The following is a 144,179-nucleotide window of genomic DNA, read 5'->3' as shown; positions in this document are numbered from 1 at the left end:
ATACAATCAAGGTACCTTAGTTAAAGTTAAAAGAAACATTTGAGAAATTAATTCAAAAAGAAAGGATCAAATAAAAGACAAATCATACAAAAGAAATTAAAGGAAAAAAAAAGGAGTGGGAAGCAACTCAAAATTTATTTCAAAAATTGTGCACAAAATTTTAGTTGCTCATGAGAGGTGTTTCAATTGACATGTGCTCAATTGAACTTCAGCCAAAATCTAGTCAAAAACTGAATAAAACTAAAGTCCTTTTGTGCAAATATGCAAATATACCAATAGTTCAAAATGTGAGTTTCAAATGAAAATTTGCATAACACAAAAGTTGTAGATCTTGAAAAGTTATGCAAAAGTGGTATTCAACACTTTTCCATTTGAGCCCTCCAATTAGGAGATATTTTTAGTTTACCGAGAGGTCCCTGGAAATTTCAGAAATCGCAAAAGAGCCCCCATCTCCATCTCTCTCTCCCGGCTGGCTCTGTTTCGCTCGCCGCCCGCCGTACGCCGCCGGTGGACTTCGTCCACCGCGCGCCCGCGGCCAAATGGACCCGGGAAACCTCTCCACGCCACCTGGCCTGCCCCTTGGCGCCCTCCCACGCCCACACGCGTCCCAGGCCGCTCCCGAGCCGCCACGACACCCCGGCCGGCGCAGCGCCGCTGCCTCCTCCGCCCGCTCGCCGTCGAGCCACCCAGGACCAAATCAACCGCCCCCAGTCACTGCATTCCTCCCCCAGGAGCTCCTTGGCCTATAAAGACCCCCAGCACCCCACAGTCGCGCCCCTTCTTCCCCTTCTTCCTCCTCCCGCCGCTCCGCCATGGCCGCCGAGATCCAGCTCGCGCGGACCGGCTAGCCCAGCCCCACATTGCCCCCTCCGACCACCGCAGCAGCTTCGCCACCTCCCAGTTAAGCTCCACGCGCGCGGAATCGAACCCAAACCCCCTCCCGAAGCCGTTCCCCTTTTGCGCCGCCGCCGGCGAGCTCAGGCTCACCGCGGACCGGCCAGCTCTGGGGAAGACCGAGCCCGACAGCTACCCCAGAAGCATCCACAAGCTCACGCGGTGCTCGTGCGTGCCTTGTTCCCCTACCCCGAGCCCTCCTTCGCCTCCAGCGCCGGCGAACCGAACAACCGACCCGCCATCAACGCCGACGAGCTTGAACCCGTGCACCAAACGCTCGAACGTCGACCAGGGTAGGTGTTCCTCGATCCTTTCTCCCCCACACGCCTCCCCGTGGCAGCCCCGGTAAGCCCTGCACCGCAGAACACCACCGGCAAGATGCCACGGCGGAGAAGGCCGGCGAAGGACCCGGTTGTAATTTCTTTTTTTCGTTCAAGGGTGTCTCTGCAAGTTTTACAGTGTATACCAGTGAACTTCTAAAATGCGAAACAAATCACAGAAAAATCAGAAAAATGCAAACTCAACTGATCTGGAATCCTTGTAACAAAATCTACAAATTTTGTAACATTCACATTTGCAGAAACTCAACCGAATTTAATCTATGGAAAAGATTGTGAAAATCACCTTATGCATGTTCATGAAGTTCTGCTCATCAGATGACCTTGATTTTTGGATATGTTATAACTAATGGGATGCTAAGATCACAGTAAAAAGATGACACCAAAACAAAACAGTTATCAGGTTAGAACAATCAAGATTCTCTAATCTGTTGTTAGCATTCTCGATTTAATTCTGGAAAATATGTACATTAACTTGCTCTGAAAATTTTACTACAGCCTTGTGCCACTGAATCCCTGCAAATATCTAAATTTCAAATTTATTAGAGTTAATTTGCTATATACCATGATTTATGCTTGTTTAATCAACTTAATTCGTTATATATAGTTTTTATGCTCAGAAAAATCCATATTTATTTATGAAGTCTCTTTTTAGCTCTGTGTTCCTGTCTAAAAATTTTGAGCTGCAGTTACTGAGTTTGGCTTTGTCGAATAATCATGCTTAGCATCTTAGGGCTAGATTTACTATTTTTGTTCTGAGTAATCTACAATGTTTCTGATCTTTATTTTTGGGCATCATCTTTCTTAGAGTATGTTCTACCCATGATAAAAAGTTCAGATGCAATGCTGGTCAGATGCATCTTGAGAAATTTATGCAAACTCATGTTAAGTTAACTGAATAACTAATTTAGTATAGTGCGTTAAATCTTGAAAAATTTTCTGGAGTATGTTTAACTCAGGACTAGTCTCTGGTAAAAATTTGAGAACCAAATCCTTAGTAAAACTTTCGGTAGATTTAATCTTTGTTGATGGCTTGCTGCTTTTAATCTTTTTATCACCTCTGCTATATAAGTGTATAAAATCTAGAAAAATTTCAGTACTGAGTTTATGCTTTGAAGTTGCTTGCATAAAATTTGTAGCACCAGAATCCATGTGGAACATTCTGTACAAAAATATGAAGTAACTAGAGTAATCCATTTGCATGATTAGTTATAGTTTTTGCACTATGGTAGATGCTGAAATTTATACCATGAATGTTCAAGTTTGAATCTGAGTTACTTTAGTGTTTCATCACTAGCTCTTTAGTAGTTGGGTTGTTAAGGAATAATGAAAGCATGCTATGTGTTAAAATTAAAAATGAAAACCCAAAACCCCACTCATTCATGAATAACCGTAGTTATGTTTGCTACTCTATAAACGTTTGCCCATGCAATGAAATGTGAAATCATCACTAAATTAACTTTCGTGGACTACAACTTTATCGTGAAGGAAAGAAATTGTATCCCTGAATAACTCAAAATCTTGCATTGCATATAGAAACGGTTAACCTCGCGGACGGAGACTACGAACTGGTGCCCGCGGACTCTCGTGCGGAGCAGGAGGTTAATCTGAACTGTACTAACTTGTCTCAAGACCTGGGTCAAGCCCCGAAGTTTTTCTGCCTGACAGTGCCCAAGAAGGCAAGCCCCGGAGCATAATCCCACTATTTTTCCGAATTATCATTCTGCTATCTATTTATTAATGTATGGTAACAGTTGTTTTTTTTCTGCATTTAAGTTCTCTAGGCGTTGATCGAAAACCCTAGTTGCATGATCCATAGGAACCTATGTTTGATACCGGATCTTTTTGTCGACTAGTTGCCATGCTAAATAGGCACGGTAGAAGTCGAGTGGTTTCCTGCCTCTCGCGAGCAAATAGGAATTGTACTGACTTTAATTCCTGTTGAAATGTAAGGACAACGGGCGGGGTTGTGTAGTTGTGATACCCCGCTGGTGTAGTCAAAAATGGCTAAGGTCGCGGTGTGTGGCTCATTTTGTTAAGCGTTTGAAAGTACTAGCCACATACCGAGAAATATGGTAATCGGTAAGCTTAAGTACCTGATTGGACCGGCGAGTGGAACGATCTCGCACCCTCCTGGTAGAAGTAGGGTTTATTTTTATGTCGCGACGTACGGGTGCAGAGTGGTCGGACTCTGTAGTCGGGGAGGGTGTTCCGGATCCACGGACTGGAAAGAAAGGGGAAAAGTAGCGTGGGCGGGAGCGAAGTCGATCCCCATACGTGTGGTCTAGGTTCCCCTGGCCAGGTTGAAATTCGATTCAGAATCGTCCGCCTCTCACGGCATGAGATTGCTTAATGATTTCGGTCACATAGAGTAACAAGTGGAATACGATGATGAAAATACTGCTGGTTAATTAAATGGTTGCTCTACCATGTTTGAGTAGAGTTAGTTGCAAATTTAGAATGGTTAATTCCACTAGAATCTGGCTAAGTAAAACCTGAAAGTAAGGATCAACACTTAGCGGCATTTTTTGGCAAACAAACCCTACCAACCGAAAAGCTTGCATGTCTAGTTATCGGACTATGTTATATCCGGAGACGGGTCAGTCTTGCTAAGTATTAGTATACTCAGCCTTGCTTGTGGCACTGTTTTTCAGGTACTAACTTTGAAGATCTGTTTGCGAGTCTTACTTGGCCTTGTACTCTGCCTCCGGGTTGGTCTGTTGAGTGGGATGGCCCTTCAGCTGGTGCTAATCACCCTCCCGCTGAGTGACGCATTCGTACGGGCTTTACCGATGCGTCACGTTATTTCGTTAGTTATCTTTTAATGCTTCCGCTGAACTTTGAGACTTGAATAATTTGAGGAGTTGGAACTCCGTAGTACTTCGCTAGTCTGAACATGGTTTGTAATAAATTTTCTTTCCGCTGCAATCACTCTGAGATGTATGAAATGGTTTGTGTTGTAATCTCTGGGCTCACCTTCGTGTGAGTGTTGTCTGCTGATCCTGGAATAGCGTGGCTTTTATCGAGGCTTCACTCGAGGAACTACCGGTGAGTGCCAGATTGGGTCAGAGTTGCTTAGCAACGAAGATCAGTGCACCCGGGCCCAGTAGTTTTGGGTGGTTCCGCCACAGCTGGCATCAGAGCTCGCAGACAGCCTACCAGAGATGGCAACCTCGGTTTTCAAAACAACAATTTAAAACTTGACTTCAAAGCTACTAAAGTTTTTGAAAGAGTTTAGGATCTCCAAGGACAAGTCTAGGATGTAAAGCCCTAGGGAATCTTATGGGTATAATCAGGTGGCTTATTTTGTATGGCTAACTTCCAGCACATTACTTTTCAGTATTTAATTTCCGCAATTTAAATTCTGCAACTACATCGTCGCCGCGGAGGTATGCTTACTCAGTCAGCTGAGGGAGTCTGACCTTCCCGTCGGTGATGCGAGCCGAACGCTGGAGCTCAAGCAGTGGCCTACTTGAGCTGCTGCCCATATACCAACTTCGGTTGAGTATATGGGGAGTAATGGTTCGAAATTGGAATTCAATTCCCCGTCAAAGACGGTACTCAGTCAATACGTTGTTTCGATAACGTATGCTTAACGTTGTCCATACGGAGGTAATGGTATGGATGCCGATTCTATAGTGATCGGTAATGTATGGGGACCCTTTCGTGAGTGCTGGCACGAAAGGTTCATTTTTTATACTGTCAATCTTCTGCAGGTACGCTAACTCGAAATCGAATTATAGGCTATCTAGCTATATCGAGTAGCTATATAGTGAGAGACGTAATATGTATGCCACCAAAGTCATTGCGTAAGACCAAGATTACTTGGCAATTTTTCCTTGGTGAGGACGTATAGGCTCTGCATTCATTCTCAAAAAGATTAGCAAATAAATCTCTGGGGAAATCGCAAGCAAATCCGTTAAAACACTATCCTAGGGAGTATCCAGAAAGTCTGCAACCTGGTTTCCACGAATTTTAACCTTCTGATAAGTTACTCAAATCGACTTGGGGTAGTAAGACTAAATGATGTTTCCTAAGTTATCAAGCTGCTGTAAAAATTTGAGAATTTTTGAAGCCTTCTAGCATGGTATTTGTATTTTTGGATCAACCCTGTGTAAAACTGTTAACTCTGAACAGTCTATACAACTGAAATTTTTCGACCTTTATAAGTTGTTCAAACTAAAAATCGTTCAACATGAAAGTTGTAGACAACTAAGTGATGAGCTTACCATAAAAATTTGAAGAATTTTTGACGTCTGGTTGAGAGTTATAGTCAAAATACACCGCTCTCTGGACACTCAGTTTTCCTGGTTGACGTCACTCCGAATACCTGATCATATCACCCCCATGGAGTCCGAATTGATCTTAGTGGTGACTAGATGAATTGTTCCTTAATATCAGAGGGATCTTGTGTAAATTTTTGAGAATTTTTGAAGCAAGTTCTCTACAGTTTTGGCCATTTCTTTCACTGTTCCAGAGTTAGTAGTTCTTGTTACCATCAGCTGATCCATCGGTCTTTTGTTGGGACAGATGGAAGAGCTGCTGGTCGTTGACGCGCAGGGGCACGTGCACTCCGCTTGCCTGCACTGGGACGGGTTTCCCCGCCGTCTTTGGGAGCTGTTGAGTGCAGCCGGTTACCTCCAGCCACCGGTTTACGATGGCCACGAGTTTGTGGAGGACGGAGTTCGTCGTTGCAGTGTGACGATGGTGATCCCACAGCACCCGCTCAACGGGTGGGAGCCGATCGTGACTCAGATGGTCGGCCACTACCTGCTGGACACCTGGGAGCTTACCGCCATGAGGGCGATGACCGCTTTTTGCTCTTCGCACCCTCTGGAGGTGGTTCTGACCGCGTTCGGGTTGTTCCCTGCACCTGACCCGGCAGACCCGCTTTGGCTCGACCGGATGGCACACGTGGACGTGGTCGCTACCCTTGACCCGGTCGGGGCACTTCGGACGACAGCGATGTGCTTGGACGGCCTTTACAGACTTCACACTTACCAGAGTTACGCCGTCGCTCAGTTGGTGGACCACGCTCAGGCCTTGCACCTGGCGGTCCAGCTGAGAGATGGGCAGCTTCAGGAGGCTAGTACCGAGCTCGAGAGCAGGGCTACTCTTATCGCCCAGCTCCACGGCCAGGTTCACGAGCTTCAGGACACTGTGTCGGATCGTGACGCTACGATCAACTTCTTGGAGGACCAGTTTCACGACCTGCAGCTTGAGATGGATGAGGCTCAGGGGCAGCTCCACGCGATACAGCACGCGCAGGATGCCCTTCACGCACCTCCCGACGAGATGCAGGTGGACGAGGAGGACGAGCCCCAGGAGATAGAGGGCGTTTCAGAGATGGACTCCGAGGACCAGGCGCCGCAGCCCGCTCCGGTGGAGGTTCACACTCCCGCGGCGAGTGAGGCATCGGTCAACATGTAGACCGAGGCGCTGTTTCTTAGCTTTTGTAGACTCCTCTTAGTGTGGCCTACTTTTGGATCATGGCTACTAGGCTAACTTAGAGTTGAGTAACCCCCTTAGTACTGATGTTAGGAGTGACCAAGTAGAAAGGAGAGAACGATGGATGTAATGAACCCCTAATGCTACTAGTGTTAATTATCAGTGATCTGCAAAAAGCTGAAGGCAGCAGTTAGTTCGAATTTTTATCCTCTTTTCCTTTCGGATTTAGCTCCTGAGTTGAATACCAAAGTTGTTCCAAATTTCACCAGGAACCTGCTCGCAAAATTTCAGCCCAAACGGATTGGTATTGCAGGAGATAATCGCAAATTACAGAAGCTCTGTTTTCTGAGAAGCAGAAAAACCAGAGGAGGAGTAATTGAATTTTTCGACTAACCTACTATGGAAATCTGACTTTGTGATGACTACCAAAGTTGTAGATCATAAAATTTCCTATCTCTTGTAAAAATTTCAAGTCCATATCATGTACCGAACTCCAGTTATGAGCGTTTTCGTATCGCTGGTTTTGCTGCACAACCTGATTAAGCAATTTCCAGTATTTCCATGTCATTTTGAGATGTATATTCCATTTGAAATGATGATAATGATGAGCCTAATGCAAAAGTACTCACATTTCAGATGGTTGGATCAACTCGAGGCACCCCTAGTGGTTTTGGAGCCGGAGGGAATGGCGATCCACCTCCACCTCCTCCACCAGTGGGTATTGCTGAGGTTCTTGCTGCCCAGACAGAGATTTTGCGGCAGTTGGTTCAAGCTCAGCAACAACCGCGGGGTGGGCATCATGCTCATCACGCACAAGAGGCGAGCTACCAAGATTTCCTCAGCACTCAGCCTCCGCTGTTCAATAAAGCGGATGAGCCTCTGGACGCTGACGCTTGGATTCGCACGATCGAGTCCAAGTTTTCTCTATTGACTACTCCTTGTTCCGAAGCGAACAAGACTCGCTATGCTGCGCAGCAGTTTCGCGGATCAGCTCGTATGTGGTGGGATCATTACCACGGGATGCTACCGGCTGATCATGTGGTGAATTGGAATGAATTCAAATTGGCTTTTCGAGATCATCATATTCCAGCTGGTCTTCTTGACCGTAAGCTCAACGAGTTCTTGGCCTTGACTCAGGGCACTCGTACCGTGGTGCAGTATGCTCAAGTATTCCATCAATTGTGTCAGTATGCTGGACATCATGCCGATACGGACGCTAAGAAGCGTGAACGCTTCCGTCGAGGCCTTAGTACCAAATTACAGGAGAGGCTAAATCTTGTCCGAGCAGATTCATTCAATGAATTGGTGAATATGGCTATATCTCAGGAGGATCTGATTTCTGCACACCGCGCTGAAAAGAAGCGCAAGGCACCTGCCGGACCCTCGAGTGCCTCTGCACCGAGGTATCGTATTGTGCAAAATAACCCACCCGCATCCTCTCAGAAGGCCCCTCAGCCAGGGCGTTGGATTATTAGGCCTCCTCAACAGCAGCAGCAGACTCGATTCGGGCTTTCCCAGCAAGCTCGATTTGCACCTCAACAGCAGCAGAACGGCCCTAGGCCGAATGCTCAGCCAGCCGCTCGCCCCGATAATAATAACCGCTGTTTCAGATGCGGGAGTCCGGATCACTTTGCCAAGATATGCCCCCAGGCGGGACAATCTCAAGGGCAGGCTTCTCGCAGAAATGATCAGAACAAGGGCAAGAGGCAAACCATTCAAGTCAGGCAGGGCCGACTTAACTTCACCAACCTTGCTGAACTACCCGAGGGAGCACCAATCATGTCGGGTACATTCTCTATAAACCAACACCCCACAGTTATCTTATTCGATTCTGGTGCCTCTCATAGCTTCATTAGTTCTAAATTCGGAGCAAGGGTTAGGTTAGATTTCTGTCACACAAAAGGGTCATTCATGATATCTACCCCGGGTGGTAAAGTCGCATCAAACCAAATCGTTCATAATGCGCCACTTAGTTTGGGTAGTAAAACTGTTCCTACCACTTTAATCTTGTTGCCACTAGAAGGTATGGACATTATTCTGGGAATGGATTGGATGAAAAGACATGGGGTAATGTTAGATATCTCTTCCCGAGCCGTTGAAATAAATTCTCCAACTCATGGTCATTCGGTTCTATATTTACCTCATCACCAATACAACAACTCTTGTGCCTATGCCATGAAAGATATTCGTCTCGAAGATATTCCGGTAGTCCGTGAATATGTAGATGTTTTTCCGGAGGATTTACCTGGTATGCCGCCAGACCGGGATATCGAATTTGTCATTGAACTTCAGCCTGGTACAGCACCTATTTCAAAAAGGCCATACCGGATGCCGCCTAAAGAATTGGCTGAACTAAAAATCCAGCTACAAGAACTGTTGGACAAGGGTTTTATCCGCCCAAGTGCTTCACCTTGGGGCTGTCCAGCATTGTTCGTAAAGAAGAAAGATGATAGTCTGAGGTTGTGTGTTGATTACCGGCCTCTCAATGCGGTGACCATCAAAAATAAATATCCACTTCCCCGCATTGATGTATTGTTTGATCAATTGGCTGGAGCAAAGATTTTCTCCAAGATTGATCTTCGTTCGGGTTATCATCAAATTAAAATCCGGCCTTGCGATATTCCCAAGACCGCCTTCTCAACCCGATATGGTCTCTATGAATATTTGGTTATGTCTTTCGGTCTCACCAATGCTCCGGCTTATTTTATGTATCTCATGAACTCGGTATTTATGCCGGAACTTGACAAGTTTGTCGTGGTCTTTATTGACGACATTCTGATCTATTCCAAAGATGAGGCAGAACATGAGCAACATCTGCGCATTGTTCTTCAACGTCTCAGAGATCATAAGCTGTACGCAAAATTCTCCAAGTGTGAATTCTGGCTGGACACAGTCAAATTTCTGGGTCACACTATATCTAGTGAAGGCATTTCAGTTGATCCCAGCAAAGTACAAGAAGTGATGGACTGGAAACCTCCTACTTCAGTTCATCAGATCCGCAGTTTTCTCGGCTTGGCGGGGTATTACCGCAGATTTATTCCGGACTTCTCCAGAATTGCTAAGCCCATGACAGAACTACTAAGGAAAGATGTCAAGTTTAAATGGAACACGAAGTGTGATGAAGCATTCCATACATTGAGAGCACATCTAACCACTGCACCAGTCTTGGCTCAACCTGACAACAATAGACCATACGACGTTTATTGTGATGCTTCAGGCACTGGTCTTGGTTGTGTTCTAATGCAAGACAATCGGGTGATAGCTTATGCTTCCCGAGCTCTTCGGCCACACGAGCTGAATTATCCCACTCATGATCTGGAACTAGCCGCCGTTATTCATGCTCTCAAGCTTTGGAGACATTATCTTATGGGTACTCATTGCAATATCTATACCGACCATAAGAGTCTCAAATACATTTTCACTCAAAGTGAGCTGAATATGAGGCAACGAAGATGGCTGGAATTAATTAAAGATTATGATCTGGAGGTTCATTATCATCCGGGCAAGGCGAATGTTGTAGCCGATGCGCTCAGTCGCAAGGTTCACTGCAATTGCCTATCAATGGAGTCATATAATGACACATTGTGTGCTGAAATGCAAAGGCTGAAATTAGAAATCATCCCTCAAGGTTCTTTGAATCATATTTCGGTGGAACCGACACTCTATGACTAGGTCATCATGGCACAATTACACGACAAAAGTGTTGGCATCATCAAGCAGCAAGTAGTAGAAGGTGAAAATAAATATAAGTGTTTCTGAGTGGACCATAAAGGAATTTTGTGGTTCGAGGATCGCCTAGTCGTTCCAAAGAATCATGAGCTGCAGAAACAAATCCTGGACGAAGCACATCTCTCTAAATTTTCTATTCATCCGGGTAGCACCAAGATGTACCAAGATCTCAGACAAAATTTTTGGTGGACTCGCATGAAGAGAGAGATTGCCAAATATGTCGCAGAATGTGACACCTGCCAGAGAGTGAAAGCTAGTCACTTGAAAGTTGCTGGAACTCTCCAACCTCTACCAATTCCGTCTTGGAAATGGGAAGATATCAGCATGGATTTCATCGTAGGCTTACCAAATACTTCTCAGCACCATGATTCCATTTGGGTCATTGTTGATAGGCTCACAAAGACCGCTCATTTTATTCCAGTACATACTGAATATCGAGCCAAGAAATATGCTGAGATCTATATTGATCGGATTGTCTGCCTACACGGTATACCCAAAACAATTATATCGGATCGTGGTCCTCAGTTTGTGGCAAGGTTTTGGGAGCAACTCCAAGAGGCTCTCGGAACTAAATTAATTCGAAGCTCAGCTTACCATCCACAGACTGACGGACAGACCGAAAGGGTTAATCAAATTCTTGAAGATATGCTTCGAGCATGTGTCATCCATTATGACAAGAACTGGGACAAATGTTTATCCTTGGCGGAGTTTTCTTATAACAACAGCTATCAGGCCAGTCTGAAGATGGCACCCTTCGAGGCCTTGTATGGTCGACGATGTCGAACTCCTTTGAGTTGGTCTCAGACTGGGGAACGTCAAATATTTGGACCCGAATTAGTGATCGAGGCTGAGGAGAAAGTCAAAATAGTACAAGCTAATCTCCGAGCAGCTCAGTCTCGGCAAAAGAGTTATTTCGATAAAAGAAGGGATCCTTTGAAGTTCATGGTTGGTAACCACGTCTATTTACGAGTGTCCCCAACTCGAGGCGTTCAACGTTTCGGAGTTAGGGGTAAGCTCGCACCTCGCTATGTCGGGCCATACGAAATCATTGAGGAATGTGGACCCGTGGCTTATCGTTTGCGACTTCCTTCACGACTTGCCGCCATCCATAATGTTTTCCACATATCCCAACTCAAGAAATGTGTTCGAGTTCCTACGGAAATCATTGATCAACAGGAAATTTTAGTGGAGCCCGATCTCTCATATACCGAATATCCACTCAAAATTCTGGATCAAAAAGAGAGAGGTACTCGTCGAAAGGTGGTAAAAATGTATAAAATTCAGTGGTCTCATCACAATGAAGAAGAAGCCACTTGGGAGACGGAGGGTTATCTTAATCGACACTATCCGGGTTTCCTTAGCTCAACCTCAGGTATATCATTTTCCCCACCTCAATTCAATCATCCAATCTCGGGACGAGATTCTTGTTAAGGGGGGTAGGTTGTGACACCTCAGGTGTTAGCACATCTAATACAATCAAGGTACCTTAGTTAAAGTTAAAAGAAACATTTGAGAAATTAATTCAAAAAGAAAGGATCAAATAAAAGACAAATCATACAAAAGAAATTAAAGGAAAAAAAAGGAGTGGGAAGCAACTCAAAATTTATTTAAAAAATTGTGCACAAAATTTTAGTTGCTCATGAGAGGTGTTTCAATTGACATGTGCTCAATTGAACTTCAGCCAAAATCTAGTCAAAAACTGAATAAAACTAAAGTCCTTTTGTGCAAATATGCAAATATACCAATAGTTCAAAATGTGAGTTTCAAATGAAAATTTGCATAACACAAAAGTTGTAGATCTTGAAAAGTTATGCAAAAGTGGTATTCAATACTTTTCCATTTGAGCCCTCCAATTAGGAGATATTTTTAGTTTACCGAGAGGTGCCTGGAAATTTCAGAAATCGCAAAAGAGCCCCCATCTCCATCTCTCTCTCCCGGCTGGCTCTGTTTCACTCGCCGCCCGCCGTACGCCGCCGGTGGACTTCGTCCACCGCGCGCCCGTGGCCAAATGGACCCGGGAAACCTCTCCACGCCACCTGGCCTGCCCCTTGGCGCCCTCCAACGCCCACACGCGTCCCAGGCCGCTCCCGAGCCGCCACGACACCCCGGCCGGCGCAGCGCCGCTGCCTCCTCCGCCCGCTCGCCGTTGAGCCACCCAGGACCAAATCAACCGCCCCCAGTCACTGCATTCCTCCCCCAGGAGCTCCTTGGCCTATAAAGACCCCCAGCACCCCACAGTCGCGCCCCTTCTTCCCCTTCTTCCTCCTCCCGCCGCTCCGCCATGGCCGCCGAGATCCAGCTCGCGCGGACCGGCTAGCCCAGCCCCACATTTGTAACACCCTAATTTTAAATTTCAGTATTTATTAATAAATTAATTGGCTTTATTTAATTTTCTAAGGTTTATTGTGTTTAGTTGGCATTTAATCTAATTTTTGTTCCTTAATTGATTAAAATTTATCATAGGTTTAAATTTTTGTTGCATTCATGCTGGTGCATAATTTTATTTGAGTGTGGTTTGAATTCAAATTCAAATTTGAATTCAAACTTTGTTTGAATTAGATTAAGAAATGAGTAGAAATAGAAAAGAGGAAGGAAAATAGAAAAGGAGCTCAAACCCAAAACCCAAAAAGCCCAACCCAGCTCCCCGCGGCCCAAGTCCCCGCTCAGCCCACTTCGGCCCAGCTCGCCCGCGGCCTGCCTCCGCCTCGCGCCCGGCCCGCCCACGCTCGCCCACCCCCCTCACTGACCGTCCGGGCCCGCCTGTCGGCGCCATCTCCTTCCTCCTTCCCTCCTCCGGTGCGCCAACAGAACCCGAGCTTCTCGCCGGGGATCACGTCCGCATCCCCCACGGCACGTCTCCCCATGATCCCCGCAGGCCCTTAAATTGGCTCCCCACGGCCCCAGCCCTTCACCCCATCCACCCTCGCGCCGCCAGCGAACCCTAAGCACGCCGCCCCCGTGCTGCTCCGCCGCGCAGAGGAACTGCGCCGCCGCGGCCCCGCCGCTCCGCCGCGCCTAAGCCCCATCCGAGCTGCGCCCGAGCTTCGCCCCAACGCCAGGAAACCCCTCGAGGTCCCTGCTCGCGATCTCAGCCGGTGCAGCGGCCGGAATCAGCCCCGAAGCCATCTCCGGTAAGATGCGCCGCCCGCTAGTTTTCATCGCCGCTGGTGACAATCTAGCCGCCCTGACCCCCGTTAGGCCTCCGCAGCACCGCCGCGAGACGAACCGTGAAGATCCAGAGGCCGGAGCACCACCCCTGCGATCAGTCCGCGACATCCACGCCGCCGCCGCCGCCGGACCTCGACATCGGCCCCGCTCCGCTACAACTCCGACCGTTCCGGACCTCGGTGAGCACCGCCCGGACCTCCTGCTCCCTTGCGCTAGATCCCATAAGACCCTGGCGCGTTCTAGGCGTCCCGGCACCGTGCTCCGGCGAGCTCCGTGGCCGCCGAGCCGCCCTCGCCGTCGAGGAGCCTTTTCCCAGCCCCGCACTGCCTGTCCGAGCCCGCCAGTGGACTACACATGCCACGGCGGTGCTCCACGGCCAAACACCGGCCCGAATAAGCCCCCAGAGTGCCGGATTGCTCAACGCCGGCGATCCCCCGCCGCGGAGAACGCCGCCGGCGAGCAGCGCCGCCACCCCGCGCCCCTGACCGCCCGATCCGCTTTGGACGCCCAGGATTAGAAGCGCGTACCCCTTCGATCTGATCCATCAGATCGTGATCCAGCGGCCCATATCCTTAGATAACGGTTCGGCCTGGCAATCTTTCTAAAGAACCCCCCAACTTTCCAGAAATAAACCCGCCGTCCCTGGTAGTTCAAAAACAATTAGATCCAGGTCCGGTTTTTAGCACTTAACACCCTGAGCTTCCTGGTTTTCAAACCCGCCGTCCAGAGCCGTTGGTTTTGCACGTTAGCCCTTAGATTTAATGTTTATTTATGTTTTAGCCCTCGGTTTTAGCAGAAAAGCCCCTGGAACTTCAGTTTTATTACAAATAAGCCCCTAGAACTTGTTTTTGGCCTAGTTTATGCGTTTTAGCTCCGTTTTTAGCGTTCTTTATATCCACGCGATCGTTGTAACGCGTAGAATAGTTCTAGAATAGTTTTGTGCGCTGTTTTTATGTATTGATGTACTGTTTCTTAGTTTTTGTTAGTATTTGCTTGTATGCTTATTTTGTGCATTGTTTTGGCCATGTGTTCGTGAGTAGACGCCGATCCAGTTGAGGAGCCCCAGTACCAGTACCCGGAGCAGCCGTCTTCGGATCAGTTTGAGCAGCAGCAGGAGCAGTACGAGGAAGGCAAGTATAACATGAACAACCTATCATCTTTAAATACAATTTCATACTGCATTTTAATACTGTATGCCTTTAAGGATTTCCTAGCCAGTTTATATCCTTTAAATATACCCTTGGGTTGCATTTTGGTTAGTTGTGCTAGGTTGCTGCGCTATAACACACTTTGGTCCTTTGTAATTAATTTGATTAATGGTTTACTTGAACTTAATTCTGAGAGTGGCACTCTGTGTGGCTTGAGTGGCTCACTTCTCGTTAAAAGATGTTTTTTTAGAAACATGGTTTAGGGGGCCAGCACGGTGCTTACTGCCTGGTTGGCCACTCTCCATAAGGACCGGTTCATAGAGCGACAACCTGGGACAACAGCGCTACCACAAGGCTAGAATGGGATAGACTTGGCGTAATAACTAGATCTTTTTGGTTTGGAGTAACTTACCTGCGGGGCAAGAGTAGTAAGCTTCAATGGTCCCTGCTCCTCCGGCTTGGTCTGTGCTTGGATTGCGCTCCTGTGCTTGTACCCCCGGAGGTGGGCCCCATCGTCGCCGACCTATCTCTCGCGGTTACGCCTTACCAACGAGATTCTTGCTAAAGGCCTCGTAGTGAGTCACTGGCCATCTCACCTAAGGAAGTGTGATGAACAACTGGCGTAGCTCACGACTTGTGGGTAAAGATGTGCAACCTCTGCAGAGTGTAAAACTGGTATACTAGCCGTGCTCACGGTTATGAGCGGCCCAGATCCTCCTTTTGATTAGTGAAGTTATCTCCTTCCGACGAGGGAGGTGCTTCTCGGGGTTTACCTTGGTGGCTTGGTTTTGGTTTGGTCCTCATTAGCATCATGTTTAATCTTGATTAATTACTATGTAACTGGGTTAATGGTAATTCATCAACTAGTAGTAAATAGCTTAAATAAAATCTTGCCAACACTTAAAAGCTAATGCAGTTGAGTCAGCCAGCCTAGAGCCTCATAGTTTGTGTTATACTTGTTGAGTACAAGTTGTGTACTCACCCTTGCCTCTTCTCTACTTTTTCCTCTTGGCTACGCTACTGCTGCTCAGTTCCTGCCGACACGAGGGAGTTCGTCCAGCGCTACCAGGACTACGAGGACTTCTAGGTGCTTCGTCTCCCAGTCGACGTCCCTGTGGCGCCCTGCTTCAGCTTCGGAGAGCTTTATCGTATTTTGTACTTCGCTTCCGCTGTATCAGACATTTTGTCATTATTGTAATAAATAACATTCGTATTCGCTTTATTATGTCTTTTTACGTGATATGTGCTATGATATACTGTTCATTCTGTTGTATATACGTGTGACTTGATCCTGGCACGTATATGATTGCTCGGTTTATGTTCTTTTATAAACCGGGTGTTACAGAGTGGTATCAGAGCCATATCGACTGTAGGACGAAGCCTAGATAGAACTGGTCGAGTTTTAGGACTTCTTCTCACCAATCCTTGTCTGCTGAAACTATTTTACTATTATACCCCTTGACTTCTATGACTTTTACCTTTCTTGCCTTGATTTCTCTCTCTGAAGAATAGTTTCGTAGATTTTGGCCTGAATCAGTCATCTGACCACCATGAGCATAGCTAGGTGACCCTTTTATAATAAAACGATAGCACGTTCTGCGACGCGTTGTGTTAGTCGAGTCGTATGTTAAACTCGGCTAAGTCGTGAAATTGTCTGCTTGTTATTATGCTTCATGGTTGATTTGGATTTTTGACTGATTGCATAGCTTAGTAGCTTAAATTTGTTTAAAGAAAATCACTCGGATGTTAAAGTTAACTAATTAATAAAATGAGTTAGATCGTTGGGGGTAAAACAGTCAACTCTATCCTGTCTACTTTATCATGGCTGAGTCTTTTTCCGCAAAGAGTTATCATATCCATCTGAATTCATTCCTGCAATATCCTTACTCGTGAAATCTTTTGTTCAAATCAGATGGTGAACACCAGGAGCACCGGTTCCGGTTCTGGCCAACAGCAGGGTCAGAACAACCAGGGTACTGGGATCCCGATGCCGCCGCCTTTGACTCCGGAGCAGTACTTCCAGCTCCAGATGCAGATGATGGCTACCCTGAACAACACCGTTCAGGCTCTTCAGCACGCTCACACTCAGCCTCCGCCTCCTCCACCGCCGCAGCCTCGCGACAGGCGTGCTGAGTTCCTGAGGGGTCACCCGCCGACGTTCTCTCACACGTCCGACCCTCTTCAGGCTGACGACTGGCTCCGTGCAGTGGAGCGTCAGCTGGACATCGCCCAGTGCGATGACCGTGAGCGCGTCTTGTACGCAGCAGGACAGCTGCGAGGGGCAGCTTTGGACTGGTGGGAGTCCCACCCGGTCCATGACCGCGAGTCTCTCACTTGGCTCCAGTTCAGGGAGCGTTTCCGCAGCCACAACGTCCCCGCGGGCGTTATGAAGATGAAACAGAAGGAGTTCCTTGCACTGAAGCAGGTAATCTTAAGAATAATCATTCAGCGTTTTCTTTTGAGCTAATGCCCCTTGTTCTATCCTTATGAATCTTGAGTTAATCTTCCGATATCTATCTGTCTTTGTGAATTCAGGGGACTATGTCGGTCACGGAGTATCGTGATCGCTTTCTTCAGCTGGCACGCTACGCCCCTGCCGAGGTTGCGGATGACCGCAAGAAGCAGGAGCACTTCATGGAGGGTCTTGAGGACTACCTCCAGTACGCGCTGCTCAACCTCCGCTTCGACGACTTCAACCATCTGGTTGACAGTGCGCTCAACACTGAGCGTAAGCACCTGGAGATGGAGGACAAGAAGAGGAAGGTTGTCCCCGTTGCTTCCGGCAGCAACACTCGTCCTCGACTCCAGCAGCCCCAGCAGTACCAGCCTCAGTACCGGCCTCCTCAGCAGTACCAGCAGAGGCCACCGCAGCAGTACCCGCCTCGACAGCAGCAGGCAGGTCAGGGCCCGAGGTTACCAGCACCTCCGGCTCGTGCTCCACCAGCTCCACCGGCACCGCAGGCTCCACGTCCGGCAGCTCCTACCGGACAGCAGGCTCAGGGACCCCCTCGCACCTGCTTTCACTGCGGCCAGCCGGGGCACTACGCCAACGCTTGCCCCCGGAAGGCGCAGGCGGGACAGCAGGGGCGCCCAGCTCAGCCCAGGGCGCCAGCACAGGGCAGGGTGAACCACGTGACGGCCGAGTCAGCGGCCGAGGCTCCCAACGTGGTCATTGGTACGTTCATGGTTAATTCATATCCAGCTACAGTGCTTTTTGATACTGGTGCTACGCATTCCTTCATTACTCAGTCTTTTGTCGAGCATCATGGTATTCATACTAGCACATTAAAGAGGTGCCTGTTAGTATCTTCACCGGGAGGACAGTTGAGGTCTCACACTTACTGCCCGAGAGTCAGTATTTCCTTGAGGGGAGTAGAGTTCTGTACTGATCTGATGGTGCTAGACACCAAGGGCATTGATGTCATTCTGGGAATGGAGACTCTGGCCAAATGGGGAGTTCGGATAGATTGTGCTCAGAGGACAGTCTTGCTATCAGCTTCCAGTGGCCAAGAGGTTGTTATCAGTGCAGTAGAGCCTTCTGGATTTCTTCATCAGATGGAGGCTAGACCCACGGGCGGTATTCGCGTGGTGTCTGAATTCCCGGATGTCTTTCCGGATGATCTGCCAGGTATGCCGCCTGAACGCGCCATTGAGTTTTGTATTGATCTCTTGCCTGGCACAGCTCCTATTGCAAAGCGGCCCTACCGCATGGCACCTATAGAGCATGAAGAGGTCAAGAAAACTATTGATGAGTTGCTAGCCAAGGGCTATATCCGTCGCAGCTTCTCTCCTTGGGCTTTTCCGTTGCTGCTGGTAGATAAGAAGGATGGCTCGAAGAGGATGTGTGTGGATTATCGGGAGCTGAATGCAGTTACTATCAAGAACAAGCATCCACTGCCCCGTATTGAGGATCTCTTCGATTTGCTTCGAGGTGCTCGTATATTCTCGAAGATTGATCTTCGTTCGGGCTATTTTCAGCTGAGGATCCGTCCTGGGGATATTCCGAAGACGGCATTCACCTGCAAATACGGGCTATATGAGTATACAGTCATGTCCTTCGGCTTGACTAATGCCCCGGCTTTCTTCATGCATCTGATGAACATGGTCTTCATGGATTATCTGGATGTCTTCGTGGTGATTTTCATTGATGATATTCTGATCTTCTCCAAGACAGAAGAAGAGCATGAGGAGCATTTGAGGCTCGTGTTGCAGAGATTGAGAGAGCATCAGCTGTATGCCAAGTTCAGCAAGTGCGAGTTCTGGATTGACGAGGTTCCATTCCTCGGTCATGTTATCTCTCAGGGAGGCATTGCTGTTGATCCGAGTAAGGTGAAGGATGTGCTCGAGTGGGAGACACCGCAGACAGTGAAGGAAGTCAGATCTTTCTTGGGCTTAGCTGGATATTATCGGAGGTTCATTGAGAATTTCTCCAAGATCGCGAAGCCTTTGACTTCTTTGCTAGAGAAGAATGTGGCTTTTGTATGGACTGATGAGCGTCAGATGGCCTTTGATGAGCTGAAGAAAAGGTTGACTACGGCGCCAGTCCTGACTCTGCCAGACCAGACGAAGAGGTTCACGGTATATTGTGATGCTTCGAAGGATGGTCTTGGGTGTGTTCTGATGCAGGAGGGCAGAGTGATAGCTTATGCTTCACGGCAGTTACGTCGGCATGAGCTGAATTATCCTACTCATGATCTTGAGTTAGCCGCAGTTGTGCATGCTCTGAAGATTTGGAGGCATTACTTGTATGGGCAGCGGTGTGATATCTACACTGATCACAAGAGCCTCAAGTACATTTTCACACAGAATGAGCTGAATATGCGGCAGAGAAGATGGCTAGAGTTGGTCAAGGATTATGATCTGGAGATTCACTATCATCCGGGCAAGGCCAATGTTGTAGCAGATGCTCTGAGCAAAGAAGTTATGTCAACATGGCCGTGGCTTTCCAGATGCCTCCAGAGTTATGCGAGGAGTTCGAGCAGCTGAGTCTGGGCTTCTTGCATCATACTTCCAGTGCAGCGTTTGAGGCAGTACCGACTTTAGAGTCAGAGATCAGGCAGCATCAGGAAGATGATGAGAAGCTGCAGGAGATCCGTGAGTTGCTCAAGAAGGGCAAGGCTCCTCATTTCAGAGAGGATGATCAGGGTACCTTGTGGTACAAGAACCGGATCTGTGTTCCAGATGTGAAGGATCTTCGGAAGTTGATTCTGAGTGAGGCCCATGATACAGCATACTCTATTCATCCGGGCAGCACGAAGATGTATTATGATCTGAAGGAACGTTTCTGGTGGTATGGGATGAAGCGTTCAGTGGCAGAGTACGTGGCTATTTGTGACACCTGTCAGCGTGTCAAGGCTGAGCACCAGAGGCCAGCAGGTCTGTTACAGCCGCTGAAGATTCCAGAGTGGAAATGGGAGGAGATCACTATGGACTTCATTGTTGGACTGCCTCGTACTCAGAAAGGGTACAACTCTATTTGGGTAGTAGTGGATCGATTGACGAAGGTTGCTCACTTCATTCCAGTGAACACTACTTACTCCGGTGCTAGACTTGCAGAGTTGTACATCTCTCGGATTGTCTGTTTGCATGGTGTGCCGAAGAAGATCATATCTGACAGGGGGTCTCAGTTCACTTCTCGGTTCTGGGAGCAGCTCCATGATTCTCTGGATACGAAGCTGCGTTTCAGTACGGCTTATCACCCTCAGACAGATGGGCAGACAGAGAGAACCAACCAAGTGTTGGAGGATATGCTGAGAGCTTGTGCTATTCAGTATGGTACTAGTTGGGATAAGTGCCTGTCATTTGCTGAGTTCTCATATAACAACAGCTACCAGGCCAGTCTGAAGAAGTCTCCCTTTGAGGCATTGTATGGCAGAAAGTGTAGAACTCCTCTCTATTGGGATCAGATCGGTGAGAAGCAGCTCTTTGGCCCTGAGATCATAGATGATGCAGAGCAGATGGTTCAGGCTGTGCGAGAAAATCTGAGGATTGCACAGAGCAGACAGAAGAGCTATGCTGATGGCAAACGGAGAGATTTGACTTTCAGTGTTGGTGACTATGTGTACCTGAAGGTGTCTCCGATGAGAGGAATCCGCAGATTTAATGTCAAAGGGAAGTTAGCACCTCGGTATGTGGGGCCATTCAAGGTGCTAGAGCGGAAAGGCGAAGTTGCTTATCGCCTGGAGTTACCTCTCAGCCTCTCAGGAGTTCATGATGTTTTCCATATATCTCAGCTGAAGAGATGTCTGCGAGTACCCGAGGAGCAGGCACCCCTGGATGGAGTCGATGTCCAGGAGGATCTGACTTATACTGAGCATCCGGTGAAGATTCTGGAAACATCAGAGAGGGTCACTCGGAACAAGCGCATCAAGATGTGCAGAGTTCAGTGGAGTCATCACAGTGAAGCTGAGGCTACATGGGAGCGAGAAGATGAGTTGAAGAAGACATATCCAGATCTCTTTGCTAGCCAGCCCAGCTAAATCTCGGGGACGAGATTTCTTTAAGGGGGTAGGGTATGTAACACCCTAATTTTAAATTTCAGTATTTATTAATAAATTAATTGGCTTTATTTAATTTTCTAAGGTTTATTGTGTTTAGTTGGCATTTAATCTAATTTTTGTTCCTTAATTGATTAAAATTTATCATAGGTTTAAATTTTTGTTGCATTCATGCTGGTGCATAATTTTATTTGAGTGTGGTTTGAATTCAAATTCAAATTTGAATTCAAACTTTGTTTGAATTAGATTAAGAAATGAGTAGAAATAGAAAAGAGGAAGGAAAATAGAAAAGGAGCTCAAACCCAAAACCCAAAAAGCCCAACCCAGCTCCCCGCGGCCCAAGTCCCCGCTCAGCCCACTTCGGCCCAGCTCGCCCGCGGCCTGCCTCCGCCTCGCGCCCGGCCCGCCCACGCTCGCCCACCCCCCTCACTGACCGTCCGGGCCCGCCTGTCGGCGCCATCTCCTTCCTCCTTCCCTCCTCCGGTGCGCCAACAGAACCCGAGCTTCTTGCCGGGGATCACGTCCGCATCCCCCACGGCACGTCTCCCCATGATCCCCGCAGGCCCTTAAATTGGCTCCCCACGGCCCCAGCCCTTCACCCCATCCACCCTCGCGCCGCCAGCGAACCCTAAGCACGCCGCCCCCGTGCTGCTCCGCCGCGCAGAGGAACTGCGCCGCCGCGGCCCCGCCGCTCCGCCGCGCCTAAGCCCCATCCGAGCTGCGCCCGAGCTTCGCCCCAACGCCAGGAAACCCCTCGAGGTCCCTGCTCGCGATCTCAGCCGGTGCAGCGGCCGGAATCAGCCCCGAAGCCATCTCCGGTAAGATGCGCCGCCCGCTAGTTTTCATCGCCGCTGGTGACAATCTAGCCGCCCTGACCCCCGTTAGGCCTCCGCAGCACCGCCGCGAGACGAACCGTGAAGATCCAGAGGCCGGAGCACCACCCCTGCGATCAGTCCGCGACATCCACGCCGCCGCCGCCGCCGGACCTCGACATCGGCCCCGCTCCGCTACAACTCCGACCGTTCCGGACCTCGGTGAGCACCGCCCGGACCTCCTGCTCCCTTGCGCTAGATCCCATAAGACCCTGGCGCGTTCTAGGCGTCCCGGCACCGTGCTCCGGCGAGCTCCGTGGCCGCCGAGCCGCCCTCGCCGTCGAGGAGCCTTTTCCCAGCCCCGCACTGCCTGTCCGAGCCCGCCAGTGGACTACACATGCCACGGCGGTGCTCCACGGCCAAACACCGGCCCGAATAAGCCCCCAGAGTGCCGGATTGCTCAACGCCGGCGATCCCCCGCCGCGGAGAACGCCGCCGGCGAGCAGCGCCGCCACCCCGCGCCCCTGACCGCCCGATCCGCTTTGGACGCCCAGGATTAGAAGCGCGTACCCCTTCGATCTGATCCATCAGATCGTGATCCAGCGGCCCATATCCTTAGATAACGGTTCGGCCTGGCAATCTTTCTAAAGAACCCCCCAACTTTCCAGAAATAAACCCGCCGTCCCTGGTAGTTCAAAAACAATTAGATCCAGGTCCGGTTTTTAGCACTTAACACCCTGAGCTTCCTGGTTTTCAAACCCGCCGTCCAGAGCCGTTGGTTTTGCACGTTAGCCCTTAGATTTAATGTTTATTTATGTTTTAGCCCTCGGTTTTAGCAGAAAAGCCCCTGGAACTTCAGTTTTATTACAAATAAGCCCCTAGAACTTGTTTTTGGCCTAGTTTATGCGTTTTAGCTCCGTTTTTAGCGTTCTTTATATCCACGCGATCGTTGTAACGCGTAGAATAGTTCTAGAATAGTTTTGTGCGCTGTTTTTATGTATTGATGTACTGTTTCTTAGTTTTTGTTAGTATTTGCTTGTATGCTTATTTTGTGCATTGTTTTGGCCATGTGTTCGTGAGTAGACGCCGATCCAGTTGAGGAGCCCCAGTACCAGTACCCGGAGCAGCCGTCTTCGGATCAGTTTGAGCAGCAGCAGGAGCAGTACGAGGAAGGCAAGTATAACATGAACAACCTATCATCTTTAAATACAATTTCATACTGCATTTTAATACTGTATGCCTTTAAGGATTTCCTAGCCAGTTTATATCCTTTAAATATACCCTTGGGTTGCATTTTGGTTAGTTGTGCTAGGTTGCTGCGCTATAACACACTTTGGTCCTTTGTAATTAATTTGATTAATGGTTTACTTGAACTTAATTCTGAGAGTGGCACTCTGTGTGGCTTGAGTGGCTCACTTCTCGTTAAAAGATGTTTTTTTTAGAAACATGGTTTAGGGGGCCAGCACGGTGCTTACTGCCTGGTTGGCCACTCTCCATAAGGACCGGTTCATAGAGCGACAACCTGGGACAACAGCGCTACCACAAGGCTAGAATGGGATAGACTTGGCGTAATAACTAGATCTTTTTGGTTTGGAGTAACTTACCTGCGGGGCAAGAGTAGTAAGCTTCAATGGTCCCTGCTCCTCCGGCTTGGTCTGTGCTTGGATTGCGCTCCTGTGCTTGTACCCCCGGAGGTGGGCCCCATCGTCGCCGACCTATCTCTCGCGGTTACGCCTTACCAACGAGATTCTTGCTAAAGGCCTCGTAGTGAGTCGCTGGCCATCTCACCTAAGGAAGTGTGATGAACAACTGGCGTAGCTCACGACTTGTGGGTAAAGATGTGCAACCTCTGCAGAGTGTAAAACTGGTATACTAGCCGTGCTCACGGTTATGAGCGGCCCAGATCCTCCTTTTGATTAGTGAAGTTATCTCCTTCCGACGAGGGAGGTGCTTCTCGGGGTTTACCTTGGTGGCTTGGTTTTGGTTTGGTCCTCATTAGCATCATGTTTAATCTTGATTAATTACTATGTAACTGGGTTAATGGTAATTCATCAACTAGTAGTAAATAGCTTAAATAAAATCTTGCCAACACTTAAAAGCTAATGCAGTTGAGTCAGCCAGCCTAGAGCCTCATAGTTTGTGTTATACTTGTTGAGTACAAGTTGTGTACTCACCCTTGCCTCTTCTCTACTTTTTCCTCTTGGCTACGCTACTGCTGCTCAGTTCCTGCCGACACGAGGGAGTTCGTCCAGCGCTACCAGGACTACGAGGACTTCTAGGTGCTTCGTCTCCCAGTCGACGTCCCTGTGGCGCCCTGCTTCAGCTTCGGAGAGCTTTATCGTATTTTGTACTTCGCTTCCGCTGTATCAGACATTTTGTCATTATTGTAATAAATAACATTCGTATTCGCTTTATTATGTCTTTTTACGTGATATGTGCTATGATATACTGTTCATTCTGTTGTATATACGTGTGACTTGATCCTGGCACGTATATGATTGCTCGGTTTATGTTCTTTTATAAACCGGGTGTTACAACATTGCCCCCTCCGACCACCGCAGCAGCTTCGCCACCTCCCAGTTAAGCTCCACGCGTGCGGAATCGAACCCAAACCCCCTCCAGAAGCCGTTCCCCTTTTGCGCCGCCGCCGGCGAGCTCAAGCTCACCGCGGACCGGCCAGCTCCGGGGAAGACCGAGCCCGACAGCTACCCCAGAAGCATCCACGAGCTCACGCGGTGCTCGTGCGTGCCTTGTTCCCCTACCCCGAGCCCTCCTTCGCCTCCAGTGCCGGCGAACCGAACAACCGACCCGCCATCAACGCCGACGAGCTTGAACCCGTGCACCAAACGCTCGAACGTCGACCAGGGTAGGTGTTCCTCGATCCTTTCTCCCCCACGCGCCTCCCCGTGGCAGCCCCGGTAAGCCCTGCACCGCAGAACACCACCGGCAAGATGCCACGGCGGAGAAGGCCGGCGAAGGACCCGGTTGTAATTTCTTTTTTTCGTTCAAGGGTGTCTCTGCAAGTTTTACAGTGTATACCAGTGAACTTCTAAAATGCGAAACAAATCACAGAAAAATCAGAAAAATGCAAACTCAACTGATCTGGAATCCTTGTAACAAAATCTACAAATTTTGTAACATTCACATTTGCAGAAACTCAACCTAATTTAATCTATGGAAAAGATTGAGAAAATCACCTTATGCATGTTCATGAAGTTATGCTCATCAGATGACCTTGATTTTTGGATATGTTATAACTAATGGGATGCTAAGATCACAGTAAAAAGATGACACCAAACCAAAACAGTTATCAGGCTAGAACAATCAAGATTCTCTAATCTGTTGTTAGCATTCTCGATTTAATTCTGGAAAATATGTACATTAACTTGCTCTGAAAATTTTACTACAGCCTTGTGCCACTGAATCCCTGCAAATCTCTAAATTTCAAATTTATTAGAGTTAATTTGCTATATACCATGATTTATGCTTGTTTAATCAACTTAATTCCTTATATATAGTTTTTATGCTCAGAAAAATCCATATTTATTTCTGAAGTCTCTTTTTAGCTCTGTGTTCCTGTCTAAAAATTTTGAGCTGCAGTTACTGAGTTTGGCTTTGTCGAATAATCATGCTTAGCATCTTAGGGCTAGATTTACTATTTTTGTTCTGAGTAATCTACAATGTTTCTGATCTTTATTTTTGGGCATCATCTTTCTTAGAGTATGTTCTACCCGTGATAAAAAGTTCAGATGCAATGCTGGTCAGATGCATCTTGAGAAATTTATGCAAACTCATGTTAAGTTAACTGAATAACTAATTTAGTATAGTGCGTTAAATCTTGAAAAATTTTCTGTAGTATGTTTAACTCAGGACTAGTCTCTGGTAAAAATTTGAGAACCAAATCCTTAGTAAAACTTTCGGTAGATTTAATCTTTGTTGATGGCTTGCTGCTTTTAATCTTTTTATCACCTCTGCTATATAAGTGTATAAAATCTGGAAAAATTTCAGTACTGAGTTTATGCTTTGAAGTTGCTTGCATAAAATTTGTAGCACCAGAATCCATGTGGAACATTCTGTACAAAAATATGAAGTAACTAGAGTAATCCATTTGCATGATTAGTTATAGTTTTTGCTCTATGGTAGATGCTGAAATTTATACCATGAATGTTCAAGTTTGAATCTGAGTTACTTTAGTGTTTCATCACTAGATCTTTAGTAGTTGGGTTGTTAAGGAATAATGAAAGCATGCTATGTGTTAAAATTAAAAATGAAAACCCAAAACCCCACTCATTCATGAATAACCGTAGTTATGTTTGCTACTCTATAAATGTTTGCCCATGCAATGAAATGTGAAATCATCACTAAATTAACTTTCGTGGACTACAACTTTATCGTGAAGGAAAGAAATTGTATCCCTGAATAACTCAAAATCTTGCATTGCATATAGAAACGGTTAACCTCGCGGACGGAGACTACGAACTGGTGCCCGCGGACTCTCGTGCGGAGCAGGAGGTTAATCTGAACTGTACTAACTTGTCTCAAGACCTGGGCCAAGCCCCCGAAGTTTTTCTGCCTGACAGTGCCCAAGAAGGCAAGCCCCAGAGCATAATCCCACTATTTTTCCGAATTATCATTCTGCTATCTATTTATTAATGTATGGTAACAGTTGTTTTTTTCTGCATTTAAGTTCTCTAGGCGTTGATCGAAAACCCTAGATGCATGATCCATAGGAACCTATGTTTGATACCGGATCTTTTTGTCGACTAGTTGCCATGCTAAATAGGCACGGTAGAAGTCGAGTGGTTTCCTGCCTCTCGCGAGCAAATAGGAATTGTACTGACTTTAATTCCTGTTGAAATGTAAGGACAACGGGCGGGGTTGTGTAGTTGTGATACCCCGCTGGTGTAGTCAAAAATGGCTAAGGTCGCGGTGTGTGGCTCATTTTGTTAAGCGTTTGAAAGTACTAGCCACATACCGAGAAATATGGTAATCGGTAAGCTTAAGTACCTGATTGGACCGGCGAGTGGAACGATCTCGCACCCTCCTGGTAGAAGTAGGGTTTATTTTTATGTCGCGACGTACGGGTGCAGAGTGGTCGGACTCTGTAGTCGGGGAGGGTGTTTCGGATCCACGGACTGGAAAGAAAGGGGAAAAGTAGCGTGGGCGGGAGCAAAGTCGATCCCCATGCGTGTGGTCTAGGTTCCCCTGGCCAGGTTGAAATTCGATTCAGAATCGTCCGCCTCTCACGGCATGAGATTGCTTAATGATTTCGGTCACATAGAGTAACAAGTGGAATACGATGATGAAAATACTGCTGGTTAATTAAATGGTTGCTCTACCATGTTTGAGTAGAGTTAGTTGCAAATTTAGAATGGTTAATTCCACTAGAATCTGGCTAAGTAAAACCTGAAAGTAAGGATCAACACTTAGCGGCATTTTTTGGCAAACAAACCCTACCAACCGAAAAGCTTGCATGTCTAGTTATCGGACTATGTTATATCCGGAGACGGGTCAGTCTTGCTAAGTATTAGTATACTCAGCCTTGCTTGTGGCACTGTTTTTCAGGTACTAACTTTGAAGATCTGTTTGCGAGTCTTACTTGGCCTTGTACTCTGCCTCCGGGTTGGTCTGTTGAGTGGGATGGCCCTTCAGCTGGTGCTAATCACCCTCCCGCTGAGTGACGCATTCGTACGGGCTTTACCGATGCGTCACGTTATTTCGTTAGTTATCTTTTAATGCTTCCGCTGAACTTTGAGACTTGAATAATTTGAGGAGTTGGAACTCCGTAGTACTTCGCTAGTCTGAACATGGTTTGTAATAAATTTTCTTTCCGCTGCAATCACTCTGAGATGTATGAAATGGTTTGTGTTGTAATCTCTGGGCTCACCTTCGTGTGAGTGTTGTCTGCTGATCCTGGAATAGCGTGGCTTTTATCGAGGCTTCACTCGAGGAACTACCGGTGAGTGCCAGATTGGGTCAGAGTTGCTTAGCAACGAAGATCAGTGCACCCGGGCCCAGTAGTTTTGGGTGGTTCCGCCACACCTACGGTGTTCAGAGACCAGTCTACTTCATCAGCGAAGTACTCTCTGAATCAAAGGTTAGATACCCATCAATTCAGAAACTTCTGTATGGAATTCTAATCACCTCCAGGAAGCTCTGGCATTACTTCAACGAATACAAGATCTCAGTCATAACTGACTTCCCATTGGGGGATATACTCCACAATTGGGATGCCACTGGACAAATCTCAAAGTGGGCAGTTGAACTCGGAGCTTTGGAAATCAACTTCAAGCCAAGAACAGCAATCAAGTCACAGGCACTAGTCGACTTCTTGGCTGAATGGTGGGAAAATCAAATTCCAGCACCCCAGGATATTCCAGAGCATTGGGTGATGTACTTCGATGGTTCACTCAAGATCGATGGAGGTGGCGTATGAGTTTTGTTCATCTCCCCCAAGGGAGAACAATTAAAGTATGTGTTCCAAATCTTGTTCAAGGTCTCCAACAATGAAGCTGAATATGAGGCATTGCTACACGGCCTCCGACTAGCAGTATCTCCCGGCATCAAGCGACTACTTGTCTACGGCGATTCTCTACTCGTCATTCAACAAGTCAATAAAGAATGGGACGTCAACAAGGATAGAATGGACGCATACATTGCAGAAATCAGAAAGCTCGAAAACAAGTTCTCAGGATTGGAAATCCACCACTTCGATCACAACAACAACGTGGGAGCTGATGTCCTCTCCAAACTTGGGTCCACTCGAGCAGCTATTCCACCAGGAGTTTTTGTCCATGAACTTCACCATCCATCAGTCAGGGAACAAAGCCAACAAGCCACTGACACGGAGGCCCTGGCCACAGTCAGAGAAGTGCTGATGATTGATGAAGATTGGCGAACTCAGTTTATTGATTTCATCAAGGAATTCAAGCTTCCACCACATGTTGATCCTAAAAGCGCTGAAGTTGTCCGCATCACCAGGCGCAGCAAGGGTTTTGTCCTCATCGGCGACAACCTATACAAGCGCTATGCTTCAGACATCCTCATGAAGTGTGTTACCCTTGAAGAAGGCAAAGATATCCTCCGAGAAATACATGAAGGAGTTTGCGGCAATCACGTGACATCAAGGACACTAGTCGGCAAGGCGTATAGGTCTGGATTCTTTTGGCCAATAGCTATTTCAGACGCAGAAGACTTGGTCAGACGGTGCCCTGGCTACCAATTCTTTGGCAAGAAGACTCACGTCCCAGCACACAACCTGATAACAATCCCTCCATCATAGCTGTTCGCCTGTTGGAGTTTGAACATGATCGGACCATTAACTGTCACTCTAGGAGGATTCAATCATGTGCTGGTAGCAGTCGACAAGTTCACCAAGTGGATCGAGTACAAGCCTATTGTCAAGATCTCATCAGATAGAGCAGTGGACTTCATCTCCAACATTGTCCATCGGTTTGGTTTTCCTCACACCATTATTACAGATCTTGGCTCCAACTTCACGTCACAATCATTTTGGGATTTCTGTGACAACTCCCGCATCGAGGTCAAATATCCTTCCGTGGCTCATCCTCGGGCAAACGGTCAAGTTGAGCGCATCAATGGTTTAGTATTCGACGGCTTTAAGAAAAGACTCTACGACACCAACACCAAGAAAGGTGGCAAGTGGATTCAAGAACTACCTCATGTAGTCTAGAGGCTGCGAACCCAGCCTAGCAAAGCAACTGGAAAATCTCCTTTCTTCCTTACCTATGGGTCAGAAGCTATACTACCCGCGGATATCATGTGGAGATCCCCAAGAGTAGAAGCCTATCAAGAAGGAGAAGCAGATGAAGCTCGACAACTGGAGCTAGATTCAGTCGAAGAGGCCAGAGTCAACGCCTTAACTCAATCGGCTAGATATCTTCAAGGAGTCAGACACTATCATGACCGCAACATCCAGCAAAGATCCTTCAACATTGGAGATCTAGTACTTCGCCGGATTCAGGATGAAACAGGACTGCACAAGTTAAATTCCAGATGGGAAGGTCCCTTCATCGTAACTAAGGTTACAAGACCAGGTTCATATAGAATCACTGATGCAGATGGCAATGAGGTACCGAATTCCTGGAACATTGAGCACTTGCGCAAGTTTTATCCTTGATCCAAGCAAACTAGTGGTGTCAGTTGATTTCTTTAATAAAGTGAGGATTTTTATCGACATATCGACTACATTAAAGGCAATCTTACAGCATCACCAGTCTGGGATAAGCTTACACAGTTTTCCATCAGAACAACTACACAAGCCGCATCCTTTCCCTTGAAGGGCACAACCTACTCGCGTAGCTCGACAAGGTGAATGGATACCTTTACTAGTTGTCCATCTTGGATAACTCGACGGAGTTCGTCCTAACAGGTTAACTATGAGGAACTCCAGCATTGCTGCCAATGCAAAACTACTCGCTCTCTCGAGTATGTTATGGATACTACTACATATTTGTAACACTCTAATTTAAATTTCAACATTTAATAATAAATTTAATTGGCTTTATTTAATTTTCTAAGGTTTTATATGCTTAGTCTTGCATTTTAATTAATTTTCTTTCATAAGTAATTAAAATTTTCTAGGCTCAACATGTTTGTGCATTCATGTTGGTGCATGGTTTTATTTTGTTTGAATGCATAGGAGTTTTGAATTCAAATTTGAATTTGAATTCAATTAGATTTGAGTTAGTTTAAGTTGAGTTAGAAAAGTAGAAAGAAAAAGAAACTAGAAACCAGTCGGCCCAGCCCAAACCGCAGGCGGCCCAGCCTTTTCCTTCTCTTTCCCTTTCCCGCACCGGACCAAGTGCCGCGCGCCACGGCCCAGCTCCCTTCTTTCCCCGCTCAGCCCGCTCCATGCTCCCCGCGCCCTCCGCTCGCCCGAGCACCGTTCCCTTGCCTGCCGCTAACAAGGCGGGCCCAACCGTAAGCCACGTTCCGCATCGCCGCGTCCCACTCCCCTCCGACTGCCACCGTGACCCCACCTGTCATCTCTTTCCTTTCTTCTTCCCCGCACCGAGTGCTCTCTGCTCCGCTCAGCTCACCCCGCCACTGCACAGTGGACCTTCCCCGCACCGTGGACCGACCCCGACCCCCGTGACCCACCGGTCAGCCTCGCCCGGCCTTCTAGAAGCTCCACCCAGGGCGGATCACGCTGAGCCGTTCCGCGATCCACTTCTTCTGCGCGCGGATCACGGCTGTGACCGCCGCGCACACGCGGTACACACCTCCCCAAGATCCCCGGTTCTCTTTAATTGGCACCACCGCACACCCATGCGCATCCATCTCACCACGCCTCCGCCGCCCTAGACCCCGAGCACCACCGGTCCCCCTTGCTCCGTCGCGCTTAGTTTCTGTGTCGCCGTGGGCACGCCGAACCATCACCCCCGAACCCCTGCAAACCACTCCAGCAGCTCCTCCATGAGTCCAGTATCACCCTAGAGCCATTCTCCTCAACCGCAACCCGAGCAATCGCCGGGAATTTCTCTCAGACCCGCCGCACGGTAAGGCCGTTGTTCACCGGAATTACCCGCCTCCGGTGCCGCTCCGTGCCCTCTAACCTATCTACGGGCTTCGCAGGGCTGCCATGAGCCGGATCGTGGAGACCAGGCCAGGAGCGCACGCCAATGGCCCCGTCAACAAGCACCGCGCCGAGCGCCGCCGCCTGACCTCGACGCCGGCCTGCTGCACTGCAGCTCCGCCCGCATCGAGCCCTTGGTGAGCTCCGCCCTGTTCCTCTTTACCTTTTCCCCTAGAACTAGGTAGATTTAGACCCTGGTTTTCCTCCTGTCCGCGCAAGCATCCTCACCAGAGACTGTAGAGCCGCCGCGCCACGGAGAGCCCTTACTCCGTTGCACCTTGGAGCCTGCGGAGCGCCCCAGTGGGGGAGTCTGGTCTTGCACGTGTTCACAGACCCGCTAGCGCCCCGAGTGGGATCCCGGCCACGCGTGAACGCGTGCGCCGATGAGCTCCGTCGCCGCCGAGCCGCACCCACTGCAGTGCACCCTGCTCCGTACCCTGCAGCACCGCGCAACCCACCTAGTGGTTTACACATGCCACTAACTTGCTCCCAGGCCAAACCTCTGCTTGAATCGAGGCCCGGAGCACTCATTTTGTCCAAGTCCGGCGAGCCCCACCGCGGGATAGGTCATTGGCGTTTCAGCTCCGCCGCCCGCGCGCCCAAATCCCCTGAACCACCCGATCCGCAGCCTACGGCCGAGATTAGATTGGCGAACCGCTTTGCCCCGAGCCACGCGATCACGATCCAACGGCCCACATACAGAGATACCGGTCAGCGCCTGGATTCTTGCTAAAGAGTCCTTGTCCTTTTAGGTTTTTAACCCGCGGTCCAGGCGCGTTCAAAAGTATTTACATCCAGACCCTGTTTTATTCATTTAGACCCCTGCTCTTTTCCCTTTTAGAACCCGCAGTCCAGCCAGCATAGTTTTGCATGTCAGACCCCAGATCTATAGTTTAATTATGCTTTAGGCCCTGGTTTTTGCGCAGAAGCCCCTAGACCTTGTTTTAAGCCTAGTTTTCGCGTTCTAGCTCCATTTTAGGCATTCTTTATGTCCACGCGATCGTTGTAACACGTAGAACAGTTCTAGCTTAGTTTTGTTTGCTGTTTTTATGTATTGTTGTACTGTTTCTTAGTGTTTTCCTTTGTTTGCATGTATGTGTATGTGCTAGACTTGTTTTGGCGTTGCGATTGTGAGTAGACGTTGATCCTTCGGAAGAGTACCAGTACTCGGAGCAGCCACCGTCTTCATAGCAGTTTGAGCAGCAGGAGAACTTTGAGGAAGGCAAGTATAACATGAACAACACCAATCACTTTTAATACAATTTCATACTGCATTTTAATATTGTATGGCTATAAGGATTTTCCTAGCCACTTTATATCCTTTATATATATCCCTTGGGTTGCATTTTGGATAGTTGTGCTAGGTTGCTGCGCTATAACACACTTGGTCCTTTTAATTAATTTGATTAATGGTATATGCAACTTAATTCTGGGAGTGGCCCTCTGTGATCTGTGCTTGAGTGGCTCACGTCTCGTTAAAAATTGGTTTTTCTAGAAACATGGTTTAGGGTGCCAGCACGGTGCTTAGTGCTTGGTTGGCCACTCTCCATAAGGACCGGTTCATAGAGCGACAACCTGGGACAACAGCGCTACCACAAGACTGGAATGGGACGGTCTTGGCTTACTAATTAGGTCTTTTTGGTTTGGGGTAACTTACCTGCGGGGCGAAGGGTGGTAAGCTTCAATGGTCCCTGCTCCTCCGGCTTGGTCTGTGCTCCGTGTCTTGTACCCCCGTGAGGTGGGCCCCATTGTCGCTAATCCAACTCTTCGCGGTTATGCCTTTCCAACGAGAGTCTTTGTAACGGCCTCATAGTGTGCTTGCTAGCCATCTCACCTAAGGAAGTGTGATGAACAACTAGCGTAGCCCACGACTTGTGGGTAAAGATGTGCAACCTCTGCAGAGTGTAAAACTGGTATACTAGCCGTGCTCACGGTCATGAGTGGCCCAGATCCTCCTTTTGATTAGTGGGGTTATCTTCCTTTGATTAGGAGGGTTCCCCGGGTGGCTTGGTTTGATTTGGTTCTCAGTAGTTCATAATTAATTTTGATTAATTACTATGTAACTGGGTTTATGGTAAATCATCAACTTGTAGTAATTAGCTTTAATAAAATTTTGCCAAGACTTAAAAGCTAATGTAGTTGAGTCAGCCAACCTTAGAGCCTCATAGTTTGTGTTATACTTGTTGAGTACGAGTTGTGTACTCACACTTGCCTCCTCTACTTTTTCCTCTTGTTCTTTTTGGGATACTCTATTGCTGCTCAGTTCCTGCTGCCGCGAGGGAGTTCACCCAAAGCTACCAGGAGTACGAGGACTTCTAGGTGCTCATCTCCCAGTCGACGTCCCTGTGGCGCCCAGATTCCGAGAGTTTACGTATATGTTTTTACGCTTCCGCTGTATCAGACCTTTTGTCATTCATGTAATAAATAACATTCGTATTCGCTTTATTATATCTTATTACATGATATGTGCTGTGATATATTGTTCATTCTGTTGTATATACGTGTGACTCGTTCCTGGCACGTATATGATTGCTCGGTTTATGTCCTTTTGTAAACCGGGTGTTACAATATTGTTCATCTTGGGCAACCCGACGGGGTTCGCCCTAATAGGTCAATCTTAGTAGCTACTCCAGTCTACAAGTTAGACACCTTACTCGCCTCGCTCGAGTAAGTTTTGGATATCTTTCTGGCATTTACGTCTTGGACAACCCGATGGGGTTCGTACCTAACAGTTTTGCCTTAAGAATTACTTCAGTCCTTGATTAAAGGACACCTTACTCGCTTTGCTCGAGTAAGCCTTGGATATCCCTATGACATTTACGTCTTGGGCAGCCCGACGGGGTTCGTACCTAACAGTTTTATCTTACGGATTACTCCAGTCCTTGGTAAGGACACACTACTCGCCTGATCGAGTAGTTTATGGGAATCTTTACAACTTTTTTCTATTTGGATAATCCAAATGGGACTCATCCTAACTAATTAACTTTAAGGATTACTCCATGCGGGTATTCTACTCTATTGATCGACTAGTTTATACTTATCCTACGGTATCAGATTATGCTTTTGAAGACACACCAATAGGATACAAGCTATGAACAACGACAAAAGCTCACTGAAGATTATAAGAGTTGTTACAAGCAGTCTACTCTGCCATGTTCTTTAGAATTTCCTCCGCAATCACTCCTGAGGCACTGGGAGCTATTCCTTTAGCTATCGGAGCTAAACTAAACTGAGGCAAGTATGACTTGACAACTCCTATCATGTGGGTTAGATAATTCTTGGAAGTAGCTATCATAATGTCAAAAATTTTCTGGGGAGCTTCTTCCAAACGCTCCACCAAGGACTTGCTACTCGACGACTCTTCTTCAGTATCAACCACATCCACAAGAGCCTGAGCTGCTGCTATTAGTCAAGCATGGTCTTCTGGAGAACCTGATGGGAAGATATCTTAGATATTGATATGACAAAGCAAAATCAGGACAAAAGATCGAGTGCTTACAGGCTTGAGCAGTCGGCAATTGCTTCAAAAGCTTGGAATTTTCTTCTTGAAGCTTTGATCTTTCTTCCTCAAGATTCTTAATCTAGCACTTCATGTCACAAACCTCCAGATGATGCTGCTGACTTGCCTCATAAAGTTTGTTCCGAGCAGCAAGGGCTTCATCCAGTCGTTTGGCAATCATGGCCTTTTGCTCCACTAAGATCTTCCGATTGTCTACAGTCTTATATAAAGCATGAGACTTCAAGAAAGATCAATTGGCTACATCCTGAGGCATACAAGGCAAACCTGGTCAGACATCAACAACTACTCGACGAAGACAAATAGTGCCAGAAGTCTCACCTTGGTAAATTTAAAGCTCCACTGCATACAATCTGCAAGTTTCTTCATGTTGTCTAGAGACAACAGCGGATCATCAAATAGTTACTTTCCCAACTCTTCCTGGGTTGACTGAAGCATAGACTGGAAGGGCACCAATCGAATGGAAGGACCTTTTGACCCTTCTGCTTCACTACTCCCAGATCCACCAGCTTTGGAGGATCTTTCAGTAGCCGCAGGAGTATCAGATTTTTCTGGGCTTGGTGCGCTTGGTTTCTCAGCTGTGTCTACACTCGGAAAACTGGTAGCTGGAGTCTCGGTTAATCCAATTATAGGAGAATCAAGGGCCGATCGACTAGTTTCTTCCGAACCACTCGACACCCAGTTGCGGAAGTCTTGGATTTGATCTTTTTCATGCGACGAAAGATGTTGGACCCTAAGCCAAGCAAGATTTCGAATAAAAAGCTGAGGCAAATGGGATACAATCAAGAAAATATTATATACTTACTCACCGGCATCAAGACGAGGAATTTTCCTCTGCAATATTGATCCGGGTGCCACCTTCCATTTCTTGCTGTCGTCAAAATCAGCATTTGCGGAAGTCGGAGGCACAATACCAGGATTTATAATTCTTCTGCAGAAAGAAGTCAATACTTAGTCAGAAGATCAAAACTGGTTAACTACAAGTACTCGACATGGTATCCAAAGCACATACCCAGGCATTCTCGGGAGGATTTTGTGCCGAGAAGAGTGTTGGAAGCATCAAAGACTTTTCGAAGTTATCGAGTACAACATCTCTTTATTACTTTAGACTGTGCCAATGGCTCTGAGGACATCCTAGTGGGATCTTGTGTACCTTCATATCTAAAGGCAGGATGCTTTCGCAGCTGGAGAGGCTGCGTCCGGCGACTGATAAATGAGAAGAGCACATGATCTCCAGTGACTCCTTTTTTCTTAATAATGGCAATTGCATGAAGAATGGCTTCAACTTGCTTGCCACCAGGTCCTCTACTCTACCAGCTCTCCTGGACTTGGGTGGCACCAGCAGTCCTTTCTGCAAGAGGGGATTCAAAGTTCCCAACATGGAACCAGAATCTCTTCCACTCGGCTCCTTGACCTGATGGATCATAAGCCAAGTACTCGCCTCGGTTTTCAAGGCGGAGTACCAATTCACATCCCCCAACAATGGCGGGATTGGTGGCATTAGGGATTGGAACAAGAAAGTAGAAATGTTGGAAAAGATGGAAATGGGGGAGAAGTCCAAGGAATGCCTCACAGAAATGAGTGAAAATTAAAAGATGCAAGATGGATTGGGGAGTGATATGGTGTAACTGAATTTCCCAAAACTAAAGAAGTCTATAGAAAAATTCTGACACGGGAAGAGTAAGACCACGTTCTACAAAATTGCGAAACATAATGGTCTCAAGGGTACCTTCCATGGGATAATCTTCTCCTTGACCAGCGCGCCATTGGCTCACGCCCTGCTCTTGGAGGAGACCCATATTTTCCAACTCCAGGACCAATGATTCAGACATATTGCTTTTATGCCAACCTGTGGACATATTGGCGACAGTTCCCTCATCAACTTTGGATATGTTCTTCTTGGGAGCCATCTCAAAGTCACGAGTTTTGGCTCGGGGGCAACGAGAGGGGCTTTTGGATTTTGACTGAGAAGAGACAAATGTGAAACCTGAGTTTGATGGCGCCCAGGAGTTCAAGAGGTGAAACCCTTAGAAGTTTTCAACTGGCTTTATACGGTCTTCAGGGGCAATTTTGTGAATATTTGGGATGCCAACGAATTCTCTCCTTCTCAGGGAAGTTTTTGGTTGTTGCCACGAGTTTACATTGATTCTGAAATCTAAATGGAAGGATTTCAATTCAAGACTTGGGGGCTGCGGAATATATGTATCAGAGATTTATTTTTCAAATTTTTTGAAAAATAAAGAAGAAGAAAATGACTGAAGTGACCCTCAGCCTGATTCTACGATTCAACCTAAGGCTCGGGGGCTACTCCATATGGAGCGCGAGTACTTTGCGCACCATATATGATCAAGATTTTGGGGCTTGAGCACCTCACAGCCTCGAAGTAAACGGAAGTACTTGAAGGACTACTCGACGTATCTGAAGGAAGAGTCAGAAGCAACCAGAAGGATGTTCTGACTACTCGAAGGACTCGAAGACGCCCAGCCAAGTACTCGACGCCTGCAGGACTCGGTTATGAAGAGCTCGAGGGCTTATCAAACCCGGGGCAGCGGGACTGCTTACAGACATAGAATGTTCTAGAGTAAGGGATAGCTCATGGATGTACCTTACCTCTTTTGTAACTACCCAAATAGGCGTAGAACTAGCTGTAGTATAAGGAAATTACCCGATCGTGTTGTAGAAGGACTCCAACTGTACTCAGCTAGGACTTTCCATATAACCCTGTCCCCTAGGATATATAAGGGTGGGCAGGGACCCCCTCGAAACACATCTACACCTAAGGCAATACAAACCACCACACAGGACGTAGGGTATTACGCAACTCGCGGCCCGAACCTGTCTAAATCTTTGTGTTCCTTGCACCATCGAGTTCCAGAGCCGTCGATCCCTACCTACAAACCCTACTGCTAAGGGTATCCCTGAGCAGGCTTGGCGGTAAACACTGACATTCTGTCTGGTGTAACAACAGTTGTTGCGTTTGGCGAAGTCCCTAATGTTTGGGTTCGGTGTAGGAGGTACACAAAAAGGTAACGGGACTGGATGTTCTCCAATGCGGGACCTTCTCCCCGCTATCCCATTTTCCTGGTGTCTGCAGCCCTAACCATGTTCTAACATAACCTTTGCTTTGAATAGATAGAATAGGACACCTAACCTAGCCTAAGTTCCAGCTAAGTTAACATAGGATAGTTTAGTTCGTTCTTTCGTTCTTTTGTTCTTTTCTTCCTTTCTCCCTTTCTTCCTTGGGTGTTGGATGTGTGATCGTGTCACATTACCCTACTTTATCTTTTATATCATGGCTTACCCCTGCTAGGGTTTTGCCTATTACTTGAGGAATGATGTCATGATTAATGTTAAGTACAATACCTTTGCCACTACCATCCTTTGGGAAAATATAAATAGCAATACCCTTACTCTCTGGTTGAAATGCTACAATGATATATCCGTGCGCTTGCGGATCCCATCTGTAATCGTATAGACTATACCATGAGAGTGGCAGTCCTTGGTGCAGTTGCTAGGGATGGGCTTAACACCCCTGTTCCTAGTGATTACACTAAGGAAAGTCAACACACATTTCTGGCGCCATTACCGGGAACTAACCCCTCCTGGTGGCGACGTTAAGAAATGCCAACACCCAACCGACCTCAATTTGTGTTGGTGGGCCCTCATGCAAACCCCAGGTGAGTGGCCCCGAGTTTATGTCTGTTTGATGCTCAGGTGGGCCCTCTAATCCTTGTGATGACATGTGTCGCGCTCTAATTCATTAAAACTTTTAGCCTCAGATCATTGCCACACCATCTAGCTGCATTTTTAGCATAAAATCACCTGCAGACATTCTCAAACAAGCATCTGTGGAATTCATTAATATTCTATGCTAAGCTAGCATTTATTCCATTATATGCTAGAGTTTTTTGTAGATAGGTGAAGTGGAGCTCGGTAGGGAATACGGGGGCACACGCTTGCATCACACCTATTGCACGATCAAAGATTGGATCCTTAGAGATAATACTTATATTTACTATCTGATCGAATAAGTGCATAAGATGGATGGTCAATACGAACTCCTTTCTTGACTGACTGCCTCTCTCCTTTATTTTATTTTCTTTCCTCTTATTTTTTGGGACATGCTTCTTTGGGATGCCATCTTTTCTCTTCTTCTTTTTTCGAATCCTTGAAGAGAGAGATTATCAATCAGTAATTTTGGAGCATTTATTGTGAAACACGGTAATATTTGTGCACATGAACTTGATCAGGAAATTAAATTAAGCATATATATCATGGGTCACAAAATTTGATAAAGCTCAACATGATCGCAAGGTGCATATGAATATGGTTTATTTTGTTTAGAATAGCATATGGTTCTGGTAGGTACGTATGCGGGAATAAGGACCATGAATTAATTTTTTATCTTTTTAAAATAAATTTCCAAACTCCCAAGCAAAGCTTGTTAAGTAACTCAAGAGCATCTCATATCACATTAGTCAACAATCTAAACAACATGGGGTTATAAGAATATGGTTCACAAACTTAGGTTTAGTAAAGAATAAAATTTTTACAAGTTCTTATCAAGGTGAAGAACCCCTTTTTATTATCAATATGTCATGTTTTATACAATTTTAGGTTTTCATTAAATGTTGATCGTGTTTAAAGCATGGAGGGAGAAAACGAGTGAGAGCATGCAAACTCGAGGTATGGAGCGAGACGTGTACGTGACGTAGGGAGATGATCGCAGCATGTAAGTAATGAACATCACGAGAATCTCCCCCATACTTGTTTTCGACCTGCTCATCAATCAGACACAAAAAACAAACATAAAACCGAGGGGGGCCCTGACGACATTAACACTGGGGAGCCAAATGTTATTATTATCACACAGTTAACCTAGGGTGCATATAAATGAATCAAAACTAACCGAAATTATGGCAAACCAACCTATACTAATCCTAGTACTCAACTAAAACTATTGAAAATGTGCTCACTCAAAGTAGAGCTCCTCCCGACCTGTTGCTTTATACAAGTGCTTAAGCTTAGCGCTCAGGCCACGACGCAGCGAGCGGAGATCATCCTGGAGATTTTCAGTCTCTAGTTTCTGCTCTCCCAGCTGATCTCCAAGGCGCCTATTCTCTAGACACAGCTGCTTAACCATGGCTATCAGGTCTGCCATGGTTGGTGTCGGTGTTTTACCGTCACATCTAACTTGGGATACCCTTAGGTAGAGAGATGATCGTGGGGAATCACCGAGATCAAGAAGACGATGGTGCAAGCAACACAAGGGGTTAGACAGGATCAGACCACAGATGTTGCGTAATACCCTATGTCTGTGTAGTTTGTATTGCCATGGGTGTAGCGATATGCGTATAGATGAATGGAGGAGGTCCCTGCTCGCCCTTATATAGACTGGGGTAGCAGGGTTACAGGGAAACCCTAAGTCGGTGGAGGCTTAAGGACTTATCCGAACAATACTCAGGTGGTTTCCAACCACTCCGACTAGTTCTAAAGCCTAAACGATAAGTTATATGACACATAAGTACAAGGCATGCTCAACCCTATACATGGCACTGACTCGTGCCACATCGGGTACCCTATGGCCGCGGGTCTGACAAGCCCCCGAGCTCTACGTAGCCAAGCAGCTGCAAGTCTTCGTGTTCCTCTGAAGTCAATCACCATGTTGCTTGTTCATGAACTTCGCTTAGATCGGGCCTTCCGAGTACTTCCTAAGTTGCTCCATATCGAGTAGTATTGACGCCCTCGGATAGAAAGGAGCTTTCAGATATAGAGTGCGATGGAAAATCGCAGTCCATATGGAGTAGCCCCCGAGCCTTAGGTTAAATCCATGAGATTCAGGCTGAGGGTCAATTTTGAATTTAACTAAATTATTTTTCAAATGAGTTTTGAAAAATGAATTTCGGGTGGGACATACCCAGTAGCTCCTGAGCCTTGAATCAAAATCCCCAAATTTGATAAAAAGGATCCAAGAATATCGTGGCATACTCAGATTTGTGTTTGATTTTGAAATGTCTCTTTTTCCAGGTTGGGTCCCTAAAAAATGGCTAGATATTGGGACAACACCCATTGGGCTGACAAAATAAATGCGCCCAAATGGAGAGCATTTTAACTTACCCAAAATTACCCTCACTGCCATCTCGCAGGCTATTTAGCCCAACGGTGTCTTAGGGTTGTGGCCACTTGCCTCTTGAGTTTACCAGAGCCCCCTCAGCCACCGCCATTCTTAGATATATGTCCTCCCTTGCTTCCAATCTCGCTTCCTCCTTTCATTCTGAGCCCTCAATCTAGAATTCCAATTCACTGCGTCAGAAATGGCTGACAAGATCCGAGAACTGAGGAGAATTGAAGTCACCGACACCACCATCATGTTGTCGTGGCTGCATAGGCGTATCCATCCTCTGCAGTAGAGGACACATTTTAGCTATCAATATACTGGGGCCGCGGACCCTTCTTGCATGACCCTCGACGGTTTGGATGACGAGCTAGCCCTGATGATGCTAAAACGGGCACTTCTCGGCGTTTGTGCCTTGCCCGTCGTCCCCGATTTGTTCAGTGCCGAAAGGCCTATGGCTCCTGTGAGTTCCTGACTCGGGTCCAAGTGCTTTTCTCTTTAATTTTTGGTGTTTCTTTTCTGATTTATACTTTCTTGTGTGTAGGAGCAAGTCGTGTTATATCTGAGTCACACTTCTTGTGCCGAGTCCTGTCGTGCATATTTGTTTGAGTACTTGATTCTCCCTTGTGTGGGTGTGATTTTGATACTTGTTTTTGGCAGATGAGCTGGGAAAGAGGTCGGCCGAGGAGGCTGAAATGGCTCCTGGTGACAAGGCACCATCTCCTCCCCCTAAGAAGAGGAGGACCTCCAGTCGTCTCGCTGCTGGAGATGATCAGAAGCAGTCGGAGCGGTAGGTCCCTTTCTTAGTTGCGTGGGTTTTATTAATAACCTCTGCTTCTTCTGATATTCTGTTTCTTGCAGTGCCGGGGATGATGTCGTCATTGCCAGGGTGACAGTTGATGCTCATTAATTACCAATTCTGAGTGTTAATAATGTTCGAATAAATGGATGAGCTTACATTTCTTACACTCATATTGCTAATAAATCACCGAATTCAACATGTCCTTGTAGAATTTTATGAGTGCAGGTTTTTGGCTGAAAATAGATGGCAATCATACCCTTTGATCCAAGGAGCAAAAGCACCGACCAATCATGTGTCCCCACGCAGGCATCACATGGATTGAAGGGCCCACTAGAGCATCAAACCGACATTGCAAAGGCCTTGGCACGTGGAACTACAATGAGCAACTTCCACGAAGGTTACTGGCCAAAGGCAGTGGCCAGTGGGCAGGCCCACTGGTCGGCCGGCCCGTGCGGCCAGCCACCGACCTCCCCTTTGGTGTGAAGCTTCCTGGTTGTTTCCTTAAGGCGGTTTAGGGTGCCACACGTGCAGATTTTTGGCTGAGGTGCTGGTTTCACCCCTCTATAAATATGAGAGGGGGCTCCTAAATGGGTAGAGAGACAAAATGTAGCCATCCCTCACTTGTAAAGCTTTAGGGGTAAAATTCAGGTGTGGAGTTGTAATTCAAGGAGTTAGAGTCTTCATGGAGAGTTGGTATGTCTTATATCTTCTCTTTATGTAATGTCTTGACTCTGTTCTAGATGTTTATTTCATTCAACTTGGTATGTTTGGTTCATATGCTTGGTTATGTATGTGATCCTTTCATGATAATATCTTGAGTAGTTTATCTTGTATGTTAACTTGAATTAGTAAGATGACAATATAATTTGGTTTGATCTCCCTTAATTGGGTGCTCCAGAACTAAGGCTCCTGATAGAGATGGATGTCCTTGCGCAAGGCTAGAGTAGTAATTGTTAAGGCAGACATGGTGTCTGGGTTAAAGATTATGTTTGAATGTCGTCCTTTCCAATGGTTTGTAGAGGTAGCCTGCGGGTGGTGACAACCCTGTTAGTGCCATCGTAATCCTCCACGTTTGGTTAGGAGGGTAGGAGGTGCATAAATGACCTTGATGGACATACCGTCATATCTTCTGTCATGCTTGGCTCTCCCCATTGTGTCTTGAATCTTTAGTCCCTGTTGACAATGATCTGGATAAATAACTTTGATATGTCTCATGCATACTAAGGATGATGAAATGTCTCTAGTTCCCTTGTCTTGCTTCCCATTCTCTGCTACCCATGAATGTTTATTTACTTAAGGTCATTCTGTCTCCTACTACCACTACCATCATTATTATTTACCCCTGATCAGAATTGAGTATTAATTCTGTAGTAATTCTCCCTATCTTAATAATATCTTTATACCTCCGCCTTTCCTGCGGAAATATAAATGATACCCCAGTATACTCACTGGGTAAAATGCTACACCAATATATTCTGTGCGCTTGCGAAATAGTACATGATTCAAAATACTCTTGCTCCTTAGTAATTGTGCTAAGATATGTTCAGCATTTCTTGATGCTGTTACTAGAACAGGTATTTCAATTATATTTCTATAGCTGACGTTAGGAAATACCAACAGTTACTACAGCCCCCAAGTCGCTCCTGAAGGCTGTTCCTATAACGGCTGTGAAGCGATCGTCACTGTAAGTCGGTTCCCCATCGATGTAGTTCTTGAAGTGGATAATTGCTTGCTGATGTTTTCCTTGGTTGCTGATTGTTTCAGTTCTGCCGCTTCAGCAAAGGTGACGGTTGTTTCTGCTGGTAAGGGACGGACCACAGCCTCGCCTTCCCATTCTTCCATTCCCGATGTCGTCCCCATCCCTAGTGAAGCGGAGCGGGCTGACCAAGGGGGTTCTTCGTTTGGTGACGTTGATCCCGACTCGGTTGGTGAGTCGTTGGTGTCGGAGGAAGATGTTGTGAAGATGAAGGAGCTCTTCCACCGAGTCTATGCCTTTACCACTGTGAGTTATCTCTTTTTAACCATTTGGGCTCTATTTTCTGTTGCTGACTGTAACATCTCAGATTTTTCGAGAATGTTAAATAGTCACAAAATGTGAATTTAAAAAATTTTCGTGGTGGTGCTATAATAAATCCATTTAAGTAGAATTTCTTCCTTCTAAAATTCCTAGTAATTAAAATTTTGAATTAAATTAAGAATTAATATTTGTTAGTGTGAATATATTTGGAGTTATTTGGATTTAATTCGCTCTACCTTGTTTATTCGAATTCGAATTGAGTTATTTTTCGTTGCTCAAAATTGTGTGGAAAACAAATTCCAAGTGCGCCCTTTGAATTTGTTATCAAATGCTAACTACCTCTTCCGTTTTAATTTGTTTTCAAATTAAATTCTAACCCTAACTCTAACCCAAACCCGGGACTGACCCAAACCCTAATCCGATTCAGCCCGAACCCGCAGCCCAATCCGATCCAGCCCAAACCCAGCTAAACCCAAAAATCTAAACACCTGAAACCAACCAAGCCCGACACCCCATCGGCCATTTCGGCCCGAACACACACCAACCCAAAACGAGCCCAGCTGGCCATCCCGGCCTACTTGCCCCACACCACGGCGTCTTTTTCTTTTTTATATTTAAAAAAAAAAATTTCAGAAATATATGTCCGTTTTGAAAAATTTCAAAAATAGCCCACTGTCGCCCCTGGGCCGGGCGACAGGACCTTAATGTAATTTTTTTTTGAATTTGCAAATAGGTCCCTGGCCGGGGGTGTGTGGAGGGAGGGGGTCCTGTCGGCCCCTCAACGGGCGACAGGGGTCTCCCACCCTATATAAGCCCTGGCCTCCATTCCCTTCTCATTTGAGCCCAAAAATTGCACCAAAAATTCAGAAAAAAAGAGAGGGTGAGGAGAAAAAAAGCGGCGAAGCTCTGCCGAATTGCGCACTTGTGATCTACCGGTAACTTCTGTATGAATCCATTAATATTGTACAACAATTTAATTTAATTAGCGGATTAGCTGAATTAGATTTGTTGCTTTAGAACACTCGTTTAGTATTACAATTTCAGTACTATTACAGACTTGTTTTTAAATTAATTATGAATTAGAATAGATTTATGACAGTACCTTATTGATATTGCAGCATAAGACAATGGCTGCCTCCAATTGTGGAGGATTTTCATGGACCGAAGAAAATCTAGTATAATACTTGATATCATGACCCATCTTGTTATCAGTAAGAAATTGGATCCGTTAGCGGATGGTACGATAGAGATGGTGTTGTCCAAAGTAGCAGAGTTTAAAGATTTCACATTATTTCGAGGTATTACAACGCAAGATGTAAAGGGACACCTGCTAGAACATCGGAAGATATACATGAGAGTATGTGAACTAGCGAATCATCCTAATATCATTGGATTCTTACAAAGTTCTTGTAAGATATGGATGCGGCCAGAGGTGTATGAGATGCACATTAAGGTAACTCTCATTCAGTTCTAATCCCGTCCGTCATATGGAATCCATATTTATGAAACAGTAACATTGTTGTTTAATTATATGCTAGGATTACCCCGAGGACACGGAGTTGATTAACAAATCGATACCAAATTTTCGTAAATTGGTATGTATCATCGGTGGACTTATGCCGCAAACTAGACGAAGGAGGTGGAGAAGATCTTCGGGTGATAGTTCTTGGCCTCCGCAAGAACAGATGACAGGAGGTTCGTCGAGTCATGCTGCAGCACCTCAAGCACCAACTTGTGTTAACTGGGATGACGACATGGATGACTTCATTCCCCCCAAACCATGGCCTCCAACACATGATGTTCCTCCCCCTTTACATGAACCTAGAACCAGAAAAGAGACAAAGGGAAAGGCAAGAGGTTCGTCAAGTCATGTTGCACCACCTGCAGCACAAACTTGTGTTAACTGGGATGACGACATGGATGACTTCATGCCCCCCAAACCATGGCCTCTAACACATGATGTTCCTCCCCCTGTACATGAACGTAGATCCAGAAAAGAGAGAAACGGAAAAGCAAGAGGTTCATCGAGCCATACTACACCACCTGCAGCACCACCATCTGTCAACTGGGATGACGACCTAGATGATTTCATGCCATGATCTATAACATATGATGTTCATCGGTTTAAGATGTATTCGCATTTAGTATTATTAATGTTGTATTATGCTTGTATGTATGTGTCATACCTAACTTGCATTAACTGGACATGTATAATTTGTCGAGTTTGAATCGTACTTAGTCGTAATGGAGCATCGAAGCGTAAACATACCATCTATCGTATGTAATGGAAAATACGAGAGTGATCAGAGGCGAACATTGAAGTGTACAAATAAGCGGTCCACAGCTATCTCATTACAAATAAACATCAAAGATACAAACATCGGATATTTCTAACCACCCCTAGGGCGTCGGACCCTCTTAGCCCTCTGCTAGGCACGGACATGGCCCTCAGAGTAGGTGTGACGATCCGGATACCTCACCTGTCGCTCAGGACGCAAAGAGGGCTGCGGTGTCTGCTGCTGAGAGATCCAAAGTGGTGCTCCTCCTAGCTGTGAATACCCCAAGACATCGGGGTCACCGTGCGCGCCAGGTGAGTCTGGAGTCAAGCTGTCGAGTTCGTCTAAGGTGACGCCCTCGTTATCTGGAACGAACGTACTCGAAACAAACCCTGCATAACATATAAACGTAAACAAACATATGTTGCGTGGTAAATTAGTGAGAGTATTGAGAGAGTGTTTTGTACCAGGTCGAAAGGAGGAAGAAGGTCCGGCGCCCGCATCGGGGTAGAATCCTACGCATAAAATGCGGATGTTAGCGTACGCTCATGTCTTTCATCATGACATGTAGGAACCGAAATACGAAACATAAACTAACCTGTGTAGGCCGGTTATATGTGGCCCCGGTACCATCACTGGATAAGGTCTGCCAACTGGTGCTGCCCCTCTAAACATTCCAGTATGGCCGAACGCAGTAGCTGGATCGTATCCTGTTTGCGATATTAGTAAATATGTAGCAACACTTGATCTAATTTTAAAGAGATATCTACGTTACCTGTAGTTGTGTAGTACTGAGACATCGGCCCGTGCTTGGTCGCCGGACACGGGAACGACGACGAGGCCTGGGACAACCCGTGGCTGTCTTCATACTGCACACAGCTTCCCAAGTTGTGCAGTACTGAACGCAACTGGTCACGCTGCCTGGACCATGCCTCTGTCTGCTCAAACTGGGTCATTGGGGATCCGGCACGTACCCTCGTCAGGTAAGTCGAGCAGTCTGTCTCCATCATGTTGCAAAGGCAAAACTGCATCCATTGAGTAAAGGAACGGTTAGTAACACATGAATTATCTTATGAATATATATATATATATATATATATATATATATATATATATATATATATATATATATATGCAAATATGATCAAGAGACTCACCGCGCCAGCTAGTGCCTCCACGTGGTGCCGGGCATAGCCATCCTGAGGTCTCTCCTGGTGTGGCTGCGGGTGAGTGTCAACATAAACCAGACGATCCCGAGTCCGGGGTAAGTACCAGGTGAGGTAAGCCCTAAAGGAGCTGTCTGTGTGTGGTCCTATTGGATGGACCAAGTGCTCGTCTGCATGTTCCCATTGGTCCACCTACGGCTGCATCTTGGTGAGCCAATCATCAGAGCACGGCAAGCCACTCCTTGATAACCTACAAAAGTGGACCACGAAGAATCGTTAGATTCGACATGAATGTATGAGCCAAGTTCATTCATAATTACCTGTGGTCCTGGCGACTGACACGCTCCAACGCGGTGGGCACCGGAAACTCCTGGCGCTGCCCAAACTGTCTCCTGACTCTCCAGGGGCAATATGCCTCAACCGCGATGTCGTAAACCAGGACGACTGTAGTAAACCACAGGCTCGCATTCGCGGAGCAGCGCGAAGACAGGCCTGCTGGTGCACGGGTAGCCACAGTCTCTGGGCTGTAAGGCTCCCAGACAATGTCCTCGGGCGTCAGCATGTCGAGCTCCGAAACAAACTCAGGATAAGCGCGTCTAACCTGCGCATGCGCCCAGGACCTCTGCAGTCCGAATAAGTAAAATTAAAAGTGCGCTAATGCATCATGTAACAATGAATAACAAAATTAGATTTGTTGCGAACGCACCTGACGCCAGATCCAGAGGGTTCCCATAGTGGGCCTGTCGTCCTCCTCATCGCCGTACATGACCTCGCGGTAAGGCTCGTGGCTGACGATGGGCCGACCAACGGCTAGCCTCTCGTACGACCAAAGTTGCAGCAGTAGTGGGCACCCCGCCAGGATAGCATTCCCATGTGTCTTCCTGCAGCCGTCGCAGAGTCCACGGTAAGTGGCTGCAAGTACCGCCTCACCCCAGCTATAGGGCGGTACGTCCTCGTCCCCATTCGCAATCTCCCGTGCATACGGAAGGAAAATCCTATCAACCGAGTTGCCATGAGTGTTGTTGAACATGATGTAACCAAACAACCAAAGCAGGTACACCTCCAGCGATCTGGTCACACTGTACTCGTCGGCATCCGCAGGCAACAGGGTAGGCTGCATAAACAATTAAGATTAATGGTTTCAACTGACAATGCAACATGTGAATTGTAATAATTAAACTTAAATATGCAATGAATACGTACTGTAAACTGTAGGAACCAGGTCTTCGAAGGACCTGCTACTCGCAGGTGCGGGTTGATCGGACCTGCTTCTTCCACGCGGTCAACTAGGGCAAAACGGGCGTCCAGGTCATCCTTCCACGAGGCCGCCACCACACGTGGACCTACAGCCTCTCCGATGATAGGGAGGCCGAGGAGGTAGGCCATGTCCTGCAGCGTAGGAGTCATCTCCCCACACGGGAGGTGGAACGTGTGTGTCTCCGGCCTCCATCTGTCAACGAGCGCCGTCAGGAGGGATCGGTCGAGCTGAATTGTCCCACCCTCGACAAAACGGCCCAGAGTCAGTAGACCGGACTCACGTAACCTGCAATAAACAAAATTGTCGAAACAAAGGAATACCGACGAATACATAAGTGATAAACAATAATATTTCATTACATACCTGTCAACCCAATCGTGGTGTATAGAGATCGCCTCCCCAGGTGGACGAGGACGTAGCACCTCTAGGGCTCGGTGCTCAACTGCTGCAAAGAAAGACCTGTGGCTCGAGTCGATAATTGGGTCTAGCAAGGAGTCCATCTCCATACCTGCATTCAAAAATATATGAGAACACATAGGTACATATATGTTCCACACAAAATGGACGCACGATATTTATACATTACAGATAGGTTCGATACAAACTGGACGCACGATTACTACATATTACAAATAGGTTCGATACAAACTGGACGCATGATATTTATACATTACAGATATGTTCCATACAAACTGGACGCACGATTACTACATATTACAGATATGTTCGATACAAATTGCACGCACGATTAGTATATAGGTACAAACTGCACAATGGTGGATCATGACACCGAGTGCCTTCCACGAGCAATTCTCGCCGATGGTCGTCTGAACATAGGAGGTGCTCCATCTCTGGGATTTCTGGAAGGACCGACGTCAGCAGCATCGTGAAGTGCATTCTGAGGATACTTCTTGTAGTTGTGACCCAATGCTCCACATTGGCTGCAACGCTTTTGTGCCTTGCTTGCTTCGGACTCGTCCATACCATTCCGAATACGATGTGTCTGACAGCGGCCTTTGCCTTTCTTAGTGGCTGGATCAGGAATAAACATCTTATCCTCATTATCCTGAATGAAAGGTACCACTATTCCAATCCCATATACCTCATGTCCCCAGGTGGATACAGCTGCTTCCTTGCTGAAGTAAGGTGAAACAAATACTTCTGGCTACAACCCAGACTCTGCACATGCCGCAATGAGATGCGAGCATGGCAAATGCAATAACTTAGGCTTCATGCAGGAGCAGAAGGCTTTGCCATCTACTGTAATCAAACTCTCCTGTACCACTCTATCTCTACGGATACCACGACCAGTTCTATCCTTGCATAGAACCTCAAATCTATGCTCCATTGTACCTGTCGATATGACGCAGTGCAGTTTGGCCTTTTCAATCTTCTGTTGCATATATTGTGTCACTCTTGTGCAAAACTGAATTTGAGGGTTGCTGATGTTTATGCTTGCAGCCATGTAATGCTCTCTAAAATACTTCATGCACCCATACATGATGAACTCAACAATTCCCACAAGAGGAAAGGCACGACAAGAACGTATAACCATATTGAAACACTCTGCATGGTTCGTTGTCTGAATACCATACCGTATTCCGTTGGTATTATAAAGGAATGACCATTTCTCCTTAGGTGCACCTCGAATCCAGAGTGAAAATGGCTTCTCAATTGAATCCCTACCCTCTGCAGCCTGACTCATGCTTGTTCCTGATGCACTTACCTTCACTAGCTCTGCAGTCAACTGATCAAGCATCTGCCATAATGCATTGAATTTTCTCTGTTGATTTTGGGTGCACAACCTCTTAAACATGTTCTTAAGATCCTTGTTCTTGAAGTGGTCATAGAAGTTTGCACCCATATGCCTAATGCACCACCTGTTTTGGACATCGGGCCACAATGGAGGCATTTTCGCAGTTCCACGTTGCAATTTCAGTATTGATTGTAGCAGACCTGCATGCCTATCACTAATAAGGCACACATCTGGATGTGCAGCAACAACGTGAACCTTTACTCGTTCGAGGAACCAATACCAATTGTCTAAGTTCTCATTCTCAACAAATGCAAATCCGAGCGGAACTATTTGGTTGTTGCAATCTACCCCGATTGCGGTGAGTATCTGACCTTTATACTTTCCAGTCAGAAATGTGCCATCAATGCAGATCACCGGAAGACAACACTGAAATGCCCTAACACAGGCACCTAGGCAAAAGAAGGCTCGTTGCAGAATGGTTTGCCCCCTAGTCACGGCTGGTATGAGGTATGTGTCATAAAAGCTTCCAGGATTTCTAGCAGCAACCTGGGATAACATACGAGGTAGGTTATCATATGATGCCTCGTATGTGCCGAACCGCATCTCGAACACCCTTTGTTTAGCCCGCCATGTCTTCAAATAACTAATGGTGTACTGGTAAGTCTGCTCAATGTGTCGAACAATCATTTTTGGCTCATAATTTAGGTTGTCCATAATCAACCCATATATTTGCTTTGCAACAAAGTCGCATGACATATTGCGATGCGAGGGAAGAACTTCTGATAGCAAACAAGTGTTCTCTGTCACAATGGAACATTTCCAGTTCGACTTCCATTTTCCCTTGAATGCATGTACTCGCCATGGACATCCATCATTCACACACTTCACCTCATATTCTTTACTGCCAGACTTTACGACTCTAAATTCTCGTTTCAATGATATTGCCCATAGTCTCACAGCATCTTTTACAGCTTCAATGTTTGGATATGTTGCACCTTGCACTACCTCATTCCCTCTGTACTCCCACTCCTGATTTCGTACGTCTTCTGCGACATGATTGCCAAAACCATGCTCCTTCCACTCTTTTGGCAATGAGTACTGCTCGTCATCAAATGAGCCCTCATATTCTTCCATCTCTATTGCGGTTTGGTCTTCTGCCTCCATCTCATTCACAATGCTATGTATCCTCTCTTCCTCATCAGTAAGGCCCTGTGGTCCGATGTTTTGGTTCTCTATCTCTTCTGACTCAGGTTGCTCAACATAGTTGGTCTCTCTTCGAATACTCGGAGTTGCTTGATCTGCACCATGTTGGATTTCATTTTCTGTCTTCTCCCGGATTTGAACAAGAATGGCCAGAGGCCACCCACGCTCTAGAGCTGCTTGCATGTACTTTTGCCAGTCATCAGTGCTGTGTATCATCATCAATTCTCATAAATCACTTTTTACCTCCCAATTAACAAGAGACTAGACGGTCATCACATGTGTCTCCGGATCAACACGGAACCCACGCTGCAGCCACTTACATATGGAACCAAAACTCCTCTCCAGAGGTTTATCTATGGCGCTAGATGTGCACTTAAAGGCAGAAAGGTCTACTCCATTTGGCCCATACAAAACATTGTAGTCACCAAAAAATACTTGAAACTGCATCTTGCTCGACATATCTGTATATCACAGAATACTTATCGAGTTATACTCTTTACTTCACTACCTTATTCAATAATCCGTAAAAACTAAGTATGGATTTCAACTACAACATATAACTATTCATAACTACGTGATGACACTCAAATTCTATACTTCATATGCGAAATTCTATTCTAAATCATAATTAATTTATAAACACGTCTCTAATAGTACTGCAATTGTAATAATAAACGCATAGTACTAATTTTCTAAACTAATTTACTACTACGTAACTAAAGTATCATTAAACTCCTACTTAAATGGTTCTACTATAGCACTAATTAAATTAAATTACTCTATAATACCAATGGAAAAATATATAAGCTAATTGTACTAACCTCCAGATCACAAGTGCGCAATCCGGCAGGGCTTCGCCGCTTCCCTTCTCCTCACCCCTCTCTTTTTTTCTGGATTTTTGGTGGAATTTTTGGGCTCAAATTAGGAGGGAATGGGGGTCAAGGGCTTATATAGGAGGCAGTGAGCCGGTCACCCAAAGGGGGGGGGGCGACAGGCCCCCCTGTCGCGCCTGTGGGTGGGGGCCCCCAGTGGCCCGAGGGGGGGCGACAGGCCCCCCTGTCGCCCGTGGGGGGGCGACAAGCCCCCCTTGCACCCACGCGCCCCCGGCCAGGGAGCTCGTTGCAAATTTGAAGAAAAAAATTACATTTAGGGACTGTCGCCCCCCCCCCCCCCCAAGGGCGACCGGGGTATATTTTTGAAATTTTTCGAAACGGACATATATTTTTGAAATTTTGATTTTTTTAATATAAAAAAGAAAAATGCCCTACACCACGCATGCCACCGGCCTGCCCTGCACGGCCCGCGACTGCAGCACCAGCCCAGCTGGCCATTTGGCCTGCTCACCCTATGATCGGCCTACTTGCGCCGCGGCCCATCTTAGCCGCTGCCACTCAGCCCGGCCTGCGAGCCGCTTCGCTTCCATCTGCCCTGAGTCACCGACTGCCTAGCCCCACACATCAGTCATCGTTGTTCACTTTTCCCCAACCTCCCGACACTGCTCCTTGCTATGCTTTTCACCACCGCTCCACTCGCTCCCGTGCCGCGCCGTACTGCCCCCGCACCATGATAGAGGGGCACAACTGCCCGCTCCTGCCGCCGACGTCACCCCGCGACTCACACCTTGAAACCCGGGCGCCCTCGGCCCTCGTGCCCATGGCTGGATGCGTGCCACGCGTCCACAAGCTGCGGCCGAGCCCTTTCCGTCAATCCTCGGTGTTCGTGCCATGGAGCCGCCCCGCGACGGACCTTAAACCCTAGCGAACTACCTATTTAAGCCTGCGGCCACCACTGCCCGAACCCTAGGGGTCTGCTTCCCCCAAGCCGCGGCTGCCGCCGCCTGCAATAGAGAGGCAAAGGAGGGGAAAAGAGGAGAGGGAAGGGGAGCTCCACCAGGAGCATCGCCGGGACCCCGAAGCCATCGTCGAGCACAAGGTGAGAAGAGGACCCGACTCCAAGCGCATAGGGAGGAGGACACGCCACCACAACTATAGGGGGACCAGGGAACGCCCTCACCGCCGGAGCTTCTGTGTCACGCCGGCGCCCCGATCGCCCTCTCCAACACCGCTCCACGGCATTGCACTACCCCGAGTCAACGCGACCATCACTCTTCACGGTGTCGAGGCCCCCTTCACTGAGCCACCGGTGAGTCGCCATCCGCCCATGCCAATCCTCTATTTTTGCTCTACCTCGCTGTGCCGCGCAACCCGTGACCGCCATCGCTGCCATGGCCTTGCCCGCTGAGCCCACATGCATGCGCCGACCCAAGCCCGAGCCTTCCCAGTTTGGCTACATGCATGCCTTGTCGGCATGCCATGCTACGGTTTCCCGCGCACGCGCACAACCGGCCGCTGGTGTCGTGACACAGCGCACGCATCGAACGATCAATTTTATTCATAAAAATAAAATTCAGAGCTTGTTGCCACCAAGTATGAGTTGAAGCATGGGATCATCAGAATGGTAACAGATAAACCTTTTAGTGGATTGAAGGATGAGAACCCATATCGACATATCGAGAGATTCACAAGATATTACAACACAGTGAAGTTTGAAGGAGTACTACTAGTTTGGTTCAAGTGGAATCTTTTTCTATTTTTTCTTGCAGGTGAAGCGGAACGATGGTATACGTGCACGTCATTGGAGGTGAAAGGCAATTGGGCGGAGCTTATGAAGGCATTTTGTGCAAAAAAATTTCCCATGGGCCGGATCATCCAATGAGAAAGCAAATCATCAACTTCAAGCAAGGAGAAGTTGAAGGAATCGACCAGGCATGGGAGCGATTCAATGAGCTTGTAGAGAAAGAACCAAAGCTAGGATTTACAGGAGATTCTATAAGTATGTCTACAGGAGAAGATTTAATGGATAAGACACTCACAGAAGCTACCAGGATACAATAGAAAATTTGCAAATGGACAGAAGTCAAATGGGATTGGATAGAGAGTCGTTCTGAAGAAGAAATAGCGGAGAAAGAAATCGAGAACCTTGCTGAAATTTCTGAAGAAGCACCAAAGCATGTAGAAGTCAAATAAAGTACACCAGAGCATGAATAATTACTGCCTAAGGTAAATCAGGTCATTCGACGGAATAAAAATTATGAAACTAATAATTTTGCAGGCCGAACCCTAGCGAATGCCACAATGTTAATGGAGTTTGAACCAATGGCATGGACACCAATTGATTTTGGAGCAATATTCAGTAGTTAAAGGCAGTTGCCTAAGCCAGGAGGATTAGTAAGAGCTGTAGAGATACATTTTCCACCAGAGAAGCATAGTTCTTGATCGTGAGGTGACAGGGGAAATAATTCGGAAGCTGTTCAATGAAATTGGATCCGGATTACATTCCGAAGTGAAAAGAATAATGGAGTGAAGCCAGATTCTTCACCATAATTGTGAACGATTGGTGAATGTCTATGCAATTGGAATTGATGTAGAAGAAACACTGCCACCTAAGCCATACATCAGTTGCACAATAAATGGTGAAATATTTTGCAATGCACTCTACGACATCGGAGCTCATGTAAGTGTTATGTCTAGCAGAATTTATGATGAACTCTATAGTCGTTCTTTGAATCTTGCTCTTACTTCTGTTGAACTTTTTTTGGGAGATGGTGAAATTGTTAGACCTTTAGGGGTGCTTAATGATATTGATGTTGCTATCTCTGGAAAAATTATACCAACTGATTTCTTTGCTACCGATGGTTGCCATGACGAACATGATGATATAATCTTGGGTAGACCTTTTGTTAAGTTGTTAAATGCTGTTCTTGATACTGGAAAAGGGAATGTCACTATTATTACTGATGGTACAAATTATACATATGACTTTTTGCCTACTTCTAGACAATCCTTGGCTCTATCTCCTGATAACGAGGAGGTAGAGGATGTGTATTTTGTTGAATCTTTCAGGGACCCTTTGCAAAGAGCTATTGAGAATGCACATAACAAAGATCCTAGCGAGGAGTTAACAGAAGCCACCGAGGCATTGGCAGCATTAGATGGAATTCTTGAAGAGGAGAGTTATGAGCAAATTGCAGACATGCATCAAGAAGAACCAAAAGCACCAGTGTCACACCCTATTTTCAACCTTGCTAGGATTTTATAATTTTCTAAAATTTTGTTAGAGTTAATCAGGAACTGTGTGCAATTATTTGTAAATAAGTATTATTTTCTAAATATAAATTTAATGAATATAGGTTAAAAAAGAGTTTGAGTGTTGCATTCATGTTGAAGTGCATAGTGTTTCTGCATGAAAAATGAGTTTGTTTTCAAAAGCTCGAATATGTCTCATTTTAGGTTAAACCTAGTGTTCAAAACCCTAGAACCCTTTGGGCCCAAAACCCTGACCCTCTTAAGCCCTTCTACGTGTAAACCCAAAACCCACCTAAAGGCACTGCCCAACCCAGCCTAGCCCGCAACCTGGTTCAGCCCAGCTCTTCCTCAGCCCGGCTCGCTCTTCCTCTCTCCCCACGGCCCAGCTCCTCCCTCCTTCTCTAATTGGGCCGAGGGCCATGACCCCGCCGCGGCTCACTCTCCCACGCCCTCTCCCCCTCACACGCTCGCCTGGGCTTCCACCAAGCAGCCGAGCCCAGCTGCCCCACCAGCCCAGCACGCACGCCCGCCTCCTTCCTCTCCCTCTCTCTACCCGTGCCTGCCTGTCAGCCCCGTCTCCTTCTTCCCTCTCCCTTCCTTTCTTCCTTCTCCGCTGCCCAAGCGGGCCCGCTCACCGGACCCCACTCGCAAGTGCACGCCCGCGTCTGCCGCCGCTCGCGCCCGCGTTCAATGTCTCCAGGCTCTGTAACCCCCGCCTTAACCCCCTTTCAATTGCCTTTCAATGGCAATAACACCATTGTTGGGAGTTCACCGCCGCTGCTGGGATTTCCGTGCCCGCCCTTCCTTCCCGAGCGCCTCCCCCTCTATAAATGGCCGGCCCGTGTCCCCGCCTCTCCTTTTACCCTCCCTCACCACCACCCTGTCTCTCCCCTCCCCGGAGACACCCTGCCTCTCCCCTCCCCGGAGACACCCTGCCTCTGGAGGCCGGCCCACGATAAGCTCTACCGCTGTCGTCATCCGCCGCCGTGAATGCCTCCCCGTCACCTCTTTCTACTCCCTGGCTTGCACAAGTGCCTAGTAACCCCCACCCTAGTGCCCAGCTGCCCCGAATCGATCTCCAGCGCCATCTGTGCCCCTCGCTGCCATCCACCGCCGCCCCAATCCACGTCGACGACACTCTAGGTGAACTACCCGTGCTTCCCTCTCTCTCCCTGTGCAGCCCGCGCTCGTTTTGGGGAACCATAGCACTGCACAGCCCGTTTCCAGTGATTCCTCACTGCGCCGGTGACCAAAGCTGTGCAAACACCCAAGGCCGTCCGGTCCGCAGTGCGCGATCAGGATTAAAAGGCCACATACCCTTTGTGTTTTAGATCATGGCCATCCATCGTGAAACGAACAGCTCCAACCCGGTCAACCGAGTCAACTGTGCGGTTTTGCTAAAGAGCCCCCGAAGAAGTTGTGAATCAACCTATTGTCCGGACCGTGTCTCTTGGCAGTTTTACAGAAAATCCCCTAGAATGATTAGATGTCTTGTAGTTCAGCCCAAGTCCTGCTCTTTTGCACTTAAGACCCTCGATTTTGAACTATTTATGATCATAATTTACTATGTCTTGTGAATCATACTAGCTAGCCCCTAGAAGCTGCAGTTAATCAGGTTTAAGCCTCTGAGACCTTTAGAACCTTGAAAGCAGCTTTTTCAAGTGTTAGTAGCGGGAGTATCTTTTGCGTTTTAGCTCCATTTTAGCCCGTTCTTGTTTCATTAGTCTCCGCTTAGAGCAAGCTATCGTTAGTAGTGTTGTTTCGCATAGTTCATGTTTCTGAAAATTAAATAAAATGTTAAATTGATTAATGAGCATTCAACTAGTTTTCAAATTAAAATATGATTAGGCTAACAACGGTATTTCATAATTTCATGGTAAATTGACTAATGCCAATCTATATACGTTTTCAATAATAAATTTGTTTAGTTTAACATGATAAGTGAAATAACTCGATAGATGCTTTCACATGTTCTTTATTTCAAAGTTAAATATTTAAATGGCTTAATTCATATGGCAATAATTATACCTCGCTTTTAAATTTGAATATAACTTGAATAATTCCAACCTTGGATATTTCAATATCCTTTACACATGTTTTCCTTAATTAAAATAAATTAAGCATATAGTCTTGTGCTTCTTTTATAACTCAAATATGATAGCTGTACCTTTTTCAACTGTAGCTTTGTTTTAACATTTCTTGCGCTCCCTAGTTCATAGCAGCTAGTGTTTGCTAGTAGTGCAATTTTCAAAATTGTTTCACTTTCCAGTATACTGTTCTAATAGATGTACCTTGTGTGTTGATGTTGATCGTGCGCAGATGGTGAGCTCTTCGATTTGCAGTAGAGCATGCTTTTGAAGAGCAGGACCAGCAGCAACACTTTAAGGAAGGCAAGTGTAACACTATAATTCCTTGCAACCTAATTACACTTACTTTCATACTTGCATGTGTCTAACTTGATGAATCCTAAGGATTGACTAGTTTTACTTATCCTGACTACCTTGTACCTGGGTTTATGCATTGATGGGTTGATATTCTTGGCTTGCAACCTTTGCTTTTGTACCTATAATTGTTATAATCTTGATTAATGTCTTATGGAATCATGATAAAATGTGACCATTTTAGCAACATGGTTTTAGGGAGCTAGAGCATGGGTTTGGATTGCTCTAGTCATCTCTCCTTAAGGTCCAGTTCTTAAAGCGGCAACCTAGGAAAACCGTGCAACCACAAGGATCGCATGGCTCTGATCTTGACTAAGTATTCTGATAACTCTAGTTTGTTAGTGGTTACCAAAAGGCACAAGTGGGGGTGCCATGTTTATGTATGGACCTCAGCCTGCATTGGCATGGGATTATGTTTTTACATATGGGATTGACTAGAGGAGGAGAGTTCCATGCGTCTGTCATGGAACGATAGCAGCCACTAACTTGTTAGGGAGTCTTTTGAAAGGTCTCGTAGCGTCCCTATGTAGTCACACCTTGGAAGTGTGATGAGTGTGCCTGATCAGCACCGCGTGACGGGGTTTACGTGACTTGTGGTAAAAGTGTATAATCTCTGCAGTGTGTAAAACTGATATATCATCCGTGCTCATGGTCATGAGCAGCTTGGATTTTTTTTATTAGTGACTCTTTCTGGAAGAAATAGTTAATATTGATAATGTTCATTTATGATAACTTCACCTTTTTTTATTGATGTGGGTTACAACCAGGATCTCACCATAATTGTAGTGATTTAGTATTTCTAGAAGCAACCAACTAAAAGTGCTAACCACATTTAAAAAGTGCCTAGCCCTTTGAGCCTCATGTATCGTGGTATGCTTGCCAAGTAAGATGGTTTACTTACGCTTGCTACAATTCAACAAAATCCTGGATGGGTACTCAGATAAAGAAGCACTCGAAGACTTCCCTAAAGGATTCCAAGAATTCTAGGCTGTCATCCACCAGCCGGCATTCCTGTGGCACGGAGTGTCTATCGTGAGAGTTAATAATTAGTCTTCCACTGTGTAATACTCTGATTAAAAGTTTGTATTCGAGCACTAGTGTTCTTGATATTTCAATTCTGGTTGCTATATGTGTGTTTTGGGCTTCCTAAGTACACATAGTAGCATTCGGATTTCCTTTGCAAATCCGGGTGTGACAACCAGAGGTTGAACAGAAACCACTTCCTAAAGGGTCGAAATACAAGTACCTGCGGCCATGGTTGTTAAAATCTCGATTCTATGGTACAATTTTACGACTTTACGATCTTAGTTTATCGACTTGATTCTATGATTCTACTAAGTAGAATCTACGATTTTACGATTCTCCAGTTATGATCCTACGATTTGCGATCCTACCATTGGAGTTCCAATCCGATTCAGGATCGCGATTTTAACAACCTTGCCTATGGCAAGACAAGACATATCCAGTGATCATTAGCGATGAACTTACATATGAACAAACTCAGAGGTTGTTAGCAGTACTGAGAATGCACAAGAAGGTGATAGGCTACACAATTGATGATTTGAAAGATATTAGTCCAGCATTTTGTACACACAGAATTCATCTTGAGGACCAACATAAACTGGTTGTTGAGCATTAGAGAAGATTGAGTCATGCAATGCGAGATGCTGCGAAGAAAGAGGTGATAAGATTGCTGAATGATGGAATAATCTATCATGTACCTAACAGTGAGTGGGTCAATCCAGTTCATTATGTACCAAAGAAAGGAGGACTCGCTATGGTGGAAAATGAGAAGAGTGAATTAACTCCGCAACGAACAGTCACAGGCTGGCGCATGTGTGTTGATTATAGGAAATTGAACAATGCAACTAGAAAAGATCAATTTCCACTACCATTCATTGATGAGATGCTTGAAAGGTTAGCAAAACATTCACAATTTTTCTACCTTGATGGATTTTCTGGTTTCTTTCAAATTCCTAAATGTACCGACGATCAACATAAGACAACATTCACATACCCATATGGACTATTTGCATACCAGAGAATTCCTTTTGGACTGTGCAATGCACTAGTTTATTTTCAAAGATGCATGATGGCTATATATTTTATTGAGGATATCATGGAAGTGTTCGTGGATGATTTCTCTATGCATGGGACAAGTTTTGATGGTTGTTTGGCAAATCTTGACAAGGTCATAAAGCGTTGTGGAGAAGTTGACCTTGTGATTAATTGGGAAAAATGCCACTTCATGGTCGAACAAGTAATAGTTCTTGGTCGTGTTGTCTCGAAGAGAGGAATTGAAGTGGATAAAGCAAAGTTTGAGATAGTAGAGAAGCTACCCCCACCTATAGACTTCAAATCTCTTCGTAGTTTTCTAGGCCACGCTGGGTTTTACAGGAGATTCATAAAAGATATTTGAAAGATCACTAAACCGTTGATTCAGTTACTTCAAAAAGATGTTCAGTTTGAATATGATGAAGACTGCCAGCATGCTTTCAGAACATTAAAACAAGCTTTAATCAGTGCTCTAATTATTCAACTGCCAGACTAGAAAGAACCATTTGAGATAACATGTGATGCTAGTGATTATGCTGTGGGCGCAGTTCTTGGGCAGTGGAAAGAAGGTAAAGTTCACGCTATATGTTGTGCTAGTAAAACCGTGAATGAAGCCCAAGTTAATTATGCAACAACTGAGAAAGAATTGCTAGAAGTAGTTTTTGCTTTCGAGAAATTCATATCATACATTGTTAATTCGAAAGTTATTGTCTACATGGATCATGCTGCTATTAAGTACCTCTTGTCCAAGAAAGATGCTAAACCAAGGTTAATTCAATGGATACTTTTATTACAAGAGTTTGATGTTGAAATTAGAGACCAAAAGGGGTCAGAAAATTTACTGGCAGATAATTTATAAAGGATGAGCCATGAGCGAGGATATTCAGAACCAATTAAAGATGCAATGAGAGATGATCAATTATACAGGGTTTTGGATAAAGATGATTGGATGAATGATACAATTCATGCCATAAAAAGGATACCTCTTGATCACCAAGATAAGAATACAAAGAGGAGGGTCACCGCGGAAAACAGGAAATTCTATTGGCATGCTCCATACTTGTATCGATATGAAGAAAATGGAGTGCTTAGAAGATGCATATCCATAGAAGAAAGAAAATAAATACTCAGAAAATGTCATTCATCTGAGTATGGAGGACACTTTGGGCACTTCAAAACACAAGCCAAGAATGGGCTAGCAGACTTTATTGGCGAGAAATGCTTGCAAACACTAGAAGGTATGTTGCCACTTGTCCTGAATGTCAGAAAACTGGTAATGTGACATCTAGCCATCTAGGAATCTATGCCTTTAAATTACAACTTGCAAATCGACATGTTTGATGTGTGGGGTATAGATTTTATGGGACCTTTTCAGAATTCACATGGCTATGAACATATATTGGTTATTGTCGATTATGCTTCGAAGTGGGTAGAAGCTATACTATGTCATAAAGCATCGACGGAGGAGTCAATTCATATGAAAAAACTATCATCTTTCCGCGATATAGTGTGCCTAGAGTATTGATTAGTGATGGTGGATCACATTTTATTGGAAAAGATTTCACTAGGTGCCTAACCAAACTTGGAATTGAGCATAGAGTATCCGCTGCTTACCACCCATAGACTAATGGGCAAGCTGAAACTTTGAACAAGCAATTGAAAGAAATATTAAAGAAGACAGTGATCAGAGGAGGAAAGGATTGGTCCAAGAAATTAAATGGAGCATTATGGGCATAGAACTGCACATAAGACACCGATAGGAGTGGCCCCATACCAGTTTGTCTATGAAAAAACCTGCCACTTGTCTGTTGAACTTGAACATAAAGCTTATTGGGGGATTAGAGAAATGAATCTGGATATTGATGTTGCAAGAACAAAACAAAGGATTCAAATCAGTGAGTTGGAAGAACTAATATTGAAAGCTTATCACAGTGCTAGTATTTACAAGGAAAGAACAAAGAGATGGTTTGATAAAAGGCTTCAAAAGAATGAATTCAAAGAAGGTGACCAGGTCTTGCTGTATAGTTCTTGGTTCAAATTATTTGGCAAAGGAAAATTACAGAGTAAATCGGATGGACCGTATATTGTACACTCAGTCTCACCTACCAGAGCAGTGATGATAATGGATGTCAAGGGAAATTCATATTTGGTGAATGGTCAATGACTCAAGGTGTTCCTAGAGCCTGATCATGTGCCTATACAATATATTGATATCTACACAATGAAGGATAATCAAGTTCGCCGAACTTAGAGACGTTAAACAAGGTAAGTTGTACATATATATTTAGCAATTTTTATCCGTGTTTTTGGTCAAATTCATCGCACAAAACATATATTTTTGGACACAAAATACTTCTGCACAGAAACCCAACTCGGAGGAGGAAAAATGATCTCGTGTCGATCAGCATGAAGCCCTGTGGGATTGGCACAAGAGGGATTTCCATCCCCGAGCGCCTGTTGTTTCTGGTTTTGGAGGAACGCAAAAAAGGAAGTTTGGGATGCAAAAATTGCTCAAAAATTTTGGAAAATTCTAGAAGGAAAGTGGAGTTTTGTGCAAGGCATCCAGAGTATAAATACAAGGCAATAGAGGTCTCAATTCTCCACCAAAAACCCTCGAGTTCGTGTTCCAAAAGCACCCGAAGCAACATGGCAAGCAATATCAACATCCAGGAGGAGGCGACGACCGACAACAATCACCAGGGAGACTGTGCCGATCAGCACAAACTGCTTTTCCCTCCGCTGATGCTCTCTCTTTCGCGCTGAAGTTAAGGGGTGCGATCTGAAGGCCCATGCAAATCGCTGTTTCGTCAGACAAGCTCGCAACAGCGTTGGAGGGAAGGCTCCATCAGGACGCATCACTAAGCAATATCTAGGTGCCATCATCCTCTCTGCATCAAGATGAAGGCCACTGCTGCACCATGTCGCTCCGCTCGTCTCCTGGGCATCAAGAGGAAGAATTACATCAATCATACTTCAGAGTACACACCGAACGATTATGGAGGCGAAAACGACTGGGAGGATGATCGAAGCCCGTCAGCGTGGGCTACTGCTGGACGCGACAATGATGAATTTGATGACTACGGCTGGCGGGGTGACAACAAGCATGAAGAGGAGGATCGTCGCCAAGACAACAGCCAAGATGAACAAGACGGCGGCGACGACGACGACAACCCCGAGCCAGAGGGACATGGTAACTGTTGCCGCTCATTATTGTCACTTTTTATGTTCTATTTAAGTGAAGATTTTGGACTGATCTTGTATTAACCGCCACTTGGCATGTGAAATAACCCCGTTTTCGCATGTGTATATGTTTTTGGGAGATTTGTGTTTACACAGATTTTTGGGTGAATTTTGGAGCAACTATGAACAAGCATCAAGCCCATCCATGTGATGCAATGAAGCCCATGGGCCAAAAGGAGTCCTAGGCCTCTCCATTATCAAGAATATGGAAGGAATCAACCCACAAGAGAGTCCTAGGCCCAGCAACTGAAGATAAGGCAGGAGAATTTCAGAATTAGGGCAACCCGACAAGAGAAGGAAAGGGCTCAAGCTACTCGCACAAGAAACCGACATTCCACGAGCTTCCAGAGCGGGGAACGGAGTCCTGAAGCTTCTACAAGTCACACGGTTGAAGGAGAAAGGCAGGCGGCCCCGATGGAAGGGGCGCCGGTTAGCCTATGTATGGCAAGTACAGAAGTACAGAAGGTTCCCTATTGATTTCCTTAAACATATGCGCACGGGACCCATATAAATACCCCCTGAGGCTAGTGCAATTCGGTGAACTAGGAGGAGGAGAAACAAAAACACATCTAGAGCTACCATTGGAGGTCAAGGCAAGGAGGAGCGACGCCGCCGGAGCGCTAGCACTGTCTCAAGTTGGAGGACAGCGAGGAGGTCATCTCAGAGCTGGAGTCTTCACCCCCATAGCATGATCATGTTCATTGTTATGGGGTGACACCTTCGTTCGTCCATGGAGTTGTAAGAAGATCTTGAGTTGTATATCGCTATACCCTTATTGTGATCAATCTGTTCTCATTCTTTGTTGATGGAACTTTATATCGTAACGGCTGACTAGCATTGCTTTGGGTATGCATCGCTCATTTTTTTGCGTACTTAGAACACAATCAACACTGCGTGCACTTTGATTCGATATCGATTACCCTCGTGTAGTGACTCTTCATGGGAGGGAAAGTGTTGGATTGGGATCACAACCTTTATCATGATAGATTAGATCGGTTCATTGCATCCTCTATGGGCGATCGCCTTTCATACCTCGTGTGCTTCCACATCTTACTACATCATATCGCACCATTGACTTGTTCTTACTAACTCATTATCGTTTACTCGTTCTAGTTCATTCGTTTTAGATTAGTTCTTGTTTACATCTACCACCACTCAATTAGAGTCTTCTATCAACTTAATTAGTGCTTAGTTAAGCGTAGTAATCCATTTGTTCCGCGAATTGATAAACCTTAGGGGAGTACTCTAAGGGAAAAGTTATGCAATCCATGCGCTTGTGGTTCACAAACTGGCGTGCTAACTTCCTTCAACAGTAACACTTGTTGTGCGAGTTGCAGGCAGAACATCCACTACATCGCCAAGACTGTCGACAGCATGCTTCGGTCAATTACGACCCATGATCATGATGTCATAGAGATCGATCAACAACAAGATGAGGACTACAAGTTCTTGTTGAGGAACGTGAGAAAGCTGTTCGGGATGGTCTCCGGTGTGAGGCACGGTAGGAACAACAACCATGGGCACAACTACGGCAGAGGCAGATACCATCACGATGGTTGCAATTGCGGCAGGCACTGAGCATATGTGTATACAAGCTACACATCCTTGTACCAAATTTCTTACAACGAGGACATTGTATAATTCAAGCATGATGGGGGAGGTTTGATCGTTCGTATAGTTTTTATTTAGGTTTTTTAGAGTTTGTGTGCAAGTTAGTCATTTGAGAGCCAGTTTAGTTTTGATCTAAAGTAAGCTTGTGGTTTGTTTGAATAAAGTTTATGAAGTAGTAGTCTTATTTTTGCTTATGAGAAGATTTAGGCTTAGATTGCTACTTCTAGTGTGTGTGTCTTTTGTGAGAAGAAGGATGGAATAAAAAGTGAGTCTGTGTCTTTGTTCTGGTTTTCTAAGTTTATTGATAATGCTAGTGTGATTTTCTTGTTTATGTCAATGCATGTTTGTAAGGATCACCGGGGTTTAAAAAATCTGGCCCTAGAGGGGGAGGGGGTGAATAGGGTCGCTAATCGCTTTCTATCCTAGGGCTCAATCTATTTGCATGAGATAACCCTAATCCGTCCTACACATGCTAGTTATGACTAAGGTTTATCTATGCTACTCTCTACTTACCCCTAAAAGACTTGCAACCTATAGCCAATCCTAATCAAACTAACTAGGAAAGTAAAGGCACACAAGAGAGCCTATAGCCAATCCTAATCAAACTAACTAGGAAAGTAAAGGCACGCAAGAGAGAGCAAATGCGGAAACGTAATATGGTAAGTAAAGAGGTAAGGGAGAGAATATGCAAACTCCCGTGAAGACACCAAGACACACGATTTAACATGGTTCGGTTAGGACACCAAGTCCCTCCCTACGTCCACAGCCACTTGTCCAACACGAACAAGTGTGATGCCAAGTCTCTTCGCTTGATCACCGTCTTACGTTCGCCACCAAGGCTCCCGGTGTGGCGGAACCACCCAAAACTACTGAGCCCGGGTGCACTGATCTATGTTGCTAAGCAACTCTGACCCAATTTGGCACTCACCGGTAGTTCCTCGAGTGAAGCCTCGATAAAAGCCACGCTATTCCAGGATCAGCAGACAACACTCACATGAAGGTGAGCCCAGAGATTACAACACAGAACATTTTATACATCTCAGAGTGATTGCAGCGGAAAGGAAATTTATTACAAACCAGGTTCAGAATAGTAAAGTACTACAGAGTTCCATCTACTCAAATTATTCAAGTCTCATTGTTCAGCGGAAGCATTAAAAGATAACTAGCGAAATACGTGACACATCGATAAAGCCCGTACGAAAGCGTCACTCAGCGGGAGGGTGGTCAGCACCAGCTGAAGGGCCATCCCACTCAATAGACCAACCCGGAGGCAAAGTACACGGCCAAGTAAGACTCGCAAACAGATCCTCGAAGTTAGTACCTGAAAAACAGTGCCACAAGCAAGGCTGAGTATACTAATACTCAGCAAGACTGACCCGTCTCCGGATATAACATAGTCCGATAACTAGACATGCAAGACTACACACATGGGGATCGACTTCGCTCCCGCCCACGCTACAGTTCCCCATTCTTTCCAGTCCGTGGATCCGGAACACCCTCCCCGACTACAGAGTCCGACGTCTCTGCACCCGTACGTCGCGACAAAAATATAAACCCTACTTCTGCCAGGAGGGTGCGAGATCGTTCCATTCGCTGGTCCAATCAGCGAGATTGTTCCACTCGCAGGTCCAATTAGGTACTTAAGCTTACTGATTACCATATTTCTCGGTATGTGGCTAGTACTTTCAAACGCTTAACGAAATGAGCCACACACTGCGACCTTAGCCATTTTTTACTACACCAGCGGGGTATCACAACTACACAACCCCACCCGTTGTCCTTATATTTCAGCAGGAATTAAAGTTAGTAAAATTCCTATTTGCTCGCAAGAGGCAGGAAACCCCTCGACTTCTACTGTACCTAATTAGCATGGCAACTAGTCGATAAAAAGATCCGGGTGACAAACATAGGTACCTAGGGATCATGCACCTAAGGTTTTCGATCAACTCCTAGAAAACGTAAATGCAGAAATAAAATTATTACAACACAATATAAATAGATAGATGAATAATAACTCGGAAAATAGTGGAATTATGCTCCGGGGCTTGCCTTCCTGGGCACTATCAGGCAGAAAAACCTCTGGTGCTTGGCCCAGGCCTTGAGATAAGTTAGCACAATTCAAATTAACCTCCTGATCAACTCGAGAGTCCGCGGGCACCAGTTCGTAGTCACCGTCCGCGAGATTAACCGTTTCTATATGCAATGCAAGATTATGAGTTACTCATGGATACGATTTCTTTCCTTCACGATAAAGTTGTAGTTCAACAAAAGTTAATTCAATGATGATCTCAATATTTCATTTCATGGGCAGTCATTTATGGAGTAGTAAACACAACTATGTTTCTTCATGAATGAGTGGGGGTTTGGTTTTCATTTTCAATAATAAAACATAGCATGCTTTCACTATTTTATAACCCCAAACCTACTCATGAGCTAGTGATGAAAAATTAAAGTAACACAGATCCAAACTTTAGCATGTATGGTATAAATTTCAGCATCTAACCATAAAGCAATTACCATAACTATTCATGTAAGTAGATTACTCTAGTTGCTTCACCTTTTTTCACAGAACGTTTGACATGGGTTCTGGTGCTACAATTTTTACGGGAGTATCTACAAAGCATCTACTCAGTACTGTAATTTTTCCAGATTTTAGCTACTTATAAATAAGAGGTGAGAAAATGAACAAAATTAGCAAGCTATTAACTAAGATTAAATCTACAGAGAGTTATACTATGGATATGGTCCTCAAATTTTTACCAGAGCCTAGCCATGAGCTAAAAATACTCCATAAAAATTATCAAGCTTTATATACACCAGATAAATTAGTTACGCATTTAACTTAATATGAGTTAGCATAATTTTTCCAAAGTTCATTCGATTAGTACTGCATGTGAACTTTTTATTATAGAGAGCACATATTCTAAGAAAGAAAATGTCCAAAAATCATGATCATATATGGTGTAGTTTACTCAGAACAAAAATGGTAAATCTAACTATGAGATGCTAAGCATGAATTTTAACTAAAGCAAAACCTAGTAACTGCAGCTCCAAATTTTTAGGCAACATCACAGAACTAATGTGAGACTTCAAAAATAAATATAGATTTTTCTGAGTATAACAACTATATATGATGAATTAAGTTGATTAAACAAGCATAAATCGTGGTATATAGCAAATGAACTCTAATAAATTTGAAATTTATGTATTCACAAGGTTTTAGTTACACATGGATGCAGTAGAAATTCCAGAGCAAGTTCATGTATATGTTTTCCAGTATTAAATCCTAAAAGTCAACAATAGATTAGAGAATCTTGATTGTTCCAACATGATAACTATTTTAGTTTGGTGCCATCTTTTTACTGTGAGCTTAGTATTGCATCAGTGATAACATATTGAAAAATCAAGGTCATTTGTTGAGTGGAACTTCCTGAACATGCATAGGTTGATTTTCTTATTCTTTTTCCTAGATTAAATTTGGTAGAGTTTCTGCAGATTTGACTGTAACAAAACTTGTAGATCTTGTTACAAGGATTCCAGATCAGTTGAGTTTGCATTTTTACGATTTTTCTGTGATTTGTTTTGCATTTTAAAAGTTCCCTGACAAACACTAGAATTCTTGCAAACACACCCTCGAGCGAAAAAAACAAATTACAACCGGGGCCTTCGCCGGCCTTCTCCGCCGTTGCATCTTGCCGGTGGTGTTCTGCTAGGCAGGGCTTACCGGGGCTGCAACGAGGAGGCGCGTGAGAGAGAGAAGGTCGAGGAACACCTACCCAGGTCGGCGTTCGAGTGCAGGGTGAACGGAATCAAGCTCGTCAGCGTCAATGGCGGAGAAGATGTTCGGGTCGCCGGCGTTGTAGGTGAAAGAGGGCTCGGGGTAGAGGAACGTGGCGTGCACGAGCACCGCGAGAGCGTGAGGATGCTCCTGGGGTAGCTCTCGTGCACGCTCTCCCTCTGGGCTGGCCGGTCCGCGGTGAGCCCGAGCTCGCCGACGGCGGCGCAGAAGGGGAACGGCGACGGGGAAGCGTCTGGGTTCGATTCTGCGCGCGTGGAGCTTAACTGGGGTATGGCGGAGCTGTTGGGGTGGTTGGATGAAGCAATGCGAGGCTGTGGTGGCCGGTCCGCGCGAGCTAGATCTCGGCGGCCATGCCGGACGGCGGAAGGAGGAAGAAGGAAGGGGAGTCGCGCGACGGTGGGGCTCTGGGGCTACTTATAGGCCAGAGAGTACCCGGGCGAGCGGAGTGGCGTCTGGGGGAGGCTGGTTTAGTCCGGGGCGACTCGACGGCGGCGGGCGGAGCGAGCAGGCGGCGAGCTACATGTCGGGGCGGCGTGGCAGCTCGGGAGTGCCTCAGGGGCGCGTGTCCTCTTGGGGAGATGCCAAGGGGCAGGCCAGGTGGCGCTGGAGGAGTTCCCCGGGTCCATTTGGCCGAGGACGCGCCGTGGACGAGGTCCACCGGCGGCGTACGGCGGGCGGCGGGCGAAACAGAGCAACCGGGAGGAGAGAGATGGAGGTGAGGGCCTTTTTGTGATTTCTTAAAATTCAGGGACCTCTCGGTAAACTAATAATATCTCCTTCTTAGAAGGCTCAAATGAAAAAGTGTTGAATACCAATTTTTCATAACTTTTAAAGGTCTACAACTTTTGTGTTATGCAAATTTTCATTTGAAACTCATATTTTGAACTATTTGTAAATCTTCAAACTTGCACAAAAGGGCTTTGGTTTTATTCAGTTTTTGATTTGTTTTTGGCTGAAGTTCAATTAAGCACATGTCAATTGAAGTACCTATCATGAGCCAACTAAAATTTTGTGCACATTTTTGAATTGAAATTGGAGTAGCTTTTCTCTCCTTTTTCTTTCTCCTTTAATTTCTTTTGTATATTTTGACTTTTATTTGACCCCTTCTCTTTAAATTAATTTCCCATATTTTTCTTTTAAGTTTAAATGGGGTACAGTGATCTGTATTTAAGTGTACTAACACCTGAGGTGTCACAACCTACCCCCCTTAAAAAGAATCTCGCCCCGAGATTGGATGATTGAATTTAGGTAGGGAAAAATGATATACCTGAGGTGGAGCTAAGAAAACCCGGATAATGTCGATTAAGATAATCTTCCGTCTCCCAGGTGGCTTCTTCTTCAGTGTGATGAGACCACTGAATTTTATACATTTTTACCACCTTTCGACAAGTACCTCTCTCTTTTTGATCCAGAATTCTGAGTGGATATTCGGTATAAGAGAGATCGGGCTCCACTAAAATTTCCTGTTGATCGATGATTTCAGTAGGAACTCGAACACATTTCTTGAGCTGGGATATGTGGAAAACATTATGGATGGCTGCGAGTCGTAAAGGTAGTCGCAGACGATAAGCCATGGGTCCACATTCTTCAATGATTTCATATGGCCCAACGTAGCGAGGTGCTTGCTTACCCTTGACTCTGAAATGTTGAACGCCTCGAGTTGGTGATACTCGTAAATAAACATGGTCACCAACCATGAACTTCAAAGGATCCCTTCTTTTATCAAAATAACTCTTTTGCCGAGACTGGGCTGCTCGGAGAAAGGTCCAAATACTTGACGTTCTCCAGTCTAGGACCAACTCAAAGGAGTTCGACACCGTCGACCATACAAGGCCTCGACTGGTGCCATCTTCAGACTGGCCTGATAGCTGTTGTTATAAGAAAACTCAGCCAAGGATAAACATTTGTCCCAGTTCTTGTCATAATGGATGACACATGCTCGAAGCATGTCCTCGAGAATTTGATTCACCCTTTCGGTCTGTCCGTCGGTCTATGGATGGTAAGCTGAGCTTCGAATTAATTTAGTTCCCAGAGCCTCTTGGAGCTGCTCCCAAAACCTTGCCACAAACTGAGGACCACGATCCGAAATAATCGTTTTGGGTACACCGTGTAGACAGACAACTCGATCGATATAGATTTCGGCATATTTCTTGGCTCGATATTCCGTCTGCACTGGAATAAAATGAGCGGTCTTTGTGAGCCTGTCGACAATGACCCAAATGGAATCATGATGCTGAGAGGTATTTGGTAAGCCCACGATGAAATCCATACTGATATCTTTCCATTTCCAAGACAGAATTGGCAGAGGTTGGAGAGTTCCAGCAACTTTCAAGTGACTAGCTTTTACTCTCTAACATGTGTCACACTCTGCGACATATTTGGCAATCTCTCTCTTCATGCGAGTCCACCAGAAATTTTGTCTGAGATCTTGGTACATCTTGGTGCTACTCGGATGAATGGAAAATTTAGAGAGATGTGCTTCGTCCAGGATTTGTTTCCGCAGCTCATGATTTTTGGGAACGACAAGGCGATCCTCGAACCACAAGATTCCTTTATGGTCTACACGGAAACACTTGTATTTATTTTTGCCTTCTACTACTTTCTGTTTGATGATACCAACACTTTTGTCATGTAATTGTGCCATGATGACCTTGTCATACAGTGTTGGTTCCACAGAAATATGAGTCAGAGAACCCTGAGGGATGATCTCCAATTTCAGCTTTTGCATTTCAGCACACAATGTGTCATTATACGACTCCACTGAAAGGCAATTGCAGTGAACCTTGCGACTGAGCGCATCGGCTACGACATTAGCTTTGCCCGGATGATAATGAACTTCCAGGTCATAATCTTTTATTAATTCCAGCCATCTTCGTTGCCTCATATTCAGCTCACTCTGTGTGAAAATGTATTTGAGACTCTTATGGTCGGTATAGATATTGCAATGAGTGCCCATAAGATAATGTCTCCAAATCTTGAGAGCATGAATAACTGCAGCTAGCTCAAGATCATGAGTGGGATAATTTAGCTCGTGTGGCCGAAGAGCTCGGGAAGCATATGCTATAACCCGATTGTCTTGCATTAGAACACAACCAAGACCAGTACCTGAAGCATCACAATAAACATCGTAGGGTTTATTGTTGTCAGGTTGAGACAAGACTGGTGCTGTGGTTAGATGTGCTCTCAATGTATGGAATGCTTCATCGCACTTCGCATCCCATTTAAACTTGACATCCTTCCTTAGTAGTTCTGTCATGGGTTTAGCAATTCTGGAGAAGTCCGGAATAAATCTGCGGTAATACCCCGCCAAGCTGAGAAAACTGCGAATCTGATGAACTGAAGTAGGAGGTTTCCAGTCCATCACTTCTTGTACTTTGCTGGGGTCAACTGAGATGCCTTCACTGGATATAGTGTGACCCAGAAATTTGACTGTGTCCAGCCAGAATTCACACTTGGAGAATTTTGCGTACAACTTATGATCTCTGAGACGTTGGAGAACAATACGCAGGTATTGTTCATGTTCTGCCTCGTTCTTGGAATAGATCAGAATGTCGTCAATAAAAACCACGACAAACTTGTCAAGTTCCGGCATGAATACCGAGTTCATGAGATACATGAACTAAGCTGGAGCATTGGTGAGACCGAAAGACATAACCAAATATTCATAGAGACCATATCTGGTTGAGAAAGCGGTCTTGGGAATATCACAAGGCCGGATTTTAATTTGATGATACCCCGAACGAAGATCAATCTTGGAGAAGATCTTTGCTCCAGCCAACTGATCAAATAGTACATCAATGCGGGGAAGTGGATATTTATTTTTGATGGTCACCGCATTGAGAGGCCGGTAGTCAACACACAACCTCAGACTGTCATCCTTCTTCTTTACGAACAATGCTGGACAACCCCAAGGTGAAGCACTTGGGCGAATAAAACCCTTGTCCAGAAGTTCTTGCAGCTGGATTTTTAGTTCAGCTAATTCTTTAGGCGGTATTCGGTACGGCCTTTTTGAAATAGGTGCTGTACCAGGCTGAAGTTCAATGACAAATTCGATATCCCGGTCTGGCGGCATACCAGGTAAATCGTCCGGGAACACGTCTGCATATTCACGGACTACCGGAATATCTTTGAGACGAATATCTTTCATGGCATATGCACAAGAGTTGTTGCATTGGTGATGAGGTAAATATAGGACCGAATGACCATGAGTTGGGGAATTTATTTCAACGGCTCGGGAAGAGGTATCTAACAATACCCCATGTCTTTTCATCCAATCCATTCCCAGAATAATATCCATACCTTCTAGTGGCAATAAGATTAAAGTGGTAGGAACGGTTTTACTACCCAAACTAAGTGGCGCATTATGAATGATTTGGTTTGATGCGACTTTACCACCCGGAGTAAATATCATGAATGACCCTTTCGTGTGACAAAAATCTAACCCAACCCTTGCTCCAAATTTAGAACTAATGAAGCTATGAGATACACCAGAATCAAATAAGATAACTGCAGAGTGATGGTTTATGGAGAATGTACCCGACATAATTGGTGCTCCCTCAGGAAGGTCAGCAAGGCTGGTGAAGTTAAGTCGGCCCTGCCTGACTTGAATGGTTTGTCTCTTGCCCTTGTTCTGATCATTTCTGCGAGAAGCCTGCCCTTGAGATTGTCCCACTTGGGGGCACATCTTGGCAAAGTGATCCGGACTCCCGCATCTGAAACACCGGTTATTGTTGTCAGGGCGAGCGGCTTGCTGAGTATTCAGCCTAAGGCCGATCTGCTGCTGCTGAGGTGGAAATCGAGCTTGCTGAGGTAGCCCGAATCGAGTCTGCTGCTGCGACTGAGGAGGACGAATAATCCAACGCCCTGGCTGAGGGGCCTTCTGAGAGGGTGCGGGTGGGTTATTCTGCACAAGGCAATACCTCAGTGCAGAAGCACTCGAGGGTCCAGCAGGTGCCTTGAGCTTCTTTTCGGCGCGGTGTGCAGAAATAAGATCCTCCTGGGAGATAGCCATATTCACAAATTCATTGAAAGAGTCCGCACTGACAAGATTTAGCCTTTCTTGTAACTTGGTGCTAAGGCCTCGACGGAAGCGTTCACGCTTCTTAGCGTCGGTATCCGCATGATGTCCAGCATATTGACACAATTGATTGAATGCCTGGGCATACTACACTACAGTACGAGTGCCTTGAGTTAAGGCCAAGAACTCGTTGAGCTTACGGTCAAGAAGTCCAGCTGGAATATGATGAGCCCGAAAAGCTATTTTGAACTCGTTCCAATTCACCACATGATCAGCCGGTAGCATCCCGTGGTGATGATCCCACCACATACAAACTGATCCGCGAAGCTGCTGCGCGGCGTAGCGAGTCTTGTTTGCTTCTGAACAAGGAGTAGTCAATAGAGAAAACTTGGACTCGATTGTGCGAATCCAAGCGTCCGCGTCCAGAGGCTCATCCGCTTTAGTGAACAGCGGAGGCTGAGTACTGAGGAAATCTTGGTAGCTCGCTTCTTGTGCTTGATGAGCATGATGCCCACCCCGCGGTTGTTGCTGAGCTTGAACCAACTGTTGCAAAATTTCCGTCTGGGCGGCAAGAACCTCAGCAATACCCACTGGTGGAGGAGGTGGAGGTGGATCGCCATCCCCCCCGGCTCCAAAACCACTAGGGGTGCCTCGAGTTGATCCAACCATCTGAAATATGAGTACTTTTGCATTAGGCTCAACATTATCATCATTTCAAATGGAACATACAACTCAAAATGACATGGAAGTAATAGAAATCGCTTAAATCATGTTGTGCAGCAAAACCAGTGACACGAAATCGCTCATAACTGCAGTTCTGTACATGATATAAACTTGAAACTTTTACAGGAGATAGATAATTTCATGAGCTACAAATTTGGTAGTCATCACAAAGTCAGATTCCAAGAGTAGGTTAGTCGAAAAATTCATTTACTCCTCCTCTGGTTTTTCCATTTTACAGAAACAGAGCTTCTGTAATTTGCGATTATCTCCTGCGATACTAATCCATTTGAGCTGAAATTTTGTGAGCATTTCCATGATGAAATTTGGAACAACTTTGGTATTCAACTCAGGAGCTAATTCAGAAAGGAAAAGAGGATAAAAATTCGAACTAGCTGCTGCATTCAGCTTTTCACAGATCACCGATATTTCACATTAGTAGCATTAGAGGTTCATTACATTCATCATCCTCTCATTTCTACTTGGTTACTTCTAACATCAGTACTAAGGAGGTTACTCAACTCTAAGTTAGCCTAGTAGCCAAGATCCAAAAGTAGGCTACACTAAGAGGAGTCTACAAAAGCTAAGAAAACAGCGCCTCGGTCAACATATTGACCGATGCCTCACTCGCCGCGGGAGTGTGAACCTCAACCGGTGCGGGCTGCGGCACCTGGTCCTCGGAGTCCATCTCCGAAACACCCTGGATCTCCTAGGGCTCATCCTCACTGTCCACCTGCATCTCGTCGGGTGGTGCGTGAAGGGCATCCTGCGCATGCTGCATCTCGTGTAGCTGCCCCTGGGCCTCGTCCAAGTCAAGCTGCATGTCGTGAAACTAGTCCTCCAGGAAGTTGATCGTAGCGTCACGATCCAACACCGTGTCCTGAAGCTCGTGAACCTGGCCGTGGAGCTGGGCGATAAGGGCAGCCCTGCTCTCGAGCTCGGCACTAGCCTCCTGAAGCTGCTCGTCTCTCAGCTGGACCGTCAGGTGCAAGGCCTGAACCTGGTCCACCAACTGAGCGACGGCGTAACTCTGGTACGTGTGAAGTCTGTAGAGACCATCTAAGCACATCGCTGTCGTCCAAAGTGCCCCGACCGGGTCGAGGGTAGCGACCACGTCCACGTGTGCCATCCGGTCAAGCCAAAGCGGGTTTGTCGGGTCGGGTGCGGGGAACAACCCGAACGCGGTCAGAACCACCTCCAGAGGGTGCGAAGAGCAAAAAGTGGTCATTGCCCTCGTGGCGGTAAGCTCCCAAGTGTCCAGCAGATAGTGACCGACCATCTGAGTCACGATTGGCTCCCACCCATTGAGCGGGTGCTGCAGGATCACCATCATCACACTGTAGCGACGAACTCCGTCCTCCACAAACTCGTGGCCATCGTAAATCGGTGGCTGGAGGTAACCGGCTGCACTCAAAAGCTCCCAAAGATGGCGAGGAAATCCGTCCCAGTGCAAGCAAGCGGAGTGCACGTGCCCCTGCGCGTCAACAACCAGCAGCTCTTCCATCTGTCCCAACAAAAGAACGATGGATCAGCTGATGGTAAACAAGGAATAGCTGACTCGGGACAGTGAAAGAAATTACCAAAATAATAGATAATATGCTCCGAAAATTCTCAAAAATTTACACAATATCCCTATGATAATAAGGAACGATTCATCTAGTCATCACTAAGATCAATTTGGACTCCGGGGGGTGATATGCTCAGGTTTTAAGAATGACGTCAACCAGGAAAACTGGGTGTCCAGAGAGGGTGTATTTTGACCATAACTCTCAAAACAGTTGTAAAAAATTATTGAAATTTTTATGGTAAGTTAATAACTTAGTTTTATATAACTTTCATGTTGAACTATTTTTCATTAGAACAACTTATGAAGGTCGAAAAATTTCAGTTTGTACAGACTGTTCAGAGTTGACTGTTCTACACAGGGTTGATATAAAATCACAAATAACAAGCTAGAAGGCTTAAAAAATTCTCAAATTTTTACAAGAGTTTGATAACTTAGGGAGCATCATTTAGTCTTACTACCCCAAGTCGATTTCAATAATTTAACAGAGGGTTAAAATTTGTGGAAACCAATTTCCCTAAATTTGCAAACTATCTAGATGCTCCTTAAGATAGGGTTTTAGCCGATTTGATTGCGATTTCCTCCAAAGATTTCTTTGTTAAAAATTTTGAGGATGAATGCAGAACCTATCCGTCCTCACCAAGGAAAAGAATTGCCAAGTAACCTTGGTCTTACGCAAATGACTTTGGTGGCATACATATTACGTCTCTCACTATGTAGCTACTCGATATAGCTAGATAGCCTAAGATTCGATTTCGAATTAGCGTACCTGCAGAAAATTGACAATATATAAATTGAACCTTCTGTGCCAGCACTCACGAAAGCGTTCCCATACATTACCGATCACTATAGAACCGGCATCCATACAATTACCGCCGTATGGACAACGTTAAGCATACGTCATCGAAACAACGTATTAACTGAGTACCGTCTTTGACGGGGAATTGAATTCCAATTTCAAACCATTACTCCCCATATAATCAACCGAAGTTGGTATATGGGCAGCAGCTCAAGTAGGCCACTGCTTGAGCTCCAGCGTTCGGCTCGCATCACCGACGGGAAGGTCAGACTCCCTCAGCTGACTGAGTAAGCATACCTCCGCAGCGACGATGTAGTTGCAGAATTTAAATTACGGAATAAAATATTGTAAAGTAATATGCTGGAAGTTAGCCATACAATATAAGCCACCTGATTATACCCATAAGATCCCCTAGGGCTTTACGTCCTAGACTTGTCCTTGGAGATCCTAAAACTCTTTCAAAAACTTTAGTAGTTTTGAAGTCAAGTTTTAATTTGTTGTTTTGGAAACCGAGGCTGTCATCTCTGGTAGGCTGTCTACGAGCTCTGATGCCAGCTGTGGCGGAACCACCCAAAACTACTGGGCCCGGGTGCACTGATCTATGTTGCTAAGCAACTCTGACCCAATTTGGCAATCACCGGTAGTTCCTCGAGTGAAGCCTCGATAAAAGCCATGCTATTCCAGGATCAGCAGACAACACTCACACGAAGGTGAGCCCAGATATTACAACACAGAACATTTCATACATCTCAGAGTGATTGCAGCGGAAAGGAAATTTATTACAAACCAGGTTCAGAATAGTAAAGTACTATAGAGTTCCATCTACTCAAATTATTCAAGTCTCATTGTTCAGCGGAAGCATTAAAAGATAACTAGCGAAATATGTGACGCATCGATAAAGCCCGTACGAAAGCGTCACTCAGCGGGAGGGTGGTCAGCACCAGCTGAAGGGTCATCCCACTCAACAGACCAACCCGGAGGCAAAGTACACGGCCAAGTAAGACTCGCAAATAGATCCTCGAAGTTAGTACCTGAAAAACAGTGCCACAAGCAAGGCTGAGTATACTAATACTCAGCAAGACTGACCCGTCTCCGGATATAACATAGTCCGATAACTAGACATGCAAGACTTTTTGGTTGGTGGGGTTTATTTTGCCAAAAACACCACTAAGAGTTGATCCTTATTTTTAGATTTTATTTAGCCATCTTCCAGTTGGATTAACCATTCTAAGTTTGCATCTAACTCTACCCAAATATGGTAGAGCAACCATTTAATCAACCAGCAGTATTAACATCATCATGTTCCACTTGTTACTCTGTGTAACCGAAAACATTAAGCAATCCCATGCCGTGAGAGGCGGACGATTCTGAATCGAATTTCAACCTGGCCAGGGGAACCTAGAACACAAGCATGGGGATCGACTTCGTTCCCGCCCACGCTACAGTTCCCCTTTCTTTCCAGTTCGTGGATCCGGAACACCCTCCCCGACTACAGAGCCCGACGTCTCTGCACCCGTACGTCGCGAAAAAAATATAAACCCTACTTCTACTAGGAGGGTGCGAGATCGTTCCACTTGCTGGTCCAATCAGGTACTTAAGCTTACCGATTACCATATTTCTCGGTATGTGGCTAGAACTTTCAAATGCTTAACGAAATGAGCCACACACCGCGACCTTAGCCATTTTTTACTACACCAGCGGGGTATCAAAACTACACAACTCCGCCCGTTGTCCTTATATTTCAGCAGGAATTAAGGTCAGTAAAATTCCTATTTGCTCGCGAGAGGCAGGAAACCCCTCGACTTCTACCGTACCTAATTAGCATGGCATCTAGTCGATAAAAAGATCCGGGTGACAAACATAGGTACCTAGGGATCATGCACCTAAGGCTTTCGATCAACTCCTAGAAAACGTAAATGCAGAAATAAAATTATTACAACACAATATAAATAGATAGATGAATAATAACTCGGAAAATAGTGGAATTATGCTCCGGGGCTTGGCTTCCTGGGCACTGTCAGGCAGAAAAACCTCTGGGGCTTGGCCCAGGCCTTGAGATAAGTTAGCACAATTCAAATTAACCTCTTGATCAACTCGAGAGTCCGCGGGCACCAGTTCGTAGTCACCGTCCGCGAGATTAACCATTTCTATATGCAATGCAAGATTATGAGTTACTCATGGATACGATTTCTTTCCTTCACGATAAAGTTGTAGTTCAACAAAAGTTAATTCAATGATGATCTCAATATTTCATTTCATGGGCAGTCATTTATGGAGTAGTAAACACAACTATGTTTCTTCATGAATGAGTGGGGGTTTGGTTTTCATTTTCAATAATAAAACATAGCATGCTTTCACTATTTCATAACCCCAAACCTACTCATGAGCTAGTGATGAAAAATTAAAGTAACACAGATCTAAACTTTAGCATCTATGGTATAAATTTCAGCATCTAACCATAAAGCAATTACCATACTATTCATGTAAGTAGATTACTCTAGTTGCTTCACCTTTTTTCACAGAACGTTTGACATGGGTTCTGGTGCTACAATTTTTACGGGAGCATCGACAAAGTATCTACTCAGTACTGTAATTATTCAGATTTTATCTACTAACACATCAGAGGTGAGAAAATGAACAAAATTAGCAAGCTATTAAATAAGATTAAATCTACAGAGAGTTATACTAGGGTTATGTTCCTCCAATTTTTACCAGAGCTTATTCATGAGCTAAACATACTCCATAAAAATTATCAAGCTTTATATACACAAGATAAATTAGTTACGCATTTAACTTAACATGAGTTAGCATAATTTTTCCAAAGTTCATTCGATCAGTACTGCAAGTGAACTTTTTATTATAGCGAGAAAATATTCTAAACAAGAAAATGACCAAAAATCATGATCAGATATGGTGTAGTTTACTCAGAACAAAAATGGTAAATCTAACCATGAGTTGCTAAGCATGAATTTTAACTAAAGAAAAACCCAGTAAATGCATCTCCAAATTTTTAGACAGGATCACAGAACTAAAGTGAGACAAAAAAAATAAATATAGATTTTTCTGAGCATAACAACTATTTATGATGAATTAAGTTGATTAAACAAGAATAAATCATGGTATATAGCAAATGAATTCTAATAAATCTGAAATTTATGTATTAACAAGGTTTTATTTACACATGCATGCAGTAGAAATTCCAGGGCAAGTTCGTATATATGTTTTCCAGTATTAAATCCTGAATGTCAACAATAGATTAGAGAATCTTGATTGTTCCAACATGATAAATGTTTTTGGTTGGGTGCCATCTTTTTACTGTAAGCTTAATATTCCATCAGTGATAACATATTCAAAAATCAAGGTCATTTGTTGAGTGGAACTTCCTGAACATGCATAGGTTGATTTTCTTATTCTTTTTCGTAGATTAAATTTTGTAGAGTTTCTGCAGATTTGACTGTTACAAAACTTGTATATCTTGATACAAGGATTCTAGATCAGTTGAGTTTGCATTTTTATGATTTTTCTGTGATTTGTTTTGCATTTTAGAAGCTCCCTGACAAACACTGGAATTCTTGCAAACACACCCTCGAGCGAAAAAAACAAATTACAACCGGGTCCTTCACCGGCCTTCTCCGCTGTTGCATCTTGCCGGTGGTGTTCTGCTAGGCAGGGCTTACCGGGGCTGCAACGGGGAGGCGCGTGAGAGAGAGAAGGTCGAGGAACACCTACCCAGGTCGGCGTTCGAGTGCAAGGTGAATGGAATCAAGCTCGTCGGCGTCAATGGCGGAGAAGATGTTCGGGTCGCCAGCATTGTAGGTGAAAGAGGGCTCGGGGTAGAGGAACGTGGCACAAACGAGCACCGCGAGAGCGTGAGGATGCTCCTGGGGTAGCTCTCGTGCACGCTCTCCCTCTGGGCTGGCCGGTCCGCGGTGAGCCCGAGCTCGCCGGTGGCGGTGCAGAAGGGGAACGGCGACGGCGAAGCGTCTGGGTTCGATTCCGCGCGCGTGGAGCTTAACTGGGGTATGGCGGAGCTGCTGGGTTGGTTTGATGGAGCAATGCGAGGTTGTGGTGGCCAGTCCGCGCGAGCTAGATCTCGGCGGCCATGGCGGACGGTGGAAGGAGGAAGAAGGAAGGGAAGTCGCGCGACGGCGGGGCTCTGGGGCTACTTATAGGCCAGAGAGTACCCGGGCGAGGGGAGTGGCGTCTGGGGGAGGCTGGTTTAGTCTGGGGCGACTCGACGGCGGCGGGCGGAGCGAGCAGGTGGCGAGCTGCATGGCGGGGCGGCGTGGCAGCTCGGGAGTGCCTCAGCGGCGCGTGTCCTCTTGGGGAGATGCCAAGGGGCAGGCCAGGTGGCGCTGGAGGAGTTCCCTGGGTCCATTTGGCCGCGGACGCGCCGTGGACGAGGTTGCGGCGGGCGCCGTGGACGAGGTGGCGGCGGGTGGCAGGCCAGGTGGCGGCGGGCGGCGGGCGAAACAGAGCAACCGGGAGGAGAGAGATGGAGGTGAGGGCCTTTTTGTGATTTCTGAAAATTCAGGGACCTCTCGGTAAACTAAAAATATCTCCTTCTTAGAGGGCTCAAATGAAAAAGTGTTTAATACCAATTTTGCATAACTTTTCAAGGTCTACAACTTTTGTGTTATGCAAATTTTCATTTGAAACTCACATTTTGAACTATTTGTAAATCTTCAAACTTGCACAAAAGGGCTTTGGTTTTATTCAGTTTTTTATTTGTTTTTGGCTGAAGTTCAATTGAGCACATGTCAATTGAAGTACCTATTATGAGCCAACTAAAATTTTGTGCACATTTTTGAATTGAAATTTGAGTAGCTTTTCTCTCCTTTTTCTTTCTCCTTTAATTTCTTTTGTATACTTTGACTTTTATTTGACCCCTTCTCTTTGAATTAATTTCCCACATTTTTCTTTTAAGTTTAAATGGGGTACAGTGATCTGTATTTAAGTGTACTAGCACCTGAGGTGTCACACCCGGCAAGCAAAGGCTAAGTGACCCCAAGTCACCAAGACAATGCCACCACCACCGTCTCTCTCGAAGTGTCACCAACGGCACCGTCTTCACTATTGGAGCTTCTCACCAAGAGGGGTCTCCTTCCCCGCACAAAGTGTCATTGCCTCTCCACACCAAGTCAGAGGGTCACACGACGAGTACACAAGATGCTTGCCGCAGCAAGACTTTCTCTCAAGCTAGTTCTCTCAAGAACTAAGCCTAAACAAGCACTAAGCACTCTCACAAGTGTGCTTAAGCCTATATGATGTACAATGAAGCTCTAAGATGGTTGGAGATGATCTTTAACTCTTTTATGCTTCCATAGTCTCCAGCAACCTCAAATGACCCGGCCTTGGGGGTATATATAGGCAGCCCAAGCAAATATAGCCGTTGGAGAAAAGCTGCCAGAAAAACACTTAACGCCGGTTAATCTGACGCACCTCCAAAAGCCATCGTCGGTTCAACCGGTGATACTAAACTGCCCGCCTCAAAAACTAGCCGTTACGTGTACGGGCAATCAACCGATGCTGCATCGGTTTAACCGGTGAGTGTAGTTGTCCTGTGAACTCTGAAAAAACAAACTCTCTAGACAACTGCACCGATGTTCACCAAGACCCAATCGTTGGTTCATCCGGTGTATAGACCTTGCCTCAGCTACTGTGTCCATTGCATCGACGTATTCAACTTCTTTAGCATCGGTTCAACCAGTGAAACCAGAATTTCTGGTGTGCTCCAAGTTAATGCACCGACGTATGTAATTTTCTCAGCGTCGGTTCAACCGGTGATACTAAAGTATCTCTGTCTTGATTTCTTTGACTTGGATTTCTTCACAGTCTCTTCAATTCTTGTCCTTTGGAACCACCGTAGGTGCGGCCCTTCGGGCCTAGCTACGCATATCTTTTCTTTGTCATCACTTGAACCTAAAAGCCTGAGAATGGTCATCTTAACAATCATATTAGTCCAAGTGTTGTGTTGTCGATATCAATCACCAAAACATTATATTGAAATATGGCATGAGAGGCCATTTTCGCTGCAATGTTCTCTAGCTTTGTCTCTATTTTATCATGAGCTTTGTCTTAACAATAAATCTTAGTTGTGGTGCATATTTAATTCATTAATGCAAGACCCATGTTCAATTTGAGTTCTAGCTTTCTGAGTTTTGATCATACTTGCTAGTAAGTTTTATTTTGGAGGTTCTTTTTTATTTATATTGTATATCAAAAACACCTTTGCACAGGTTTCTGTCTTCTATACAAGGTGAGAGCAAAATTCCTATCCACAACCATAATTTTAATTTTTCCACCATAAACAAATCAATGCAATGAATTGGGTTAGGATTATTTTCTCTTGGAAGCTTTAATCTTGGGTATTGGTCATGTTCTTGTTTCAATCTTTTATTGCTAGCCTTGTCAATATTCCGTAATGATTGTTCTTCATTGGATCGACAATATTCTTACTGAATTCCAAACCCGAACCAAAAATCTTTATTTTATTTACCCTTCCTTGAACACAACCCAAATTCTAAAGATTCACATGGTTTCTGCAAAAAATTTATGCATGGACACACTGTATACATGGAAGGTCAGATGCAGAAGGAAAATGAGGACCAGAGTGGCAAAAGAAGTCTTGTGCCGATCGACACATGCCCCTGTGCCGATTGGCAAGGGGAGGTTTTTCCTCCGTTTTGCATAAAAAAATTTCCAGATGTTCCTTATATTGTTTTGCCGATTTCTAGAAGAAGGTTTGTTCAAAAAGAGTTTGAAACTGAGGTGAATTGAAAGAAGAACCTGAGGCAATGAAAGAGAGAGGGAAAAAAAGGAAAAAAAAAGAAAATGCGAGAAAAATAAAAAAGGAGAAATAAAAGAGAGAAGTTCAAGGAATTTGAGGAGAGTGCAAAAGAAGAAGTGCCAATATTGAGTAAAAGCATATGCGAATCTTCATTCTATTTCAACCATTTGCAATCCGATGATGAGGACAAAACTGGGGCCTCAGTGTCATTCTTTTATTTGCCTTGGCACATGTTCACTATTCTATGCCTTCTCTTCCTTGAAACCTTAATTATGATTATTCTCATAATCAGTGGCACCAAAATGTAGGCAACCATTAGAGAGTTATCTTAATTTTATAATATTTTTTATTCATTTTGGCTAACTTTTCTAAGCTCCGCATAATGCATATATATTTGAGAGATGAGAGCTTGAGCGTTGATAGGATAGACACATAATATGAGAGACTTGTGAGAGCCTGGTAAAAGAAAGATGGTTGTAATTCTTGTTGCAGGAAAATTATTTTGCTTCATGAAAAGCCCCTCCAAAGTGATCCTGAAAGTGGGTGTGGTTGATCTCAGGTATGTCTGATTCTTGATGAGAACTGTTGAGTCGTTTATGCTTGACAGATTAATAATTGCCCAAGCTTTGATTACTTTTGCTGCTCCACTGATAATTCGTAGGGCTATGCTAGTAGCTTGCTAAGAGATATTTTTAGCGCTGGTATCTTTTTTTTATGATCCTTCGGATGGTTTTGATTGATCACTTGCTCGAGGACGAGAAAGATCTAAGCATGAGGGTCTGTTGGCGTCTCTTATAGACACCAACTAGGTGTTGTTTAGGTGGTGTCTTTGTATTGATTCATATCCTTACCCACCACATGGCATCTGAAATAACCCTATATTCGTTTATGTATCGTGTGTCGGAATATGTTGTGAATTTGCAGAAAAGCGATAAACAGGAGTTTTTTCATACGAGTTTTGCATGGGGATGGATCATGGATATCATGGGGAAGCTACACGAGGAAGACGGACACATGGGGCCACAAAGTGGTTGCTTTATGCCGATCGGCACAGGCCCCCATGCCGAACAGCATATGCCCACTTCGGCCCGGTTCGGTCCGTCTTCACTGCACATCGAAGCCCACATGATTTCTAGGGTTTTCACAACGAAACCCATAACTGACTCCAAGCAACTATAAATACCCCCTGGATGCAACTCAGAGGGAGGCACGGAGATCATGCAGAGTTGACCTAATTCAACCCACCAATGCTAGAACCAACGCCGCCATAAGTCGATGAACAGAGGGAGGATCGACCCGGAGCAACAAAAGCACCAGAGTGTATTGGAGGCCTCCGTGCCGATCGGCACAGTGGAGTTTTTACTCCGTTCGCCGCCCCTTCATTAGAGGTCTTCATCAGGGACTGTATGACCACTTTTTGCATCAATATGTATAATATTATGGGGTAATTGTCGTTGTTTGTCCCTCGGATCATTAGGGAGATTTTGATATATAACTGCTACGCTTGTTATTGATTTACGTGTTATTTTGGTACTGCATAGATGAGTTCTTTATGTTTGATCATATGGTGGCCACCGTTCATATTAGGATTGCTTTAGCCCTAGTTGTTATTGCTTTCTTACGAATATCTTTGAGGGAGGGAAAAGGTTAAACGCGTGCATAATGCTTGATAAGCGTGTTAGATCAGTATCGTTTGCTTAGTAGATGCATATTCGAGTGACCCTGATCCGTGGGATGATTGTTCTCTCTATCTTGTCAGCTACCGCTTTAACTTCGCTTGCTAATCTAGTTAATATATTGTACTAGTTAGACTTTCAAACACAAAACATTTGCTTAAGTTAGTAGAATTAATGCATTAGCTTAGCGATAAACCACTTGCTCTTTGGATTGATAAACCTTGGGGTATACTCTGAGAGAAAAGCTACAACTGATCCCTGCCCTTGCGGTTCAAGATTGGTGTGCTTAAGTGCCATCAACAAATAGTTACTTTTGGTTGTTGTACGTAAAGGAAGAGGCTACTAGGAAAATGTGAACTCTTGTCCATATCTATATGATAATCAAAAGTTACAGTCCTCTCCATCGATGTTAACCGTTATATATTTATTAATCATATTTGATGTGAACTTTTTAGGTTAGTCTAGGCCACTAGATCCTCATAAAATTCAAATGGTATATATTCTCTTATTTTTTAGATTAACATGGTAATATCTAGGTTGGTGCCAATAATACCGCCCTTAGATTTGATGAGCATCAATACTTATCGATGGTTGACCATGGTACTCACAATGGCAGCACACGTAAGGCGAGTGATTACGTGGAAAGGAACATATATATAAGGCGTGAGAATGCATAGCAGAGAGAGAATATGCCACACTCTTTTTGTTTGTTATGAAGGACCTATTTTTCTTTTCTCTTAGGTCTGTTTGGATCCTTGGAATTGAATTTCATTTAAAATCTAGTAATGGAGTAGGCTATTTGTCTTGGAATTTGATATTCCTCAACTTTCCAAAGTTATATATATATATATATATATATATATATATATATAGCATGTGAGATGGAAATGGATTCTATGGATCCCTTCATTTCCAAAGAATTAAATTCTTATAACATGCTCTTCGACTTGCTTCACTATTGCAGAAAATGCATCCCATAAGTATCTCCCCCACATATCTAACAATAATATACAAATATATTCCACATGGAACTATATTATCTTTATTAATTTGTATTTAAATTAAGATTATTCGAATGAAATTCAATTCCAAGGATCCAAACGGGCCCTTATAGTAATTCCAATTGACAAAGCATGTTGATTTTTAGTTAAATTATATCCATTGCCGTATATTATATCTATTATTATATTTTTTTACCAATAGTTTAAATGGATTAGATTTTTTTCTTTTCTACCAAACTATTTTATATTATTTTTATTTTGAAATTTAGATTTTAATTGATTATACTTTAAAGAGGTTGTGCATTTAAAGAATTTGATTCTCAATATCAACGGAGACCGGAAAACCATTTTTTCATATGTTTACTATAAATTTTGGTTATTTATTAGTTGTATTTGGCATAGGCTCTTTATTTAGCTATTTTACTTTCCAATCCGTATATAAATCAACTTTTATTTTTATTGTTTTTTAAATTTCCAACTTTAATATATTTATTAGTTGTATCAATGGGGATTGAAAAAACATTATTTTCATTATGTTTACTGTAAATTTAGTTATTTGTTAGTTGTATTTTGCATAGGCCCTTTATTTAGTAATTTTATTTCCCAATCCCTATGAAAATCAACTTCTATTTTCCTTATTTTTTGATATTATGAATTTAATGTATTTATTAGTTTTATCAACGGGGATTGAAAAAAAAATTCGTTATGTTTTCTACAAATTTAGTTATTTATTAGTTGTGTTTGGCATAGGCTCTTTATTAGCTATTTTACTTCCTAATCCATATAGAAATCAACTTCTATTTTCCTTTTTTTAATATTCCAAATTATTATATGTTTATTAGTTGTATTAGATATGTACTCTTTAGATTAATCTAGACTGTTAGATTATTATAAAATCCTATGGCCTACTCCTCCGTCCTGAAATAAAAGAAATTCTAGTTTGTCCTAAGTCAAACTAGTCTAAGTTTGACCAATTTTATAGAGAAGAGTATTAACAACTACCCTATCAAATAAGTAAATTATGAAAATATACTTCATGATGGATCTAATGATACTCATCTCACATTGTAAATGTTATTGCTCTTTTCTATATATAGTTAGTCAAAGTTAGGCTGGTTTGACTTAGGACAAACTAAAGTACCTTATATTTCAGGACAGATGGAGTATATTCCTTTCTTTTTTTATTAACTCGCGTCACTATTTTTAACACCGTTGTAATATAAGATAATACTCCCTCCATCCCACAAAAGAATATCCATTTAGTGCACAGAAAACGATGATAGGTGGAGGAAGAGAGAGATGGAGAGAGTTGTATATTGGAAAGCGAGATAGACACTTTTTTGGGGGACAAATTTTGAATCTTAGATGAACACTTTTTGTGGGACGGAGGGAGTAGATTACAGCAGGGGGGACAAATTTTGAATCTTATATGAACATTTTTTGTGGGACGGAGGGAGTAGATTACAGCAGTAGCGTACCCGTTTGTCCATGATAAAATTCCTCTTGTCGTGGAAGACCAGTAAACAGGAAAGACAGGCATGAACGCCGATCTAACCCATAAATCCGTTGGATCGATCAACACCTATGGCCACCTCCTGCGCCCGGAGAAACCATCAAACTGTGAGTACCAAGCTTTTTTGTGCGCCAAAGCATTATTGTAAACGAGCAACGGTACACTACCAATAGTATTTTCCAAATCAGTGGAGTAAATGGCAATACAGAGGAACACGCCGCACCTGTTTCCCGTGGAAGAAGAAGAATCCCTCCCCGTCCGTTGAAGACCAAGGAGGACAGGAAGCCACGCGCATCAATCTAACCCATTATTCCACTGACATGTACGCTCGCTCGCCCTCAGATCAAACGGGAGCCGGCAGGAAATACAATCGCGATTCTAGAGGAGTAGGACGGTAAGAGAGTAGTGCAACTGTGGCCAGGAACCAGGGCAGCCACTTTGCTTTCTCTGCAACAAGCACGATGATTCCTTGCTTGTTAGTTTTGGCAGGCTGGGTGCTTTGCTTCTCACAGCCATCCCATCATTCTCTCCTCTGTTTCAAAGCATGGAATTCTAGCACTTTGTTTGCTTTTTCTATAGATGTTTTGCCGGGAGCTCTGTAATCTGTGTTAAAAGACGATAGGTGGCCCGATAAAGACTAAAGAGTGGCATCCCCTTCTCCTTTTTTTAAAAGAGATTTGACGGTTTTTTTTTCTTGTTCTACTCTTACAATCCTACATTTGTTAGTTGCTGTTTTGTGAAAACAAAAACAAAAAGCTTCTTCTTCTTCTATATATATTGTTAATATACATGCTTCGCAGAATCCTCCCAGCACCCTTCAAAAAAACTCAGATTGGTAAAAATTTTAGGCAGTAAAAAACATACAAGGCCAATCCAATTCACTCTAACTAAGCCTCTTCCAGTTCATTGCAATATTCGGAGGGTATGGCCCTAGCCCAGTTTCTTCACGCAGGCCTAAGCAAATTCTGGATTTCTGGTCCATCGAAGCTTCGGTTGGACCAAGCCCAGAAGCTGTCGGCTTCTTCCCCCTCAAGTTCCCCAATCATCTGTGGCGGCGACCGACGAGGAGAGTCCGGCTACAAGAGCACTAGAGTCACCGGGCGATCCGATGTCGACGAAGGAGGGTGGCACGGGCGGGCGGGAGGTGGAGGCCCCTCCGCCGGAGACGGAGAGCATCGTGTGGAGCGAGGACGCGGGGAGGTTCCAGACGCCCGACGGCGAGCCCTTCCTCGAGTACCGTGTCCCGTCGCCGGCGGTGATGGACATGGTGCACACGTACGTGCCGCGGAGCAAGCGCGGGCAGGGGCTCGCCGCACGCTTCTGCGACGCCGCCTTCGCCCACGCGCGGGCCCGCGGCATGCGCGTCCTCCCCACCTGCTCCTACATCACCGTGCGTGATCCCCTCTTCTCCTCTGCACCTCTGCTGCTGCCTGCCTACCCACTAGTTTTAGTTTATTTCCCGCGTCTGATTCTTCAGTTCAGTTCCCTGCAGTGACAGGGAAAATGAATCGAGGACACCCTAATGGACAGATTTACCTGCTAAATCGAGACTCAATTGGCAAATGTTCATAGCACTATTGAGTTTGTGGGCATTCCTAATTGAGCTGTAAATCGTTCTTCAGTTGCTGAGCTAGCTACATCCTAATTTAGCAAATTTAGCCACTCTTATCGATTTTTTTGCTGAACTACTGATACTGACTCCATGCTGTGCACGGCTGCAGGACACGTACCTTCCTCGTAATCCGGCGTTGAACGAGCTCGTGTACAAGGATCACACGTACCTGCCTCGTAATCCCAAACCCAGCAGCATGTAGCTTTCTAGAAGGAACGCCCATTTCACTTAATCCAAGGTGGCAGCTGCTACCAAATAAGCAGATATCCAGTCGATAGAAGTGTCAAGTGTGTGATTTGATGGCGCCTCGTGAAAATCCTTCATGTGCTATATTTCAGAACAATTTGATATATTTCAGAACAATTTGATTTTGAGAGCAGTGGCTACATAACTTGCGCGAAACAGCGGATGCAAGATCCCTTTCTTGTTGCTAACCCTCAAGGAAAAATAAAGGGACGTGTTTTCCAATCAGCAATGAGCATCCACGAACGGGTATCCAAATTCAAGTAACTAGATGCGTAGGATTGTCACTGCCAGTTATTGGAGACAAATTAACACGGCAAACTATATTTCATGTGTACTTACTCAAATACTCTGCTTATCATTCGTAGCAGCTAGATCCAAAGGTTCTATTTCCAACAACGAAAAAGAAGACACAAAGATTTAACTGTACAATCAGAAAATAAATATTCAGATTAAGGAGTTTACAACGATAGAATGCTTGCTTCTATAGTACAGACCCACATTACTTCAGGAAGGTGGTTCCACTCGTTTCAAAGCATACAAAGTGTTGACGACCAAAATTGGCAAGAAGAGCAAGGTTAGGGAATTCTCCGGACCCGGACCGGTCTGACCGGTCTAGGGGACTGGTCAGACCAGTCTACCTGTGTAATTTAGATAGGACTCTTCGTTTGAGTCGATTACGAGTTGTAAAACCTTTCCTTGCGGGAAAAGTCCTACCCTCCCTATAAATATAAAGGGATTCGGCCGATTGAGTATCATCCAATCAATCAAAATACAATTTACCTTTTATTTTGTCTCTACTTTTTGTATCTCCAACCCAACTCTCTCCAAACCCTAATTGCTGTTCTTCCCTCGTCTCCGCGATGTTTGAAGACGTCCTAGGTGGCCTGCCGACCCTAGGGCAACCCGGAGTGCGCTTGCCCTGACGGGGTCCCTCCCGGGCGAGCGTTCGACGGTCGCCGGCGATCTGCCCGGCACAAACCGGTCTGACCGGTCCGTTAGACCAGTCTGACCGGTCCGCACGCGGCCGAGGCTGCGTGTTGCGCTTTCGTGCGCTCAAGTGTTTGGCGTGCCCCGTTTTCGTGTCAGCACATTTTTTGGCGACTCCGCTAGGGAACAAGAAGAAGGGATCTGCTGCCATGGCAAATCTACCAAAGCCAGGCGAGGTGGATGCCGACAATATTGCAAGGCCGACTGCTAACGAGCTATCGGCTGAGGATCGTCAGCGCTATGAAGAGCTCCTGCAAGAGGAGAAGGAGGAGATGGAGCGAGCCCGGAAGAAATTTGAAGACAAGACTCAATGGTACTTGTCGCACTTCTCCAAGGATCGAAAGGGCGCCGTCTCCAAGGACAAGGAGGTGGTGATGGTCACGGATGAAAAAGAAGACGACAAGTCTACAACCAATGTGAGTGATCCATCAGCCCCTGTTACCTATGATCAGATGCAAAATTTGCTACTTATTGGTCAGAAGCAAACTATTACGATATGCCAAGGTTTAGTTGAGAAAACTTTAGGCAAGCAGTCTACGACCATGAATGGTAGCAATATGAATTCTGATCTTGTTGGTGTTTCTAATTCATCGGCAACAATACCACCCAAGGATCCACAATTTGGAATGCTGATGAGTTATTCAACACAAGGTACTCCGGGGCAGTTTGGCCAGCCGGCACCGGTCAGACCGGTCTTAGGAACCGGTCCGACCGGTCCAAGCACCTCACAGCAGTATGGCCAGACACCGGTCAGACCGGTTCCAGGAACCGGTCCGACCGGTTCGGGTGCAATGGTCATGTATCAACATGTACCCGAACCTCTAGCTATTGTTCCGCATGTTCAGGCCAACTATGGCCGAACCAATGCTGGTTTTGGGTATGTGCCTCCGCATAATACCTTGACAAACAACACATATCCTATGCCTTCCCAAGGTTCAGTCTATTTGCAGCAATCATATGTACAGTCGATCCGCATATCACAACAATCGCCGAATTATGGTGAACCTTCATGGATGGCTGATCCTTACCTTAAAGGTCTATTTGATGATTATAAAAGGGATCTGGCTAACATGACAAAAGACACATTCGGCGTAGAAGTTAAAGATAAAACTTTGGCATGTCAAAAACCTTATCCTGAGAGCTTTGATTCTTTGCCATATCCTCAAGGTTTTAAAGTGCCAGAGTTTGTCAAATTTATTGGGGAGGATAATAGGACCACATGGGAGCATGTTAGCCAGTTTAATGCACAATTGTGTGTTCATGGTATGGTTGACCATTTGAAAATCAGATTATTCCCTTTGTCATTATTTGGTACTGCTTTCTCATGGTTTTTGGCATTGTCTCCAAATTCTATTCATACATGGTCTCAATTGGAGCATAAATTTCATGAACACTTTTATAGTGGTGATAATGAATTGAGACTATCTCACTTAACATCAGTTAGGCAAAAGAGTGATGAGTCTGTTGCCGATTATGTTAGAAGATTCAGAGATACTAAAAACTGATGTTTTATTCTGATTATTTCTGAAAAAGGATCTTGCCAAATTGGTTCTTAATGGTTTGAGATCTCATATTAGAGAAAAATTAGAAGGATATGAGTTTCTTACCATTAATCAGGTGCTGCAAAAAGCTTTGGCTCAAGAAAGCCGAAGTAAAGATGCTCGCTCAAAATCTGATCGTCCTAATATACATGTGCTAAACAATGATTCATCGGACGATAAGAATGGAGAGGTGTTTGCCGCTGAATTTGTGTGGCCGAGCAAAGCAAAATCATATAGTTGCGCTTCTCTTAAGCCGATTCACAAAAATCGGCAAGAAGATATAAAATTTATTTTTGATGTATCCAAGTGCGATAAGATATTTGATGAGTTGCATAAGAACAGATACATCAAGTTTGCATGTACTATACCGCTGCTTGATGAGTTGAAGCGGCATGCATATTGTAAATTTCATAATTCTTTCTTGCACGCAACTAATGATTGCAACATGTTTCGTCGACATATTCAATCGGCCATTAATGAAGGCCAATTGACTGTGCACGAAATGCAAATTGACAAAAATCCTTTTCCTAGCACTTTCTCTGTTAATACCATCGAGATGTGAAATCCTAAAGTGTTGATCCGGCCGAATCAAGCCGATACAACCAAAGGGAAAAACGTAATCATTGGTAAAGAATGTCCAGAGGAAAGACAAGAAAGTGCTGCTGGAAAAAACCCCTGGAGGTGCATCGACGCTCGGGGGGCAAGACAAGTGCAAGTGCACTGGTTCCAACCGGACCGGTCTGACCGGTCTGCACCGGGAAAATATGGCGGTGCAAAGAAAAAAAGCTAGGCCGACCTTTGATGAGCTTCTGGAGAAATACAAGAGGATAGGTGCTACTCCGAAGCAGAAAACTCAGCCAGAAAAAATAAAACCTTCATTGAAGCACCAAGAGCCAAATTCTTCCTTATTTCAAGGTAATAGTAGCACTACGTTGTATCCTTCTTTTAGACCGACTATACCATGGTCCTGGTCATATCCTTGCTACTATTTACCTTGGGATTACAGTAGTATGAACATGCAGCCATATTATATTCCATATCCTGCTTCATACTACAATCATGAGCCATCACAAAGACCGGTTATTCATAGTGATAATCTGGTCAAGAAAATTGTATCCGCTGGATCAAAGACAAATGAGAAGGACAACAAGCAAGACTCAAGATATATGCAACCAAGGTGGTGTCCTCCAGGCTTGTCACGGACTCAAAAGAGGAAATTGCAGAGGATGCGCAAGCAATCAATGGAGCAACAAGTTGAAGAGAAGCCAGCAGCAACGACGAAGATCAAGATGGTGTGGAGGCCCAAGAAGGTTGCTTCGACTTCGACTTGAGCAAGAAAGCAAGACATGGCCGATGTGTTCTATAAGAACATTGCCCTTAGAACCAATTTTGGTTGCTAAGTGTTCCTTAATTCGCAAGCTTCACCAAAAAACAGGGGGGCATATGTTGACGACCAAAATTAGCAAGAAGAGCAAGGTTAGGGAATTCTCCGGACCCGGTCTGACCAGTCTAGGGGACCGGTCAGACCGGTCTACCTATGTAATTTAGATAGGACTCTTCGTTTGAGTCAATTACGAGTTGTAAAACCTTTCCTTGCAGGAAAAGTCCTACCCTCCCTATAAATATAAAGGGATTCGGCCGATTGAGTATCATCCAATCGATCAAATACAATTTACCTTTTATTTTGTCTCTACTTTTTTATCTCCAACCCAACTCTCCCCAAACCCTAATTGATGTTCTTCCCTCGTCTCCGCGACGTTTGAGGACATCCTAGGTGGCCTGCCGACCCTAGGGCAACCCAGAGTGCGCTTGCCCTGATGGGGTCCCTCCCGGGCGAGCGTTCGACGGTCGCCGGCGATCTGCCCGGCACAAACCGGTCTGACCGGTCCGTTAGACCGATTTGACCGGTCCGCGCGCGGCCGAGGCTGCGTGTTGCGCTTTCGTGCGCTCAAGTGTTTGGCGTGCCCCGTTTTCACGTCAGCACACTTTTTGGCGACTCCGCTGGGGAACAAGAAGAAGGGATCTGCTGCCATGGCAAATCTACCAAAGCCAGGCGAGGTGGATGCCGACAATATTGCAAGGCCAACCGCTAACGAGCTCAGGCCCTTTTATAATTTTCCTTTAAAGCCACGTTTTGTATGTGAACCCACGATAGCCCACTGTTTTGACTCTATCAGAAAAGACTGCTAAGTGAAGAGGCATCATTATTGGAGACTAATAAACCTTAAGCTTATGACAATATATGAAATGAATATTATTTCTAAAGTTTCTATTTTACTCAGCGGTACTTCTTATTCAGTATACTTTTAACTGTCAAAGTGGAATAAAATCTTATCTTTTAATGGAAAGAGATATGTTCCACTCTCCCCCTCGAAATTGTGGTATAAACAATAATACCACAATTCGACGAACTCTCATGACACTTATATTCCACTTTATCTTATAATTGTGGTGGTAATATTTTGGATTAGCCAACTCCTTTTATATGAACACGCATTTCCTTTCTTTGAAATTAATCATTCTCCACTTTTGCTTTAGAGTGAACTCAAAAGTCCCAATCAATGCTAGATATGCTTAAATATTGTCTTAGGAATTTCTCCCCCACATCCTTACTAGCATGATTATTGGAGTTATTTCTTTAGGTGCTCCCTCTAGACATTTGACAAATAAGAAAAACCGTTGGGTTTTAATCATCGGCCTAAATTGCAAACACTTTTCTAATGAGAGTCAACTTTGTGTGTGCATAAATAACTTTATGGAGATATATTGTGTTAATAAATTTAGTTTACTCCTTATAGGGCAGTATTATCCATTATCCTAGACGCTAAACGCTAGATAGTCGGTTACCCTCTGTTTAGCGTTTAAACGGTTTAGATGATAAATTAAATGGTTTAGATGGTTTGCACTGTAGCATTAAATATGCATGTAAATATCATAATTTCATGCTACTTTTCTTTAGTAATTGCAATTTGATGCTTGTTCTTAACACATAATGATATGACATCCTCAAAGTAATATATAATAACTACGTACTAATTACTCTTGATCTATATTGTTTCCTCTAACAGGGGCTCCCGACCCAATATTCTCCTACTCTAGTCCAATTATCTCACCAGGATAAATTAATCCTCCATCTTCGAAACGACATCGCTTCATGTTAGTTGCTTTGGATTACTTCACTAAATGGACCGAAGCAGTTCCTTTGAAGAATATGACTCATAAAGAGGTGATTGAGTGTATTACGGATCATATTATTCATAGATTCGGTATTCTTCAAACTTTAGCAACGGATCTACATATATGAAGGCTAAGGCCGATTGAGGGTAATCCCAATCGATTCAATACAACTTGCATTACTTTTTATTCTCTCAAATCACTAGCCCCTTCCACACCCTAATTTGTTGTTCTTCCTACGTGTCGACGGCGTTTGAAAGCGTTCTAAGTGGAGCAACCCTAGATCTTCGAGCTTTGATAGGTCTTTCCCAAGCTCGATGTTGTAGGTCTTCACGAAGCCCTGCCTGCACCGATCAAACCGGTCGGCTCAACCGGTCAGACTAGTTTGCCCAGGAACTTCGCTGGTGTTGATCATTTTGACGATTTCTTGGGCGTTCTAGTACATTCGAGTGTGTTTGGCCAAATGTTGTGTCAACAACACTTTTCAAAAGGCAAAACTACAAGGTCACCAGAGTCTAGGACATGAGATAAAGAAGAAGAGGGATGAGAAACTTATCGGTGAGAAGGTGACTATCACGTACGACTATACGTGTACATCAGACCATCACGCACGACTCTTCTACTCCTTCCAGTGGTACCATTATTAACAAGCTTGTAGCTTCTTCTACATTATATGTATTTGTTAAAAAATTATTACCATACATCAGCTGGAGCCTCTTGCCACGTATGCATTCATGGAGTCAGATGAATGAAGAATAGCAGCCAGATAGAGCCAGGAGACGACTGTCCTGATCAGACATCAATGCAAAGCTAGCAAAACTGATGCTGGCAAGCAAGGCAAGGCAAGTTCGCAAGAGACCAAAGCACAAGCAGGCCTAGCATACGACCGTACCAAATCAAGAACCCTAGGCTATGAGACAAGAACCCTAGGACATAAGAGAGAGAAGAGGAGTGGCGGGAACTCACCGGTGAAGCTGGCTACTGGAGTGGACAACCTCCGCTGGGGAGCCAATTTCGCAGCATGCCACTAGGTCACTCCATCTCGAGTCGCGCCGCCAAGACCCCGCTTCGCCTCGAGCTCTCAACTCCGCCTGGTTAGTTTCCTCGAGCCTTGAGGTGTGGATCGATTCCGAGAGGAAGAGGGAGTGGAACGGCCTAGAATGGCCTGTTTTCGTTTCGGATCGGGCCTAAACGAATGACGATTCTGGGCCGAACCTGATTTCGAACTAGGCCGAATTATTCCAGGTGGATTAGGCCGACTGTTCCGGGCCAAAACAAACGAGCCCCAAGGGTTGTGATGCCCTGCAGGCAGACACGCCTGAAACTTACTAGCCACATCATCCAGCAAAGGGGCAATAAAAAAGGAAGTGTCTATGTGTCACCCGGGTGATTTTATTTTCAATTATCAATCACTTTTTCAAACAATAAGATAATGACATGTCAAGTCTAAAAGGAAAGGAAAAAACTGAGTGATAAAGCCATTTTTCTCAATCAAATAAGCTAAGTACATCAATCAGATACAAATTGAGTGAAAATGAAAAGAGGAATCACTCAGATTACATATCGACACTCAACGAACAATAACACTAAGATGAGCCAAAAATCGCACGATGATAAGGTACATATCAGATATCAGAAAAGAAATTAACTCGGTCCGTCTCCATAATGGATAAGTGGTGTCCACGTTCGACATAGTTCCGTCTCCATGTCCATTAACTCGGTCCTTAGGTTGCCAAAGCGAGTATCTCCGTCCAAGCGCATATCCACAACACGGTCTTCGGTGATCACAAAATAACTGAAAATTCCACATTGCATGAAGTACGTTATGCAAATAAACACATCGGACTAAGACTTGAAAGGTTGCTCAACGGTCGATACTGGTGTCACGTACGGGGAGCTCGAGATCACAACGGAATGGCCTGCTCGAGAATGTCCCTCTCCAGCATTCTGCTCGAGATCACCTCGAACCCCGGAGAGAAGACATCAATCGTCATAAACCTGATCATTCCCGTGCGTCCACGATGAACATGCTGGCACTGATCGACGCCCTCCTCCGCGCGAATTCGCCTCTTCAGCCACCTTGTCAATCAACGGTGACCCGGAACCAGCGACACCCTCGCCTAGCTAAGGATCCCCTGGAGGCTGCCTCTCATGGCGACCGCACATCAGTACATCGTGACGCAACAAAGGAGCTACGAGCACTAGCTCAAGTCTTGACAATCGAGTTGAAAATCAACAAATGGGCCAGACCGCACAAAGAACAAAAAACGGCCCACAAAAGAAAGGACCGAAACATCCACAAATCCCACAGAATAGCTGCAGGAACCAGCAGACCATCACCACCATAGAAAACTGAGTGAAAATACATAAATAAAACAACCGGATGATGGATAGAAATTTCAATAAAAAATGACAGGCAATCGAAGAAAGGTACAGCAGACATGCAAAGCAGTCAAGCATAATGAGTGCTAGAAAATTCTAATGCCGAATTCTATTAAACATTTATTTCACGTAGCGGTACACATGCCTGCAAAACATATTATTCAAGTTCAAAATTTAATGGATCACTCAACTGTATGCTAGTATCCCCAAGATACACCCTAAAATTACATAATTGAACCCCTTGGTTACATTACAGAACTACAGCAAAACAACTTTGTGCCTTACTCGGCTAATGCAAAACTAGAACACAGATTCACTTGTGCCCTTGCTAACTGTCACTCGGCTGCCCCAAGCTTTGCGCTTACATCAACCACAGGATCAGGTCCAACAGAATAAATAATGGTCGATTCAGATCAGAAATGATCAATCGAGGCTGAGCAATATCCTTCTATGTATGTACTTTATCAAAAACATGTAGCATACACATTGTGTTGGATGTGTTGTTATCATTTCATCAACCAAGGACCTTCTTGACTTCCTGAACCAACTTGGCTCTCTGTGACGGATCCATCTGAACGTGCATCCAAAGGAACATGTGAGAAGTGGAAATGGTTACACAAAATAGCTGTATGCATTAGAACCATGATTTGGCAAGACGCAGTGTCTAGCAATATACAAACGAAATAGGAACTCTGAACAAGTAAGATGCAGCAGATAGCACCAGGTGGAATCCAAGTTAAACACAATTAATAATTGGTACAACCAGCAGATAGCAAGCTTACCTTATCTAATAGTGTAGAAAGACCCTGGGAGAATGCTTCTAGATCTGAACTGGAGTCAGCAAGATCGGAGAGCGACTGAGATACTTTCTGAGCCCGCAGCTTTTGGATATATCCCTTATAGTTTTCAGGATTGTCCTTCCAGGCAACAAAAGCATCATCATCATCCCATTCAGTGCATCCTGTTGTGGCTTGAGAAAAGTACCATTCTTTGATCAGCTCAACTGCTGATTGGTGAGTGAAGTTGTCACCAGCTATTCCTCTTATTTCTTTTGCAAGAACATCTTCTGAGATCCTCCTCCGTAGCCTTTTGTAGAAAAAAGAACGTGATTCTTCCCAATCTACAACTTTCTTAATCACACCTTTAGCTGCCATTCTGAGGGAAGTATCATGCAATTCAGCAAACCGTATTGCAATCTGCGTATATAAAGGTAACAACTGTTTTGTACGAGCTTCTATACTCTTCTGAAGGGACTCTATGTCCGGTAGACTTCCATTTCCAAGCTTTGCACCATGGAGTTTTGCTTTCAGATTTATCAACTCTGGGTCAAGCCTACCCATACAATCTTGGAGTTCCTCTGACCTGAACTTGATTTCAATTAACCCTTGAGGTTCAAGAACATTGCCTTTCGCAGTCCTCTCAGCATAACACTCAATTCGGTCTGGATTTATTTTGCTATCAACCACAACCCAAGCTCCTCCACGTAGCTCTCCAGCCATAGGAATGTAGACAAATGCAGGCTGATTATATGTCCTAAGGTTCTCAACAATTGTTGACCCAGCCTGAAGAATTCCTTCAAACAGATCTCTTTGTCCACCAGAGAAACCTCTCCAGTTAGCAAGGATGAACAGAGGCAATCCTTCACGGTTGAAGTCCAACAATGCCTGAGCGGTCTTGGTTGCAGAATCTGGGAACCACACTTGTCCAGCACGGGGAACAGATCGCTCATGGGAATCAAGCTGGCCTGGATCAGCTGGGATAAGCTGCATCATGGTCTGTGTCTCCACAGCTATGACACCTACAGGAATTCCTCCAAGCTTTGCCCTGCCAGTAACAACTGTTTTTGCCCATCCTTCGAATGTCTCCACAAAGCTGTCTTTGTCGAACATACCACCCAACCATTTCCCTTGGCTGTCATCAATACCACGAATGGCTGCACGCGGATCACATGTGTTCTCAGGGATGTATGCAACAGGTCTGTCTGGTGGATCCAAAGGTTTTGTAATAGGAAGAGGTCCACCAATGTTGGCAGGGACATAGCTGAGCCACATCAATATATTGTAAACACCTTCAAGGTCATCTGAAACAGTCAAGTGGACAACACCATTGGTTGCCATTATCTTAGGACCACCCAACTGCATGTGAGAGCTGTACACTTCCCGCCCAAGAAGCTTGTTCAGGGCAGAAAACCCAGTTAAAATAATAGGTTGGTCAAGGCGCTGTATGCAACGTATTCCAAGACGAGCAAGATAAGCACCAATCCCTACAGTCCGTCCAGTCACGAATGTAAGTGTAAATGTCTCCTCGTATGCCCTAGAATAAGCACTGGCAATAGCAGCACTTCCATGTATATTCTCAACACCAAGCCCATCCTCCTTGCCCACAACAGAGTCAATAATCCACCTAATTTCACCGCTATCCATCTGCAGCTTATGTGCTATAACAGAAGAGCTAATACGAGCATAGTCTTCTTCAGTTAGATAAATGTACTGAAATCCACGTTCAGGGCTGCCTTCATCAGACCATCCAACACGGAAGCAAGATTTCACTTCATCAGCTATGCCAATCCTAGCACCAGAGTTTGCTGCCAAGTATATAAGAGGAAGCTTCCTCTCGCAGGCCAGGTTGGTGACAGCTTCAAAAAATGCATCTTCCCTTGGGCCAAATGATCCAGCTCTGAAAGTAATATCATTTGCTACAACAATAATCTGCCTGCCATTGGGAAATTCAGGAGTGGACATCTCTAAGATCCAAGCTACCATACCAATGTCATTAAGCCCAGCAGGACGCTCCATGGGAATTATAGGAGTGCCCCAAGACCCATGTTTTTCAGCAAATACTAGCTCGGTTGCCTTCACGTATGATTTACTATTTCCGCTTCCTTCAGAAACACTGGAGCCATTGGACTGCCATGACTTCTGCAGTGCAGTTTCAAATGCCTACAATTTTTTAGCCATTATCAGCTTTGGTTGAAAATAACTATAGTACAGATAGGTACACGAGAGAGAATGATATAGGGAGAGATTGACTCACCAATGGAAAATCATAGCAATATGTAGTTCTGTTGTTCCTAGCAGAGCAGCGTTTTAGATCAATGACACTCAAAGGTTGATATGGATTGTTCAGCGTAACACCATGCAAGGGACCAGCTGACGAAGAAGCAGAATGGTATACTAACTTCTGCGATTCTGTATCTTCCACTTCCCGGTAGATCTAAAACCATTAAAAGGGCTATGTGCTTCAGAACATAATTAAATGGGGTGATAGTTCGAAATATATAAGAAACAAACATTGACTTATATTTTAATGTGCGCAATACAAAATAAGTAAACAGTAGGGACAAGGACAACTTACATCAACGATGCACGTGTGACTAGTAACATTTGTAGTTACAACTCTCCAGGTGCCACTGGCTGGCCCATCACAGTCCAACTTGAGTTTCACCTCCCACTGGCATACAGAAAGATGATGCATCTGTGCACCAACAAGTTCATGTATCTTCAGAGCCATTGATTTTAAAAGTGAACAAGCAGTAGCATCATCTTGGCCAACATCAACAATTGCGCTCCTGATTAAAATGAAAAGCTTTGTTGAGGAGGTCAACCATGGCAAGCCATTAATCTTTACAAAAAAGGATTATGTGCACACTTACCCTGAGAAAGGAATGAGATCGAGAAGCTTTTGTTCTTTCAATATGCACAAATACATGTGAGAATGACCAGTCCTAATCGCGTGAAGCTCTAATTCTTCAATAGCAGTCATCAACGACCTTAAGATGCTATTTGATGTAAATGACAAAGATTCTGTGGGACCTCCTACTTCAGTGTCGCCAATATGGGCTGATGTAAACTTGTTGCCTGCATTGGGTTGCCTGACAATAGTTCGGAAAAATACCCTATGCAACATTTTGGGGTTATCAGTATTTCTCAGTGTGTAAATATGCCATTGACGATCACGTGATGGAGTATACTTCATTTCATTGTATCCTTTCACTTTCAACTTATCCTGTATTCATAATAGGAAAAATAAGTTATAAATAGTAAAGAATACAAGCAAATCATAAGAACAAGATGTAGCAAAACAACATGCAGTAATGTTGATAAACAGACCAATTCAAGAAGCGCAGAGAGGGGAGGTTCCACATGCCGGAGAATCTGCTCTTCATCATAACAACTCTTTTCATCTGACCAGAGGAATGAGTGGCGCATTGGCATGCGTGCTTCATCTCTCTGAACAATGCAACTTATAACCTTCAAACCAGCAGCACGGAGATCATTTGCGACACTAGTATCATTGAGTATCTTGGTAAGTTTTTCCATCCTCTGCTGAGCTTGATTATCACTGCTGAAAGAGATGGATCAGTTACACAGTTACACAGATCGCAGACAAAAGATCCATTGAACCTGATATTGCACATGAACAGACCTGATATTATTTTCATTTTCAGCACTCAATAAAGCAATGTGCATCATGTTGCCCTCAGAGCTGTCATGCTGTGCCGAATCCTTTAAGGCAGCTACAATGGCTGTTCGTGCAGATTCAAGTGATTTGAGAACAGCCATGGCACCCCATCTCTTTCGATCAAGAACAGCCCCTTGTCCATTTTTAGTATCAACGTGCCCTCCAGAAAATTCCCATAGAGCAAAGGCACCAGATTCCTTAAATTTCATTTGGATGCTATCCTTCACAAGAAGAGGCTGAAAAATATTATTTGCAGGTTAGCCAGCACGTCTTGCTAGTTGCTATACATATTGTACAAGTTGGGAAATCAAATCAAAACTTTACAAACCCAATTAATTTTAGTCAATCATCAGTATGCCATGTCTCAATAATTAGTGAAATGAAAAGATGAACATCTCATGTCATTAGGGCATTTCTTATACATACCAGATGTGCTCAGTGGGACTATGATAGATATCAAGTTAGTTGACAATACCTGGTACAATCGAGATATATATGTCTCGAACACTTTCTGCTGAACAGTTGGATCACTGTAATCAAACAAAGAAATAAGTGCATCTTCAACAGGCAATGGGGCAGAGACTAAATCTTCCATGCTATCTTTAATAGTCATTTCTCCCTTATGCATCCCCAGATCAGAAAGGCTTCTTGCGATGCTTGCACGGAGTTCACTTAGTTTAGTTTGTTCGAGAAGTTCGCTTGCTTTAAGGGCCAACTGTTTTTATTAAGATGCATGGAATTAGTTAAAATAAAATATCAAAAAAAATCATAACAGGAATATCTAGGTCATTTCAAGTCACCACACCTTATAATATCTTTTATGATTGAGTGAAGAGAAGCGAACAAGTAGATCCCTGTAAGCAGCAGGATTTGGATAAACCAGCTTTTCCATAAGTGCTGTTACAAGCTTAGCTTTGTTCCTCACACCCTATGAACAAAATCACACTTTCAATAACAGAAATCGTTCAGTGATCATTTGCATAATGACATCAGACCATGAAGAAAATTACCTGGTGAGACAATACAATGTCTACAACCTTCTGCAGGTCTTTACTGTGCTGATGACGCAGGGTTTCAATCACATCAGACTGTCAAAACATAATTAAAGAAAAATTGTAAATCAGATTGTATCCAGTGCATTCCATCTGAAGCCATGCAAAATTTTCCAGCTACATGTACATGTCATTTGTTAAAATGTGCTCCTAACTAGGAGAATGGAAAAGAGTGAACACTTTGTGTTTTTTTAGTGCTGATCTGTTCAGTTTGGATATGTATGGTAACCTGAATCCCATCACTGAAAAGTTCTTCCACAGCAAGATACTCCTCGAAAAGGGACTTGGCAACAAAATGAGCATGGCTTTCTCTCCCACCCTTATACGACTTGAGTAGGCTCACAAGAGGCTCAACAAGCCTCTCGTTCGTAGCTTTTTCCTTCTCTGAACCATAAGCAAGATTTGCCTACAATGACAAAAAAAAAATTAAAATTAGCAAACAGTATAAAAAGCAATAACACACAAGAAATCTAAAACTGACCTCAATTGTGTCTCTCAGCAGCTTGGATGGGAAGTCCTTGTTTTCCCCACGGTAAAAGTTCAACTTGTATTCCTTGTATTTATCCTCTAACTGCATAATAAAAGATAGAAATATAAGAGCTAAATGAACAGGATGCATGACAGAAGATCTACAATCAAGAAATCAAAACACAACTTACTGAAAGATTCAGTTTCTATCTAGTAAAATGCTAAAGTGAAATACTTTGAATTTTAGCACATGAATACAATTTTAAATTTTACATGATAACTACAGAAAACCACAGAGTTTAAAGCACATAATCCCTCCATCCTGAAATGTAAGGTATTTTGGTTTGTCCTAAGTCAAACTGTTCTAAGTTTGACCAAAGTTTATAGAAAGGGGAAATAATATTTTTAATGTCAAATGAGAATAATTAGATCCATTAACCATTATGAAATATATTTTCATAATTTACTTATTTAATGTGCTAGAGGCTAATATTCTTCTCAATAAATTTGGTCAAATTTGGACAACTTTGACTTAGGACAAAGCAAAATGCCTTACATTTCAGGACAGAGGGAGTAACACAGTGCAAACTAGTGTTATAAAATATCATAATTGTACTCTGGTTATACCAAACTTCTGTCATCAACATAAGCCAATATAAAGAATTAAGATAATTAATCTGGTAAAATGAATCATCTTTCCTTTAAGCCAGATTGGCTATATCTTGTAATTGTCCCATACCTCACTCTTAAGGTTTCTTGGAAGCCTAGTTGCTAGAACTGACATAAGTTCATCCCATTGTAGGAAAGGAAGCTCAAGATCGTCCAGACAGCATACCAGATCTTGTACAACCTGAAAAGAAGCAGAGTTGAAAATGAATCAATCAATATGTGTTAAAAAAATGTTAAGGAATTAATGAGATGGACACCAAAATAAATGACTTCAAGCGAAAGAAGAGCAACTGAAAATTATGAAACCAGAAGATAAACCTGTTGAAAGAAAGAAAATGATCAGCATAGGCTGGCCATTATAATTCTCCACAGATTATACAAAGTTTGTAACCAAAAGTTAGCAGGACCAAAAAAGGAACCCAGGCTAACCCTTTACTCACAAAAGCATACTCTCGCTGTCCCAAATATATATTTCATGATGAATGTAGTGGTACTTATTTGGCATCATAAATATTGGTACTTTTTTGTATAAACATGGTAAAACTTAAAGATGGTTTGATTTAGAACAAAGCTAGAACAATACTCTATTTTGGATGGAGTACACAAAACATAATATAAGTAAAGGAAACACAAGATAAACAAAGAAAAGAAATGATAATCACAATAAGATGGAATATTTACTTCGCTGATGTTATGCTCATATCCTGCAAGGACCATTTGAGCAGCATTCAAACTTGCAGCATATCTTTTGTGTACTTGACTAGAGGAAGCAACAGGAAGGCCCATTTGTGGAAACATTCCATCAAATGGTTCAGCTCTTTTCACAGCAGAAGGGTCATCAAGATCCAGCCTTGCTATAAGATCACCAGCCTAGAACAAAATAAAAGTTCAGAAATGTTACATGCAATGTTTATGTGATGCAAGCACAATGCACGGAGCAGAGATGTATGAATATAACCTGCAATGCCTGGCCTTCAGACATCATAACATGAATGACACCAGAAGCAGGCGACAAGAGAGGCATGCACATCTTCATAACCTCAACTTCCGCATATGGTGCATCGGCATCAACATGAGCACCATCAGCAACCAAGAACCGAAGTAGTTTGCAGGGTGTCTCAGCTAATAACTTTGATGGATCATGATCATTCTGCAAGAACACAGTCATCACCTACTTGGGGCATAGCATAGTACAGCTAAAATCTTGCATAAAAGGCCACTTCTCAATTTTCAATCGCCCCTCATTACAGGGGTTTTTAAGTCAGGTATTGTAGTTAAATGTCACTAGAATTAAGTATGCTATAACTTCACAACAAGGATTAGTCACAATTTTCTAACATGATGTCTCCTGTTAGCAAACAATATGATATTTTTTTCAAGATAAGTTAGTGATGACAGACAAAATGCAGTAATAAATGATAGACAAATCTAGCAGAACTGTAGAAGTTTCCCAATCAGACACGATGTCGTGGTGCTGCAAACCACAGCCGGGTGGCGGAAGGCACCCGCCCTAGCCCAGAGGGTGTGTACTCGGGGGTTAGCTAGTCCTAGTTAGATCTCACTCAAGAACACGATGAACACAGCAAGATTTAGAGTGGTTCGGGCCGCCGGAGCGTAATACCCTACGTCCACTGTGTGTTGTATTGCCCTCCCACGAGAGAGAGAGTTCGCGAGAGCTTGTGTGTCTGGAGAGCTTTTTTTTTATTTGAGCGGGCGTGCTCTCCCTTTTATATGTCCAAGGGAAGCACGTACACTGAGCGGGGCCCCGACATGTGGACCCGGCGATGTATTATAAACTACACTTTGGCATTCAATGCCTCAGATCCGGAGATCTTGTCGTCGGCTTCCGTGCGTCGCTTCTGACCAGGGATGGTCTTGAGTTGTCCTGTCAGAGTAGAGTCTAGCCTCTGCAACCGCGCGTCGAGGTCATGATGAAGCGCCGAACTACTGGCTCAGACCACTGTAGCGGCGTGCACTGTTGCTCCAGTCAGTAGCTGGTCATCATGACTCGTCGCCCATGCGCGCGGCGCTGAGTCTTTAATGCTTGCCTTGGTAACTGACGAGCCGCCTCGGTAACTGGCGATCCACAGTGTGGACTGACAAAAGCTGTCCCGTGCCCAGAGGCAGCAGAGCCCGCCTCAACCACGCACACTTAATGCGGGTGGGTGAGGGAGCTTCCAGCGGAAAGCTTGCGCCCGCTCCCGCGTCTGCGTGGCACGTGGCGGCTCCGGACCCCTCCCGACCAGCTAGCTGAGCCGAGAGCTCACGGGGGTCCGGATAGGCACGTGGAGGTCCCGGACCCACCTGCGGGAGTCCGGATGGCTCGTGGAGGTCCCGGACCCACCTGCGGGAGTCCGGGTCCGCGGCCACAGGTGCTGAGCATTTCCACCTCTGGGACACGTGGTGACACCGGACCCGTCCCCGAGCGGGAAGCGGGTCCGGGACCGTTGGTCCGGTGAGATGGAGTCGGTCCCCAGGGGTCCGGCTGCTCAGCTCCTTAGGGCGTAGTTACGGATAACTACGCGAGTCTTGGCATAGTAGGAGTGGGTACCCCGGCTGCAGGGTACCGACACACGAAGAATAATATAAAGGGAGAAAGAGAGTATTCACCTGTAACAAGCATGTCTTTCCATCAATCTGAAGTCGTGTACCACCAGCTTCTTCTTCCGCATAAATTACATGGCTATTTCCATCCAGCTGATGCCATTACAGTTCAACAATCAGAACTGACAGTGACATCAACTCTGAAGGCAATAGAAGTATTAATAAATCATAAAAGAAAGAACAAGGTACCTGCATTAAGAGGCCACCATCACATAGAGATTGTACATTCGCTTCAACTGCTGAATCATTCATTCGCAATCTGTAGCTACCATGTCCAGTCCTTACAGTTTCAATCTACAACATAATGCAGACAAAACTCAGAATGTCTAACATTATTGTAGCTGAAATAGATTTTCTTATGGAATGTCACACTTACAGTGTATTTGCTCCCTTCAATATTCAGATTTACTGTTGAGTTGACAAGGGATATATGCTGCATATAAGACTTATTGGTCAACCATTCTTCGCCTTAAAAAATAATCCAGAGTATCCTAGAAAAACATACCTTTGGTGGAATCTGGCCCTTGGTGAGATAACCAACATAATCAGAAACAGTGGCTGCATTGGCGGTTACAGTTTTCTGTAGGACGTAACAACGATTTAAATTAGACCAAACATTGGTATCTTTTTCACAGTAACTTGAGATAAGTGCTAGCATGAGTAGTGCTATTTCTTCATCTTACAAATAGAGCTCCTCCAACCACTGAAATATACCATGGGGGCCTCTCAGCTTGAACACGCATAGCTATTCTGGTATCGAGCCAACCAGTATGAATCTTGTTTTCTCTGAAATCTGAAGCCTGAATGAATATAGGGAAATAGCACCAAGAGTTTAGGTGTAATGGAGGAAAAAAAACACAATGATAGTATAATACCAACAAAAGGAAAAGGAGGCTTTAGAAGGTGGTTAACATTTCTTACATTTAAGAGATCAACTGTGTAATCAACATTTGAATGAATTTCTCCACGAATTTGAATCTCTTTTAATGCAAGAGCCATGTTCGTTATTGCTGCTGATCTAGAGAGTCCATATGCAAAAACATGTCCTGTAAAGAAACAAGCAATCTTTCAAAATTGAGGACCAAAACAAATTACAAAGAATATTTCACTTGATTTGCACATACCAAACTGAGAATCAGCAAATTCATGAATGCCTCCACCAGACTGAAATCAGATAAATGGGGAGTCAGAGTGCTAATTATTTTGCACATACAAACTAAATGAGATGAATGGTTAATAAACAAACAGTCCCATCTGAATTATCTGCACAACGCAGAATGGTTAATGTGCCAGTTTAACAAAGTTGCAAACAGGATACCTTTACTGAGAAGTAGGCCCAAACATTAGGCTTGCTTTTAAAACTTATCTCCTGAAAAATTGAAAAAAAAAATCAAGACCTGGTCATTTTACCAAACTTAATCTGTTTGATCAATATATCTTTCATCACAAAACTTCACCTTCACTTTTCCACCAGTAGGTTTGAAACCATCATCCGGATCCTCGCTAGTAATTCTAACTGCCACACAATGGCCCTTTGGCCATTGAGAATCTACTTCATCAAAATTAAATGGTGTAGCAAGAGCTGCTGTTTTCCTCCAAATGTCATACCCTCCTCCATAATCCATTCCATAGAAACGTCTGATTTCTACATAAGGAGACAATTTAGAAATTAAAATAATAAGGAACTAAATAAGTTGATAGATTGGTAATTACCTGGAATCTGCCAAAGAGGTATGCCCATTCCAACTGCAACTTGAGCTGCAGGCAGATTTACTTCAGCTATCCACTCAGTGACTGGATGCTCGACCTGAATGGAGACCATTTAATAACATTATAAAAGATTTCCAGCAGGTTAATTAATCAATAACAATGCTAAACAGAGCAAACCTGTAATCTGGGATTAAGCTCCAGAAAGTAGTATTCTCCAGTCTCCATGCTGTAAAGGTATTCAACAGTAGCAGCACCAACATAACCCACAGCCTTAGCAAGCCTCCTTGCTGCCTGCTCAAGTGCTTTAACAGTCTCACGAGGAGCAACAGTAACTGGGCCTTCCTCAATGATCTGTTGTAGAAAAATTTGAACAGAACTACATGTGAGAAATAGATTGCATTACGAAATGCATGGTTCAATAATTGTGTATGTGGGTGGGTAGGTAGGGGGTCAGACCTTTTGGTGTCGCCGTTGCACACTGCAATCACGACTGTGAAGTGCTGCTACATTGCCATATTGATCACAAAGCAACTGAACTTCAAGATGACGACTCTATAATAGAGAACAAGACTTAGAATCAAACATTACGTTGGCTACAGCTAACAAAGCATAATTCTAGGCTTCCAGATGAACAGAATGAACAAGTTGTTTTGGTTGCGTCACAAAGCATAATTCAATAAAAAGTGATGAACTTGAAAACCAAATAAGTGTATTCAAGGTAGTCCAAAGAAAAAAGGGTTAATCAATTTCCCCACAAAGTGTTGGAAACAAGGTATGTTGTTTCTCTCCAACCATGATCCCAACTCCAGCTTAGTTGAACTCAAGCAAGTGCAGTGTTTCAACCAGAGCACAATGATTCCAAGGTTCTAAAATCAGTATGCTATCCTGTTAATTGCAGGGTTCCTAACATATCCACTCAGCTGTTGTGTTTTTCAACAGTGCCCATCAATTAACTTCTCATAACTATCTTGGTCTCCAGAAATGATGAAATCGGTTCATTTCTCAATAATGTGTTATACGAAGCTTCCAGAAGATGCAGCAATAACTCCGAGAGAACAAAAAAGGGGGTCAAATATAACTTGCAGAAAGAAAAACTAACCTGGGATGCAAGCCTCATGATAAATATTGGGGAGCCAGGGACTTCACCTTGTACTTGCTTAAACAGTGCTCTAACCTCATCATCATTATGAACCTGCCAGAGGAATCGAGTTAATCATGTCAAAAAGGTGGTTAGCTTTCCATAACAAACTCCAATGCACACTATCTCTTCATAGATAGTTGCCACGTAAAATAACGAACCTTTCTTATTCCTTTACCACCACCTCCCCAGGATGCCTTGATCATGGCAGGATAACCAACCACCTGACAACTTGCAACAGCTTCTTCTGTGGTAGCAACACAAGATTTTCTATACATCTCCTCAGGTATTGCGTCTAAGCAGCACTCTAATGGAACTTCAACCTAAACATAGTGTTATTAGAATATGAAAATGAATATAGGTAAGATCAGCAGATAGTCATCAAAGAGAGTGTGAGACTCACATGCGATCCACTCCATGAAAGAGTCGGGACCCCGGCTGCTTGAGCAATGAGAGCTGAACCAACCTTATCTCCCAATGCATTCATTGATGATGCAGGTGGCCCAAGAAAAACGATTCCTTTTGCAGTCAATGCATCTGGCAGTTCAGGATTCTCAGAAGCATGTCCCCAACCAGGCCAAACAGCAGAAACACCTACTCTTTCTGCTATCTGCAATATCAAAAGTCCAAAGTTTTAATGGTAACAACTAGACTTCCACAGTAGCTGAGCTGGGAGAAATATGAATCACTACTTAAATATGTCAATGGTTACCAAGGAAGAAAGGTGGATCAGTGGTAAATAAAAAGAATAGCAACGCTAACCTCCACTATGAGTTGAACATTTGCATAGTTGTTATTATTTGTTCCACCAGGCACCTCTACAAATTGATCAGCAATTCTAATGTGTTCTGCATTTATCCTCATGTCTTCCGGAGTTGCCATAGCTATGAGTTGAATTGCCTTCTCTGATCCAAAAGTATCATTAGCCCATGTACGAACACTCCTCATGAACTTTGCTGCTGCCATTCCGTTGTTGGCCACTAATATACTGTGAATTGGTGTTTTGCCACCTAACGCTGTACAAAATTCAACAACCTTGGACACTGAGGCATGTCTACCGTTATGTGTTTCATTTATAATCCCATTCATTTGATATGACTCTGGTGGCCCCCTGGGATCCTCAGATCCACTGCAAAAGGACAAAAGGAAAGGATTATTGTTGTGTTCAGAATGCTTACAATATGCATGACTTTCATAAATCAACAAAGTTCAAATAGGCAATGTATCTATCATATATGTACAGTTCAAGTCAAGCATCTACATAGAAGAAAAGTCTGAAAAAGATGTATGCAGACATGATATCATAATTGTCTGCGCTCCAGCAATTCTGAAAGTAGTTCTGCAGCATGAGCTGTAACCACATCATATGAGTGAGCATATTCATTATGCTCTGAATAGCAGATACAGAAACAGGTCCCTGGCTGTGTTACAAACTGAAACAGGGCAGCACATATTTTGAATCATTTACTATGATACATTGAGGTGTGTGGTATTACAATATTTCAGCACAGAGCAACATTAAGACAAGTAGTAATAAGGAAACTAGTATAAATAAGCTGCAGAATATTTTTCCAAAATAAAAATGTAACAAAACTGTAAAATGTCAAAGTGCTTACTGCGAAATGTCCACTTCCGATGTTGCCTCATTTGGGAGGTCAATGATGCCAGCAAGACCTACATGAAGACAAACATTTGAGACTGAGCACATCTACATTAATACCCTAGCAACTACAATCTAATTTTCTGTGCATATTTCACTAACAATATTTCACTAACAAAAAAGATGTAGAGCATCACTTGTTTCAACAAGAATGAATATATATACACGGCAATACTATTCTACAACTTAGATGTAGCGTTTATTCTACACACAGCAATAAAAAATTACTGACCGAACTAGCCCGAAATTACTGAGCCAAACTATCATATTACTGAATCATGTTCAGTAAAAGGGTGTCAGTGATGGCATGCAGCAATTATTACTGAAAATTTGTTCAGTAATTAGTTGGGTGTAGTGCTAGAATATTATTCTACACCCACCTTCTGTTACTAGCAAAAATAATCGTCAAAACACTGAACTAAATTTACGAAGTTACCTAGGGTGTAGAAGAGCATTGCCGTATATGCAGTTACAAGAACATCATATTGAATATTTAAAAGTTACTCTTGATTATCAGAAAAAAGAAAACATTATGGTCTTGCTGCAGTACTGTTTTATCAGAGCAAGTTCCACAGCTACCATTTTTATGTCACACATATTATTGAGGCTGTAACATTACAATGTTGAACAATATCACGGAAGAAAAACTTCATATCTAGATAGAAGCAAAATTTGAGCTTGAATCGAGAAAAAAAAATCTCACAGTACCTTGACGAACAGACTGGTTGTGCTTTTTGGCATCAGATACCCCATCTCCTCCATCACGAAGTGAACGAGTGCGGTTTTTCCTTCGGTTTGAGGGCCTCGATGATGCGGATGGGAATGTGGTTCCAGCTGAACTCCTCTGGTGATTAGGGAGTAGTGGCAGCACCTTTGAGGCAGCTGCAGCTAATCCAAGTTGCAACATTGTCGTTCCGTAGCCCAGACAGCACAATTAAAGATTTTCTCAAAGGCAGAGTGCCATTAAACCAGAGGGAAAACTCCTTGGAAATCTGATAGAAGCCAATGATCAAGTTATTTGTTAAGTCAATGCACAACAACTTCATCAGTGCTCTAGCAGAATACTCTTAGGAAATTAGAACATCTAAGAAAAAGAAAAGAAGGATTAGAGTTTATAGGTCACTGGCTAGTAAAACCTGTTCACTTGTTCAGAGTCAAGAAAGGAACAGTTTATCCAGCACCCACCATGCCCAAGTTAGTTTTTACTGATGTTTTAGAAACCCTCTCATTTTGAAAGCTATGGGCACCTACTATGTTGATTGTCTACTCCCTCGGTCCCTCCATCCCGAAAAACAAGTCATCCTAGGAATTGTAGGACAAATTAATAAGAAGGTAAAATGACCACGTTTGCCCCTATTTATTACCCATATTTGGCACTAATTGATTCTTACATGCACATGCACTTTCTGAATATGGTAAGATGACTTGTTTTTTGGGACAAATTTTGAATTCTAGAGTGACTTGTTTTCTGGGACGGAGGGAGTATCTTATTGGCGACCTCTGCGAAGATTGAGAGGTGGAAGGGCAGTGCATGTCAAGTTGCTCACATAAACGGAGCAACTGTGGATCCAGATAGTGGCTGTTTTGTTGCTCATTGCTCACAGATATAATGGTGCACTTGTGCAGACTATATGGAAATCCAAGAGAGCAATCTCTTTGTAATCATGGACTATTGGGTTCATCATCAGTTAAATGATGGATATGGAAGAGAAGAGTCAGGGATACATGTTTCCAGTAGAGAGAAGACTAGCACGAAGTTGCATCAGACAGACAGAATAATCAAGGTGATGTGGCTCCTTGAGAGGAGATGTTTAGAGAAAGTGAATGCAGTTAATGGGTATGAAGTATATAGATATTATTATAGATTTGATGTATTCATTCAAGAGAAGGTAAATCAACTTTTCATACTAAATGTTCATTCCATCTCAGAGTGGATTGCTTTCTTTATTCTCCAAAATGTTTAGGTAACACTCCATTTCCATTAACAACATACTGATGCGACGACACTTTATTTCTAGATTTAACATGCAGCAAAAAGAAATTAAAGTAAATATGACACAAAAGTAGGCACGAATTGGACGTGAGTAGTAGATAACCAGGGAAGAGAAAAGATATGAAACCGCCAACCACCAAATGGTGCAATGCAACAGCACGGACTACCCAGAATGTAAACATTGACACATAGCACAAAATGAACAAGCAACAAAGCCATGCACATACCTTACCTGCCCACATGGTACTACACCTTAATTCATCAGATAGCTGGTACTACACCTTAAACCTTGAACCCACTCATAGCAAAGACGCAGACCCGCAACCTACCAAGTACCAACAGAACGACAGCTAGAAATCTAGCATGGGCACGGGAATCACTGACTAGACCACACAGCCAGCAACATTGGATACGAGCAGAGCCAGCCAGAGGCTACCCCTTCATCCTGCAAGCAGAGACAACCTACATTTCACCTTCGCAGGAGCTCGAATCAACTATAGAGCCCGAATCCATCACCCACTCCGGTCAGCCTCCCATTCCCGTATGGAATTCATAGGATTCAGCCCAGCCGCGGGTGCAAAACCCCAGCCCGTGCTGACGAATCCAGCCTTGAACCCACTACTCAGCCAGACCAACCAACCCCCATCCCACCGCAACGCGAAGAGCAATGACGGCGCACGGCCTCACCGGCGATGTCGCTAATCGGCGTGCGGCGCACGGATCTGGCGAGCTCCGCTGCGCTGCGACAGAGGGAGCGGCGCTGGTGACGAGAAGGACAAATAAATAGCGGAGCGGCAGGAGACCTCAAACCTCGGGAAGAAAGGGGGAGGCTGCGGAGAAGGCGACGCGCCGGGGTTGGATCGTTGCGGCGGCGGGGCGGAGCAGAGGAGGAGTGGGGAGGAGGCGCCGGGCGGAGTGGAGGCGAGGCGGATATCCCGAGGGGTAGGGGAGCCAGGAGGGAGGAGGGATGGGGGTGTGCGGCCTAAAATAATAATTTCGATGCCCGCATCGGCATCGGGGACTCCGCCAGTCTGCCGCGGTGGAGCGGAACAGCAAGTGACAGCGCAGCATTGAATCATAGAGGAGGGGTCAATTTACTAATACCGACAATCAAAACCGACAATCAAAACCGATAATCAAAAGGGATCACACTTTATTAATGAGCAACATTAGCAATGAGATTCGGGGATTTTATGTGTAGTTACACCAACGTTAGGGGGGCATGGCCCCTGCTCGCCCCCTCTCTCCGGCCCTGCCTGGCAGGGCTCGAACCAAACAGCCCTGTGCAGGGCAAGTGGAGGGCCCAGATGCGGTGGATAGGGTGGGGAGGGGGACTGATCGGACCCTACGGCGCCGCGATCGTGCACAAGGCGGAAGAGGGACCCCGCGGATCTCACGGGATCGAAGGCGGCAGTGGGGTGGTCTCGGGCTCTCGGGCGTGTTTGTGATTGTACTTCTGGTCCTCCTAGCATACTCCGGCATCATGCTGGCTTATTCTGAATGTTCGTGTAATTTCATCATGCTGGTTTATTCTAGAAGTTCGTGTAATTCGGATAGGGTAATTCGAGTAATGAAAAACTCGGGTATTTAAAAATGTTATTCGAAATTTTGGGTACTTGAAATATTGAGTTCGGGTTTGGGTTTTCCCGAAATACCCGATCAATTGCCAAATCATTGTTTCTCCCATTAGACAACATGTATAAGATGGGATGAAATACAAAAATAAGAGCAACATATCGCTATTTCACTGTGTTCGTTTGGCTTGTCAGCCAACCAGCCAGCTGTACTGTTCTCTCATACTAAATCAGGACCAGCCACCAGCTACCAGCCAGTCAGCAGTATTGTTCTCTCATAACAAATCAGCACCAGCCATCAGCCACAGCCAAGCAAACACAGCGATTATTGCACAAATCAAACAAACAAAGCAATCAATAAATAAAACAATTAAATTTCTTATTGGGTTGTTGGGTCAAGTGAGTGGATTAGGTCATAATCTAATGGGTTTTAAAAGAGTTCAGGCAATTCAGGTACCGGGAGTCAAAACTCGAATTATCCGAATTAAATTCGGATTTCCCAACTTCCTACCCGAGATAGTGATCGGGTAGTTCGGTTCCGATAATTGGGGATCGGGCTTGGGTAATTCGGGTTCGGAGTTTGGATTCGGGAAATTATGCCCACCCCTAATGTTGGCACTGCTACCGTGGAAATCATGGATGAAAGCTGGCAAAGCCGCGAAAGCCGACTCAGAAAATTTAGTTGAAGCTATTGGTTAAAATTTTAAATTACCTAATTCACATCTTCCTATCTTAATCTATGAGCACTCGATTCCTTCCGGACTCATTTTACGCTAAAATACTTTTGTGCATACCATGGTCTGCTCTACATGCAAGCTTTATTTTCGGTTAGGCATTATGTTTGTTGTTTCTGCTTGGGAAATTAGGGTGCAATCTTCAGATATTATTTTGTTTGGGGAAAATGTGTACAAGAACTTAAGGAGTTTAACCATTCTCGAGTTATTCCCCAAAAATTTGGTATGAAGAAACTCAAAAGGCAGCACCAATGTCATTTATTTGCCACCAACTAGTAGGGTGTACGTGCGGCACGCACGTATTTAAAAAATAATATTGCAAAAAAATAATTATATTAAATTTTAGTTGCAACAATCATTTTTATGAAACTATATACGGTGAAAACAAACAACAAACAACGAGGTCTCAATTATGCGAAAATAGACAAAATATTCAAATATAAAAAGTATATAATTATAAAAACAGATAAATAATATGCAGATAATTAGATAGATAATTATACATATAGTGGAGATGCATGTGCCTATCATAGAAACTTGTATTTAAAAAATAGTTTCATTACAAGAAACGACTACTAAAGAAATTAACCTTTTTATCGATACTGTAGCAATCAATATATATAAACTAAATGGACTCTTACAAACATTCTTTAGTTTTTATATTCCTAAAATACTCGAGCTGCTGGTTATGTACTCATACATTGATACATATAGTTTACTGCAGAATTTAAATCTTCAAACTTGAGCGTGGTACATCATGGAACTCGTTTAGCTCCTCAGCTCGACCCACAAGCACAAATTTGATGCCAACACAATGTCTGTATGTATGCCAATCTAACATCTGCAATAAAAAAAACTACAAGTGTTGATGAGATAGCGTGCATATATTTTTAAACATATATTGTTCCATTCGGATTAAGCAAGCCGTAATCCACTGGACCAATCTAAACATGACATGTTAATCTGAATTATGAAGCACTTCACTAAAGCAGGTTAGGTTGTTTACAGAATATAAACTGCAGCATGTTCACCACTATCACACGACCATGACAAAGATTCTCAGAGCTGTCAAATCAATAAGATGCATGATAATACGTTAAAATACTGGTGGTGGGAATATAATTGTAATAACTAAAATATACCAGTCCAATCATGCACTGACATGAAATTGTAGAAGAAAAGAAAAAACAACTCAACATTGTTTTCTAACTTTTTAGCATGGGTGAAGTCTAGTTAGGCAAAAGGTTATTAGCAACCAATCATAATTAATAGGAAAAATTGTAAAGTCTTACTTGCAGGCTTAGTGTCCTCAAAGGAGACAGGCGAGACAGCAGCCTTGAATGGAGGAAAAGAAACTGAACAAACTAAAAATATTATGGTTTTTTGCAATTTACAACAAGGAGAGAACTTCATACAAAAGATCATGGTCCTGATTGGTTTAGGAGGATATGCTCAACAGAAATATCATGAAAGTTGAGCTAGAAATGACTGTGTGATTAATTTAAGCTGGTCGCGACCTGAAGCACAAGTCACCAAATAGTCAGAGTGGAAACTAACTTTGATATTAGTTCTAGTGTTGTTTTCTCAAATGTGCTGCAAAACTGAACATTCTGCACTGCTTCATGCATCTGTCAAAAGATCATACCACATTGAATAGGCACATCAGTTTATTTATCCTAGTGGAGAGTAAGACTTGTTCAACCCTCTACCTCTAACAATAGGAAATCGCCAGGGAAAAAAATTAAATAGATTGTTGCAGGATCCTTCATATATATTCTTATAGTTAGATCCATGTCTGCTTCATCTTCAGAATTCACTTGACAATTTATTGCCATCATACTTCTGTTTTGTACTGAGCTAATGCAATCAGTTTTGCTTTACTAACAGACTGAAGCTCAGTACTACTCTTAATTCTAAATCGGTTATTTTGTTTCCATAGGTTTGATGAGCATGGATGAGCTTGATTTCCTCTTCTTGTGGCCAAGCGTCCTTATTGATCCCTGGATTAAGATGGTTGTGCCATTTAAATAAAGATATCATACCATCACATCTGATGTCAGTATTTATCACCAAATCAATGTGGCTTGTGTGACTGCATCTAACTATCAGTTTGCAATACATATGCTCCAAACAAAGAATGTACATTCAAAGAAACAAATTCTAGGCATGCTAATCATGAGATGTGATTCATAGATCTTTCTCGTGTAATTTCAAGAGTATTCGGCAGCAAAAATGTAGAAAATATCATTGGGAATGTTAATATACATTAGAATGACTCATGTCAGACTTCAGAGAATTCATCTGCATAGTAATGATCATGAGAAGTGTGGACACGATAGCTTTAATATTCTATTTGTAATTTTACAAAAGGAAGGTTTCCTCTAGTTAGCGGGCCAAAAACATAACTCCTATATTGTAAATGAAAATAAATACAGCAAGGGGATCAATCAGAACAATAATCCCTACCTATTATCAACTATTAATGTCTGGTGAGAAGTTCTATATCTATATGCTATTTATCTGCTCTATCTACTGGTATAAATTATCTTATAAAGAATAAGTGTTCAGCATAGGATTCCTCAAAGCTACCAAAGATAGGCTAGCTACCTCACTATTTAAATTATTGTATTAAGAAAGCATAATAGTAAGCGAGTTTGGTAGACCAGAGTGCTAACTTTACCTCTTCTGCAGTCCAGTTTCCCTTTGATGAGCGATGTGCTGGACCAGTTGTCCTCCTGAAGCATGAGATAAATGTATAAGAAGGAATATACATAATTTAAAACCAGATTGGCAGTTCTAATAAGTGGATGAACATATACCCATTGGGCAATCGCCCTTTCTGAGGTTCTCTTCTGACTCCATCAGGAGGAACATCAGGAGCGCCTCTGTGCCCTTCAAAGTCATCTGCCCTTCAAACTCAATCCCCACTTGTAGAGAATGCAAGTGAAGGGCCAAAAGAATCATCACAATTTTAGACCCCTCTTAAGGTATATAAGGAGTTTTTGCACTTGGGGAGAAGTGGTCATGGTCTGCCAAATACTCGAAATTATAACAACAGAAACACACAATTTTGAAGTTATGGTGGAACAACGTGATTTTGCCAAGACAAACATTCAGTCAAAGCTAACCACAAGGTATAAACTTTTTTACAGTGAGAAATTAACAAATCTGAAATTGTCTAGATTTGAGAATTCTAGAGCACAGACGAGATAAACATCACTTGTAGTAGCAACCTTTCGAAATCCCCAACTCCTCCTAGTCCTCACACCACACGCAACCAATCCCCCGAAGGCTCTGCTGGCGCACCGCCGGCACTATCGCCACTGCGCAACCCCACACTCCCAGACCAAATCATCATGGTAAACCCCCCATCACCCAGTCCGATTTATCCTTTTTAGGTGAAGGATAGAAATCCGGTCTCTACTCTACTCAAGATAAAAAGACAGTTGCATCCTGATAAAAAGACCAAGAGCACACCAACCTCTAAGTCCCCCCCTCAGGTTAAACTAAAATGCATAATTTCCTTGCATCTTTATCCATTAATGTGCAATAATCCGTAGGCACACTGACAACCTCAATCGGTCGATATAAAAAATGAACACTGAAGCAACATCCTTATGTTTTAAAATATGTAAACAAAAAAGAAAATTATGGGAGTTTACAATTTCCTTACCAGCACGATATGAAAAATGACCTAATGCTTCAATGAAAGGCATTGATTCAATGTCTCCTACATCAAGAATGCCACTGTTGTTATGTGGTGAAAATATTTTATCTCCTGCATCGAAATGCTTGCATCTATGGGAACGATTGAGCAAAATAATATGCTACTTCGCAATTGGCTGCTATGATACAGAATGGCTTTTTACCTATTGTGCCCCCAAGTTTGATGACACAGACATCAGCTGGCTCTTCTGTGCCATCAACTGTTGTATTTCATCTGTGGTGTGTGGCACAACCTGATAAAGAGAATATCAGCATAAAAAATGGCACCTTTCTGTTATTACGGAATGCATTGAATCATATATTCTGATAACCAGATCTCACCTGAACAGTTTTCCCAGGTAATCTCCTCTTCGTTCTTTGTCGACAACAGACTGTAGTATGAGCATTAGTAAAGAAGTTATTACCGGTTATACTAAGAAACCAACCAGTATAGTGGTTATTTTGTATTCTAGGAAAACTATGTTGAATAAGCAGGAAACCAGGACATCTCATACGAGGTGTATATATATAAGCATTTATGCTCCAGTAGTTCTAAACGCTATCTGACTACAAAGTGATAGACAACAGTTACCCTTTCGTATTTAAACTGTATATGAGTCCCAGGATTCTGTACCAGGGCTCTTTCTCACTGGATTCTGTACAAGGGCTCTTTCTCTTCAGAAGCAAATTGAAGTGATGGGAAGCAAATAAAAGTAAACAATATATCATACTGTTATCGCCATAAATTAATAGGGCCGAAAGCAAGTTGGGCTTAAAGCAGAAGGTTAAGAAGTCTTGTAAATCGGCTCCTGCGTGAGCATATGGGCCACATGGGCCGTGTATCTTTAGATTTAGTTCAAGATTAGAGATAGAGTCCGACCGGGATAAGATAGAATTAGATTGTTTCTCAAGTCTCCGGACTATAAATATGTACCCTATGTTACTCATGAAAGGGGAGAACGTCGTCACGTCTCGCAAACAACAACTCTCGGCGCATCGCCACCCCTAATTCTAGGGTTTCATCTAAGTAAGCGCCATGCTGCCCTGATCGCTTCTTGCGATCAGGACAGCGTTGTTCTTGTTTTTTACCTTGGTATTACTCGTACTGAAGCGTTTTTGATGGCGAGTAATGCTAGTTATCCTGATGTTCGTAGCATGGCTTTTAGTAGATCTATTGTGCTTTGTTGCTTATCATCTACGAATATCATGTTGTTTTTCGTGCAGTCACGTTTCAATCCTATGCTAGTTCTTGTTGCGTAGAGTTAGTTGCACGGAGACAACACCCTGCTTCTTTTCCATCTAATAGATCTAATCTGTTACGGTTTGCTCTTGTACATAAGAGTTGGCGTGATATCTGCTAGGTTAGGCCTTGCAGATCCGGTGACGTGTTAGATGCTTTGCTTTAGTCTTAACAGGGAATTGATCCGGGAATCGGCTCTTCCTAGTTCTTAGGTCTCTGTTTCTGGTTAAGGTTTAGTTATTTATTACGTTCATTAGGCCCAATCACGTGTAGGATGTTCCGATCTAGCAGTGAAGCTTTTACCGTCGTGGATTAGATTAATTAGATTTAATTGAAGCAGCTTTACACATATTTGCTTTATTTATCAATATCCGGATAAATGCAGATCCAATCTGACACTGGGACTCGATCGGCTCTTTAAAGCCGATGCAAGAGTCGTCCCAGGGAACCGACCGCGGCTCGGAATTACGTTTCCACGTGTTTGTGTATGCAGGCACATCGTTGCAAGCACGTTCGCACCTTCCTGATCTGATATAGGTCAGGTGGCACGGACGCGTGACGGAATTGCGGGCTGTCGACGAGGGAGCAGTGCCTGCCAGCGCCCCAGCGACCTCCCGGCTCTTCGTGTTGCTTGTCGCTGCTCGCCGGTGGGTTTCGACCGACAACACATTCTGGCACGCCCGGTGGGACCTTCATCAACAACAACGCCCGCCGCAGAGATGACAGGAGCTCTGGACCAAGAACCGGTTCCGCCGGTCACCAAACCTGTCACGTATGAAGAGCTGACTCTGGAACATAAGCAAAAATACGATGAGGTCAAAGCTCAGTTCGAAGCCGATCTCATCGGCTCTTTTGAGAGGACCCGCAACCATGGCATCAAGTGGAAGGGGTTCTCACCAGAAGGCGCTCTCGACAACGTTGATCAAGTGGAAGGGGTTCTCACCAGAGGGCCCTACGCCAGGAGATGAACTATATGGTGGCTCATACGCTTCATCGGCACTCAGAAAGCCTAGTGAACGAACTTGAGCGCGTGGCACATCGTGTCATCCATGAAGTGATCAAGAACCAGTACTCCCCGTCCGGACCAGTCCTGGGGATCCACAAGGGGGAAGCTGCACTGCAATCTAGGCCGCTAGTGTCCTACTCGCTCGCGGCAGCAGGACAATAGAATTCGCCGATCTATGTCATTCACAAGATCGGCGGTGATCCTGGAGAAGGCCAGTTCCTGACCGAGCCACCCAAGGAGATCCCATACGGCTACACGTGCGCATACATCCCTGACAGCGTCAATCCAACACGCTCGGTGCAGTTGGTAAGCCCAGGAGCTTCTGGAGCAGACGCGGAGAAACAAGTGTGGCTGGCAAAGTACGCTACCGGGCCGAGTGCTGAGCCATCGGCCCCAGGAGTTCTTAGTGTGGAACAGGTCAGTGCAATATTGAGAGACCAGTTTGGCATACTGCCCAAGAGAAAAGCGATCGGCTATTCCAAGCCATATCCAGGTGACTACGACTTGATCCCATTGCCACCCAAGTATCGGCTCCCTAAGTTCACCAAGTTCAACGGATCAGAAGGAGCCAGCTCCATTGAGCATGTGAGCCGATACTTAACGCAGCTTGGGATGATCTCAGTATCGGATCCGCTGAGGGTCCGGTTCTTCGGCCAATCTCTTACAGGCCCAGCTTTTGGATGGTACGCATCATTGGCTCCAGATTCAATTCGAACTTGGAGGCAGCTGGAAGATCAGTTCCATACCCAGTATCACTCAGAGGCTGCTGAAGCTGGGATTGCCGACCTCGCCCAAGTCAGGCAGAAGCGAGGAGAGACTATGTCGGAATACATACAATGCTTCAGAGAGGTCAAGAATCGATGCTACTCATCACGCATTATGGAGAAGGAGGCAGTCGATTTGGCAGTTCTGGGACTCGCTAAGCTGATCAAGGATATGGCTTTCCAGTTGGAGTTCGCATATCTGGCGCACCTGGTGCGGAAGCTTACGGCGTATGAGCTTTACCATCCCGAGCTGTACCAGGACAAGTTCAAGCGTCATGTGAACATGGCCCAAGCGGAAGAATCTGATGACTCTAGCGAGGAACAAGAAGTGGCCGTGGCAGAGTGGACTCGGGGGGGCAAACCCCGTCCTGTGCAAATGGATCAAACAGCAGGGGCTTGTGAAGGGCTTCGACTTCGACGTGGCCAAAGCAGAGCAGATATTTGATCTGCTGCTCAAAGAAAAACAGCTAAAGCTCCCAGAGAATCACAAGCTGCCAACCGCACAAGAGCTGAAGGGGAGGCTATACTGTAAATGGCATCATTTGTTCACTCATGCCACGGGTGAATGCAAGGAACTGCGTTGTCAGATTCAATAGGCTATCGAGCAAGGCCGATTAATCCTGGCCCAACACACGATGAAGGTTGACACGAAGCCCTTCCCGCAAGCCAACGTGGTAGAGTTGTCAGACTTCACTCCTACGGACCAGAACTTTTCATTCCAGATCAACATGGCGGGGCCTATACGCCGTCGTGACGAGCAAAGGAGAGAGGCCGTTTCTGGCAAACGGCCCCAGGATCAAAATAAGCCAGGGCGACAGCATATTACTGAAGAGCAAGTGCGTCACATCCGTAATCAGCTTCCAGCTTCTGGAAAAATATGAATAGCAACACAAGCTACGTCGCCGATATCAATCGGAAGAAGAGGAGTACGAGTACCGCACAGGGAGGACGTTGGGAAGGCGCTAGGCTATACGCGACCACTGGCATTGCCCGTTCTTCAGGTATTGCTGGAATTTCAGCATGAGCCGATTGCCCACTATAGATGATTGTCTGGAGTGCAGGCCTCGGACACGCCAGTCAGGCGAGACATTGGTGTTCCGGCATTTGGGGCCCAAAGTGCGTCACGACGAATATGTTGAGCGGCCGACCAAGGGTGATTTCGAGCCAGAAGAAGCGCAGAGTGCAGCGCTTGCGCAACCTAGAAGAGGCAGAAGCAAAATACATTGATGTGCTAAGGAAGGCGCGTCCGGATCTCGCGGAACATGTCAGGCACCCGCGAAGGGTGGAAAGGCGCCCTCCAAGAAAAGAGTGGCGCCCCAAGCAGACAAAAGCCGATGAGAAGCCATCGGCTGATGTGAACATGGTGTTCGTGCTTCCATTAGAATTCCGGGCACCCCAACCGGAGGATTTGCCTATTGCACAGTTGGATCTTGGCCCCCAGCCGATCATCTTTGAGAAGCCAAAGGAAAAAAGCTACAAACATTTGAAGGGGCTATATCTCAAGGGATTCATTAGCGATAAACCCGTTAACAGGATGTTAGTTGACACCGGTGCTGCAGTCAACCTGATGCCATATTCAGTGCTGCGCCGGTTGGGGCGTTCTTCTGCCGACCTCATCAAGACCAACGTGATGCTCAATGACTTCAACGGGCAACCATCAGAGGCAATGGGGGTTCTTAATGTGGACTTGACAGTGGGCCGCAAGACGATCCCGACTTCATTCTTCATCGTCAACAGCAAGAGTACATACACGGTGTTGCTTGGGAGAGATTGGATTCACACCAACTGTTGTATCACTTCCACAATGCATCAGTATCTGGTCCAATGGGATGGCGACGAAGTAGAAGTGGTCCCTGCAGACGATTCCAATGAGGTCTCGCTTGCAGATATGAACGCCTGGGACGCAGAAGGACAAGAGCTGATCTCAGGGATTTCACTGGAAGACTGTGATCGTATCGAGGCGACAAAAAATGGACTGAGGCTGGTCTTATCCACCGGCCTCACAGAGTAAACACGTCCTGGCATGCTATGGGGTGTAATAGAGTTAGAGAGGCCGGTCCCAGCGACCGGCCCTAAAAAATAGAAAAATCCTATTTGGGGTCGAAATTGTTACATCATGTACATACGATGGCCTGCTCCGGCAGTTGGCTACTCATTGACTATTTGGTTTCGAATGATAATGGAAGTATAGAAACGGCCAGCCCATGCGGTTGGCTAAATAATTTTTCTTGTCATCTCCCTGTGTTTGCCGCTGATCTTGTGGATAACGAAGACTTGCCTGTGTTTGCAGCTGGTTTTTCAGACGACGGCAAGCTGGGATACGGGTTCACGTCAGCTGATGATTTGGAAGAGGTTGACATCGGTCCTGGGGATAAGCCACGGCCGACAATTATCAGCAAAAAATTGGATCCGGTCTTGCGAGAGGAGATGATTGCACTGCTGAAAGAGTACCGGGATTGTTTCGCATGGGACTACACTGAGATGCCTGGTCTAGACAGAAGTATCGTCGAGCATCGGCTCCCGCTCAAGAAAGGATTTCGGCCGTTTCAGCAACGAGCACGTTAGATGAAGGCCGAAGTCCTAGAAGAAGTCAAGAAAGAGGTGGAGAAGATGTTGGATGTTGGGTTCATCAGGCCGTGCCGGTATGCAGAATGGATCTCTAGCGTGGTACCGGTACAAAAGAGGGATGGCCGATGGCGTGTCTGCGTCGATTTTAGATATCTCAACAGAGTGACGCCAAAGGACGAATACCCGATGCCTGTTGCAGAGACATTGATCAACGCAGCTGCGTGCCACAAAATGATGAGTTTTATGGATGGTATTGCGGGCTACAATTAGATCTTCATGGCCCCAGAAGACGTGAACAAGACTGCATTCAGAGTACCAGGCGCGGTCGGCTTGTTCGAGTACTTGGTTATGACCTTTGGATTGAAAAATGCCGGTGCAATGTACCAGCGTGCCATGAATTACATTTTTCATGATCTCATCGGCAAACTGGTAGAAATTTATATTGATGATGTTGTGGTCAAGTCCAAATCAGCTAGGGGGCATCTAGAAGATCTGCGTCAAGTCTTAGAGCGGACTCGGAAGTTTGGGCTCAAAATGAACCCAAAGAAATGTGCTTTCGGCATGTCGGCCGGTCAATTTTTGGGATTCCTAGTGCATGAACGGGGAATCGAGATCGGCCTGAAGAGTCAAGAAGCTGTGAAGACAATGAAGCCACCTACTACGAAGAAAGAGTTGCAGAAGCTCATCGGTAAAATTAACTTTGTCAGACGATTTATTTCTAATCTGTCTGGGCGCATCGAACCGTTCATGGGTTTAGTGAAGATCAAATCCGATGATGAGTTTCGATCGGGGGCAGAACAGCAGCAAGCTTTCGATGAAATCAAAGAATATTTATCAAAGCATCCAGTGTTGGTTCCTCCTCAGCAAGATATGCCGTTCTATGTGTACCTATCCATGGGTGACACTTCCATTGCTTCGGTGTTAATCCAGAAGCACGACGGCCAGGAGAGGGTGGTTTTCTACCTCATCAGGCGCATGTTAGACGTTGAGACTAGGTATCCTGAAATCGAAAAGCTTTGCCTTTGCTTATTCTTTACATGTACAAAGCTTCGTCATATTTTGCTCTCGGCGGAAACAATTGTCATTTGCAAATCAGATGTCATAAAGCACATGCTGTCGGCTCCTATTCTGAAAGGCCGGCTTGGAAAATGGATGTTCGTATTATCAGAGTTTGATATTCGATATCAGCCTGCAAAAGCAGTCAAAGGACATGCACTGGTGGATCTTGTTGCAGACAGGATCAGCACTGATATTGCTGCACTATTTATTCGTGCTTGGGCTATGTTTTTGACGGATCGGCTTGTGATGATGGGTGCGGTGTGGGAATTCTATTGGTGTCGCCTCGAGGGCGACTTACTCTTTTTCCATCAAGATGACTACCCCATGCACCAATAATTTGGTGGAATATAAAGCCGTTCGCAAAGGGATGGAACTGCTCCTCGAGGCTAGTGCAGAAGCGGTGGAAATATTTGGAGATTCGAAGCTGGTGATTTCTCAGCTAACGGAAGAATATAGATGTGAGAGCGAGGCTCTTTTTCCGATATGGATGCAGTGCCGTGAGTTGATGTTACAATTCAGGTACATCAATTTCCACTGGATACGCAGGACTTTGAACAATGAAGCCAATGATTTGGCACAGATGGCTTCTGGGTACAAGGAAACAGCCGACGGGGTCGATGTAGAGGTTCAGTTTCTAGAACCCGGAGACTAGAGAGCCGATATCTTCAATTACTTGAAGGATTCGGCTCGGGGGGCACCCAGGAGGATAAGACTCAAGGCTATGAAGTATGTTCTGATAGGGGATGACATGTTCTACAGGACCTTGGAAGGACTACTGGTTAAATGTCTGGGACCTTCAGAGTCAAATCGGCTCTTGCATGAGGTTCACGAGGGAACCTGCGGTACTCATCAATCGGCTCATAAGATGAAGTGGCTGATTAGGCGATCGGGTTATTACTGGCCCACTATGCTTGAAGATTGCTTCAAATATTATAAAGGATGTCAGGCATGTCAGAGGTTTGGCAAAATTCAGATAGTGCCAGCATCAATAATGAATCCTATCATCAAACCGTGGCCATTCAGTGGTTGGCCCATGGACATGATTGGTCAGATCAACCCGTCATCTAGCAAGGGTCACCAGTGGATCTTAGCTGATACAGATTATTTCACAAAGTGGGTAGAGGCAGTGCCCATGAGGACAGTAGCGTCAAGAGATGTGATCAGCTTCGTCAAAGAGCACATCATTCACAGATTTGGGATTCCTCAAACCATTACAACCGATGGAGGATCGGTCTTTATATCAGAGGAATTCAGGAAGTTTGCCGATGACATGGGAATTAAGCTGATCAGATCATCTCCATACTATGCCCAAGCTAATGGACAAGCTGAAGTATCCAACCAGAGCCTCATCAAGCTCATAAAGAGAAAGATTGATGAATATCCTAGGCGCTGGCATGAGGTGTTGTCAGAAGCTTTCTGGGCGTATCGTATTTCATGTCACGGGTCCACCAAGACATCACCGTACCATTTAGTCTACGGCCAAGACGCTATGTTGCCATGGGAAATCACGGCTGGATCAAGGCGTGTCGAGTTCCAGAACGATCTGACAACTGAACAATATGCAGCCTTGATGAATGACAATGTGGAGGACCTGACAGAGCTAAGACTTTGGTCATTGGAGAAGATTAAGGAAAACAAGGCTAAAGTTGCTCGTGCGTACAACAAGAAGGTCAAGCCAAAGAATTTCCAGGTTGGAGACTTGGTTTGGGAGGCAGTATTGCCATTGGGAACTAAAGATAAAAAGTATGGCAAGTGGTCTCCAACTTGGCACGGGCCGTACAAGATTGATTAGGTTTTGCCTGGGAATGCATACATGCTCGAGGAATTGAACGGCGTCAAGTTCCCTGTTGCTGTCAATGGCCAACACCTCAAGAAGTATTCCCCGAGCATGTGGGAAAGCGAGTAACAAGAGCCGATCAGATCCATTTGGCTGTACCGAGAAAGGCCAACACGTTGAGTTGGCCAGTAAAAAAAAGAAAGAGAAAGGCCAACACGTTGAGTTGGCCAGTAAAAAAAAGGAGAGGCCAACACGTTGAGTTGGCTAGTAAAAATACATATGAGAAGCAAGATAGCCGATGTGTAACCATCGACTTAAGGTGTTTTAAATGGGTACAAGTTTCAGGTTTAACAGGCAACATCAAATGTTTTCTGAATAGTTCTACTAGTTCAGGAATCCTTCTATGGCATGGATGGCTTCTGCACGTACAGCGTCAGCTCTTGCAATGATTTCTTCATCGTCCTTGTCATCGCTTGATATTATCTGTCGACTCAAGGTGCTTATCTCTGCAAACTCTGCCTATATTTTTTCAGTCATTTCTTGGGCTTCTTGCTTGGAGTTTGCGATCGAAGCTTTCTCCTCTTGGATTAGTCTTTGGGTATTGCGGACCTTTTCTTCAAGTTCCATCAGTTACTTTTCCAAGAGGTTGAGTCGTCTTGTGCTCTCGAAGATATCATCTTTAGCATCCAGAGTTGCCTTCTTTTGGTTGAGTAGTTTGCACTTCTGGGTGATGTCGGTTTTCAGAGGGATTTGAGAATGACGCAGTTCTATCCTCTATTGTGCTGCCTTCACCTCTGCCCGAAAGAAAGGAAGATGGCCGGCTGGCCAAAGTTTGACTCGAAGTGATTCTGGAAGCTGGGATTCTATCTGCTCGAGAGTTTCTTTTATCTTGTTGGAATCATCAACCAGAGCAGTGATCGGAGCAGATAGTAGATCCTTGATGAGATGAAGCTGATTTGCCAAGTTAGCCGATTGCTCCAAAGATGGTGTTTTTGCTCCAGGGGCAGTCAGACCCATTGATGCCAGGTCAAAGGAAAGCAAACTTGAAATGTCAAAGCCCTGTGGACATATCTGAAGTTAGAGCAAGGTGCATTTATAAAGCTATCGGCTGGTTCAGAATTGGTTCTCATAAAAGTTACCTGTTCTGAAAAAGAAGTGATGATCGGTTCAGGTGTAGCCGATTTGGTTGGATTGGAGGTGACAACAGGGGCTTCGACTATGTCAGCCTGTTTGTCATGCACATCCGTCAGAGCATTTGAAGTTTCAGTTGCTCCAGTGTCAGCTTCATGAACGATGACTTCGTGTTGTGCTGGGCTACTAGTTTCAAGGATGTCTTCAGTTGCATCCTGGAAATAAAATTACAGTTAACCAGAGTACATGTGTACGCAATAAAGAAGAGGTTTTGGAAAAATGAGTTACCTGGTTGGTGTTAGACTCTGATGGACTCGGGGAAGCTTGTGCTGATTTCTTGATGACTCGCCTTGTGATCATCTTCCTTTTCTTAGTTAGCACTCGGGGGGCAGCACTTGCAGAAGTTTGTCTTCGTTTAGAAGCCGACTAGAGTAAGTCTGGCTGAACAGCCATTATTACTTTCTTCATTGATGGTGATCCCTTGCAAAAGAGGACATCAGGAGTAGTTGGAAGGGAGTGGAATGGTTCCCCGTTACTGGTCACAGGTGCTGGACCATCCTGTTGCTATAAGAGAGGTGAGCAAGGATTAGGCAAGTAAAAGGATAGAGGACTCAGAAGAGATAAAGTGCACAGATTCAGTACCTCTTCCTCGGGGATTACATATTCAGGATCAATTTGCTACAGTAGAGGGCCTAAAGCTCTTCTGAAAATGTGAGTTTTCCACATTTCCCACCAAGTGTTAAAGCTAATTGAAGAGGAAGTGAAGGATAGATCGGCTGGTATTGGAATGTGGAGGTTGTCAAACATGCTGTAGTATCTTGAGCTGATGAGACCATCAGGCAGATCGGCTCTACTCTCCACCAAGTGGTTAATATGGAAGTGAGGAGAGACTTGTCCTAAGCCAAATTGCCGAGCTGCTATGACTGGTTGATAGGTTTCATAGCCTGGTTTGATAATTCTATTGGAAGTACTCATGCCAACAGGGAGGAAACCAGGTCGAATCATCAGGGAATATAGATGCCGAGTGCTGTCGTCATCGGCAAAACTATCTAGTCTGAAGGCAGTTGGGTTCTCAAAAGCTTCAGATTCAGTGAATGGGAAATAAAGGGGATTCTCTAAGCCTTTATAGAAGACTCTGAACCATTTTGCTGCATCTGTCGGGTTCAGTTTACTGCCAGGAAGACTAAATAAAGCTTGGTAATAGCTAGTACATCTAATTGGTTTGCCACTCTCATCAGGAAAGGAATTCTTGGTCAGGCTTTGGAAGTTTGGGATCTGGTGCTGAAAGTATAGTTGTGCCCACAACTGAACGAACCACCAAGGGTCTCCAGTTCTCAGTTTTTTTTGGTTAAGCAAGTTAGATGTCATCAAATGGAGATATCTGTAGGTTTCTCCAAGGAAAAGTTTACCTAGGCCGGTGCGATTGCCATGGGCCAGGTGATAGGCCAAAGGGAGATAATTCTTAGTTGGAGCTAAAGAAGGGCCACAGAAGATGAAATGTTCTAACCAAAGATTTAAAAAGGCTGTGTGTTCTTTTTCAGTCACTGGACCTCTTGTTTTCATGTGCTGGTTCATGTAATTGCCCCAGTTTGTGCAATTTGCTTTGGATGAAAGTTTAAAGGGGACTTCTACCATTTTGTGGGCAGCTGGATTAGGAGATCCAATATCTAGGCCAGTGATCATGGTGACATCTAGCAGAGTAGGGGTCATGGGACTGTGGCCAAAGAGAAAACAGTTCAGAGAATCAGACCAAAAATAGCCGATGGTTTTCAGAAGGTTTTCATCTTTATCAAGGGGTGATAATGATAAGCTAAGTGCATCGGCTATGTTTAATTCCTGCCACAAGGGCATATAAGTTTTTGCTACTCTGCTGTACCTTGTAATCCAGCTCTCAGGAGGGTTAGGCCAGGCTCTTAAGCAGTTGGCCCAGAGGTTTAAATCAATGTTTTGACTCATGAAAGGAATCCTATTTGCTTCACAAGAGATTAAATCTGTGGGATTTTCGTAAGCTCGTGGGCCAAGACAGAAATATTTTGGATTGGAAGGATGTGGCAGAAGGATGTCTGACACCTGAAGTTCAGAGATTCAGAAATTTACATATGGTGTCATGTTTCAGAATTTGATTTGTTCAGAGGCTTAATAAGCTGAAGAAAGTTAAGAGGATTGGGATAGATGTTACCTTCAGGCCGCAGATTGCCGCATTGTCGATTGCAGAATTTGTTGTCCGAGCTACAGAGTCTGCCATGGTTCGGATCTGTTGACTTAGAGTTTGGTTGCTGTGGGCTCTGATTCGAATTCCGGATGCTTGGAGAAGTTCTTGCTCGAATTTGTAGAGCTGGGTTTTCGAATTACGCTCAGATTTGAGAGTTTGTTTCGAGTTCGGTTCAAGGTGGAAGTGATACTCTACTCTTGTGCGGGTTGCTTCTAGTTTGAATTTCGTCGGCTCTTGGATATTTATAGAAGCCTGATGCGTTGCCATCGGCTTTTTGGAAAACAAATCAAACATGTGCAATTGAAGGAAATTAACTTCATTCAAAAGGAAAATGGTTTTTTACAGAGGAAAGCCGATTTGACAAAGGAATAATCCTTCGGCTTTGAAATCCTACTCCTACAGTACTACTTCTACTGCTCGTAGGTACCTAGTACCTACGGCATTTGGGGCTCCGGGTTCAGACGCTGTCAAAGGCGCTGCCGCCGCCTTCAGACCCGAAGTCGCTGCTCCGACCGCCGCCGCCGCTGCTCTCTTCCTCGCTGTCCTCCTCGGAGGACTTGAGGAACCAGAAGGGCTTTCCGCCCATCGGCTCGTCGTCACTGGAGGACGAGTCAATCTCGTCTCCCGAGGAGGAGTCGACTCCATCTGAAGAGGGGTCTTCCTCGTCGTTGCTCTCCGACTCCTCCTGGAACAGGAGCCGGAGGTCTTCTCCCTCGGTTTCGGGCTCGTCCTCCTCGGAGACGACCCCGAAGTAGAACTCCTCTGCATCCCAATGCAGAGGAGCCAGCGCTTCATACACTGCTGTCGGGTCCCACTCTGGCGTCAGCTCCCGACTCTCTGGGATAGAGTCGATGGAAGAAGCGGAGAGGGAAGAAGAAGAAGGAGAAGAAGAGGAGGAAGAATCTCCGAAGGAGTTGGAGCCGGAAGAGAAAGAGATCGCCATGGCTACTGGTTGCTGAAGGTGGGGTTTTCTGTGCTACTTGGCTTTGGAGGAAGAAGAGTTTGCCGTGAAGAAGAGCCGATTCGGGGTGAGATTAAATAGTAAAAGGATGGAAGATGGATCGGCAGTTTCACATTCTACGAGGAGCCAGTTGCAGAGACGTTGCGTCTTCCTTGGTGGTTGCAGCAGTTTTTAATGAACATTAACGGGAAGATGAAGCGATGGAGTGGTTTTGGAATTATCATTGCCAAAACCAGGGGGGCATGTGTTATCGCCATAAATTTATGGGCCGAAACCAAGTTGGGCTTAAAGCAGAAGGTTAAGAAGGCTTGTAAATCGGCTCCTGTGTGAGCATATGGGCCACATGGGCCGTGTATCTTTAGATTTAGTTCAAGATTAGAGATAGAGTCCGATCGGGACAAGATAGAATTAGATTGTTTCCCAATCTCCGGACTATAAATATGTACCCTATGTTATTCAAGAAAGGGGAGAACGTCGTCACGTCTCGCAAACAACAACTCTCGGCGCATCGCCACCCCTAATTCTAGGGTTTCATCCAAGTAAGCGCCATGCTGCCCTGACCGCTTCTTGCGATCAGGGCAGCGTTGTTCTTGCTTTTACCTTGGTATTACTCGTAGTAAAGCATTTTTGATGGCGAGTAATGCTAGTTATCCTGGTGTTCGTAGCATGGCTTTTAGTAGATCTATTGTGCTTTGTTGCTTATCATCTACGAATATCATGTTGTTTTTCGTGCAGTCACGTTTCAATCCTATGCTAGTTCTTGCTGCGTAGAGTTAGTTGCACGGAGACAACACCCTGCTTCTTTTCCATCTAATAGATCTAATCTGTTACGGTTTGCTCTTGTACATAAGAGTTGGCGTGATATCTGCTAGGTTAGGCCTTGCAAACAGATTGGATGATCCGGTGACGTGTTAGATGCTTTGCTTTAGTCTTAACAGGGAATTGATCCGGGAATCGGCTCTTGCTAATTCTTAGGCCTCTGTTTCTGGTTAAGGTTTAGTTATTTATTACGTTCATTAGGCCCAATCACGTGTAGGATGTTCCGATCTAGCAGTGAAGCTTTTACCGTCATTGATTAGATTAATTAGATTTAATTGAAGCAGCTTTACACATATTTGCTTTATTTATCAATATCCGGATAAATGCAGATCCAATCTGACACTGGGACTCGATCGGATCTTTAAAGCCGATGCAACAGTCGTCCCAGGGAGCCGACCGCGGCTCGGACTTACGTTTCCACGTGTTTGTGTATGCAGGCACATCGTTGCAAGCACGTTCGCACCTTCCTGATCGGGTATAGGTCAGGTGGCACGCCCGACATTCTCCGGAATCTCCGAGCGCGTGGCGGAATTGTGGGCCGCCGACGAGGGAGCAGTGCCTGCCTGCGCCCCGGCGACCTCCCGGCTCTTCGTGTTGCCTGTCGCTGCTCGCCGGTGGGTTTCGACCGACAACACATTCTGGAACGCCCGGTGGGACCTTCATCAACAACAACGCCCGCCGCAGAGATGACAGGAGCTCAGGACCAAGCACCGGTTTCGCCGGTCACCAAACCTGTCACGTATGAAGAGCTGACTCTGGAACATAAGCAAAAATACGATGAGGTCAAAGCTCAGTTCGAAGCCGATCTCATCGGCTCTTTTGAGAGGACCCGCAACCATGGCATCAAGTGGAAGGGGTTCTCACCAGAAGGCGCTCTCGACAACGTTGATCTGTCTATGCCTTCAGAGGAGTGCACCAGGGCCCTACGCCAGGAGATAAACTATATGGTGGCTCATACGCTTCATCGGCACTCAGAAAGCCTGGTGAACGAACTTGAGCGCGTGGCACATCGCGTCGTCCAGGAAGTGTTCAAGAACCAGTACTCCCCGTCCGGACCAGTCCTAGGGAGCCACAAGGGGGAAGCTGCACTGCAATCTAAGCCGCCAGTGTCCTACTCGCTCGCGGCAGCAGGACAACAGAATTCACCGATCTATGTCGTTCACAAGATCGGCGGTGATCCTGGAGAAGGCCAGTTCCTGACCGAGCCACCCAAGGAGATCCCGTACGGCTACACGTGCGCATACATCCCTGACAGCGTCAATCCATCACGCTCGGTGCAGTTGGTAAGCCCAGGAGCTTCTGGAGCAGACGTGGAGAAACAAGCGTGGCTGGCAAAGTACGCTACCGGGCCGAGTGCTGAGCCATCGGCCCCATGAGTTTTTAGTGTGGAGCAGGTCAGTGCAATACTGAGAGATCAGTTTGGCATCCTGCCCAAGAGAAAAGCGATCGGCTATTCCAAGCCGTATCCAAGTGACTACGACTTGATCCCATTGCCACCCAAGTATCGGCTCCCTGAGTTCACCATGTTCAACGGATCAGAAGGAGCCAGCTCCATTGAGCATGTGAGCCGATACTTAACGCAGCTTGGGATGATCTCAGTATTGGATCCGCTGAGGGTCTGGTTCTTCGACCAATCTCTTACAGGCCCAGCTTTTGGATGGTACGCATCATTGGCTCCAGATTCGATTCGAACTTGGAGGCAGCTGGAAGATCAGTTCCATACCTAGTATCACTCAGAGGCTGCTGAAGCTGGGATTGCCGATCTCGCCCAAGTCAGGCAGAAGCGAGGAGAGACTGTGTCGGAATACATACAACGCTTCAGAGAGGTCAAGAATCGATGCTACTCATCACGCATTACGGAGAAGAAGGCAGTCGATTTGGCAGTTCTGGGACTCGTTAAGCCGATCAAGGATATGGCTTTCCAGTTGGAGTTCGCATCTCTGGCGCACCTGATGCGGAAGCTTACGGCGTATGAGCTTTACCATCCTGAGCTGTACCAGGACAAGTTCAAGCGCCATGTGAACATGGTCCAAGCGGAAGAATTTGATGACTCTGGCGAGGAACAAAAAGTGGCCGTGGCAGAGTGGACTCGGGGGGGGGGGGGGGAACCCGTCCCCGTGCAAATGGATCAAACAGCAGGGGCTTGTGAAGTGCTTCGACTTCGACGTGGCCAAAGCAGAGCAGATATTTGATCTGCTGCTTAAAGAAAAACAGCTAAAGCTCCCAGAGAATCACAAGCTGCCAACAGCATTTATAAACATTTATAAACAGATTTTATTTAATACTATAAAATAGTAAGATTCCTTTTGATGTGATAGGGACTTCTGAAAAAAGTTTGGTTCCAAACAGGGCCGAAATCCATCTGCCAAATTCCTTCGTCAAACTTCTATGCTTACATGTGGGCCATCGGAGGGTGCTATGTGAGGTGGGTGTGGGGGCTAAACTTGGTAAGAAATGTTTCAATTGTTATGGATCCTTATAGTATAGATAGATAAAAGCCATACAAGCCTAAAACACATTTACACTTCGCAAATATTGTTGCAAAGTAATTTATGTATGGCAATTTGCTTGAGAATATTGCTGAAGAGGGGATAATTCAATCATGCATCACCTATAATTTCATCTCCTAGTATTGCTTTTCCTACTTTAGCGCATAATTTTCAAGGGAAAATTGGTTCTATAGTATTGAAAGATCACAAGAATCAAAAAATACTATTAAAAGAGCTATGCTACTTAACCGGAAGTAGCATTCCATCACGTTCCATCACATTTGGAGCTAACGGCGTCCATCTCAACCAGCTGGGTGCTAGGGACTTAAGCTCCTTCTCCCTCCATCCATGTTCCATCTACTGCACGTGAACAAGAGCTGGCGACTTGGTGAGCAGAGCAACGGCGGTGCTGCTAGTGGCTCTGTGCGCGACCATGCATGCTGTCGCGGTCCAGAATCGCTGCTGTGCAGCCGCAGCCGTGAGGCGCCAGCAACCTCGCGGCGCTGCGGGGTTCTCGGCGGGCCTCTCGACGCCGCGCGGCGGTCGACGGCTGGCCGACCGCCGCCAACGCGTCCGAGGCAGCAAAAGTTGCTCTCCGTCTGCTTGGTTTGTCGACGATTGATTCCAGTCTGTCGTTCTCGTGCCCGTGTCGATCCATTCGTGCATCGTGAGAATCACTTACCTGGGCATCTGTATATAGTGCACATACGCATTTCGGCCAGCTTCGAGAGTTCTGTCACGTTTTAGCCGATGGATCAACTTCCTGGCTTCCTTCGTTCCAAGTCAAGGACCAAGTCACAGGCAATAACCTAATAAGGATCTCATCCGCGAATAGGATAGCTAGGTGACTGCCGTCATGTCTGCGATAGAGCTCACCGGGAGGCGGGAGCAAAGGTCAGTTTCAGGAGGTTAACAATGGCCTCAATATATCAGTCGTCGGAGCAACCGCAGAGTGCAACAGAGAAGCACCGGGGATTCTGGACTACAGGGTGACAGCAAAAATGGATCGCGTCTTGGCGGCTTGCCGGAGAGATTAAGCACCCGGAGCCCCGCAAAGCCGGCGAAAGATGCGGCCAGCTGCTCCGCAACATCCGGTTGGGCAGCGCGAGCCTGACGATGGCGACGACCGCCACCGTGCCCTCCTCGGCCTCGCCGCACATCACCCTGGGCCAGCCACAGCACGCGTCGTTGGACGCGTTGGTGGCAGTCGGCCAGCTGCCAGCCGTCAACCGCGGCGTCGAGGCCCGCCGAGGACCAGCGCAGCGCGGCGAGGTCACCGGCGCCGCACGGCAGCGCCGATCCTGGACCGCGACAGCACAGTCGCGCACAGAGGCACTAGCAGCACCACCACTGCTCTGCTCGCCATTTCGCCGGCTCTTCTTATTCACGAGCGATGGTGGAGGAAGAAGGAGCGTACGTGCGGGTGGAGATGGACGCCGTTAGCTCCAAATGTGACCGAACGTGATGGAATGCTACTTCGATGGTATTTTACGTGACACAACTCCAATTCTTGTGATCTTTCAATGCTATAGAACCAATTTTTCCAATTTTCAATTACAATCTGAATATGTGGGTTATCCTGCAGATAACCAAACCTATATGTGGCAGAGGGATGCGGGCTTGGATAGCGCCGTAGACGCCGCCGTTGCTGAACTACTGGCGGGGCTTCTGCAGCGGCACGCGGGCGAGCATCTTCGACACCATCAATGCCGCCATCCAGCTCGCCGCTGCCGACCACCCCGACGGCCTCTGCATGCACCGCAACGCCATCATCGAGCATCTTTACACTACACCTATCGCCCTTCCGCCGCTCGAGGCATGTTGACAGCCATTATACACCTATTATTGGCCGCCAACCATTGCAAATAATGAAGGAACTTGAAGTATTTGAGATATAAAGCTCACTTAAACTAATGAGTTCCACGAGTTTTTGTGGTTTGAGATATTTTGCAGGACTATGCTAAACATGACGTCTTCACCACGCCATCAGCCAACCTGGCCGCCGTGTTCCAGGTGTTCGAGGGCCTCCAAGAAACTCCCGAGATCATCAAGGCCCGGGCTCGTCTCCACGTGGTAGCAGCACAGCCCAGAGTCTGCGCAAGGAGAACTCGGCCTATCGTACCCAGTCAAGTCATCACTCGACACGACCCCGTGAAGACGAGGAGGAGGTCAACCAGAACTACCTCCGCCCTGAGCTCAACCGACAAGATCTGTGCCCGCGTATCAACAGCCGCCACCGTGAACGTGACGCCGCCGAGCGAGAGCGACGTCGCTGGTACGTTGAGGAGCACGGCATCCCCGCCGCCGACCGCGAGCACCACGGCCGCTGAGGCAACAACCCTCCCCGACGGCCGGCTCACAACGTCATCGACCTCGAGCCAGGTAACGACCTCGATGGCTTCTCCGCCTTTCCAACTGGCTCCGGGCCATCCAATGGCCCGCTACCTTCAAGCCAGTTGGCATCGAGAAGTTCAACGGCGAGTCAGACCCCAAGACGTGGCCGCGCATCTACTCCGTTGCTGTCCGAGCCGCAAACGGAGACAACGACATCATGGCGGCCTACTTCCCGGTGTTGATGAGCCGCTAGGCTCTCAACTAGCTCGAAGCGCTCCCGGCCGGCTCCATCAATAGCTGGCAGGATCTCTGCAATGCCTTCGTCCAGTACCACCATATATGATCAAGATTTCAAGGCTTAAGCACCTCACAGTCTCGGAACAACCGGAAGTACTTGGAAGACTACTCGAAGTATTCGAAGGAAGGCCCAGAAGCAACCAGAAGGATGTCCTGACTACTTGAAGTACTCGAAGACGGCTCACCAAGTACTCGATGCCTGTAGGACTCGGCTGCAAAGAGCTCGGGGGCTTGTCAGACCCGGGACAGCGGGAGAATGTTCTAGAGTAAGGTATAGCGCATCGGTGTACCTTACCTCTTTTATAACTACTCGAATAGGTATAGAACTAGCTGTAGTACAAGGAAACTGCCCAATCTGGTTGTAGTAGGACTCCAACAGTACTCGGCTAGGACTTCCCATGTAACCCTGTCCCCCTAGAGTATATAAGGGAGGGCAGGGACCCCTCAAAACATATCAACACCTTAGGCAATACAATCAACCACACAAGACGTAGGGTATTACGCACCTCGCGGCCCGAATTTATCTAAATCCTTGTGTTCCTTGCACCATCGAGTTCCAGAGCTAGTCGATCCCTTACCTACAATCTTACTGCTAAGGGTATCCCTGAGCAGGCTTGGCGACTAAACATCGACAACGTCTGCATGGTTCCAGGTCATCATGGGATCCCTGTCCCAAAATTTGCATGCTTCCAGCAAAGTTTGGGGTGTTGGGCCGCTTCTCACCTGCATGGACGAAAAATGAAAGGAACATGAATGTTACCATGAGTCATAGAATGCACATTAAGAATAGCATATGGGTGTCCAACTAACTCTGACCAAGGGGCTGGTCCCTGTCGTTTGTTTCAGAGCGACCCCCTTCCGCTGCAAAGATGAATAGGGGTAAGGCATAAAATTATCACGTGTCATATGAAATAAATATGGAGCTAGCATATGGTGGCAACTAACTCTCCATGCCAGTGCGGGTTTCAGCGTCATCACGTTCTTCCCTTACCACCGGATCTCCAACTAGATGATCTGTACGCTGACCTCGCTGAGTGTCACTGAACTGGTGGCTGGGCATTTCGAGAGTCAGCCGTAGTAAAACGAAACTCAGGTCTGCCAAGCAAAAAAATGTTTACCACAAGTCATATATCAGCTTTTCATGCACCCCCAAAATACCAGTGTACAGTCATAGGTACTGTGAACAGACGGTCATATGTGCTTGCTGCGCATACCTTCATCATGCTGAGGACTCTTTCTGGTGCCGTCCTGATCTGGATCTTCAGAACCGTGCTTCCCACGAGCACACGCACGGATGAGCTCGTCAATCATATCATCAAATGTTTCTTTAATTTCTAACTGTCGCTCAACAATGGCACGGTGTGCCGTTGCAATTATATCAGATTGCGCCTAAATGTCAAGGTCATACTCTCTGAATAGATCTAGCAAATTCTTTCGGTCCGGGATAGGTAGCGCTGAAATCTTGGCTGCCAAGAGATCGGACAGACATGGCGCGGAGAATGACCCACCAGATGAAAGTCCAGCAGCTACATAGCACGTATCGGAGGGGCTCCGTAACTGCAAAAAGGAAAAAGAACTGTTTGTGCCAGCCAAGCAATTGGGTGGGTATGCAGACAGTCATAAGTTTTATGCGGTTTCTATTGTCAAACAGCCAGTTTCTATATTTGAAGCACAGGTTTCTATGAAAAAACTTATCAAAAATCTATAATGAAACTGTCAATTTCTATGATCAAACTACCAGTTTCTATATTAAATGGTCCTGTTTCTAAGACCAAACTCCCTGAATCTTGATCAACCACGAGTTTAAATGATCAACGCACTAGTTTTTATGGTCACCCTACCACTTTCCATGCAACCAATTTTCTATGCTCATGCCCTTTCTATGCTACTGCAGATATGTTTGAACCCTCCACAATGTTGTATGCTTATATCCTTATGTTTCTGTGCTTATGAAAGTTAAGTGTGCTCTCATCAAGACGACCATATTCCCCCGACCCAACCCGGTCAGCCGCGGACACCTCCTGAATCCTCTCCTTGGTCTAGAACTTGATACGGGGAGTTCTGAACCTCTCGGGGGGGGGGGGGGGGGGGGGGGGGACACCACGTGGTTCAACTTGTCAAGATACCATAGCTGCATAAAAAATGAATCAGCACATTGCAATCATAGATGCAAACCTGAAATGTATGTAGGGTGTACTTACAAGAAAAACAATGCTGCATCCGTACATCGTGGCAGTTTGTTTGTCTTTCTTCCTTTTTTGCCACATCCCGACACTGTGGCAGAGGTCCGTGTAGACGAGCTGGCACCAGTGAATCTTAGTAAGCTCAACCGCCCAATGAGCAAGCATAACATCATCCTTGCTGATATCCCAGCTACCGTGTGGAAACAGCAGGATGTGGAAGATGACTATGAAATAGCACATCATGGTTGGATCATCATCACGACCCGATTTGATACGGTCCTGCATCATTTCTATGTTGAATGCTCAGTTCTCCAAATTCATATTTTGTCTGAACTTCAAAGCCTGCTTGGATTTTTCACTTGCATGAGCAGTTGGCTGTGTGGAGCCGGCACTAGGGAGGCCAAGAACTAGCCGCACGACCTCTTTGGTGAACTTGAGCTCTTTCCCTCTCCCAGCCCGTAGGGTCATTGACTCCAGGTCAATGTGGTCCAATAACCAGCAAAGTCAGCTTCGGCCCTCGATAATGTCAAGTTGCATGGACAATATATTCTTAAAACCTTTCTTCAAAACATATTGCCTCTGCGGTTTGTGTCTAGCACCTCCTTTGGACAACAACGGACATTCGCTTTCTGCAAAATAATGTAAGAAGCATCTTGGCCAATTTTAGTAAGCATGCCATTCTTTCAATCAGTTTTTATTATCAAAAAATCAGTTTCTATATTCGGTCAGGGACCAAACTCACAAAATCTATAATGAATCTACCTGTTTCTATGATTAAACTACCTGTTTCTATATTAAATGGTCAGGTTTCTATACCAAACTCGCTGAATCTATGATATTCAGTTTATATGATCAAAAGTCGTAGTTTTTATGATCAAACAACTAATTTCTGTGCAACCCATTTTCTAAGGTCCTGCCCTTTCTATGCTCGACAGTGTTATATGCTCATATCCTTATGCTTTTATGGTTGTGATAGTTAGGTTTCTATGACCAAACTCAACGAATCTACAATGAAACTATCTATTTCTATGATCAACCTACCAGTTTCTATATTCAATTGACAGGTTTATATGATCAATCTCCCAGAATCTGTGATTGGCCTTATATTATTTAAAAAATAAAAAAATTAGTAAGCATGCCATTATAACAATCAGTTTTGATTATCAAACAATCAGTTTCTATATTAGAGGCTCATGTTTCTAAGACCAAACTCACAGAATCTATAATGAAACTACCTGTTGCTATGATCAAACTGCCTTTTTAAAATATTAAATGGTAAGGTTTCTACTACCAAACTCCCTCAATCTATGATCAACCAACTAGTTTATATAATCAAAGTGGTAGTTTTTATGATCAAACTACCACTTTCTGTGCAACCCATTTTCTATGCAAATGCCCTTTCTATGCTCCTACCCATATGGTTTTAGGCTCGACAGTGTTCTATACTCATATCATTATTATATATGCTTCTCATAGTCTAGATAACTCACGGTCTTTGTCACACTCTTTTCCTCGACCTTCTTTGCCTTTGAGGGGGCCTTGTCCGCTCGACCGTGCTGCTCTGCTCCCTCCCACAACTGCAAAAGAATACAATCGATGCTTCTTAGATTGAGCCTTGTGATACGAATCTTTAAAAGTTGTCATATATACCTCACTTTTCCTTGCTGGACGCTCTTTCTTGGTGGCAGGAGCATGTGAAGGTGGTTCCCTAACTGCAAAATGCGGTGAGGAGCGCGTCCTCAGCCCCATTGGTGTTTCGACAGCATGAGTTGCAACGGATTCGCGTTGAACTTTCTTCTTGGTCCTTCGTTCGACTGAACCATCGTCGTCGGGGCCTCGGCCTTCGGTCTCCCTCCCCCGAGAACGGGAATTGGCGGCGGTGTTGGCGGTCGATATCGGTGATTTTCGCCACCAACGCTCCGCCTGGTTTCATGAAACCCAGATCATAATCATGCCATAATTATTATATCTAATGAGTTCCACAAGTTTTGGTGTATATTTGATCTCAGAAACAACAAATCCAAATTTTAACCAAAACGGACACTGTTTGGACCGGAAGGCCCGAGTCCGGCTGACCGGCATACTTACTATGGAATCTTGGCATGAAACTTTACCAAGTCATCTAGAGGGAGAATTCAAGCCAATCAAACAGGTAGTTTCCCAAAATGTACAAGTTGGAACCAGAAGGCTTGAACCCCTAAGCAAAACAGAGGAATTGTTGGCGTTTCTTATGCCCGATAGAATAGATATTCTGCAAGCACACAGAATCACCGCTGTAGCACTTCACCTTGGAGTATTCCAGATTATCGTATTTTTTCTTAGGGAAGCACTATGGTAAAGAGTATCGTAAATCGAATGATAACCGTACTAGCTTGCTCACCCGACTAACTAGATGGGGGTAAGCCAGACAGATGAATGAGATAAATGGCCAGGCGATGACCGAGTGATACATGGAGGTTCAACTCTTTAGAGAGGTAACAGCTGGGAGGACAACAAGCGAGATGAGACACCTGATACACTTCTGAACTATCGAGCTAGCCTCTCTAGATCAGACAAAACACCTAATTAGTTCTCGGGAAAATAGATCTTACTTTGGCGGCTTGAAGAGGAAGGACTTTAGAAAGGGATGAGAGGGGAGTCCAACGGCAACCTGCACTACTGCTATGAAAACACTCGAACGTGGTGGACTACAAAGGACGGTTAGGACTGTCACCACCTACAGACTGTTGACGTTCGCTAACGTCTCATTACAAGGTTCACTTGGAGCCTGAAATCATGAGAATAAAGTCTCATACCTGCATATGTTATCCAGAAAGAGTCAATTCCATGTTTCCTCTTAGAAATATTACTACATTGGGATTCAGGCAGAAATACAGGTAAAATAGGTTTCAAGCGTCAAGATACAAACCCGACCATCAGAGCAAGCCATCAGCTCTGGCATGAGCGTATGAAAGACGAGCGTCAACACTAGTGGTAGGAGTTATTACTAACGAGTTCTACAAAGTGTTGATGTATATTTATGTGCAGGTTGCTTATGCTTGGAAATGAGAAGAGAATGCAGCCCATGAGCAAGGTGTCACGTCATGGATCTGAGGCAACAACTTCTCGACGAATCAGATGCGTTCACGAGGATCTACGGGCCCACCAAAGCACCAAAACCGACTCAAGATAGGTCCTTACCCATATACATGACATGGGGGCCCACCTAATAGTCTTCTGACCAAAGATCGGGGCAAACGGAGCCAGCCCACGGTCGGCCGACCAGTTAGGTCGGCCGGCCCAGTGGTGATGGCCCACGGGCCCCACCGCCTCTCAGATGACACGTGGCGAGATGTGATCGGTCCCCAATGGTGGTTTGGCTCATTTCTCGGGCAAGAGGCTGGTGGCTCCCTCCTATAAATACAAGGGGAGGGGGTGAGAATAGAAACACAACACACACCACACACACATCATCTCTTCTCTTGAGTCCTCACTTGAGGTGAGGAGTTGTCTTAGTTAGTTTAGGAGTAGAGGTACTCAGGAGGGGCGCCGGCAACGGCGCTCTTCTCCAAATTGTAGTTCTACGAGAGTGAGGGA

At 45.0% G+C, this 144,179-nt stretch overlaps 2 protein-coding genes and 2 long non-coding RNA genes across 10 annotated transcripts; 1 reads left to right on the top strand and 3 right to left on the bottom strand.

Moving 5' to 3' along the window:
- Positions 1–67,184: 67,184 nt before the first annotated feature.
- Positions 67,185–88,549, bottom strand: LOC120680821. 3 transcript variants are annotated; one of them, XR_005677795.1, is made up of 3 exons: positions 88,277–88,548; positions 88,019–88,135; positions 67,185–67,367 (listed from the first exon to the last, which is right to left on the bottom strand). It is a non-coding gene; the product is annotated as an uncharacterized LOC120680821 (long non-coding RNA). The 3 variants fall into 3 exon arrangements; XR_005677797.1 differs by lacking the exon at positions 67,185–67,367 and adding an exon at positions 79,047–79,220 and having other exon boundaries at positions 88,277–88,549; XR_005677796.1 differs by lacking the exon at positions 67,185–67,367 and adding an exon at positions 82,953–83,003.
- A 452-nt stretch (positions 88,550–89,001) lies between these two features.
- Positions 89,002–90,014, top strand: LOC120683620 (acetyltransferase At1g77540-like). The gene has a single exon (XM_039965708.1). The coding sequence runs from the start codon at positions 89,162–89,164 to the stop codon at positions 89,546–89,548; it is 387 nt and encodes a 128-aa protein (XP_039821642.1). The 5' UTR covers positions 89,002–89,161; the 3' UTR covers positions 89,549–90,014.
- Positions 90,015–98,075: 8,061 nt separating this feature from the next.
- LOC120680702 (acetyl-CoA carboxylase 2-like) lies at positions 98,076–114,791 on the bottom strand. Of its 4 annotated transcripts, none has more exons than XM_039962214.1 (34): positions 114,561–114,791; positions 112,466–112,749; positions 111,714–111,771; positions 110,860–111,226; positions 110,501–110,707; positions 110,259–110,420; positions 110,059–110,151; positions 109,416–109,511; positions 109,137–109,310; positions 108,963–109,056; positions 108,707–108,894; positions 108,568–108,618; positions 108,374–108,413; positions 108,171–108,295; positions 107,933–108,049; positions 107,755–107,829; positions 107,626–107,682; positions 107,439–107,543; positions 107,256–107,342; positions 105,604–105,795; positions 105,327–105,515; positions 104,716–104,826; positions 103,990–104,079; positions 103,738–103,914; positions 103,467–103,544; positions 103,262–103,384; positions 102,932–103,171; positions 102,421–102,692; positions 102,105–102,336; positions 101,648–102,000; positions 101,350–101,563; positions 101,029–101,208; positions 98,778–100,934; positions 98,076–98,566 (listed from the first exon to the last, which is right to left on the bottom strand). In XM_039962214.1, the coding sequence occupies exons 2-34, from the start codon at positions 112,662–112,664 to the stop codon at positions 98,510–98,512; spliced, it is 6,960 nt and encodes a 2,319-aa protein (XP_039818148.1). In that variant the 5' UTR covers positions 112,665–112,749; positions 114,561–114,791; the 3' UTR covers positions 98,076–98,509. The 4 variants fall into 4 exon arrangements, with proteins under 4 accessions (XP_039818148.1, XP_039818146.1, XP_039818150.1 ...); XM_039962212.1 differs by having other exon boundaries at positions 102,105–102,339; positions 114,561–114,786; XM_039962216.1 differs by having other exon boundaries at positions 114,438–114,702.
- A 1,843-nt stretch (positions 114,792–116,634) lies between these two features.
- Positions 116,635–120,451, bottom strand: LOC120683645. Of its 2 annotated transcripts, none has more exons than XR_005678866.1 (6): positions 120,106–120,451; positions 119,928–120,017; positions 119,732–119,788; positions 118,878–119,087; positions 118,739–118,793; positions 116,635–118,058 (listed from the first exon to the last, which is right to left on the bottom strand). It is a non-coding gene; the product is annotated as an uncharacterized LOC120683645 (long non-coding RNA). The 2 variants fall into 2 exon arrangements; XR_005678867.1 differs by having other exon boundaries at positions 118,878–118,985.
- Positions 120,452–144,179: the final 23,728 nt, after the last annotated feature.

The sequence above is a fragment of the Panicum virgatum genome, chromosome 7N, assembly GCF_016808335.1.
Source record: "Panicum virgatum strain AP13 chromosome 7N, P.virgatum_v5, whole genome shotgun sequence".
Lineage (NCBI taxonomy): Eukaryota > Viridiplantae > Streptophyta > Magnoliopsida > Poales > Poaceae > Panicum > Panicum virgatum.
Note: the sequence above shows the minus strand (reverse complement) of the source record. Positions and strands in the feature narration are given on the sequence as shown.

What these genes read in the sequence shown, in the direction of transcription:
- LOC120683620 (XM_039965708.1), top strand. Translation starts at nt 89,162, where the DNA reads ATGTCGACGAAGGAGGGTGGCACGGGCGGGCGGGAGGTGGAGGCCCCT.
- LOC120680702 (XM_039962212.1), bottom strand. Translation starts at nt 112,664, where the DNA reads ATGTTGCAACTTGGATTAGCTGCAGCTGCCTCAAAGGTGCTGCCACTA. An exon ending in ACACAGTTGATCTCTTAAAT is followed by an intron (nt 108,050 to 108,170) that starts GTAAGAAATGTT and finishes ATATTCATTCAG; the next exon opens with GCTTCAGATTTCAGAGAAAA. An exon ending in ATGAGCATAACATCAGCGAA is followed by an intron (nt 104,827 to 105,326) that starts GTAAATATTCCA and finishes GCTTCTTTTCAG; the next exon opens with GTTGTACAAGATCTGGTATG.